This window comes from Furipterus horrens, unplaced genomic scaffold (assembly GCF_987537825.1).
Source record: "Furipterus horrens unplaced genomic scaffold, mFurHor1.1.pri manual_scaffold_16, whole genome shotgun sequence".
Classification (NCBI taxonomy): domain Eukaryota; kingdom Metazoa; phylum Chordata; class Mammalia; order Chiroptera; family Furipteridae; genus Furipterus; species Furipterus horrens.
The window spans coordinates 4,393,405-4,537,583 of record NW_028327186.1 but is presented as its reverse complement, the minus strand read 5'-3'; the positions used below and the strand labels follow the sequence as shown (position 1 = coordinate 4,537,583).

The 144,179-nt window shown below is 44.7% G+C and overlaps 3 protein-coding genes and 1 long non-coding RNA gene across 5 annotated transcripts in view; 3 read left to right on the top strand and 1 right to left on the bottom strand.

Annotated features, from left to right (window-relative positions):
• SYNM (synemin) overlaps window positions 1-3,277 on the top strand; it is a 20,677-nt gene extending 17,400 nt beyond the window's left edge. The window contains exon 5 of the mRNA XM_090263595.1: window positions 394-3,277. Coding sequence (XP_090119721.1) covers window positions 394-675 — 282 coding nt within the window. The 3' untranslated portion in view covers window positions 676-3,277. The remainder of the gene's footprint in view (window positions 1-393) is intronic.
• A 1,255-nt stretch (window positions 3,278-4,532) lies between these two features.
• On the bottom strand, window positions 4,533-51,073 carry TTC23 (tetratricopeptide repeat domain 23). Its single transcript, XM_090263753.1, has 10 exons — window positions 50,894-51,073; window positions 48,737-48,860; window positions 46,113-46,263; window positions 45,799-45,924; window positions 37,555-37,732; window positions 27,303-27,408; window positions 20,109-20,236; window positions 17,727-17,876; window positions 5,576-5,658; window positions 4,533-5,075 (listed from the first exon to the last, which is right to left on the bottom strand). The coding sequence occupies exons 1-10, from the start codon at window positions 51,071-51,073 to the stop codon at window positions 4,961-4,963; spliced, it is 1,341 nt and encodes a 446-aa protein (XP_090119879.1). The 3' UTR covers window positions 4,533-4,960.
• Window positions 51,074-56,514: 5,441 nt separating this feature from the next.
• On the top strand, window positions 56,515-123,464 carry LRRC28 (leucine rich repeat containing 28). The gene is made up of 10 exons (XM_090263738.1): window positions 56,515-56,588; window positions 60,896-61,123; window positions 64,963-65,003; window positions 69,165-69,202; window positions 69,801-69,938; window positions 94,499-94,705; window positions 104,761-104,863; window positions 114,397-114,572; window positions 116,136-116,295; window positions 123,157-123,464. The coding sequence occupies exons 2-10, from the start codon at window positions 60,956-60,958 to the stop codon at window positions 123,227-123,229; spliced, it is 1,104 nt and encodes a 367-aa protein (XP_090119864.1). The 5' UTR covers window positions 56,515-56,588; window positions 60,896-60,955; the 3' UTR covers window positions 123,230-123,464.
• Window positions 123,465-132,100: 8,636 nt separating this feature from the next.
• On the top strand, window positions 132,101-140,119 carry LOC149992026 (uncharacterized). 2 transcript variants are annotated; one of them, XR_016508506.1, is made up of 3 exons: window positions 132,101-132,260; window positions 134,827-134,953; window positions 139,587-140,119. It is a non-coding gene; the product is annotated as an uncharacterized LOC149992026 (long non-coding RNA). The 2 variants fall into 2 exon arrangements; XR_016508505.1 differs by lacking the exon at window positions 132,101-132,260 and adding an exon at window positions 133,884-133,948.
• The last annotated feature ends 4,060 nt before the right edge of the window (window positions 140,120-144,179 follow it).

Here is a 144,179-nt window from a genome sequence, read left to right as displayed (position 1 = left end):
ACGACCTGGGGAATTCAGCGCCTCAGAAGGCAGTGCGCACAGAGAAGGCTCAGCAGAGGGGACCTGGGCCGCCCATAGCTACTCTGTGGGTCAGACGGTCATGGTGACTCAGGAGAGCGCCTTCCACGGGGCCGATTCCCAATCTCCCGAGGAGGCCAGCGGGGGAGGCACGTCAGGGGGAGAAGAGACCCTGGGCACAAGCAGATCCTTCGGGCACCTTCGGCTAGGCCCTGCGGAAACCCACACCTCCGCACGCATCGTCTTCCACGGGCCCGTGTCCCAAACATCGGCCCTCGCTGGCTCTGTGGACCCCCTGAGCAAGGCGAGGCGGCAGGGAGCAGCACACGCAGGCACATGACGCTGGGGCCCAAAGAAACCTCCTTTACCTTTCAGGTGGACGTGAGTCACGTAGAGGCGACCTGGACCCAAGCGGCCACAACCTTCTTCCCCGCAGGGATGGAAGCGGAAGCTCCTAGCGGAGCCTGGAGAGATGGCAGCCGTAGGCCTGACCAGGCAGCCGGTGTGAGCGCTCAGGGCCAGGAGCGGGCTGAGTTTGATAAGACGGTGCAGCTACAGAGAATGGTGGACCAGAGGTCGGTGGTCTCGGATGAAAAGAAAGTGGCTGTCCTCTATCTAGACAATCAGGGGGAAGATGACGAGGGACACTGGTTTTGATAAAGCTCTCCTTCGAAATGGTATCTGATTTCACAATATACCAACACACAAAGGCCTTTACTTATTTTAAGTGGGGCGGGGGAGACCCACTCTTTATTATTAAAACCTCCCCCTTCTTTTTAATTTCTCCAAAGAGTGGTCCAGGCGATATCAACTTACAGTACAGCCTATAAAGGGCTCTAATTAATTCATGCCTTAAAAGGCGTTGGAATTTTACTTTTGAGTTGGGACTTTTACAAAAACACTTTGTATCTTTTTAATCTTAAAAGTTCCTTTTTGTGGCGTTCTCACTCCTAGAGACAGTTTGCACGGATTTGCACCTGGTCACAGAAATGCCTCGCATCTGTCTGAAACTCTATCTTTAGGTTAGATGCCTACACAGTAACCAGATTCGAGTTGCATATTAAAGAGTAAATGTTATTTGCATGTGCTAATAAGAAATAGCAAACTAACCTTTTAAGGGAAAAAAAAAAAATCAACTCATTTTTCCCCTTCTGAGTCTTTTCAAAAAGAAATTTTAGGAAATGAGCAGATTGGTGACTGATTAAAAGAAATCTAAAGAATTTCACCTTTAGGAAAAAGTTACTGGTCATAGAGTTAAATTCACTTTAAGACGTGAATGAATTGCTTTCTACACACAAAACTTAAAAAAATTATAGCACTAAGGGAGGAGAGCTCCAGCCGAGTGTGGCATTTCAGATCAGCACCGTGCTGTGTTTTTTCAGGTTCCTAGGACCCTGTCCTGGATCTGTGTAGGGGAAGCGGTTATTACAAATCGCTCAGAGTACCATTTCTTTCTTGTGGCACTAGGTCTAAAGACTCTTTTTTGGTCATGCCCTAAGTTCTGGAGGTAGACCCTGAAGACAGTAAAGAGAATGTTGACATTGGACGGCCATCTGGGCTGTGGGTAGTGACATTGGAAGCCGAGGGTGAACGGTGCACCCTCCCCCCACCCAAAGGAACCCTTCTCCATCGGCCACCAATGGGGTGGGGGTGTCTCTGAGCTCAAACAGTGAGAGCTGGAAAATGCCAACCAACAATGGAAGTTTTTGCACTTTCAAGGTTTACAGGGGAGCTTGTTTTGTCCAAGAACATGATAAATGTGTCAACTAGGATGAGCTGTTCTGGAGAAGGAACTGGGGGCCCCTCCCATCACCCAGCACTGACGCGCACAGGACAGGGCCCCGCAAGACGGCAGAGGCCCCACCCCCGTGGTCCCCAGCACGGGACCGGCGGATCTATTCCACTGCATTTAAAATATTAGAATGTGTGCTCTGGTGGATCCGTTTGATTTTACACAAGGCTATTGCTTTGAAAGCTTCCACCTTTAAAGGGGCAGCTGTTCCCGTTAGAACTAGTACCTCTAACAGCGTTATTTTAATACAACTAGTCTTTCGCATAAATGTCGTCTAAGCTCTGCTTTCTCTAACATAGTATCATGGAACTGCCTATAGCGCACAGATAATAATGATCGAAGTCTTGTCTCCCTCACACCCTCGGGTAGGTTATGATGATGGAGGGGGGTGAGTACGGCATTTGAGGTTCTTCTCTGTGGGTCTCACGTGATGGCCCTTGGACCCCCGAGACACACGCCTCCTCAGCACCCAGAAATGGCTACAGCAGAAAGTTTAGGAAGAGTTCCTTTTCTTTACTGCTAAGTGGAGGAGAAACATAACACAGCTTTTGGGGTGATCGAGTTGAAAAACACTGTGAATGGGGGTTAGAAAGTAGATTTGAATGGCTAGTGCAAGCCTTTGTTATCTGCCGGATGGAGTCGTGATTGTCACCAACTGGCAGGGAGGTGAGGACTTTGCCAACCAGGACTCCCCCTTTCTAACACAGTCTAGGACGGGCCGATTTGGTTAGCTGCTGCTGTAGCGGTGTTTATGTAAGGGATTTCTGGGTGAGACTTTGGTCAGGGCGACAGCCTGCTGTCTTGATGGCTGGACAGACTGATAATCAGGTGTCAGTGATGTGAGCGGGTGGCTTCGTTCCAGGTCACTACTGTAGCCCCTGACCTTGTGGATGGGTGCGACCACGCACAGGTGAATATTGTGATCCCCTTCTCTGTGGAGAAGTAAATATCGGGGGTCTTAACTCCAGTCTCCACGTGGCAGTGAGCACCTCTGCCGAGAGTATTTGCCATTACAGAATCATGAGCTGCCAGGGGTTACCGAACCTGGTCACTCGGGAGCACCCAGAACACAGTGACAGGTCACCACCCCCAGCCAGCTCTGTGCCCCTGAAAACCTGTCACTCTGGAGACAACAGAAAGGAATCCTGTGGTTGTTCGGGGTGAGGACACAGTCTTTTCCTATTTATTGCTGTTTAGAATAACAGCATTAGTGGAATGCCGCTCACCTTCCCACTGGTTGTTTTGATATTGTTTGTTTAAAATGTATATTTAGAATAGAATCATCTAAAAAGCTTATCTTGCCAACCTCCTGTTCTCTACAAAGGGAAATGTCACAAGAATGTGTAAAAATGAAAATCTAAGGGGAAAAAAAAACAAAAACCTCTCACCTTGCTGCTGAAGAGAATGAATGTTTTCCAGTAATGTTTTTGTGTTTTGTTTAAACCTTAATTAAAACATATGTGTTTACATGCATGTTTTTCATGGTGGCATGGAATCACTGGGGAGAATACATGGGAAAAGTTCCAGTTCTTTTACTCCCTGTCCACCTGCCCATACCAGAAATTGGTGTTGTTAGCACAGAACCAGAAAGCATGGAAGACAGAGCATAAACCAACTGGCTTGTATTCAAATACGGCCTGGATATTTGGGGCAGGGAATGCCACCATCACGGCCAGAAGACTGGCGCCAATCTGTGACCGCCCGTCCCGCTGTGCCTGGGACATAGGACCTTCAGTGCTAAAAGCATGATAAAGGAAGAGTTAGATGCCCCTTAATCTATTTGTAACCTTTTACTATGAGCCCCCCCCCCCACAAAATCCATAAATAGCTATTGTCTTCTGCTCATGTTGGAATTAACACAGTTAATATTATAGATGGGCGATATTTGGTATGAGACTCCAAAATTCATTCTTTCCCAGGGTGGCAGCTGAATTTTTCAAAATGTGTTTTAGTTTGTGATTCCATTATCCTCTAAGAAATACAGAAGGAACATGTAGCATCAGACCCTCGTTAGCAGTCTGCTCAGGCTGCTATAACAGTTCTCACGGTTCTGGAGGGAGATGTCCAGAATTAAGGTCCTGAGAGATTGGTCCTTGGTGGAGGCTCTCTGTCTGGTCCGCCTTCCTGCTCTGTGTTCACATGAGGGTGCTAATCCCACTCATGGGGGTGCAGGCTCATAGACCAATTACTTCCCAGAGACCCCCCTCCAAACACTAACATGCTGGGGACTAGGGCTTCACACAGGAGTTTTGGAGGGACACAAACATTCAGTCCATGGCAGATGACGGTGTGGTGTGTACGTAAAGTCCCACCCCTGCCATGCACATCAGAACCCATGACTTCAACCACGTGGGACACTCGGTGAGTGGGGACCACTCTCACACCGTCTCTGCACACTGCACGGGCCTGTCTGGGGTGGGTGGGGATGGGCAGGGGTGGCCTGTGTGGTCGCTGTCACATGCCTGAGAGGCACAAGGGACCCGCCTTTGTCTACCCTGTCACGGGTCTGTTGCGTTTGTTTGTCCCATTGATTCTTAAGGCAGCCCCTGCACAAACGGAGCCGTGGCAGTTTCTGGGCTCTGGCGTGGAAGGGTGCCCATGCTGCCCCTGATGTCATCTTGGCACCAGCCACCTACCATGGGGGCGGCGGAGGGACGTGGGGGGGTGTGCGGGGAGAGAAGGAACAGCAGTGCCCACACACCAGCCCCAGCACGTCCAAGTCTCCTTGTATTCGCACTTTATTCTCAATCCCTGTCACCTTCCTATATGAAAGGGCTTCCTCCAGAATTTAATTGCTCCAGATCTGACTGCAGACCCGTGCAAAGGGGTGTATCTGCACAGCCAGATGTTGGGGCTGTCTTCCCGCGCAGGAAGTCCTGAGCTTTTCAAGAGCAGCTTCTCAGCCCCAGCACTGCCGCTGAACTGCTGACAGGTAATAGGTTTTCGTTGGCAAGAAGAACCCCTTAGGTGGTGAAAGAAATGCTTTACAGACGCGCCAGCTCACCCCGAAAGGTCATCCATCCGCGGTCTGCCTGTGCCCACGGGGGCTCTATGGCGTCACATCCAGCCTCGAAAATCTGCAGTGACTTGGAGAGACGTGTGTCCAGCGCCCCGGCACGACCGAGGCTTGGGCCGGCGGGGCGCGGGGCCTCAGTCCGCGGCGTGGGGCCTCGCCTTCCCCGGCGTGGGGTGCGGGGCCGCGCGGGTGCAGAAGGCCGGTGTGGCTCTCGGGGCCTGCCTCAGCTTCGCGGCCACCTCGGGGGTCCTGCAAACGAGCAGAGGGTGGTGAGCGCGGCCCCCCCACTCCTCCGCCCGGGGTCCCCCAGCCTCGGCGGCCGTGAAGGCAAACCGGGCGGCTGCCCACTTATATTCCACGAGGGAGAAGCGTGGCACAGGAGCAGAAAACACAAGGTGTTTGCTAGAGCTTTCCGAGCCCCGTGGCCATGCTCGCTGAGCCCCGCGAGCCGGACAGGAGGCTTTGGGGGCGCGGGCCCGGCGCTGCAGTGGCCCCTGCTGGCGGCGTGCGGCCCTGCCGCTTCCAGGAGCCCGCGCTCCGGGCACACGGGCCCGGGCAGGGGGGACGCCTCCGCCGCAGAGGGCGGGCCTGTGCTCAGCGCTGCAGAGACGCGGGGACAGACAGCCTTCGGGCCCGGTCACCCCGCCCGACGGGCACCCAAGGGGCGCGGGGAAGCCCGAGGCAGTGCTGAGCTGTCGCCACCCCGCGTGACGGTGACCCGATGACACAGGCGTGAGAAGCCCACTCACTTGGCTAGGACGTCCACCGACTGCTGCGTGGCCAGAGTCCGCTTGTCCTGCGGCCCGTACAAGAGGGTCTGAATCTGAAGACACTGCAGAACACCAAGCAGTCACTGTGAGGGTGTGGAAATGCCCCGGGGAGCATTGGGCAGGGTTACCAGCCTCCCTAGAACGGAAGAAAGAACACTCCATCCACAGACCCCCGCGATAACGGAGTCAGTGCAGCGGCAGGGTTCTCCCAGGGGTACCTGACCTTCGATCTGGGTGCTCTGCGGGAGCCCAGAAACGAACGCACTGTTTCAGCACTGTTTTATAGCACCCTCTGGGACAAACTGTATGCGAAGACATGTTTAAAACGAATATTAAAAGATTTTATTTAGGTTTAGAGAGAGGGTAAGGGAAGGAGAAAGAGAGGGAGGGAAACATCAGCATGAGAGAGAAACATTGATCGTTTGCCTCTTGAATGCATCCTGACTGGGGACTGAACCTGCAACCTAGGGATGTGCCCTGACCAGGGATCGAATGGACGACTTCTTGCCTTTGCAGGACGACGCCCAGCCCAGAGTCACGGGTCAGGGATCTAGTTTCTGTTTTTAAATGACCCTTGCTACAGCCCAGACAAGTTTTTGTTTTGTTTTGTTTTGTTTTGTTTTTGTAAATAAATTTTTAAATTTTATATGAGCTTTCTGTAATCATCACTACACAGCAATTTCTTAGGAATTAATTTAGAACTTGAGGAAAAGATAAAGATTCAATTTGTGCCCCAAATGGCCAAAATCATTTTGAAGAGGAACAAGGTGGAGGACATTGCTTTACAGTCGGTGCCTTTATAAAACTATAGTAATTAAGACAGTGTGGTTCTCACCCAGGGACCGACCAATGGAACATGGCAGAGAGTCCAGCATGTGACAGATGACAGGCCTTGAAGGGTCGGGGAGGAAGGGCTGAACTAGTCACTGAATGGAACTGGGACTTCCGGTTTTCCAAATGGAGGAACCTGGATCCCTGCCCCATACCAAACACAGAAATTAATTCCAGACCGACTGAAGAGCTAAATGTAATACTCAAAATGTGGAGCCTTTAGATGAAGATATTGGAGACTACCTTTATTGAGAAGTATTTCTTGGACAAGATCCGGACAAACCAAAAGATTTGATAAAATTGAACTACATTAAGACTCAAAATGTCTGTGCACCAAAATTCACCTTTAAGCAAAGCACACAAAGACAAATCAGACTGAGGAAAATCATTGCATACAACTGAGAAAGGATTAGCATTCGTAATCTATAAAGAACTCCTATAAGGTAATGAGAAAAACAAAAACCACCACCCCATGGAAAAATGATCAAAAGACAGAAAAAGATTATTCAAAGACATTGAAAATAGAATAGCTAATAAACCTGCTTCATCTCACAAGTGATCAGAAGTGCAAACTAAAATTTCTAGGAGGTTGCCCTTCATCTATTGGATTGCAAAACTTATAGTCTTGATAATGTAAAAGCGAGCTTTGTCAAAGATATGAGTGAGTCAGAGCTCTTTCGCAGACTAATAGTGAGTAGAGCGATTTGGTACTTTTACTACTGGATAAGTAAACTGTAATATACACATGGGTTGTATTATATATGTGTGATGTTTTAAAAAATTTTAGGGTGTGTGTGTGTATGTAGATTAATCTCATGATTATAGACAGGAAAAAGCAAAGTGCAAATGAATGCAAATTATATATGTAATATATGCATATTTTACATAAAATTTATATGAGGCTTAAAAAACATGTAGAAGAAAATCATAGTAAAATAAAGTGTGGGAATGACATCGAATTCAGGACAGTAGTTATCTGGTATGGGAGGGAGAAGTACAGAAGGGACTTCATGTGGGTCATGTTTTATTTCTTAAATTAAAGTTAGCTCAGAGGTATTTGTTATATTCATACACTCCTGCATATCTGAAATGTCATAATGTATTTTTAAAAACTTGAATTTGTCTTTCTACATGGTCACAGCTTGAGGGGAAAAGAAGTGTGAGGGTTTGGAGACTTTGTACTGAACACTTTTTATTCATTCTGATCTGCCACCCATTTTAGGTCTTTGAGAAAATTACAGTGCAAGTGGCCAAAGGCTTCTTCTTTATGAGCTGTGGAAAATACCCAAACTGTCTGAATGTTTGGGCCAGTCTGAAGAATTGAGAATCTGATTCTGGAATCTGAGGCTCTGGTTGTCTTTTGGAGGAAAGAAATATCAGACGAGAATATGAGAGGATTTTTTTTTTTAATAACAGAAAATGTCCACTATTTCTTAGTTGCATTATAAAACACCAAGAAGTAGTGACTTTTCCTATTACCCTACTTAGCATATAATCCAAATGGTGCAAAGGCAAGGGTCCCACCCCTGTGCCCAGCAAGCCCCACCTTGGGAAGTTAGGCAGCGTGAGAAGGTGCTTTGTGGCTCTGAGGGCAAGGAGCTGGGGACAGGTTTCCGACACCCATAACACTTGATGGAAACACTAACAGTAGTCATCTCTTGCTTGGCTTTTGGCCACTGGAAGCCAGGGGACATCCCCTCATTAAGATGGTAAAGCTGAGTCCACATGGGGCCCAGCAGAGAAGGGCTCAAAAGGACAGCAGGGAGTAAGCGGGCCCTCCCCTCATTAACAGCAGTGAGCAGCCCACCTCCAGACCTCACACTTCTTGCCAGAACAGACCTCCTTTTCCTCCACGTGGCCAGAAGTCCCTCCTTTCAGTGGAACAGATCAGGCTTAAAATTAGACCCACCCCAGCTTTCCTGTTCACCTATTTATAACAGCCTCCGAGGCAGCTCCTTTTGAGATGATGCCAACCTGCCTCGATGGGAACTCATTCATTCTTGACTGACATTCTCACGATCATTTGAGACAGGGTCTCTGTTCGCCTTGCCTTAACAGATGGCCTCCAACATCGGAACCTTGGAAATCCATCTTGCTCCTTTGGTTACTGAAGCTTCTCCCTCCCCACCCCACCCCCCAATTCTCTAGGGAAAGAGATACTGTTAGCTGAGTTATTCGCGGATTCCTGAGGGGAACGGAAGGCCATTGAGAGTATTATACAAATTCTCACCCCCTTCTTTCTATTCCTGACCTTGTGTGCTGGCCATTTTCACTGGGGGCACTATGTGAGCAGGAAGAGTTGGATAAAAGGATCTTCTTCAATAATCAAGCTCAGAGAGAGGGGAGCCCCGTCCCCCTCCTGTCTCTTCAACGCCAGTCAATGTCTTCCTGGAATTAACAGATTTTTTTTTTTTAAGGCTGCTTATCTTTACTAAGGAGATCTGCTCAAAACTCTAGCTGACGTGAGAAGCCTTGCTGAGAGATATGAACTAGGAGAAACACCCCAGCCCCTTCCTAATCCCTTCTGACGACAGTGCCCAGGGGGGTCACACCAGACAGACACCAACACAGGAAAACACAGTTCATCCGTGAACTGAAACACTCTCCAAGAGATGCCTTTCTTCAAAAGCAAAGCAACCCATTACTGATTTTTACCAGGAAGTGTGTTACCTAGCTGTATATTTCTCTAAGAAACATGAATGGAATTTTTTCAGTGTTCTGCTGCTCTTAGCTAAATTCGCTTAAGTATTTTGCATGAAGTAGGTACTTGGATTCTTTTGTTAAAGATGTAGTCGTTGGCTGTCAAAGACAAAGTCACTAAGTATTCACTGAACCTACTAGGAGCCAGCCAGACACTAAACAGTTCGCTGAGCTAAGGGAAGAACTCCCAGACCTTGACCGTAGACCATCCTCCACCATATTCAAGGTATTCTGTGGTTTCCAGATCCTTCCAAGGAAGCCAGCGCACCCCTGTTTGAAACCAGCCTCCGAAAGGTGTCTCTCTCACTGTCCTTGGAGTGGACAAAACCCTGTAAACCTGAGTATCCAGAAGAGCGTTAGGGAGCCATTACATTGCTGTACGAGGGAGGACCCCCAATAAGTGGAACTTATTTATAAAAAATTGTGTATTTACTCGTACATGTTTCAACTTCAGTCACCTTCAAGACTTTTTTCTATTGCTCAAATTTTTTGAACTCAACGATTTGGGTGCCTTTTAGTGCTCCTGCCGTTCTTTGTTTTACCTCTTCCACATCAGCAAAATGTTTCCCTTTGAGGACGTTTTTCATCCAGGAAAACAAAAAGGTCACTTGGGGCGAGATCAGGTGAATAGGGAGGGTGGGGCACGGGGGTCATGCTATTTTTGGTCAAAAGCTGCAGAACAACAGTCAGCATGGTGTGGGCAGGTGCACTTGGAAATCACCCATCATGAAATGGGCAAACACGTTAAAAGAGTCTTAAAAAAGAAAAAACAACCTCGCTGAAGCAGAAGGCAGCCTCTCACAACAACGCCAGCTGGTCCACTGATACAGATGGGTTCACAGAACACTCACCTAGTGGGGGAAGCCTGTACTACAAGGGGCCTGCCCTCCAGAAGATAATTCCATATTTTTAGTCCCCTCTTGTAATTCTCTTTGATTTGGTTTGCAGGGGCTAGGAGAAGTCATTTGCGTCTTTCCTATAGCTTTCTGCAGACAGACAAAAGGAAACACTAGCCTGTAGGCTGGCCATGGGGGTCTGGCTCACCTTTGTGTCCTAGGGCTTTGCATAGTTTCTCCACTAAGTAGACGCATTATTTGTTAAATGAATGAATGGTTAAGTAAATGACCAAACAGATCAACTGAGAAATTCTTATGTGGACCCTGAGGGCACCGTTAGACCAAAGGGCTCCGAGGCCACACATGTCAGTCATGGACGCCTCTAGTATAAGAAGGCTCCACTGTCACCATGGCAACCAGGAAAGTCCACTAGTGCAGAGAGCGCTGTTCCCCATGGGCTGGTCTCAGAAGCCACTCTCTTAGGAGCCAGGGGAGCTAAGACACAATCTTACGAATGTGGTATGAACTTTAAAACTTCTTTTTTGATGTGACTTTGAGTTTTGGAACCTAGGTTTCTACGGAGCCCTGGAGCCAAGGACCCTGAAAAGCAGCCCTCAGGGTGCTGTCCTCTGAGCGATGGCTGATCTCTGTGCCCCAGAGCTCACACCCGTCCCAGGCTTGGTGGCAGCTGTGGGGTGCAGGTCAGTGGGCTTAATTTACTCTGGCTTTAGAAAACCACAAGCGTTAAATACCCAAACTCACAAAGAAGCTCATTTTCTTTTTCTTTCTTTCTTTCTTTTTAAAAAATTTTTGGTAGGGGGATCTCTGATGATCTGCAGTTATCACCCGGGGCCATTTTCACGGCAGCACCCCTGCAGATGTGGACCCCTCCTCCCTCAGCCTCCTCCAGCTTAAGGCCTGGAATGGCATCCTGACTTCTTTTGGGGAATTTCAGACCATGAGGGTGCTGATGGGACCCCTCCTCTTTGTTAACAGTGGGGCGCAGCGAGGGCTCCACCTAAAGAGCCATCTCAGGTGTGAGGCCACAGGACTCAATCCTGGAAAACGGGGAGAGGCATAGTTTCCTAGTTCCTGCCAAGCCTGTCATGCGATTGCATCTATTTTGTACAGGATGGGGAGTCAGCCAGGTGTGGGTGGGGGTGCTGGGGTCCTAGGCAGGAGCACACCCTGCGTCTCCCTGTCTTTCTCTCACACCTGCAGCTCCCTTACGGGGAGGGCTACTCATTGAGCCCTGAGCACTGCGGCACAGGAGGGTGGGAACAGAGCACTGGGACGAGGAGGGTCATGGGAGACCAGCGAGACAGGGTGGGAGGCCCAGACGCCTCTGCTCACACAGCCGCTCCCTTACTCCTCACCTCGGAGTTGCCAAGTGCCGTGGGCTCTCTGTCCTCACCGACAGCCCTCGACTCCCCCACGACTTGGCTCCATCCCCTTGGAGCAAGCCACCATCATCTCTCTCCAGGACAGCTGCAACACAAGCGTGCAGAGGACAGGCACATCAGCGGCGCTCGCTGTGGAGGGGTCCCGGCCGTGCAGCCGCGGAAAAGTTAAGGCTGCGTCTTCAAGTGCACGGCCGGCTCTTTGTATAAAAGCTGGGCCTGCCCACGTCCGGGCCACACAGAGGAAGAGACCCAGACCCTTTTACGCCGAAGCCTCCGAGCCGCCTGTTCTGGCGTGTCGCCCTGGTGACCTGGAGCTCGGCCATCTCGCTGGGTCCTTCCTGAGCCGGTGCAGTCTGTACCCGCCGCTGCTGACCGTCACTCTGTCCGCTTGTCCGCTTGTTTAAGGTCACGTGGATTTATGTGCAGGAGGCCTGCCTTTCCCTCCATCCCTGGCCGTCTGCCCATAAACCCGTGGTCCTCCTGCCTCCAGGGAGGCACTGGGCGATCTCCAGTCTCGGGCCAGGACGGGCTGTCTGGACCCAGGGTTCCGCCCGCCCCAGACCTTCCTGCTCACGTGGGAACTTGTAAGGCTCTGTGCACTCGCCACGCCACAGGAAGACTTCTAATGTGTGGCCTTGATGGCGGGGGTGGGGGTGGGGTCTGTGTGCCCCCCCATCTGTATTCTTTAGGGGACAGCACAGAAGCCACCTCTTCCTGGCAGGCCGCGGCCCAGGGCTCTGGTGTTCTCATTTCCACCCCGCCTGCAGCAGGCCGGGGGTGCTCCCCATGTTCCCCACGGGGGCCGAGGGGTTAACCTCGATCCCTTTAACCATCAGCTCCCATTCTTATACAACGACTGATTTATAAATCTCCACCAGCTGGAGCCTGAGCACCTTTAAGCACATTTCTCAACCCCAGACCTGGGTTTTGTATATGAAATTAATGTCATTGTGGACCGCCGCAGCCCAGCAGCAGGTTAAACAAAGACAATGAGATAAACTGGGGTCACGGACGAATGACTCTTCACATAAAAACATGGGGGCTAACACGGGGCTCTGTGGGCACTCCAACCCAGCTCTGGAGTCCCTGGTATCTAGGGCAACAAGGAAAACACCACATTTGACAAAGGAAACATAAAAGTTATGTGGCCACGGATGGGCATGAGTTGTCCATAAAACGCACAGCAGTCTGTGAGAAGGTTCTGTGCATTTGGCTGGCTGAGGAGAGGCTAACATCTGGCAGAGATCTGATGGCTTGTTTTCATGGGTCCTGTCTTGACTCATGACACATAAGAAGCTCCCAGGGATGGCTCTGTCACCTGCAATGTATAAGAACCATTTTCCACCTCCTTTCTTCAAATGACTTATTACAGGGGGCTTTGCATGTCTTCGAGAAAGAGGTCACATAAAATTATGTTATTCTTTTACGGAAATGCTCACAGCTGTAAAGCAGTCAGGAGGGGACCGAACCCTGGCAGTGACGGTACATCACGGGGAGGCCAGATTAAGACGGGGCCCGGCCCTGACTTCACACTGTAACTGGGCCCAGGATTTCTCCTGAGAGGCTACTGACCGAGGACACAGCCTTCACGAATTCTTTCTCGCAGCCTTTCACCTGGATGAAAATACTGACAAGGATGCCTGTCCAAGAATCAAACCAGCCCTCCCTGTGGCAAAAGCATGTGAACTCTGGCTGTGGAAATTTCCATCTAGAGCCCAGGGAATGCTCCACGTTTCTCCCCCGCAGGCAGATGCTGTTGGGAGGCGGATCAATAACATGGTTTTCTTTTCAGTAATTTAATCCCGCTGTCTGCTTTGTTTCTCCGGCCTTCCTGACTTTCATGCCCTGGGGACAGGCCCCGGCCATTCAGCACATCTGGAAAGGCCTGTGTTCAATGACGTCTGCTCCAGAATTCAGGAAGTTGGGGACGCAGCTGTTTTGACAAAAACAAGAGAAAGACTGGGCCGGGAGCTTGCGCAGGCCGCGGCTGGCTCCCCAGAGCTCCCTGCTAAACATGGCATTGGAGCGGCTGTGCGAGGCCTGCTTCCGGGCCCCTCTGTGCCCTGGTGTGCAGGCCCCGCGCTCCTGCGGGCACGCGTGGAGAACGGGAAACGAGGCCTGCGTGTACCACAGTGCGCACCGCCCACGGGGATACAAGTTCAGCCCTTTCTCTCTCACTCTGGCACATGGCCTGGTGGCTTTAAAATGTCAAAGCCATTTTTTTCCAGGAAGGATGGATAATGAGGCCAGGCTAGAGGGAAAAAATGTCACCAGCTTCCACTGCAGGGTTTCGAGGTGATGAAACCTGAGAGTTTCTTGAAACGGAGCCGATTTTCAGCCCTGCGGGTGGCATGGGACTCAGCACAGGGACTCAACCTTTCCCCAGAAGCAAAATGCAGACCCCTGGGCCCTGGGCCCTGCCCCAGACTCTGGTTCAGAAGGGGCGACATTGCTGCTGGAGGTTTAAGACACACACTTCTTGAACTACCAGCATAAAGCAAAAAGGTGCACTTTTCTTTAGAGTAACCAGCCCATGGACAATGTACTTAAAACCCCTGGGGGCCTCAGGCCCCGTGTCTGTAAAGCAGGGTTGGTAAGGTCTGGCCTGCCAGGTTGCTGCGAGGGGCAGGAAGGATGTGTGAGCTGCCCCTGCCAGCAGGGAGCCCGGCCTTGGCACGTGGTCGGCTGTGGTACCATCCGGGCCTGTCCGGAGCCAGCAGGGCCCGATGCAGGTCTGGGTGGCCCCTGCTCATGTTTCTTGTGTGTCTGCTAACATCTGTTGCCATCCCACCCCCCATTTCCTGGGGTCCCTCTCCTGCCTGGACGTGGGTAGCTAGGCTGAATCTTCAGGAGGACTTTTCCCTACTTTACCTTCTCTCCTTGGGGCAGAAATGAGGGAGGGGAAGGAAAGGGGAGACTCCCAAGGGCCAGGAAAGCTGTCGTCTTCTCCGTCGTGTGCTCGTAGGCAGCCTGCCCCCTACACCCGGGCAGGGCCTGGTGCTGATCAAAGCAGCCCCCCGCTCCTCACCTCATCCGACCCCCAGAACAACCATGGGAGGGCCGGAGGGCTCGTGTTATCTCCATTTTACAGATGAGAAGACTGAGGCCTCTGGGTTCAATCCTTGGGCATTCTCAACACCGTCCTCGCAGTGATTAAAAAATAACCCGAATCCAAATATAGGCCTGTTATGCCCTGCTTTAAATTCCCTCGACAGCTCCCAGCTGCTTAGAGCAAGGTCTGGAAAACTTTTCTGCAAAGGGCAGATGGCCACTATTGCAGGTGTTGTGGGCCAGCAGACAAAAATCAAGGCTACTCTGTGGGTGCTTATGTAACAAGTGAGAAAATTTTCCACAAAGTTTTACTGGTGAGGTTCAAAATACAATAATGAGCACAGTCTTTCATAATCTAGTTCTAAGGAGAAGGATGGAGTTTTGGGTGGTTGAGGAAATAATAGCTCCATCGGGGTGCAAAGTTAAGTGTTCCCCATTGTCAGCCTAATTTCTATCATCTGTAAAATGATTACAGATTGATTGTAGGATCATCCACAAAAACCAGTTCAAACTTGCGGGCCGTATGAAAACAGGTGGTGGGCTGGGCTGGGCCTGCAGAGGCTGCCGTCGGAGGCTGTGGCCAAAAGGATCAAGTCTCAGGCCCATAACCTGCACACTCAGCCGCAGAGCACTGCTCCCTGACAGCTGCTCTTTGCTGCTGCTGCTGCTTGTTTTTTTAATTGAAATTTTAAAAATTTATTTATTTTTATTGTTTTTCTATTACAGTTGTCCCATTTTTCCTCCACTGTTTTTTTTTTTTAAGATCTTATTTATTTTTAGAGAGAGGGGTAGGAAGGGAGGAAGAGGTAGAGAAACATCAGAGTGTGGTTGCCTCTCATGTGCCCCCAACTGGGGACCTGGCCCGCAACCCAGGCCTGTGCCCTGACTGGCAACCCTCTGGTTCATAGGTCAGCACTCAATCCACTGAGCCACACCAGCCAGGGTGCCCTTTGCTTCTTAAACAGGTTTCATTCTCTAGTCCCCCAGCCTCCTCTCCACCCCAGTTCTAGACTGGGAATTCCTGCCTCTCCCAGGCGATACTCTTTTCTAGGACTACGCATTAAATACCTTTCCCAAACCCCCAGAAAAAAGTGAGAAAAATCCAAATATAAAACTAACGTATTATAATGGCAAAATAACTATTAAAAGAGTAGAAGTTTTAAAAACTCATGAGACTACTTTGGGAATCTCTATGCAAATCAATCTGAAAATGTAAATGAAATAGTTCCCTAGAAAAATACAGGTCACCAAAACAACCCCATTATATAAAGAAAGCGTCAACAAACCAATTTTTTGTAGAAGAAATAGTGAAAATCATCAAGGAATTTCCTCATACAGGAAGTACTAGGCCTAAAGAGTCCCTCACAGGAAGTACAAACCTTTAAAGACTAGATGGTTTTAATGCTGCACAAATTCCTTCAGTGCATAGAAAAGAAAGGTAAACTTCCAAATTACTTTTATGAAGCAAATATAAGATTGATACTTAAAAAATATAAATATTGATGCAAAAATCTTAAAATAAATACTAGCAATCACAATCAACCTCATATTAAGAATATAACTCAACACGACCAAGGGCATTTATTCCAGGAATGCAAGGTTGGTTTGAGACTGTAATAAAATGCACCATATTAAGTGATCTAAGAGTCATGTGATTATCTCCACCAATGTTTGAAAAGCATTTGAGAAAACCCAATACTTATTTCTAATAAAAAAAAATTACACATGAAAATAGAAAATGATGGCTACTTCCTTAACATGATAAAATATATAAAACTTAGTCCTAAAGCCAGCATCTACTAAATGAAGAATCAGTAGAGACATTTCCCGTAAGACCAGGAACAAGACAAAGGTGAAGACTCTCTCCACTACTACTTATTATTGTACTGGAGGTATGAACCAATGCAATTAGACAAGAGAAATCAATCTGAGCCATAGGAATTGAAAAACAGAAAGTAAAACTATCTGCAGATGATGTAATAGGATACTTGGAAAACCTGAGAGAATCAATACTCACATTAACTCAGGCAAGAAAAGAATTAAGCAAGTTAGCAGAATATACAATGAACACAGAGAAATTAATAGTCTTCACACACAATAAAATAACCAGTTGAAAGATATAATAGTGGATAAAATTCCTTGTACAATAGTATTAGAGAAGATAAAATGCTTAGAAATCAACCTAATAAGAAATGTGCAAAACCTATAAAAGGAACACTTTCAACTGTGCCTAAATGGTACAAAAGTAGACACCAAGAAGTCTGAAGGCATCCCTGTTCTTGAGTACAATGACTCCCCATGATAAAGACAGCAGTTCTCCTTAAGTTCATTTGCCAATAACACAGTCCTCCAAAAAATACCACCAAGCTTTTCATGCAGTTAGACAAGTTGACACTGAAATTCATGTGGAAAATAAACATGCTAGAATGTCTAGAAAACCTGATATTCTCAAGGGAGAAAACCTAGGAGTGGTGTCTGGTCCTACCAGGTATTAAATCATGCTATGAAATCTACGTTTAAAACAATGAGGAACTGGCATTTGAATAAACAAAGAGCTCAGTGGAGCAGAAGAGGAATGCAGAAATAGACTGAAGTACATATAGAAATGTAGTATATGATGAAGGTGTTATCTCAAATCACGGGGCTCCTTAGTAAGAAGGTGCTGGACAACTGGGTAGCCATCTTAAAAAAGATAACATTAAATTCGTACTTCACACCATCCACACAAATAAACTGCGAATTAAAACAGAAATAAATATATAAGTAGGAGAAGAACCCACAGAGGAATTCCTCTATAAACTGGGTATACAGAGAGAGTACAATAAAAAATAAAAAATAGATTGATAAATTACATAAAAATTAAAAATATATTTGCATGATAAAAATAATTGATAATTCATTCAAAAATATGTGTATGAGGATTAAGATATGTTTTAATGAAAAAGCATTAGATTGAATCAACTGCGAAAGGGAAGTCATCTCACCTAAATAAGCCACTTATTCAGGACCTTTTATTCTATTTCATTTTATTTTAAAACTTCACCCAAGGATATGTTCACTAATTTTAGAGAGACAGGAAGGGGGAGAGAAAAACATCAATGTGTGAGAGAAACATCCATAGGCTGCCTCCCACACACACCGTGACCTGGAATCGAACTCACAACCTTTGGTGTGCAGGACGACACTCCAGCCCACTGACCCACCTGGGCTTATAAAGATTCAATTAAAAAGAGCCTGGTGGAGGGAGGAGAGCGACCTTGGCGGGGGAAGGAGGGCTTTCCTCCGCATTAGTGCTGGCCCCAGGCTTACCTTGTTCAGTTTCCTGTGGGCTCCTCTGTGGTTCCCCTGCGCCAGGTCAGCACCTCCCAGGAGCCGGTATGTCTCCGCCACCTCGGGACTGAGATCCCCAAACACCCCCACTTTGCCCTCCAGGGACTCTCTCAGGATCGAGGTCGCTCTCTGAAAGGAATAGAAAGCTGTCTGGTTAAAGTTCAAAGGCTGATGAAGGTTAGTGTCTCTTAAGAAAGTGATGGGACTCGTGGGTATTTTCCCTTTTTAGGACAATAGGTTTGAGTTGACTGTCTCCTGAGCTGAGCCCATTTGCCTCTGGTTAAATAGGACACAGAAATGACCTCCATGGAACAGGTGAGGGGAGATGTGAACTATGGAGAGAGAAGACGTAAAGGCACCTGGAGACAGAGCCATGCTGGCGATTATGAGAATCCATCTTAGCTGAGTAGTAAGAAAATAAAGCTAACGTGGATGTGCCCTTTGGGTGTCAAGAGCTGCACTAAAGACTTGACATGGGTGACCTCAATTCTCACTGCCTCCTGTAGACAGGACAATTTTAATCCTCCTTTGACAGAGGAGGAAACTGAGGCTCAGAGCTATCAAGAAACTTGCCCTGCCCTGGCTGGTGTGGCTCAGTGGATCAAGTGCTGTCCTGTGAACCAAAGGGTCGCAGGTTCGATTCCCAGTCAGGGTACATGCCTGGGCTGTGGGCCAGGTCCCCAGCTGGGGGCAAGTGAGAGGCAACCACACATGGATGTTTCTCTCCTTCTTTTTCTCCCTCCCTTCCCTTCTCTGTATAAAATCTTAAAAAAGAAAGAAAGAAAGAAACTTGCTCAGAGTGGGGCAGCTCGTCAGTGGCAGAGACAGGGTCTGAATCAGCCAGTCATCTTCATCCTTTTTGGCGGCAGGGTCCCCTCTCTCTGGGCACAGTGACATTCTCACCGAAGTGAAAGCTACCGTTTCCCGGTGATTTACCTGTTTACAGAACAGCCCAAACACATTCTAGGGTTTTCTACTTCTCATAAGCCATCGTTTTCCACCATGCTAAACGATTAAATATAGCTGACATTTTGTTTGGGCCGATTTATTTATACCAGCATGGAATGGAAAGAACGAGCTGGTCAGAAACCAGTATCTTCTGATATTAGTGCCTTCAGTCAGACACCGGGCGGGACACACAGGGAAAGCCCTGGATGTCACTGTCCCACGGTTCTCCTGAAGTCCTTCCGTGACCTGCGACAAGGCCCAATGGCAGCTGCAGGGCGGAGAGGCTGAATTTTAGCGCTAACTGCGGCAGGAGCCAGTGAGGGGGCTTCCCGACCACGCAGCCCTGAAGGCATCGTCCAGATAGAAGGATCTAGAAGGGCTTGACTCTTCTGCTGGCAATAACATGAGTTCGGTGTTGTGGGAACCACAGCAAAGGTGCTGATGAGGCAGAAATATTTCCTGGGGGCAGAGACAGTGTGGGAACTGGGAACGTGTGACCCACCTCAGTCCATGAGGGACCTGCCCGATGCTACCACCTGTCACACCCGGTGACACCTGTGAGCAAGGACTTAGGCTGGTGCAGAGTCGGGGCTGGCAGCTTCCCCGTGGGGAATGACTGCCAGGCTTTGAGGGGCCAATGGCAGGGGAGACAGCCTGTTTCCTAAGTGAAGCTTTCGATGCCACCGTTGGCCTGACTGGGGAAACCAGAGGCAGAGGTGCGTGACCCCAGTGGCAAGTCGTGATGGCAGTGGAAGAGATGCCACGGGGACTTAGGGGACAGACAGTGTTCAGAGAAGGTTCCGGAGCAGGCGAATGGCATACCTAGAAGATACACCCAAGAGTGACCCTCACTTATATTTTACCTGACAAGGTCTCATCCTCCTGCAAGGCCACCTTCTGCTGGGGCAGGGCTCTAGCCTGTGTGCTGGCTGTTACCACACCTGGGATGGCCCTTGCTTACCCCTGGGACGGTCCTTTGGCCCAGCCCTTGGTGGCTGACTCCCACAGGAACCCACAGTGGTGGGGGTTCACGGACACAGGAGTAAAGAGGAGCAGGGGGAGAACCGGCAAGGCTGCCGCGTTTGGCCGGACGGGTGGTGCCATACACACGGCACCAGGCAGGGGGACGAGGGGGGCCACCATCCATCCGCCATCTGCACGTCTGCTCGGGCGGAGCTGCGTCCCAGCCAGAGCCGCGGACTGCGACCAGTAGGGCCTCCGGATCCTTCTGTGGGCAACCAGGGCGTCTCTATCTCATAGACAATGGGGCAAGGATCTGGAAGCTGCCTGACAATGGCCACATGGCGGATTTATCCACGACCCCGCGGGGCCTGTCACATGCCTTGCACACAGAGAGAAGGAGTGGAGTGGCCCACGGAAATAACCAGTCAACCAAGGTCCAAACTCACTCACCTCTTCTTGCCCACTGACTTGGAGGAAATGGCAATATTCGTCTTGAATCGAAAGAAACTTGGCTCTTCCCGTCCCTTCGGCACCCTTAAGCTTCACAAGGCTCTCTTGGAAATACTGCTCGGCCACATCTGGAGAAAAGCATCAAAACAACTGTGAAAACTGCTTGCTGATTTGAAATGGAAACAGAATAAATGTGCCTTTAGCGGTGCTGGACTATATGGAAATAAGCCTTTGGATAAAAGAACCCAGTGAAGGAAACTGTCTCTCGCCCATTAAGCTGCCGGTTTCATCAGAAAAGATTTAGGTCTCTGAAGGATACGGCAACTTACTTTCCTTGTATTTCATACATCTTAGCCCTCCTGGTGATAGTATAAAGCAAATTATCCCCCAGGTGGAAGCTATTGGTAAGTTTCCAGGCTGATTAAAGAGACCCCTCTGTTTGAATGGGGGTCTGTCCACCGCCAGACCAGCAGATGGGTTTATAGAGTATCGCTCCAGATTTTCTCTCGGTATGACATTGCTTTTACTCGTGGCTGACTCATGGGAGACCATGTTACAGATTCGCTGCTCAGACGAAGTATTCACTTTGGCTGCCTTGATAACCTGAGGACAGCTGACGTGGCCATGATGTGCCACTTACTTTGCTGACTCTCAAAACCATGACAGACATTAACGTTCCATGTGTCAAAATTAATGAGACGACTTGGGAGCAGAGTACTCTTGGTATTTTCTTTTTCTGTCTAATTGGAAATGAACCAAAGGATGGTTCATTACGAGCAGGGATCTTTCTGAGTCTCAGCCTCGTTCCCCCCAACAGATGAGCCCTTTCTGTAAATACCAGGAGACGTAAAGGGCGTAGGAAGGAGTCGGGGCGGCATGGGCAGGGACCGGCTTTCAGACCCTGGGCTTCAGCAGAAGCAGCGGTGCTGTGTTCAGAGGACGCCAAAAGGGACAGGGAGCCTTTCCCTCCCCTTCCTGGGTAAGAATCGGGTCTCCCAGACACAGGCGGATACAGCCGCGCTTGACACCTTTCTCTCCTCTTTCGTGTCCATTGTTCCCACCTCTTAGTATTCCTTCCGCTACTGGCCACATGCTGCCTTACTACACCCCCCCCGCAAAGCACCCCTACTTAAGTGGGTCCCCTAAATCTGATTGCTGCATTTTCCTTTCCCGTAGTGGAGCTGCTCTCCCAGGGATGCTGGGAGAAAGGAAGCTGTTCTGCCTAATTCAGACTAGTGTGTAAGTGACTCATAACCTCTGACTCAGGGAGACCAATTCCTGTTTTCCAGAGAGGATGCTTGGTAGCACATGTGGATCTCTGGAAGAGTGGAAGCAAGGGAGGGATGGAGGAAGGGAGGGGAAGGAGGAAGGGATTTATTACCTAAACTAAAGGCGGCATGGCTACTGAGGTGAGAGAAAGCTGGGAGTTTTGGCAGGACGTCAGACATGGGCCCTGCCCGGGAACCCGCCCTTTGCGGTCAGCCTGCTTCTCTTCCTCCATACAGGGGTCCTCAGCTTTTCCAAAGATCCCAGTTTTCCCCGTTTCTGTTCCTGGAAGGTCTCTGGTCAGAGGGCGGCGGGGACAGGGAGGGGCACGGTTCTCTGATCAACCTGCCATCACGTGACACATAACCACGTGGCAGGACCCTCGTATATCAGAACTAGACACCTTCTCTATCAGTTTGAAGCCACTACTATCTTCATCCTGATTGCAAGACCCTGACTTACTGCTCTCATCCTTCCAGTCCCCCAAGCTAATTTTCTGAGCCCTGAGCCACAGGACTAGTCTTTGAGGGGAGAGCAAAGCGGTCCAGACAAGGAGTGACTCCCCCATAAGCAGTTTGTTCTCCTGGGGGCGGGGGGTGGGCACCCATCTGTGACAAGTGACAACAGATTTCCAGAGGGACAGAAGATCCCAGCAGTGTGGGTGGGAGGCCACCTCCCAGCCTGTACCTTGTGGTTTTACACAGGGCCATCCCTACCTTTAAAAAGCTCTTCTAGAAGCTTCTGCAACCTGATGCCTGCGGGTGGCCTGGGCAATGGGTGAGGTCATTTTCCAAAGCAGAGGAGCATGACTGAGCTTATAAATCTGAGCCCTCGGGGCACAGGGCGAGGTCATCAACCTCCTATTTTCAGGCCAAGAGACCAGTTAGAGCTAGGGAGGCAGTGTGGCCCAGTGGGCAGGGTGGCTGAAGGTCCCCTCAGGACCCCGGGGACTCTGTGGCATCTGTGTGCTCCTACACAGGCGCAAGAAAGCCAGGCTACATTCAAAGAGCAAGAGGAACACAGGGTTATGACTCAGCTCGCTGGGGGTCAGGAGGCTTTTAATTAAAATAAATTCCAGTAACCCTGCGTCCATGTGCTCGAGGCTGTCTGTCCTAGGCCAGAGCTGGAACAGTGAGGGCCGCTGTCATTAAGAGGGGGGGCTTGTGGGTAGGGGTGACAATTCTCTTTTGTGACAGCCTTGGGAAATAGTGTGTACTCTGCACTAACTGCCAAAGGATGAAGGACCCCAGGGAGTTTGAAAATGGAAACTCTTAAAGCGCTGCCCGACATTCACCCAGCCAACGAAGGGATTGGACCCATTTAGAGCCCGTGGGGGGGACGGCTTGTGGGCACAACCGGGCTGGGGCGGGGGAGGGGAGTCACCTGAGGATGAAGCCCAGGGCAGGCTCTCTCCTCACTGCAGGGCCCTCAGGGGTCCACACTGGGGACCCTCTTCAGGAGGGACTTGGCTTCCAGGAATAGCAGACTTGCTGCTCACGGTCCCAGAAGTCCAGGGCCATCTCGGGGCAGATTTGCATCTGCAGAGCGTGGCGAGCAGACGGTGTCATGGACGAACAAACGTGAGCTGCCAGCACAGGGCATAGCACCCACAGGCCCCATCGGGGGCTCAGTCACCTTGGGGATCTGCCCGCCTCAGCCGTCCTCGACACCAGGAAGCTGACTGGGACCAGGCCAGACCCGCCACCCCTCAGGGACCCCCAGGTGGTGGCCAGGTGGCCAGCAGCCACAGGCCTATTGTCCCGGCCACTCGTCTTGGTGTATATGTTTTCCACGAGCTGTCCTAAAATCCCCTTTGAAGCCAAGGCAGGGTATAAATAACAGGCTATTCTGAGCAGCTCTGAACACCACCCATGGGCCAGCACCACAGTGAAGAAGAACTGGCCTCACACAAGTGATCTCGGGGCGCACACGCCCTGGGGCCTTCCTGGGCGAGGAACAAAGACGCAGGCTGTCCCTCCGGGAAGAGACCGACAGCACAGATTCTCGGGGTGAAGGACAGGCCACACCTCTTCCTGCTCCGCGGGCCCCAAGAGCTGCCTACTCCTGCAGCCGCACCTGCCCGTCCTCCGGGGCTTCCCGGTTCCCTGGACCCCCCAGTGCCGCCCGCCCTCCGGTTCTAGAGCATGGCCTGACCTCTGCCTGGGCGTTGCCTTGGCCTCTAACTTGGCAGTCACCCTGGATATGCCTCGGACCCTAACCCCCTAGACAGGATGTGTTCTAAGGGGCCTCCCAGAGGTTCCTGAGAAGGGGGACCTACTAGCGGGGGTGGGAAACAGGGCAAAAGGCTTCCCTTTGCTTCTCTGGCGTCACCCCGCTCTCCCTCGGGCCTGCGGAGCACAGCGCAGGCGTGGACGCTGACAGCCGCGTGGGCGCTCAGAGGCAGGCCAGCCCCTGCGGGCTGGGGACTCTTTAAGGATGTGCCCCAAGCAGGCGCTGGCAAGGACCTCTCGGGGCACACTTGGGTGGAGGCGGGTGGGGAGGCTGAGGAGGAAGGAGGAGGGAGGGGGAAGAACAAGGAGGAAGGGGGCGAGGGGATGGGTTGGGGCCAGAACTGGCTAAACTCATTCCCATGGGCAGGGGCTGCTGGGGAGGCCCGGGGGAGGTGAAGGGCAAGGGAGCGCTGGTCCCTATGCACACTTAGATTTGTGACTCCTGCCATTCCAGGGGCTTCCATCAAACGTGCAACTGCATTTTAAGTGTCTTGTAACAGCTGTGGAATGGAAGGATTTTTTTTCTCCCCCTATTAAAGGAATTTTAGGCACCATTAAGCTGGTCAAAAATGTTGGCTCTTTGGAGGTTTTGGAATCGCAGGTGGCCATGTTACGTGTCAGGAGCCCATGGGAGCTGGGTGCGTGGGTACGCCCGGGGCTGTCTGACCTCCGGCCTCTAGGGGACACACAGGACCTGAGGGGCATTAGTCACCCCGTGGGCAGGGCCCAGTGCGGGGCAAGCGGACGAGGCAGGCCCCAGGAGGGAGAGTTAAGAAAAGGGAGGACTGTATAGGGTGAAAAAGAGGAGCTCAATCGAGATACAGTCTTAGCCTGAGATACATATTTTGTGTCTACAGTGCAAAATGTGGGGAGAGGCTAAGACCAGTGGGGGCCGGGGAGAAGAACCTGTTTGTGCCCAGGGAATTATATCTCAAGGATGCACCCCACGCCCCGGAGTCTGGTCCTTATAGCCAGGGATCCCACCCCCTGCCCCCAAGGCACGGACGGGGCAGAGCCCTCTCCATTCCGATGTGTCTGGACCCTGGGCTCCCGCTGGAGTGCAGGCTGAGGACGGGACCACTTCCAAACAAGGCTGCTTGTGCTCAGCAGGCCTTGCCTCTCCAAGGTTTACCCCGATGTGTACTTGGCGTCAACCCATTTCATTTTAATAATATCCTTTACGAGAAGAGTTCTAAACCCAAGGCCCAGGCCTTGAGCACTGAGCAGGGTTGGGAGAGCTGTTGATACCAAGTTTGTCTGTGGCTGCCCGGGCAGCCGGCCTGGCTCAGGTTAGCGACATTCCAGGAGCCTGAATTGGGCATCCTTATGCAACCACGATCCTCCGTGACTTCTAGGGCAGTTCGTCTGCACAGGAATGCAGGGAGGGCTCGGGGCAAAGGGATTCGCTTGAGTGAGGAGCCTGAAACATGCGGGCTTCTTGGCCAGTGACTTTTTTTTTTTTTTTTTTTTAAATCAGAGGGCAATGCCTTCCATGGGCATTCAGCAAGCAGGCTATGGAGAGTCCCCAGATGAGAAACTTTTTTCTCATTAATTATTCTTTAAAAGAAAAATAAAACCCTGTACTCAGCACAGACATGTGTAGGCACAGGAGAGCAGCTGAGATTCCCATGCACATGAGCTTCCTTGGCACAGAGCGGAGCATGTGGGACTGGACCACCCCTCATCACACGCAGGCAGGTATGGACCCAGCCCTCACACTTGTTCTGCCTCACTCAGAGCCTGGAACATATCTGAGTTAGTTACCATCAAGTATGAATTGATTTCACATAGAAGTCCAGATTTCTGCCTTCCCTTGAAAAAACAGATCTGCTGACATAAGCCTTCCTTCCCCAGGACAGCAATGGACTGGAACTGAGTAACAGCTGCTCACTTTGGACAGGGTACAGGTTTCTCCAGTTTGCCACAGCCCTCACCACTCCTTATTGTCTCTCTCACAGTACAGCCAACAGGTACCTACCATTTGTAAGTATGCTTGCTGCTGCTACTGCTTTCTAATAACTACCCGCTTCACTCACTCAGCTTAGCTCGTTCCTATGGACATTTAGATTTGTGACTCCTTCTACTCCAGGGGTTTCCATCAAACATGCATTTGCACTTTAAGTATCTTGTAACAGCTGTGGTATGGAAGGACCCCCCCACCCCCGCATTAAAGGAATTTTAGGCACCATTAAGCTGGTCAAAATGTTGGCTCTTTGGAGGTTTTGGAATCGACTGTTCTGTAAGGAAGGTTCTAAGGAGTGAGACCCAGAAAGGTCTCCTGCCTTCTCTCTCTCTCTCCCCAGACAGGTTCCTTCAGCTCTGAAAAGGTGCTCACAGCTCCAGGAAATGGGCGTGAGGGATCAACAAGGTGGACTGGACAGACAGACAAACACCAGTATCCCCACACCAGCCCCACCCTGGACTGGAGCCCCTGCCTGGCCCAGGGGCCCCTGTGGAGCAGGCAGCTCACTGAGATCCCTTCCATCTTCTCCCGCTTGCCCGCCTCCTCATCTTAGCCCAGCTCCTATTCCCTGAACCCCAGCCCCAAGCCTTCCTGGGATCGATTTTAGGCTTGCTAGCACATTGGCCCTTATTTTGCTATAATACAATTATTTCTATCTGACATCTTGGAATACACCCCTAGGTCTTCTTTATGAGTTATACTCTGTTCCTAAATCGTCGGCAGCCGTCCGTCTCGAGAGACGATGGTGTAGCTTCTTAAGAGTCTATCTGCACCACCGAGAATGGCTGTGCAGTCCGACTCGGGAGTGACACGGTATCTGTCTCCTCCCGTGCTGAATCGACATCTTGCGATGACGCTGGAGTGTCCTCTCCAGTGAAGCTGAAGCTACAGAGCCTGGGCAGGGTGATATGGAGGGTCTGCTGTTGCCCATGCAGCAGACCCCCACTCTCTTCGCAGCTGAAGGATCCAAGGGAAAGACAGAGTCAATACAGCTTGGCTTCAGGTGCGCCGCAGGAGTTGTCGGTGTTGACTACAACGTCAAACCGCCTTAGGGACTACGGCTCCGGATTTTCTGTCGGGGTTTACTCCCTTAGCCTTTCCCCTGAAGAGGTATGCCGCAAGGCAGCGGAGGTTTTTTGGAGTCAGAGTTTTCCTGACCAAAAAAAACAAAGGCACTGGAATGTGTGTGCTTCATCAATAGAGGCCTGTTGTATGCTGTGGTCCCAGGACAGTGGATTAAGGAACTCCTCGAGCTTGCTGCTCTACCTGTTATGTGGGGCTAAGAAACACCCTATGAGTCATAAAAGGCAACTTCCTCTTGGAACCCCGAAACTGTGTGAGTTTGCCCTAATTGAAAGCTCAGCTCTGCAGGAGTCTGGACCAGGGTCCCGGCACGCCAGGTCTGTTGCCACAGCAGTTCCACCACAATCTTTAAAAACAGACACCTCTGAAAGCAGGGCAGAGTTCCCTGTCAGCCCCGCACGGAGTTTCTGGGGCTGGTAACAGCTGTGTTCGGATGCAGATTCCCTGCGTTTGAACATAGAAGACTAGAAGAAGGCTGAACAGGGACTGAGACCACAGTGGCACCGCCAGATGATGGGATAAAGCCACAAAGGCTCCCTGAAGGGTGTGTGTTGCAGCTCTGGGCACCTGCTCACCCATCCCAAAGCCCAGATGAGTGCAGGACAGGTGCGGAGCAGGCAGGGCCCGTCACCCAGGAAGGCTGGCTCTCACCGTGGTGCTCGGGCCTCCTGGAAGCGACAGCAGCGCGGGCGACACAGTGCGCGGACCCAGCGGCCTCCTCGTCAGATGGCTCCCCACTAAGGACGATGCGGTGCGCCTGTCACCATGGGAAGAAGAAACACGCTTGGTTAGCTGCTTGGCAGCAGCAACAGGGAACTGACTGTTCTCACAGCGATAAGCAGAAACCCAAGGGACTTTCTAGCAAGCTGGACAACGGGATTTATGTGGAAGCGCAGTGCACGCGTGGGAGAGATGGATTTTAAAAGCACTGTGCAGCGGGAGAGAGAAAGCACCGGACACTGAGTCCAGGCAGCTCAAGGCCACGGCCGGGGCCCATTGCTAAGTAAGCCATTTAAAAGTCTACGCTCCTAGGAGAGCGGTGTCGGCAGAGGAGCGGGTGGGATTCAAGGAGGAAGGAGACGAATTAGAAAGAGCCAGTGCCATGCAGAGGAGGTGGGCAAGCCCAGGAAGGGGGACCAAGGCCCCCCGTCAGCAGCCTCCCGCACAGGACGCCGACCCCTCCCCCACACCTGGCCAGCCAGCCCGTGGGCCTGCATTCTCTGCCAACTGGCCCATGAGAGCGGCCCGTGCACACACAGAACACAGCTCAGATCCTTGAAAATAAAGCGCATTTTGAAATTCTTTCAGGAAAAAATACAACCCTCTGATGCTATGAATGTAAAATAACAATAATTCTTTCAAATAAAAAACAAAACACATCACTTCCCATAAAAAGGTACAAAACACAGAAATAAAGAAAAAGGTAAAGTCACCCCTCATTTGCCTACCGACATGGGGAGTTTTAAAAATGCATATTAGTAATACGTTCCCAGTCATCGATAAACAAATACTTACAGACCGCCTAGGACAGGAGAGGCAGTGCCAGAAAGTGTAGGCAGCGCAGAAAGAAACAGAAAACATGGAGTCATGCAAAGCACTGGCCTGAGAGGGCAGGTAGTTCGCAATTAAATGACAAGACAGAAAGACCGAAACACCATGAGTGTAAAGGAAACGCCAGATCGCGTGAGGCCAGACATGCCACCAGCAACTCATGTTCCAGCTGCACACCTGGGTTCCGTTTCATTTGTGACACCCATTGTCATTATCTTGGCCATTTTTCCTGCCCTTATTTTATAGGTGGGAAGACAGAGGTTGCTGAGCGAATGGGTGACTTGCTTCTTCTACCAGGTCAGGAAGGCTGCTACCTGTCCCGCCCTGGCCCATGGTGGCAGACGTCACTCACGACGGCAGGCCACGCCGTGGCGCCCCCCGATTCATTCAGCTTCCAGGAGCTACGACTAGTCCACGGGAGCTGGCCTAGGAGGTAAAAGCCACCCCACTGGCCCCTTTTGGTCCAAACCAAGCAGGGAGACCAGGAAGCCATAGAGACTCGCCTCCCTGGTGACCTTTCTGAGACAGCAGTCAGGGTAGGCTGCAGACGGTCACCGCATTGGTCACAGGTTAAAACCAACTGCGTTAGTAGCTCTGGCCTTCTTCTGATAGGGGCTGCTCCATACAAGGGTTGCTGGCCATTACTTCTAGTGCTATGTTCGAACCATCAGAACTTCATATCCGTGAAGGCCAGTAATACCCTTTGTTTGGAAAGTACGTTTGTTATCACGGGCTATAAATAAACTGAAGAAGTGATTTTGGCAACCCCCAGATTAGTCATTATCCTCGATTTGGCCAGAAGCTCTGACTTGACATGCTTTTCAAATACTGGAAAGTGACTACATGCAAGTAAGGACCATAGAAGCCACAGGGACAGAGTCAGGGCATCATGTGTTCAGTGTTTGGGGAAAAGGAGAGAGAGAGAGAAGGGGGGGGGGAGAGAGAGAGAGAGAGAGAGAGCGAGAGAGAGGGGGGTGAGAGAGAGAGAGAGAGAGCCTGCCCCGCCCCAAACGCAAATTGAATCAAGTTTACTTTGTGTTTTTGCCCTGGGTGAACTATCTCTACAATCCACCGTTGAAGACAGCATCCTTGACCCCGGCAAAGATTCAGCTCATATTGTTACAAGGACTCTGAACACACAGGATTTTGGATTAAAGCTCAAATTCAAAACGACTGCAAACAGGGGTGGACAGAAGGAGGTGTACAGCGATAACACAAATAAATACTACAGTCAGTAACGAATACTACAGAACACACTCCATTTTGGGGTGCTCACAGCTGCCTCCCTCCTTTGGCCCATCCTGCACCTTGTTCCTTCCCCCTTTGATTGTTCGGGTGCCCGCGCAGCTTCTGGTCCTGTACCACCCCCACATTCTCGCTCTCCGTCCGCCCCTCCTGCTGTCCCTTCCTCTCTTGTGCGGCTTACAGAGCATCGCCATCACCGTCCATGTCAAAAATGCCCTCGCCTCCACTGAAGCGTTATCTGAGGCGGTGAAAAGGGGGGAACCACGAAACTATCCATCAGCAGGGGCATGAGTGGCTTATGGTCGATGTATAGACGACTGGGCTCTATCTACACACCTTAACATGGTTCCATTTCCAAAACAGGCCACTGAGCGGAAGGCGACTTACAAAAGGACCCCAACGTCCTGGCAGCGCTGATGCTCAAGTTTCCGTTTTGAGGCAGAAGGAACCCCCTGGATGTCAAACAGAATCTTCCATGCTTCTCTAATAGACAGCGCACGGAGGAGAGGAGCTGCTCTCAGGGAAGCAGGGGGAGACGTCCTGGAAACCCACCCACCTGCCCCAAAAGGCTGCCCACGGAACGGGAGGGCTCTGGGTGACAGACCGCAGCTCCGCACTGTGCAGGAGGCTCCTCCGGGTGGAAGCGTCGCGGAAGCTCAGGAAGCCAGTGATTAGATTATATAGTCTTTCCACACTGCACCACTGTCCACACGTCAGAACAGCCTTTTGCTTGCTGCGATAATAGAAATACCGCGGGCGCATGCACCCAAGAGCATTTACGGGCGAGTTGCTAGAGGTCGCAGAATCACAGGGGCTGTGCTGGCCTCTCCCGGCTTCATGCAGGAGCCTGAGGGGTGAGGATCTGGGGCCTGAATGCACTCAGCCCTCATAATTTATTAAGCTCCCCAGGGCTCGAATTCCATACACACACGCACGCACGCACACCGCCTTTGTCCTTTTCCATACCTTATGGTTCAGTGTTTATCAACTGTCATCTTCAAGTTGCTAGCATGTACTTGTTTAAAAACAAAAACAAAAAAAATATCCACTTACACCTTTTAAAAACCATACTGAGCAAGGTTGTTAATTAGAAAAGCAAATGAACTTGTCCACGAGACCGAGCCCCTGAAGGCCTGCCCAGGTGCAGAGCTGTTGCTGCACGCTGGTCCTACTGTGCGCATCTGGGGGGGAGACCAGCGAGTCCCCAGCGCCTCAGCAGCTGTCATTAGACGCAGCCAGAGCCGGAGCTGGCGGCCTCTTGTCTAACCGGGCCCGACCCCTTGCATTTGGGAAACACGCAATAGTTCTGGAAGAGAAACCTGACGACTAGTCCAAAGGGTGTCTTTATTTATGCAGGCAGACCTCATCATGCGAACTCAGCACTGAAAACCAGCAGGAGGGTTCCAAGTGGAACCCTGCCCGGCTCTTGGTGGGAGGTGGCATAGACTTTTTCCGCCATTTGGTGATAATTAGGGGGTCACTGATTCGGAAGGGGGATCTCTCCCACAGCACAGTGGAGGGTGCATGAGTAGCTCAAGGCACATTCCCGGACTGAACCCGAGTCTCATGGGAAGGGTGAACTTAGCAGGGGCCAGGATCTGTTTGTAATGCTGAGGGCTCGCAGAGGGCGGCCGGAGGGAGGGGACTACCATGGATTGGGCACCTACTTTTGCCAGGCATGGCGCTATGTGAATTTCATGCACCAGCCTGCTTCATCTCAAAATGTCCCGTACAGTGATCACAGCCTGATTCACCAAGGGGAGAAATGATGCCTCAAGGAGATATGGCAGCTGGCCGAAGGTCACGTAGTGGCAGAACGTGAATTCACACTAAGGCCTGTGACTCCAAACTGCGTGCTTTTCTAGTCTAACATCGGGTTATGGAGAGGGTCAGTGTTACAGACGGGGGTTTTCTAACCAATGTAATGAATCACTACATAAGCATCAGAGTCGCGAAGCGGTAGACGTGGCCCCCAAGCTAACGGGCTGGTCAGGGCGGGAGAGTGAGCTGGCACCACATGGGTATCTAAGCGGCTTCCGAGGACTAAGGGGAGAGGAACAGCAAAGAGGGGAGTCAGGCAGCGGGGGGTGGATGGAGCAGGCGTTAAGGTGCCCCCCCCCCACTAGTGCCTGGGTCCCTGCTTTGATTCAGACCTGTGCCGTAATTCAACGCTGGTCACTGCAAGGTGTGACTTTGCTGTTTCTTTATAACAGACCAGCTGGGAAGCCGCACAGCTTTCGACCTCGGCCCTGCCAAAGCTTGGAGCTGACGCCCTGGGGCAAGACCAGGTCACGCTGCAGCCCAAGGGTGCCACTTGCTTTCCTGTCCCATCTCTGCCCAGTGGGGAAGCCTTTCATGGCTGCACACACCACAGGGGCGTGGGGCAGCTGGTGAGGGGGTGGGGGGGGTTGGCTAAGAGAAAGACGGAGCTGGGAATCCCCGGGGGAGCCGATGAAAGGGAACTCACTGGGTGCCCAAGGCATTAGAAAACTGAGTTCTCAGGGCCCTGGGCTGAGCCACTTTCTTTTTATAGTCAGAGAAAGTCCTCAGTGGCGGCTCTCCAGCTGCCAATTTTAGCTCCTCCAAAGGGCTGGAGAGAAAAGGCCCTACTCTCTTTCTGTAGAGTTAGCACCAAAATAGACATGTCGGGGACTTATATTTTCATCCACTTTTAACTGCAAGTGCATGCTTCCTTAAAACTTAACTATGTTTTTAGATTAGAACAGTAATACCTGCATATAATATTTAAAATCCTAAGTGGTAGAAAAGAATAAACACAATTTTAAATGCCCCCTCCTTTCTGTCTATAAGCCTCACCCTCTCTTTTCCCTATTCCCAGTCTGATTTTTTATAGCTCACTGCTGTCAACAGTTTCCTGGGTATCCTCTTGGAAATACTAAGATGCTTTATACAGACACACATATAAGCACATGTTCTTACACACACACAGTCATAAAGGCACATGTTCTCACACACACACATGGTCATAAAAGCACATGTTCTTATACACACACAGTCATAAAGGCACATGTTCTCACACACACACACACGGTCATAAAGGCACATGTTCTCACACACACACGGTCATAAAGGCACATGTTCTTACACACACACACACACACACACACACACACGGTCATAACCTAGCTCGGCCTTCCTCTCGGCTTCAGCTTCATTGCCCACCACCTGCTCTAGGCTCTCACCACAACGGCTCCTCTCCCCCATCTGCAACCTTTGGGGTGTCTCACTATCAGCCCCCAATGGATCCCACACCGGGCCCGAATGTCCCACTGGGAGCCCCAGCACCTGGTACTTCTCCCTGTGGCACATGGCGCAGGTGTAGTTTGAGGTTCATCTGCGCGATTATTCAACTAAAGCCTCTCTCGTTCCCTAGGCTGCTCCCTGCGGGCAGGACCCCGGGCGTCTGAACCTTCCGTCAGAGCCCCAGGGCCCACCCCGTTGGAGTGTTTCACCCGTAGTTGGCTGAATGAATATTCTGGCCCACATCTGGCTCTTGAAATTAGTAACGCACTTGGAACCTCTGTCACGTCAGATCACACGCTGCCATCCCAGCCCCCTTAGTGGCTCGAGAGCCTCCCATCATCATTTCATAGCCAGTCTCCCCTGTGAATGGAGTGGAGGGCATTTCGGATTTTTCGCTATTGCCAATGGCACTGTTTCGCTGCTCAGACAGCTTTGCACCCTCGGACGCATCTATCCGTCAGGTAAGTTTCTGAAACTGATGAGGCGAAGGATCAATGCATTTTAAAATTGGAGAGGGAATATCGATCGTTCTCCCTCAATGTGGGGCCAGTCCCCACGTCTACCAACAGGGTGTGAGGATGCCGGTGCCCCTACACCCCTGCCATCACGGGGCACCCCCGGACTTTGTCACTTCGCCCCCAGGTAGGCGAGCAACGGCATCTCCTCAGTTCAATAGTATTTCTTTAACAACAAACAAGGCTAAGGATTATTTTTGCGTGGTTACTGGCCTTTTGTGTTTCCCTGTCTAGAAGTCGTCCGTGCTTGTCTTTGGTCCATATTTCCATCGGGCTGTGTTACAGATTTTAGAACAGCTCTTTCTAGAGTTCCCCTGCTTTGACAATTCCTTTCATTTTTATGCTGTCAAGTTCCTCAATCTCTCTTCCTGGCCGCTCCACTGTCTGCCTCTCAGTCTAGGCCCATCTGTACATTTGCACAGGAGAGACGTGACACACGGCTGTATCAGCTCCTTCGGGAGGACGAGGCCTGGAACAGCTTGTAACCCATGCCTTTTTATTTTTCTGTATGGCTTTTTTTTTTTTTAATATACATATAAAAACAACTCTTTATAAAAAACAGTCACTGCTTAAAAAGAAACAGTATGGAACCGGGATCATGTCGTTGTGAAAACATGTCCATAAAGCGTAAAATCGTAATTGCATTTTGCATCTTTTCTAATTTTAAAGAAAACAAAACAAAACAAGGCTGATATTCTCCGAGACTCTGAAATGCAAACGAGCATGTTCTAGCAAACACACAGCAGTGAGCAGGAACCAGTCAGACGCCCTGCCGTTGGCTGAGCAGTCAGAACGAGCCCACAGCCCGCTGTGAGCAGCTATGAGCGGTCACCTGGGCCCGGCCAAGGCCAATAACACCCCCGGGGCCAGAACCTGAATCAGGATGTTCTGACCTCGGAGTCTTTTGGCAGAGCAACTGACAGGCTAAATGATTTCAATTATGCTTCGTCAATCAAACGTCCCTAAGTTTGGGGGCTACTGAGCAGCGGAGAGAGAGCTGCGATTCAAGTGTCAGGGTTGTGGCAAAGACACACGAGCCAGCGCGGTGTTCATTTCTGCCCCCTGAAAACAGCCCCCCACAAACACGCTCCGGCTCACAGAAACGAAACCCTGTGCTTTTTCTTTTGGATAGGAAAATAAGGTTCCCTTGCCAAAAGCTGCCAGGGGGAGATGCAGGAACAATCCCGTTTGTGTGGGTTTCTCACAGCTCCCTGCTGCCCAGGGACCGATGGGCCAGGACAGCTCTTTGATCCGTCCCTGGGACGGCTGCCTGCCTCCCGCCAGTGGCTCTGTGGGGCTCGCTTTAGTTTTCTCCATTTTAATGGGTTAGTTCCTAAAATACTTTGGAACTTTTCTCCATTCTGCAGAAAATAAAAGATCTTTTCTCTCTGGGTGTTTCTCTCACTCCAAAGGAATGCGGGGTGAAAAACAAGATGGGAAACCATAAAAACCCCTTTTCTTTGTGTGTATTTAATAGATGGCTTTTAGACATGAGCTCCCCTGAAGAGCTGTGGCCACACTGAACCTTTCTGTATCTAAGGTAAAGCTCGTAAAGAAAAGGGGAGCCTTGATAAACATTTAATAATGACTGTTAACAGAGAAAAGTAGCTTGTACTGGGAACATGCCTAATGGTTCACAATGTACTTTCCGTCCTGAACCTTTGAGCAGTTCTGTGAAGTGGATGGAGCCTTTTTTTTTCCTTTCCTTGAGGGGTTAAGTGACTTGTATAATCAAACAGAAGACTCTGAACTCCAGCTCAGATCTTCTGATTTCAAATCCAATGCCATTTTTTTTTACAAGTTCACTTTATTTCATTTTATTTTTTATTTTATTTATCTGTTTTTTAGAGGGGAAAAGAGAAAGAGAGGGAGAGAAACATCACTGTGTGGTTGCCTCTCACTCGCGCCCCCAACTGGGGACATGACGTGCAACCTCGTCATGTGCCCTGACTGGGAATCAAACCCGCGACACATGGCTCGCAGGCCGACGCTCAATCCACTGACCCACAGCAGCCAGGTCTCCAATGCCATTTTGACTTCACCAAGCAATCTCTTTAATAATAATCAGCAAGTACTTACTGGCATTTTCTAACCTTCACGAGCCTCAAGAATAAACAACCTACCAAACTTGACAAGTATGATAAAAAGGAGTGACTTCCTCTATAACCTGGATACAGAAAACACCTTCCCTGAAGGTCAAGCTCTGTCTGACCTTCAGACCGGGCACGTGCTCTTGCCTCTGTCTGGTCAGCCTCCCGCACCTCCTGGCACTTTTGGAACCGGGTAGCTACATTTATTACCTCACTATACAGTCTGGTTTCTGTCCTTATCTTTGCCGCCATGTCTCCCACAACCAGGTTGTCAGTGAAAGGAAAAGAAAAGCAAGAAAAGCAAAGGAAAGAGACATTAAAAAAAAAAATTTCCTAAGTCCCATGGCATAGAGGCCACTGTGCTAAGCGCTTTACGAATAAGAACTCATTAATCCTCCCAACACCATGTTCTCCATAACCGCAAAAGGAATCAAAAGACCTAGACGACACCTCTTTCATTTTTACCTTTTCTCGTGTTTTTCTTGGAAATGTGCGTCTGTGCCCTTTGCCATGTTATCCCATTACTGCGCCCAAGTAGATGCCTTCCAGGCCCCCTTGCTGGGCTCTGGTCCTCGCCGTCTAACTCTGCAGCTGTCATTTCCACGTGGGGGCCTCTCTGGCAGCCCAGACTGGCCACCACGGCCCGAGCCCACCATCTCTCCGTCACCCGGTGACACGCACTCCCCTGCTGCCAACGCCACGGACATCCACCCAGTTGTTCAGGCCAGAAACCCAGGAGTCACCTTTGACCCTTCCCTTTCCCTCTTGTGCCCGCGACCCATCGGCCTCCATGTCCCACCAGTTCTGCCTTCTACATCCCTGTCACATCCACCTGCCTCTCGTCACTGTCCTAGTTCAAGCCGCCAGCCGCCCTCTTCAGCAGCCTCCTGGCCGCTTCCCCCACTTCCACGCCAGCACATCCTCCCCAGTCCAGCCTCTGCGCACCAGCTGGAATAAGTTTTCTAAAACGTACTCGGTTTGAATGTGCGTTGTGCCATTTATTGGCATGAACGGTACTTCCTGGACCTATCATCCTGCCCTTCTCATCCTTGACCTTCCTTGTCTATAAACGGGAAATCATAACACATCACAGGGTGGTAGTGTTATTTAAGAGGTAATCCAGATACAGTGATAGAATGGGACACTCTCATAACCTGTGAGTGGACATAGAAAGGTCACATAAATTTAAAAATAGCAATAAAGAACTCTCAGTACCACGTCATTGTATCTCACTGGAAATAACAGGCATGAATTAGTCTGTATTTTACAACTTTAACAGGAAAATATTCTCAGAAAAAAACTGAAACTGTGCTCTCAGCAGATGACACGATACACAAACACCACACTCACTGTGATGGCTAACACGTTGCGTCCCAGGGAATTTAAATGCCTTTTAGAAACGACGAGAATTCTCGTCACTGGTACGCAACGTGTTACTTCGCCTGGGCGACAGTGCCCGGTTGTTATGGCAACCACTAGTCAGTCCAGATGTTGCTGTGAATGCACTTTGCAGCGCTGATTAACATTTACAACCTACTGAGTAGGCTTTGAGTAAAGGAGATTACCCGCGATAAGAGGAGTCACAGACCTGAAGAGCAGAGAGTGGAGGTTTCCCAGACAAGAAGGAATTCTCCCTCATGACTATGACATCTGGCTTGAGTTTCCAGCTGGCCCGCCTGCCTTGTGGGTTTCGGACTTGTCAGCCCCTACAATCGCGGGAGCCGGCTCCTTAAAATCATCTCTCTGCGCATGCACACATCCTACTGCTTCTGTTTCCTCTGGAGCGCCCTGACGCACACTCAGAGTCACCTTCGGATGGCAAAGCAGGACAGCAGCTGACAGATGACAACTCTAAGTGGCTTTGGGTCAAAGTTTTAGACTATAGTAGACAAGGATCCTAACTGGTTTGATAACATAAGCTCTAAACAGATAAATGCTTTTTAAAAAAAAAAAAAAAAAAAGAAACTTTGGGAAATAAGACTTAAATCATGCTCCTAGAATGAGATGCGCGACCTTCAGGGACTCTCAGGCTGCTTGGAGAACATGCACCTGGAAATGGAGGACCAGTGTCCCGTGCCCTCCCACCTGGCTGTCTATATTAAGAGCTTGCTGAGCACCCCCTCCAGGCCATGGGCTCTGCGTATCAGAGCACACGACAAAGCCAGGCATTCCCAGAGCTGCTCCGTCGCTGGGGTTTATGTCTGGAATACCTGCGGTGGCTGGGATACTGAGGCTTACCTGTAAGAGATGGTTGATGGATGCGTCGTGCCATTTCAGGGCTTGCTCTGCGTCCGCCAGTTCCCTCAGTACTGGCACACAGTCAAGACTTTTTTCACCTTTACTCATCTCGATGTATTCTAAAGCTTCTTGGTAGTGGGGAAGAGCTTCTTTCCATTTCTTCTGACCTTGATACATCCTAAAAAAAAAAAAAAAGAAAAATCAAAGGGATTATTTTTAGACTAATCAGAATAGAAAATATCGAAAATGCAGGTCCTGTGGTGGTGAGGATTTGGCTCTCTGATCCCTATTGTCCAGTTTCATTTCCTAAGAGCAAAGACTTTTTTTTTCCCCCAAAAGGCATAGTGGTCAAGAGGATGGACTTAGGAATAACGAGAAAGGTTCAAATCCTGGCTCCACCACCTACTAGCTCTACTAGCTTCGGGTTCCTTAGCCATTTCTTCATCTGAGGTTAAGATTATTAACAGTGTCCACTTCTTTGGGTTGTTGTGAAGATTAAATTAATTAATATTCACAAAAACACCAGAATAGTCTCTGATACATAGCAAATGTTACGTAGGTGTCGGTTTAAAAAATATAAAATACTTAATAAAACAAAAACAGCAACCATAAAGGATTCCGAGATGCTGATAGCTAATCCATTGAGCATTTACAAAAAAAATTCCCATTATTGAGAAGGGTGTGAAACACTCTCATTAACTGTTGGGCAGAATATAATTTGGGCATACAGTTTTCTGTATCAAAATTGTAAGTATATGTGTACACACAGATTCCTACTAATTACACTTAATAGCAGTTTATCTCGAAGAGATACTTTGTCAAGACAGGAAGCTCTCTCTATAAGAATGTTTACCTAAGCATTCTTTGTAATAGTGGAAGAGTACAAAGCGCTTAAAATACCCCGACAGGTGATCATCTGAACAAGTTACAGTAAATACATCCCTACTGCGGAATGCCACTTAGCCATTAGAGTTAATGTCAATCCATACTTATCAATACTGTATAGAAATACCTTCACCATGTTCTTCAGCGAAAAGGCAAATTACAAAAATACTTCGTAGAATATCTCCTGCACATAAAAATTTTATATCTAATCTCCATGTACACAAAAGCATAAGGAGACATCTATGTGGTCACTAAGATGTTACGAATAGTTATCTGTAAGGTGCTGGTTGTAATTTTACTTTTCTTGTGTATGCTTTCTAAATTTTCTTCTATAAATCTATGTTACTTCTCCGCCAGAAAAATGTTCATTGAAAAATTATAAGTAAAGGTGGCAGTGGAAAAATAATTCTTGTAGCTTCTTGAGAACAGGACTCGCCTAAAAAAAAAATGTATTTCAGCAAGCACAATAAAAGATATTTAAAAGGAGTTCTCCAAAATATTTGCTAAGACTATTACGAACTTTGTGTGTGTGTGTGCTGGGAAAAATTTTAGGTACAAGACTTGTCATGAAAGACCTCAATCCTTGGTTTATGTTGCCCTCCACCCCAGAACCTATACCACAAAAAGGCCTTTTGGTTCCCAAACTGCCCATGGGTAAACTGAGGCATAATATGCAGGAGTGATTAAGAGACCACAGAAAAATAGGTCTTGTTTTCAGCTCCGTCATCGAATATTTTTCACAACTAACTCTGCTCTCCAGGGAGTTTGAAAGGAATGAGGAACGGAAGGAAAGACACGCTTCCGCTCTGTGGTTCAGACGGCCGTGATGAAATACAACGCTGACTGAGCAGCCTAGGAGCGGGGATGCCTTCCATAATTTAAACAGGTTAAGAACACAGGAAAAGGTCACGGACAGGTTCTTGGACCACGGAGGTGGCTTGTAGCAACTCTAATCTTGGAAACGAAGAGATTAATACTGGACTTGCCTTCTGGCACTCAATGAGCTTAGAATGTAACAATTAGCTTTGTAAGCATCATATTTTATTTCTAGAGAGAAAACCTGCTAGCATCTTTGGTGACAGAAAGGTTTGAAACGTAGGATTGGCAACAAATCATTGAGCCCAAGAATAAATGCCTGGTAGATGAAGATTATGTAATTGAAAATAGAAGCCAGCCAACTATGGCCTGTGGGCCAAGTCTCCTCCCTGTTTTTATAAATAAAGTTTTATTGGCACATAGCCATGCCTACTTGTTTATATCTTGTCCACGGCTACTTTGTCATATGGCCTACAAAGCCTAAAATATTTGCTATGTGGGCCTTGACAAAATGAGCTTGCCAACCTCTGGTCTAGAAGCTAGAGAAAGTCACATACTTGCCCAGCGATGGCAGCTTCTGTCCCCCTAATGTAGCCTAGAGAACTCGGACAATGACACGAATATTTGACTGAAGAAAAAAAAAAAAAATCACCTTCTTCCTTTCTCATGTTTATGAAGAATGAACCACGTGCCACGGAAGAAAGAATAGTTCCCTTGTTTCCAAGGCTCCTTACACGGCGTGTCCTGGGCCCCTGGCTTCCTCACCTTAGTCCTGGCTCTGTTCTCTGGCATCCTAGACGCAGCGGGGGGCTTCTGTGAACCCCGCCCTGTGCTCACAGAGCGGTGAACCCCTCTGCTCAGACAGCACCTCTCAGACTGTATTACAACTGCAATCCCACTCTCGTGTGCGCACCTCAAGAGGTCATGGTGCACACGTGCCCGAAGAGACATGTATGAGAGGGAGCAGGCGAGCCGGGTTTGTAAGAGTGAATGTTTGGAAGCCATTTCCACGTGTACACTCACGTGCGTGAGAACGAATGCCTGAATTAGGGGAAAGTCAGATGAATGAAGCCCGATATGGGGGTTTCAAATGAACAGACTAGAGCTACATGGTGGGGCACACCTCAAAGCTGCAAATGGCATCTGAGAAAAAGCAAGCTACAGAAGAAGTCGCAGGACTATCGGGTGAGGAAGTGTGGGGATAAATCTTCTTAGGGGAACAGGCTCTCAGCTTTCCGGGCCCCCCGCGTCCCATGGGAGGAGCTGCCGGCAGGGACATCTCTGCTGGGAACAGCAGGGCCTTTCCCAGGAGCAAGACGGGGAGAAGCAAGGCCTTTGAACACAGGAGCATGTGTCAGAGCCTCTACACCCCCAAAGCTAAACGCAGGGAAAGTGATTCATTAAAGGAACACACATCTCTAGAGGTGCAGCCGAGACATCAAGGGCCTTCAGGCGACGGTATGAACTACAAAAATAAACAAATAAACAAACAAATAAACCAATAAAAGCTGAGTGGGCAAAGCAAAAGTTCGATTTGGAGATGACTGTCGGGACCAATCTGGGGAGAGCTGTGAGCTCTAAAAGTGAAGGTTATTTACTGAAGTACCAAAAACTCCGAATAAAAGCCAGTGGGAATGTTTTGTGGGGAAGCATATAGAAATAAAATGCCATCACAAGGAGGTGACAGCAGGGACCTATACTGTCCTACGTGCCATTGTTTGTGTGTTTGTTTGTTTTTTCTATTCTCTTCTTCCCACTGCCAGGAAGTACAGGCTAAGGGAGAAATATCCCCCATCTTTCCTCTTTGGAAAAACGTGGGTCTGAATCACTCCCCAAATCTGGTGACCACAATGAACCAAGAGAAAGCAAGACAAAGAAACAAACTCAAGCTTAAGAAAGAAACATATAAGACTGTCCAATTTTCAGCTTGGGTGGTTCGTGGGAGCAAAGTCGAAAGCACCCAGCCTTCTCGAGTGAGGGAAAAAAGGACAGGAAAGAATGGGGCACGCCAGGGACAGTCTTTGAAGCCAGAGTCTTAATGCGAGCTAAGTGCATGCTTTAAAGTCCAAATCATTTCTGGGATGAAATCACAGAAAGGGAAATGTTCCACTAGAATGTTCAGTGATAATGATAACTTAACTACTTTTTAGGGAGAGAGGTTGGGGGGAGACAGACGGAGAGAAATGTCGATCTGTTGTTCCACTTAGTTGTGCATTCATTGGTTAATTCTTTTTAAAAAATATTTTTTTTTTATTTATTTTTGAAAGAGAGGGGAGGGGAAGGAGAAAGAGAGGGAGAGAAACATCAATGGGTGATTGCCTCTTGCATGCCCCCAGCTGGGGACCCGGCCCACAACCCAGGCCTGTGCCCTGACTGGGAGTCAAACCAGACCCTTGGGTTCACAGACTGGCACTCAATCCACTGAGCCACACCAGTCAGGGCCATTGGTTAATTCTTGTACGTGCCCTGACCAGGGATCAAACTCGCAACCTTGGTGCATCTGGACAACACTCTAACCAACGGAACTAACTGCCCAAGGCAATAACTACTTTTCTCTTTAAAGGGCCTACCATGTAAGGTTCCCAGATGCTTTAATGTGGGGTCCATTTCTCCATCAATGCAACCCTGTGAGGGGCTATCGTTCCCACTTTAACAAGCAGGTTGAACGGACGCTGATTTGAACCTGGGCTACCTGACTCTAAAGCCCACACTGGAGATACCAGGGAAGTGTCCTGCTCACGGTCTGAGCAAAGTTTCTCAGGACAGGCACGCGTGAGAGACAGTTCAGCAGAGCAAGGCCAGGCCAAGTAGTCGCTGGGCAAGCTGTGGAAGGCGACACCAGCCATCAAAGAGAAAACCTGGACAGGTCACATGTTTTGGGCCAGCACAATCATGTCACATAGAAAGATCATTGTAATGGTTACGTGTGCGCACATGCCACAGCATCCATGTAAAGGCAGCTACCTGTCTCTGGGGATCTAGTTATCAGTAGCCGGAGTAGAAAATAATTCTTAACGCTGGGGAAGAACTTGTCCATTTTGCTCATGACTTTCCTGACCATGTTTAAAACAACTGCAGGGATAGGAATACACGGCTGGACTCTGTCCAAAGTTCATAAACAATGACTGACTGACGTGGGTGCTGGAACAGAGGCGGACAGGGACAAGGGACGAAGCATGAGTCACTCAGCAGCGCTCATGTCAGCCCGAGGAGAGGAGCTGGCCTGGCCTGACGGGCACCATAAAAGGCAACACAGATGGAGGGAGATGCACCTAAGATACCCTTTTAAGAGAAACACAGATCCTGTGAAAGCTGACGGGGGAATGATCCCGGCCTTCCGCCTCCAAGGCCGGGCAAAAGAAAAGGCCCTTGTGGCTGTGAAAATAACTGCAGAAACGCGTCATTACTTTCTCAAGCAGATCGGTCTGGGCAAAATATTCACACGTCGGTGAGGAAACAAAGCCAAGGGGACTGAATGAACACCATCAGTGTAAACAGGCCAGTTCCAGTGACTGGGTCAAGGTGAAGGTTCAGGATGGAAAACAAGCAAAATCTGAAACAACTCCGCTAAACAGAAGGTAACCTTGTCGGGCGGCTGAGAACTGGAACTCGAGGTTGGGCATTCGGCACAGATGCGTACAAGGCTCGCCACCTGCTGGCAAGGCTGGGTACTGCTGATTTGGAAAGCGGAGGAGGTGCCAGATTCTGGCAGAGGGAGACAATTTACTCTTTTGTAGCAATGTTGTCCAACATTAAGCACAAATAACATTAGTCAGATCTCAACAGATGGCAACAACGATCAGCTCTTGGACCTCTGATTTGCATACTCCCTATTTTACAATGCAAGACAGAAGACCTACTTCTGGGCAGGGAGAAATTCAGGGCCGGCCGACTTGCACAATCTTGACTCTCTTCCTCCTCCTGTTACATGACTGGCATCAGACAGAATGAATTCTTTGGGGTCTGGCTTCTTTCACCAACTTTCTGTTTGTAAGAATCATCTATGATGTTAAGCATAGGGGTACTCTGATCGTTTTCTTTGGATGCACACAATTTTATCTATTCTGCTTTTGATAAACAGCTGGGTTGTGTCCAGTTCTTGGCGGTTACCAGAAGGCACCTGTGGACATTCTTTGCTATATTTCTTGGTGAACATGTATGCATTTCTGTTGGCTTTGTATTTAGGAGCCATATTGCTGGGTCATGGGGTGTGCCAACTCTCAAATACAGTAAAGCCGATGTTCTAAAGTGGTTATACAAAATATGTTCTAAACAGCAACATAAAAGCACAGGCAAGCATGACATCTTTGCCAACATTTGATATTATGGCTTTTTTTGAAAAATTAGCCATTCTAGTGGAAATGTAGTCTCTTTATGATTTGAAACTTCACTTATCTGATGACAGATGAGATGGAACACCACTTAATGTTTACTGGCTATGTGGGTGACCTTTTTTTTCTTTTTTGGTGAGAAGTCTCTTGCCCAAATTTCTATTCAGTTGTTTGTCTTTGTTTTACTGACTTATAGGAGTTCTTTACAGATTCTAGAGATGAGCTCTTTGTCAGTCACATGTATTACAAAAAAATCTTCCTCCTCTCTGTGGTATGAAATATATGGTGATTTAAATACAGAAAAACATGTACAAAGCAGAAGAGGATAAAGAGGATTAACATGCTCAAAGGTCCTCGCATTGTCTAAGAAGTGGTTAATTGACTAACTTACATTGGAGTCTAATGAGTCAGGGATACAACTGACAAATTCTATGGTATTCCCTAGAAGAAAAAGAAAATAATGTATAACTTACCAGTTAATAGGTAGGAAAATGAAATAAAAATACTTAACAATAATAAAACTAAAAAAAGGGGGAAGAAAGGAGCCTGAAACTGGTTATGAGAAAAGGATATTTAAACTCAAATATATCAGTAATTTTAAAAAAAAGAGAGATGAAGATTGAAAATGAAAGGATGAAAAAAATATTTTAGGAACATTTATACCGAAAGAGAACTAGAGTATCAATTTTGAGATCAGGCAAAATAGATACAGATAGAAGGCACAAAGGACAATATACAGGAACCTATAAAATAACAGATTAAGAAGATACGCTGCTGTTTTAACCTCCCGCCCCACGGAATAGATCAGACTGTATAAAGCAAGGACCGGCAGCACCACGGACAGCTCTAGATAGACCAACTGCCAGTCACACTTCAAGCACGCCCATCTTCAAAACTAATATGTCAACTTGGCAAAAGATAAACACGAATATAAATTTGAATAACGGAATTAATGAGGTCACCCTAAGGCAGACTTAGTGCGACCTTACACACGGCAAGTAAAGAATACAATTTCTTTTATAGCTCACTCGGAGTCTTCATGAAAATTGGCCCTGGACAAGGTCAGGGGGGGAACGTCAGTAAATTTCAGAATCCATGCCATACAAATACGTTTCTGTCTATAATACAATAAAATTAGAAATCAATAACATCTAAACACCCTGAAAAATCTCATATATCCTCAAACTAAAACACATGCCACATGAATAATCTTTGGATTAAAGGGTAATTTATACACTAAGTCATGAACACTAAGAATTTAATGCCAGTGAGAATGCTATGTGTTAAAACACATGGGACAGACTTCACACAGGACTTGTACAGACATTTTTGAAAATATCTTTGACATCTGGATGGAAAAGACTTTCTAAACCAACTCCTAAAGCATAAATCATTAGGTTCAAAATTAATGGCCATGACGGGGCGGGGATTGACTGTGGGAGAAGGGGTGGGTGGGGTGAGGAGGAGCAACAGGGAAAAAAGTGGGACAACTGCAATAGAAAAACAATAATTTTTTTTAAAGTTTATACCACCCTAAAAAAAAAATGAATGGCCTTGACTGTTGCAAAATGAAGAATTTCTCTGCCATGAAGAGCACCACAGACAAAATTAATAAATGGGCACTAGAAGAAAATATTTGCAGTAGCGCTAACTTATAATACACAATAAAATCTTGATTATCAACAAGAAAAGTAGAGGAAGTCCCACAAGAAAAATGAGAAAGAATACTAACAGGCTACTCAGAGAAGGAGAATCCTAAATGGCTAAGGATTATAGGAAGGTACTCAAAGTCACAAATAAGAGAAATGTAAATATAATTCAATAGCACAGTATAGCACATTATATGCATCAGGCTGGCAAGTTAGACAGACCATGTCAAATATTGTTGGGGATGTGAAAAAATTTGAGCCCACCTGTCCTGGGTGGGGGAGTGCAGATGAGTCTAGCATGGGGCCGAGTGCGGTGAACTTGAAGTGCAAACGTACCCTGTGACCACACAATCCTACCGCTGGGGTACAGACCTTAGAAAAAGCCTCCCTTAGCCACACAAGTGGAGTTGGGCCAGGATGTTCATGGCGGCACCGCTACGGGAGTAGGGAGCTTGGGACAGCTAAGGACCTGTGACAACTGCGTTGTCTCCTGCAAAAGGAGCCTCCTGGCAAAAGGGCGCTCAGCCATCACGTGCACAGAAAGTCCTGAACGGGAAACTTACTGGGCGAATGAACGCTGCACCTGCGCTTGAATTTCTATCCATTCTTCCTGCACGAGCCTTCCACGGTGCAGCAGCTCCTTTGAAAGCCTGTCCGCTTTCATCAGGTTCTCTGCAGCTTCCTTAAACCTGAGTGGCGTTCAGGAAACTGTACCCTGGGTTCTAGAGGTGGGGACCCACGATCCTGGACACCCGGGGCTCTGACACTTCCCATCACCCTTCCCGAGTCACGTGTCAGCTTTGGAGTTGGCCTTGAGAATTAACTCTTAAGTAACGGGAGCAGTATTTCTACTTGTAAGAAGAGGGAAAAAGGATACTTTTGAAGGGAGAGCAGGGATCTCCCCAAGGTATGAAATAGCTCAACCGAACACCGGAAGACATCCGTATTGTCGTTACAGGGAGGCACGATGGAGCCGGCGAGGATTTCTCTGGCTTTTTCTGCATGTTGTTTTGCCTGAAGCGCCAGTCCTGCGGACAAGGAGAAAGAAGTCCCAGTTTCTTGGTCATCTCAGTGCACAAGAACGGTCACCTACAGTCTGGGACTCTAATGAGGTCTCCTTCACCTGTCGTCCATGGAGAAGTATCCGGGCAGCAAGAAATACTGTCAAGACTGTCACGACCAAAGTGCTTTATACCTAGTACTGAAGATGCAATTTCCACACCCAGGCACTCAAGATAATGTTTTTCCCCCAAAAGGGTCTTTTTAGAAATAAAATAGAACAAGCAGGAACTGAACAGCTTTGAAACCTCACCAATATCAGATATAAAATATGCTCTCAATAATCACAAAAAAAAAAAAAAAAAAAAAGAAAAGAAAGAAATACAAGGACTAGAGCATTCTGGGCAGGAAATAAGATATTCCTGAGTTTTAATGCTGGCTTTGTGACAGCAATCATAATGACAAAGTAAAAATTCTGAATCTTCTGCTTACCTGTCTAGAATCATACTGTGGAGTTATTTTAATATAATCTTCATTCAGTGATATTTATAAACACAGTTCCAAGGAGCTAATAGGCGAATGTGCTGCAATGTCACTCCTATGTGGTCATAGACTAATATTGAACAAAAAGTTACAGCCAAGAACCACTTCTTGGTGGGATTGCAATGTTCTTCCATGGCCTATTGGTTTGTGGTAAGAGTGACACCAGGGACCCCCAGTTATTTTTCAGGGCCTTTCACTTCCCCACACTCCCATCTCTACGTTGATACCCCGTTCTCCATCCCCCTCCACGCACATCCCTACACCCCTGGTCTTAGGTCATTCATTATATGCAATTATATCTCAAAGTTCTAAAAAAAAAAAAAGCTGTCAAAATACAAAGTTAATTCTGTTCCTGTGTCTACACAACAGAACGAATATATTTTCTGATGGCGAGAATTCAGGGAAGCTCTTATAGAACTTTATTTTATTTCTAAAAAGCACACACTCAATCGACCTGCCAGAAATGTATTGCTGCCGATTATACGTGCAATGTTGCAAAAGATGTGGCAGTCGGAACTGCCAACCTCAGTCCAGTCCCTCAGGTAACCTGCACTCAGTCTCCTAGAGGCAGTATGGGCTGAGGTTTCAAGACGCTGGCTCCAAAGTCAGTGTCCAGAATGAGGTCCCTGCTCCACCACCTCCCCTGAAACTATGGCTTCAACATCCTCAATGGTAAGCAGGGGTAATATTACCCGTCTTGTAGGATCGTGGTGATGATACAATGAGATTATGCAGGGAAAGGAGTCAGCATGGAGCCCAGAACTCAATAAGACTCCAGCAGATACTGCTTTTACTTTAAATGGAGAAAGAAAGACAGTCCTGCAGAAAGGTCGCAGACTGTGGAAGAAAAGCATCATTTGCAATCTCAGATGCCAGGACACTGGTACTGGCACCCAAAATTTAGGGCTGAGTCTCAGATCAGCTACCTATTAATGCTGTGATCCGGGGCAAGCTATTTCCGCTCAGGCTTGTTTCCTCTGGCTCTAAAAACTAGGCACAAGGGCTGGCTTTGAACCAGATGATCTCCGACATCCCCTCGTGTGCTAACAGTCTTGGACCTAACGGGTAGAACCAGTCTACAATCAGTTTTGGCCAAACGTATTGGGGGGCAATTCCATGCTTAGCATTCTGCTGTTTTCCATTTGTCATTTTTATTTATTCACTGGACTGATTCTGGGCATTTAGTATGACCATCATCATTATTGTCACTTTTCAGAGGAGGAAATACGGTGGTCTTGTCCATCTAGTCCTAGGTGGTCCAATCAGAAAGAAGAAGACATGATACCTTTGTTTGTACCTTCCCTGTAGCCATCTTCCTTTTCTCTGTTTTTTTTTTTGGGGGGGGGGTACCTGGTCCCCTCCAACATGATCCATGTGATTTAGCTAAGGCTGGTCTCTCCCCCAGGATCCAGTAGATAGAAAAGGCAGGTCTAGCCAATTAGAATATTCCTCGCCTCTGACATATAACACAAGTGGGAAACTGATCACATTGCTTGAACACCTGGATCTCGCCAAGTCTCCAGTAAGTTTTACCCTTGGATTTTTGAGTTGTATGCACCCATAAGTTGCCTTTTGCTTACGCCAGCTTGGTTTAGTCTTTTATTTATTTTGCAGGGGGTGATGACTTACAGACAAGAGTCTCTCCATCAATACAAATTAAATGGACCATTTGAGGACCCTGGGCCCTGTCTACAGTGCCTTTGAAGCTAACAATTGAATTCTCTCTAAGAACCCTACTGTTAAGGTCCTAGAATACAAAACTGCAAAGGACCCAAATGCTCCTTCTCTTTTTTATATATTATAGAAAAAATCCTACTCTCACTGAAAGGACATGGTTCCACGATGCGTGGAGAGGAGAACGGTCAGGATAACTTAATCCTGGCAGTGCCGGGCGTATCCCGTTGGGGGGAAAGAGCAGAATGCAGCCAACAGAGCCTCCTCAGGCTGAGCTGAGCTCACCTTTCAGCTGCAGGTAGCCTTGGGCCAGATTGATGTAGGCCTCTGCCAGTTTCCAATGGCAGTCGCCGTAGCAAATCCGTGTCAACGCTACACAGCGCACGAGCTCCTGGATCGCCTGCTTATACTGCGAGGAAGAGAAAACGAGCTTACCATCAGACACCAAACCACGCACAGCCACAAAGCACAGAATCGCCTTGTATTTTTATCCAGCCAGCACGTACACACTGAGTGCCTACTATGTGCTAGACTTGGTTCTAAGCACTTGGGATACATAAGAAAACAAAGAAGACCAAGATCAGTTTGGGGTGGCAGGGCTTAATTCTCTAGCAGAACTCAGGCTGTGTCAGCCTGCCAACCTAGGTCTACCTAGCTCAGGGCCTGGCACATAATAGCTACTAAATAAATATCTGTTGCCTAATGAATAAGCATGCATTCAAAACTGGATTCAAGCCAGCTGAGACCTAAATCATAGACGGTACCCACTCCTTCTCGTTTGCTCTGGGCTCTTCATCCCCTATGTCCCTACGGTCATCAGGTCCCACTGATTCGCATTTTCAAATCCCTGTCAAAAGATGTCAGCCTCTCTCCTGTCTCTGCTGGAGTTCAGGCTCTTGTAATTCCTTGGGGGATTTTTGCAAATATCCTTTAAACTGGCCCTCCTCCTTCTGGTTTGCTCTCTTCTCCAGCTATCTGAGTGCCTATTCCAGAAAGTCAAACCTGCTCCTGGCACTCCCCTGCATATAGTCCTGTGATAGGTTCTTACACCTTTAGGAGAAAAATCTGAACTCTTTCCCTGGACAATGAAAACCCTCCAGGCCCCAGTTCCTATCTGTAAAGCAACCTCACCTCCTGGCTGGTGCCACGAAAGCCCTCCTGCATCCCACGGAAGCAACCTACGTGTGCACTGATGGATGAATGAGTCAAAAAATACAAATAGTGTATATAAATACACATACACAACAGGATGTTATTCGGTCATAAAAAGAAGGAAATTCTGCCATTTGCGATGACATGGATGGATCTTGCAAGCATTATGCTCAGTGACATAAGTCAGATAAAGAAAGAGAAATACTCTGTCGTCTCACTTATATGTGGAAGAAAAAAACAACAAACTCACACAGAGAACACACTGGTGGTCGCCAGAGGTGGTGGGGTGAGGTGGGGTGGGCAAAACGGGGGAAGGGGGTCCAAAGGTACAAACTCCCAGCCATAATATAAATAAGACCTGGGGTGCAATGTAGAGTGGTGACTATAGTGAATAATTATTGTACATTTTGAAAGTTGAGACCTTAAAAGTTCTCATCATAAGAACAAAGAAACTCTACAACTACATGTGGTGACGGATGCTAACTAGACTTCCTGCGGTGATCATTTTGCAATAAATATATATGTTGTGTCATTCTGTTGTACTCCTGAAACTAACATAATGACATGGCAGTTATAGCTCAATTAAAAAAAAAAAAAAAATAGAGCCTACCTCCCAAAAGATTCCTTGTAGTCCCCCAAACAGGCTGTGTCCCTGAGACCCCTGGCTCTTGTCCACCTGCCACCTCTGTCCAGAACACTGTTGTCCTCTCCCTTACCTGGCCAATTCCTAAGCACTGTTACCACTTCAGTCCAAGTAAATCCCATGCTTCAAAATGTGTCCCCATTGCTGTCCCCCGATCACCTTCAGGCCCATTGCCTACCCCTCCTTCCCCACAGACCACACCCCTCACTATTTCCCGTGAGCTGGTGTCTGTCACTGACTACCCCTGTCTGTCCCCCTGTCTGTCTTCCCAACCAAACCCTGAGTCCCTCTGAGGCAGAGGCTGTGGCTCTGCCATCCGTGTCCCCAGCACCGGCTCAGCACCTGGCATATGTGACGCACACAGCAGGCTTGACCTTGACCTATGACTCTCATTTTCTACCAGTCAGTACATACTTATTCAGCGCCTCCTATGCGCCCGATCCAGTCTCCTATGTGTGTGTGTGTGTGTGTGTGTGTTTGTCTGTGGGTTGTATGTTCATGTGTACACTGACTCATGCAAACACATGCTCACCGCCATGCTATGACACAGGCCCTCTCGTACCCAACGCCAGAGAGCAGGAATGTCCCTGAAGCTCCTGCACGTCCCCACTCCCAGAGCGCAGGGACAGGAAGGCAAGGCTCCTTACCTCGTGCCTGCTGGAGCAGGCCTTGGCCTTCTCTTCACAGAGGCGGAGCTTCTCCCGAGGGGGCTGGAAGACGACAGCCTGCGGCAGCTTGTTGGAGACCCTCTTTCTCGGCGCTAGGCTGACAGCACCAGCGACTCCAACAAAGTGGCTGGATATGTGGGTTTCCTCGGATTCTTGCATCTTTTCATACGCATTCTCCTCTGATTTTTAGATAAGAAAAGGAAAGGGTTACATGAGAATTTTCATGTTTGCTTTTAGAAATACACATTTTCCCCCCAGAAAGGGAGGCTAAACTCAAGGAAAATCTCAACACTATACCCAGGACTTCTTTGAACACAGGAGCAATCTATCCCCTCAAAATCCTGGAAACCAGTGCTGATTTCTTTGCAAAACTTTCAGGCTGGTTTCCAGTTAAACCAAACATTCTCTGTTCATTAAAATACATGTACACACACATATATGTATACTAATATGTACATGTGTTATACAGAATATGCATGTATAATATCGTCGTCGGCAGCCGTCCGTCTCGAGAGACGATGGTGTAGCTTCTTAAGAGTCTATCTGCACCGCCGAGAATGGCTGTGCAGTCCGACTCGGGAGTGACACGGTATCTGTCTCCTCCCGTGTTGAATCGACATCTTGCGATGACGCTGGAGTGTCCTCTCCAGTGAAGCTGAAGCTACAGAGCCTGGGCAGGGTGATATGGAGGGTCTGCTGTTGCCCATGCAGCAGACCCCCCCTCTCTTCGCAGCTGAAGGGTCCAAGGGAAAGACGGAGTCAATACAGCTTGGCTTCAGGTGCGCCGCAGGAGTTGCCAGTGTTGACTACAACGTCAAACCGCCTTAGGGACCCCGGCTCCGGATTTTCTGTCGGGGTTTACTCCCTTAGCCTTTCCCCTGAAGAGGTATGCCGCAAGGCAGCGGAGGTTTTTTGGAGTCAGAGTTTTCCTTCTCTGATGTGCCCTGACTGGAAGATCGAACCAGCGACACTTAGCTCGCAGGCCGACGCTCAATCCACTGAGCCAAACCAGCCAGGGCTTATGTATAATATAATATAATATATATATATATATACAGTAGAACTCAGCTGATCCCAAACAACTCTCAGAACTCAGCTCCAACGGACCTTGAAGCGGGGACAAAAAATGACTTGTTAAACTTCCATGTCCAGTCGAGGGACTAGCTTCATCCTCTTGCCTGAAATAACCAACCAACCAACCAACCAACAACCCACAGACAAAAACAAAACAAAACCTCAAAACGAAACGGCTTTCAAGAGTCAACAGAGCACTTGGGGAGCACTGCAGCCTGCCACACTGGTCCCCAAGTGGCCAGAGCTCCCTCCTTCTCCATGTACCTAATGAAGGGCCACTGATCGTCATCAGCAACTTAGGACAGAGGACCTCCAGCTTCTTTGAAGCCAGAGCCAAGCACCCTTGGCGTCTGGTGTCCCGGAAACACTCTGCGGTGGTCCTTGATTTGATTCCCCTTTGAGGGCCCAACGCCAAGAAGAGTATTATCCGCTGCGATAATACTGCACTTCGTACCAGCTCGTCAAGCGGATGGAACTGAGTTTTGTCTCAAGAGGAACAGCTCAGATGAAAGGCTACAGTCTAGGTAGGAATACCAGCTCCTATCTTCTCATGGTGTTCTTCCGGCACAATGCTTTTTTGTTTGTCTGTTTGTTTTGGTTGAAAAGAACTCAGTTACACAGAACCAAGAAACACGCTTCAATTCGGAGGGAAAAGGAGCAAGAACTCATTGAACGACAACCACCTTCACGGTTTAAATTGTCCCGTAACTGCCATCATGTCTAACATAACATGGATGTGTGATGCCAAAAAAAAAGAAACGTTTGATGCTTTAGAAAAACAAAGTAATGCATAACGATTTATGTTAGTCCACCACGGGAAAGTAATGGTATTTGGGTCCAATGTCTTAAAAGGCTGCAACCAATTCTTCCTGTTATTTATAATAATAGTTAGTCCCTTCGCTTCCAGTCTGTGCCCTGGGAGCTATCTCCAACTGCAATGTCAGTTTCATCTTTTTCAAATATTACATCGGAAGGTCTCCTTCCTGCTCAAACCCTAGGGCCAAACTCCTTCATGTAATTTCTCTTTTTTTTTTTAATTTAGAGCCCAGGCCCCCAAGTAAACTTTCTGCTGCGGTCAGAAGCAGTGATTCTTTCAGCTGCACCTGCTGGCAGACAACTCCCCCATTACCCGGATGCCATGCTTTGTCTTCTATCTCCAGGACTTCCGCCCATGGCTCAGGCCCAAACTGGGGGCTCACCCTCCCTGGAAGCTCTCTCCCTGAAGCATTTCAGCCCCCACTGATCTGGGCACCCGAAGCACCAATGGTCTGTCTCTGACAGTCATCTTTGCATAAGGAACTGTCAAGATATTTTAAATGTTTTGCATCTCATTCCTCCAACTAGACTGTGAGCTTCTTGGGAGATTAAATTTTATTATTTTACATTCTCCTGAAATAGCTATTGCATACCTCCTATGCATCCGGCCTTGGAAAGAGCCAGGAAGTGTTATATTGACTAGTTGACTTAATGTTTGAAGAATCTTTAAGATGCTATATTTCAGAATTACGTATTGGGCTGAGTCCTTAAAAAAAAAAAAAAAAAAAAAAAAAACACTGTGTTGATTTTTCAAACATGTTTTAATACAGGTGAGGCAGTTGTAGGTTCATAGTTGTTTGCACAGAAAATAATACAATAATAAATAATGATACAAGAATAAACTCTGCGTTTCACGGGCTCACAGCTGTAAACCTGCTTTGGCCCCACGCTGCATGTTATCCTTGTTTACCAATATTTTCCTGAACGTTTGTATATTAGTTTTAATAAAAGTATCATTTTGGAAAATACCGCAAGAACGCTGAATTTGGTTTTTTGAAAATTCATCATTCATTACCGACTGATTATGCTTTGCTTTGTTTGGTCATTAGCAGATACGTCCGCGAATCTCCTCCTCTAAAAATACACATAAAATTTGAATCCGAAGGTCATTCTAATTTTCTCTTAAGAGATGGCTTGTCTATTGTGCTCGGTATGATAGATAATGCACAAACAAAAATAACCTTCTCACTTGATAATTACGATAACGTTACTAAGGGGCCCTCTAAATCCATATGAAAGCAGGAGTATAAAATCATCTATAATTAATATTACCTTGTGCCCTTCACCATCCAAAAACCCACTGCTCATCTGTCAATCATGTCCTTCCAACGCCGCTGCAGAGAAAAACACCCCCTGAAAGCCTTCCTTTCTGCCCCTCTTAGATCGTGCCCGGTTTTTTTATTTTTTTATTATTTTATTTTTTCACTGTGTGGTTGCCTCTCACTCGCGCCCCCAACTGGGGACCTGACGTGCAACCTCGTCATGTGCCCTGACTGGGAATCGAACCGGCGACCCTTGGCTCGCAGGCCGATGCTCAATCCACTGAGCCACGCAGCCAGGCCGTTATTTTTTATTTTTTAAAACCTGGTTTTCCCTCAACACTTACTTCTTGAACACTAGCGAAAAACCGGAAAAGTTTCAACTCGCACAGCTCCGGGTCGGAAGATCCTTTGTCCGCTTCCCCTGCACGCTTGAGAGGTCCTCCGTTCTTTGTCCAGCGAGTGACAGCCGCGGCGCCAGCCCGGGGTGCCAGCCCGGCCCCCGCGGTAAGAGCCGGGCGATTCTTCGCAGACTCTGATAACCATCGAAGAGCCCGAAGGCGCGTGGCTTCAGACCACAACAAAGCCACCTTTTCCGGGAAAGCCGCCGAGCCCCTCACAAAAGTCCGGGCCGGAGAATGAGTGACAGAGCATTGCACCAATAGGGAGTGGGGAAGGAGATTCTGTCGAAGTTTGCCACCCAATCCTCGGGAGCCAGGGGTGGGAATTGTAAAATAGCGCGGTCTTTTCCTTGGAATTTTCTTAAAGGGGTATTAGCCGCCTGATAACTTTCAAGTCTGCCAAAGATTGCCAACTTCCTAGAGCAGTCCCGCCCGAGGCGGGGGTACCCCTTGTTCTGAGTAAGGCAAGATGTGAACATTGACACTGCACAGATTTAGGGAACTTTTAAGTTAGCCATAGAATGACTCACTACACTAACACATGGTATCACTTGGCCACTTAGGTATCAATTTCATGGAGTAGAAGTTATTTTAAGACAATTCATTTTTCATGATTAATTACCAGACATTAAATTAATATATTTAAATATTTCCCCTTTTAAAGAAATAAAAATAAGAGGCTAACATCGATTACTTTTAAAGAAATCGTTCTATTGGTAATCCTTTCTTTTTTTTAAACTTCAATATTAGGAGTAATTCTCATTATTTGGATTGATTTTTAATACCCCAAAGAATTTTGTTTTTACACAAACTGTAGGTTTTCTCATTTTAAGTCTACTAAAAAATTCCTAAGTACTCTGCACAGCTCTTAGGTATTTAGAAACCTGTATAAATGGTCTTAGACGTGCATGACATACACCGTGCTGTATACGTCAGTAACTTCTGAAGTCCAGGTTTAATAAACAGAAAATTGGTATTTCATTTTAACTCACGCTTTGTTTTGGAATAGGTTTTGTTTTTATTTAATATGAATGCTTTCTAGGTTATTCATCTCTAACAATTAGATAAACCAACGTAAAGTTATTAATGAATATCAAGCTTTACAAAGAACAATAACAGCAGTTGTAATGAGATGTAATTTTTTTAAAAACCTCATTTCAAAAGGAAAGATGACAGTAAGTTTTTTTTTTAATGGTCCCTAAAATTGCTTGGATTTTTTAAAAAAGCAGCATAAAGTTCTCTTCTCTTGATGTCTCCACCCCGTGATACAGAAATTTTCGTCTTGAAAGAAATATTTATTCACAGCCTACTCAGTAATGTTCGGAAGTGCCCCAATATTTAACCAAGTTGTTATTGTCCGTTTTAGCGATCGTCCCTAACAATAGGTATTTCAAAGGAGAAACCAGGTTTCCCCGTGTCTTTGAACCTAACAGCGCGCACAGCCAGCCCTTATTTCCCGTGCTCAGGCTCACTACTTGCCAACTAACCTTGGCCACGTTACATAAACCCACCTGGCTTCAGTTTGTCATCCGTCAAGGGACTGCTGTGAGGGTTAAAAGAGGTAATCTGTGCACAGCTCTTAGAGCGCTGCGTGGAATACAAGAAGCACTCGGGTATTATTGTTGTGATCCCTCAACGTATGCATTCAGTGGGAGCACGAATGCCTGCATGAATGCACTGTATAAATAAAAGCACAGAGTAAGTTACTGATGGTTCCTCAGATTGCAGCCGGCTAAATTTCACCTTCAAACTGCAAAAGCAAGAAGCCACGCTTCCTACACAGCAAACCCCTAGCGGGAGCCGGAAGCGCGGATCGTAGGTGGGCGGGGCGAGTCTGTAGGAAGCGGTGCTCTCGGCCAATGGTCACATCGCTAGGAAAACGAGCCTCTTGTCCAACCTATCGTAAAACCGCGAGAACAGAGTGGAATTATCGCGAGGTTCCTAACTCCACACACCCTCTTTCCCGGCTTTCCTTAGTAAGGATTCCACCTGGCCCCGCCCCGCCCTTCAGGGGCCGCGCCTAGCTCCGCCCCCGCCGGCGCCCCGCCCCGCCCCGCCCGGCGTCCCTTGGCTTGAAGTCCAGCGCAGCCTGCGCCCCGGAGCTCCGGCTCCGCAGGCGCGGAGGTGAGTGTGGCTGTCATGAGTCCCAGGTGATTGAAGTGGCGAGGTCCGCTGTCCCGGCCCGCGTCTCCCTGGCTGGCTGGCTCCCGCAAAAGCGTCCGGGCCGCGGCGGGTGGACGGCGGGACAAGCGTCCCGGCCGGGCCTCGGGTCCGCACGGCTGCCGGGCCCTCCTCGCCCTGAGAATGGGGACACGGGGTGTGTGAAATCCCCCTCACGGGGCTCGCTGCATCCAAACTGTAACGACCTCAGCGTTTGGTTAACTCGCGCAGAACATTTGTGTCGCCCGAGACGTCCGTCAGGGCTTCCGAGGCAATCACCTTTCGCCAATGCTTTTAATGGGCGCTTTTCAGTTCTTAGTGCCCGGTGTGAGATCGGGCTGGGTGTTCTGAAGTCAGGCTAAGGGAGCTTTTTTTTTTTTTTTTTTTTCCCTTTAAGACGCTCCTGCCTAAAGCGTGTGAAATATTCTTAAGATGGAAGGTTTGGCTTCTTAAAAAAATAAATAATAATAAAGGGGATTGGTGTTAACCTGTCAGACAGATCGTGTGCAGGCGCAGTTGTATCCAGTTCGTGTCCAGTCTGGCCTTCCCTTCGTAGGGAAGAGGTAGTGACGGGAATTTGTAAGAAAGTATCCCGGTGCAGGATGTACATCGCCGGGGAATGCACGTCGGAAACCCATTCCCATCGTTTAGTATCGGCGGCTTCCAGGTTTCTCCTGGGTGGATTTTACCTCTTCAACTGCCATTTGTAAGCAAGATGCATTCGAACAGGGCGTGATGACATTTCTGGAGGCAGCCCATCCCAGCCAGAGGTTCCCAAGGAAAGCCCTCGGGTTCCAGTGAATTCTCGGCTTGGGTGGCCTGTCCGTGAGTGTGGGTTTCATCCACGTGTCGCTTTGTGGTCCTACCTTTATATACGCGGAGCCTACCCCTTATGTGATAATAGGGCGGAGCACGGGCCCCTGGAAATGCATGGACGTCTGCCTTGCAGGGCAGTTTCCTGGTCTAGAAAATGGGGTGAATAAATGTCTCTCGTAGGGCAGAGCTGTAAGCGTTAGGGAACTTGACGGCGCAAAGCAAGCACTCTGTGGATGGTATCTCCAGGCAGACCTCAGACCAGAGAATGAAAAAATATATATCCATCCACCTTGCGATACAGCGAGTCGTTGAAGAACGTTGTTTCGTCCAGTGTCATTTCGGTATCACGTGGATGAGATGCCCTAGAACTTCCCACTGGTTTGTGTTGACTAGCCTGGGGGAACCCTGGTTCCTATACTGTTCCGCCTTCAGGCGCAGGACCGAGCTAAGGTGCTAACTGAGGACATGCTCTCTGGGTTGGATTACTCCCACGACCTGGTTTTATCCGTTCCGTCTGCTGTTGCAAAGCCAGCTCTGTGCCAGCGGCAGGTGCCCAGGAGCGAAGACACCTGCCCGTCTCGGGCCTCCGGAGCTTAGTCTCTCTGCGACATGGACAATAAGCAGACCCACCAGGAAACATACAGATTCCACATTGTGAGGAGTCCTACAAAGAAAAAAAAAAAAAAAGATCAACCGGTGTCTCTGGAATAACTGCAGTTAGGGAAGTGATTTTTACATTGACACCTGAAGTAGGATGGGGCAGCGCTTTCCTGGGGAGAGCAGGGCACTTTGAAGGACTGGGACAGCCCAGGAGCTGGTGAGAAGCCAGGGACAGGGCGGCCACATCAGGCCGGGGACGCACGTGAGTCCGGATAGTGATGGCCTGGTCAGAATTCGAGTTTCTAAGTAAACTTTGAAAGGATGCATTTAGCGGATTGTCTGCACACGAGAATGCCAGTTCACCTGAGAGAGGTGGGGAGACCATTGGATATGTCTTTTCAGGGGCTCACTGCTAAGTGATGAAGGTATTGGGGAGCCGGGCGGACGCGGGCACAGGGGAGTCCTGCAGCTGGCCAGGCGGGAGGTGGCAGCAGCTTTTGGGTTTGGGCTGATGGAGCATTGTGGATGGGTTTGAGATGTAGTCTGGAGGTGGCGACCACTCTCCTTCTGATACAGTGTCCCCTCACTTATCGGGGGGTTACGTTCCAGACCCCCCGCAAAGTAGGAACCTTACATTTATTCTACACTCTTAAACCTATGCAACTTTAACAACATACGTATACAGTACCACAACATCCCGCGAAATAACGAAACATCCGTGATTAATAATTAAATATAATATTTTTTTAAATCCTGCGATACAGCGAGGCCGCGATAAGTGAACCGCGATATAGTAGTCACGACGCGGCAGGTGAATCATGGACAGACTCATTTATGACTTTCAGCTTTTCGGCCCCAGCAGCTGGCAGGGGAAGGGGTGTGCCATTTTCTAAAATTGGAAGGAAAAAAAAAAAAAAAAAAACGGGGAGGATTTGGGGAGGGGGCAGGGTGGGGGGAAGCACTCTTGAATGCGTTAAGTTCGAAGTTTCCTTGCTTTGCAGCTGAGAGAAGTCAGATACGGAAAGATATGAGTTTCTGGCTCAAAATCACATCATGTGTTTCCTAAAAATAGATGAGTAGATAGAATAAATATGAGAAGGTATTGGAGTCTCGTGGTACATTGAGATATTCTAGAATATTCCACATTCTCTGCCCGTTTATATAAAATGGCAAGTGTTGTTTCATTAGCTGGGAATTAGAGTTTAGAAATAATAGAAAATAACCAGAAGTTTACAACGCTCTGCTGTTTGAAAGTCATGTTGCTACATTTTGTACTAACTTGGTGTTAAGTCCCAGTGAAAATCATTTTTCTTAAGAAAAAAATTTTCATGAGAGGGTTTAGAAAAGGGTGCCCAAGAAAACAGATGGGAGACTCTTTGAACCAAGCTCAGCTTCTTTTTAGTTTTAGCATTTTTTAAGCATCCTGTGGGATCCTGGGAGTCTGTGTATGGATAGAATCCAGGCTTTGAAAATACATTGGGCCTCCCCACCTTCCAAGGGGAAAAAAAAAACCTTGCTTTTCTTGTCCCTTATGAGTTATTCAACATTGGACAAATTATTAAAGCTCTGAGTTTGTTTCTTCTAATGTTAAATGATTGGCAAGTTTTTTTTCTGCCCTGTGCCTTATTGATATGATGGCAAATGTTATTTCTTTTTCTATCCATGTCAATTTTGGAGCAAGAAGGGAAATTAATCTGTTCTGGGTTTTGACCTTTACCAATAAATTGCTGTCTCTATTTTATATATTAGGCAACTGAAGTCCAGAGAAATTTTAATAGAATAATACAGCATTCTTATTTCCCCATGCTGTATTTCTTTTGGAAACTCTGACTCCAAAAAACCTCTGCTGCCTTGCGGCATACCTCTTCAGGGGAAAGGCTAAGGGAGTAAACCCCGACAGAAAATCCGGAGCCGGAGTCCCTAAGGCGGTTTGACGTTGTAGTCAACACCGGCAACTCCTGCGGCACACCTGAACCCAAGCTGTATCGACTCCGTCTTTCCCTTGGACCCTTCAGCTGCGAAGAGAGGGGGGGTCTGCTGCATGGGCAACAGCAGACCCTCCATATTACCCTGCCCAGGCTCTGTAGCTTCAGCTTCACTGGAGAGGACACTCCAGCGTCATCGCAAGATGTCGATTCAACACGGGAGGAGACAGATACCGTGTCACTCCCGAGTCGGACTGCACAGCCATTCTCGGCGGTGCAGATAGACTCTTAAGAAGCGACACCATCGTCTCTCGAGACGGACGGCTGCCGACGATTTCTTCTTTCATTTAAATAATAAAATAAAACTGTTTCCCAGACCTATGTCTTTGCTGCTCCTGCTAATCTGCAAAGATAAGAAGAAAGAAAGAAAAGAATGTAGAGATTAAAGAAACAAAAAACTACTGTATAAGACAATATTAACATAGTAAGAAGTGAAGAAAATGAAGCTGTAAATGATCTAGATATATTTTCTATACATATTTAAATAGTATTGCAATATCTTAAGCTAAATATAAAACGAGATAGTTCAAGAAGGAAATATCTGATTTTTAAGTTCTTTGGTTGCCCATTGTGAAAATGGTTTCTGTTCTCTTAGGGATTCCGATTTCCATTTCAAGACTATTTTTTTCAATTAGGACTATTTTTGCTAAGTAATGAGTATTGCCTAAATAGTGAGTGTATTTTTATGAAATAGTTATTAATTTAATCTCCTTCTAAATATGTGTGACAAATTTAGTTATTGTGAAAGAAAAATATGGGGATTGAATGTATAACTTTTTAGTGTCTGGAAATAGCTCTATATGCTAACTGGTTTATTTAGCAATGCTATAAGCGGAACTCTAATTAGTCAATATTCTTTTTGCACTCTAGAAATGGACCAATTTTGACAAGATGTAGTGCTGCAGCGTGCCTGATGGGATCTGTTCAGTCATGGCATCCGAGCTTTGTAAGACAATCTCTGTGGCAAGGCTGGAAAAGCACAAGAATCTGTTCTTAAATTATAGGAATCTGCACCATTTCCCACTGGAGTTACTGAAAGATGAAGGACTACAGTACTTGGAGAGACTCTATATGAAAAGGAACTCCCTTACGACCTTGGTACCGTATTCTATTGCATTAAAAAAAAAATTACTTACAATGTGATCCTGACCAAGATATATTTCACATATCTTAAGAAATACATCCTCTCTTGTCATATAGACAGTAATATAAATATACATACAGGCAGTTCTCATGGGCTGAGAATTGATTATTCCAGTCCCTGCAGTGATGGGGTTATAGCCGGAGGTCTGTCAGAAAGCAAAATAGTCATGACTGTACCCCTTATAAAATTAGTCCCCATTCAAAAACCCCTCTTCTCTTAGCCTGTGCTGTGTCTGCGCTGTGTGTGCCCAGAAGAAGAGGTAGGTGGTGCACAGTGACTACCACAGAGCGGTGCTGAACCGACTTGCAATGTATTTGGAGTATTTGTTCTAAGATACCCAGTTGTAAGACATTTTCATAAAAGGCAGTTAAACGTTTCTCTTAAAAGTTTATGGCAGAACATCATTGATTCTAAAATTGAGATAAATTTTATACCAACGGAGCTTGCTGAAGTTGACCTTTACATTATTTCTGCAGAACAATTGTTTAAGTGATCATGTAAAGTGTAATACAGAAAATTTCGACTTAATTTAGAAAACAATTTTCAGGTAATTTAGGAGGAAGTATACTCAAGGAATCTGGGTACACATTATTAAAATTTTTATGTCAAAACTGAAAAAAAGAGAAGTAAATAATAGTAATAACGCTTTTGGAAGGTACTTTGTTACTTTTACCTAGCAGGACTTTTAAATTTAAAAACCATTTAAAATGTAGTAGAGTGTAGATTCTAAGAGCCAAGAAAACCTCATTTGTATGGCATCCATAATCCAGCGTTAGCGCTTACCCACAAAATAACAGAAATTTTGTTGTGAGTTTACAGTTACCAAGTCTCTTACTTTGCATGCACTGTATGGAAATGCAAAAGCTGAAATGTATAACTTCCCTTCCATTGCTTAGCCACGTTACTAAAATGTCCCAACAGAAAACCAAGAATGGAATTATAGAACATCTGTAGGTATCAGGCGCAGCCTAGGTGACAGGCTGCTTATTTACCAGGCTTTGGGGACAGATACTAATACATGGGTGTTTTTTTTTTCCCCCAAATCCCAGCATTCTCACACATTGCCATTTTCTGAGGCCATTGTGCTTATTTAAAAATAAAAACCCAATGCACTTACTTGTTCATAAAGACACAGTGCCACACTGTGGGCAGCAGAAACTTGATTCGGTGCTTAATTGTGTGTGTCGCTCTGTGACTCAAAAAAAAAAGGACTAGTTTGTCACGGAAAGATTAGACTGTTAGGTGGTGGACCCAGGGAGGCATCTGGAAAGAATGACCACCGGCCTGTAAGTTAGCCAGATACGACATTGCTGTTGTAGCAGATAGCACTAGACTAGGGTCTAACATTGTTTTCCGGACAGGTCTTCCCTTTTTAAAGGAACCGCTATTACTGAGCGGCAGCCACCACCCCACCCCCACCCCCGCCCCCTCCCCCTGCCAGTTCTCTAGCTTTTCTAGGATAATTTGTTTCTATGCCAGCAAATGGAAGTGTCTTTTCTTCTTATTAGGGAAGATAACGGGTACTAAAAGAAACATTTTGGGGATTTGGATAGATGGAAGAGTCGCATCTGAGCAAAGACTTGTCATGAAGCACCTCATTGCATTTATTGATATCACAACATAGGGAAAAAAGAGTCACGGCTTCCAGCATTTGAAAACTAAAAGTAGTTTTATCAAAAGTGGGTACTCAATAAATGCTTCACTGACCTCATAAAAAATGTTCATGTTCAGTGTTATCTGGTCATCAAAAAAGTGCAAAGATGTATGTGTGGAAGCAGCTTGGGATACCATTGCTAAGTATTTGAATGCATGAGTATCCCAGCGTGAAATTAGCAATGTCCTTTCCTTTTTAAACTTAAACTATGGAGTTTCCATTGTGTTCAGGATTTTTTTAAAAAGTTTTTTCCCTTAGTATAAAATATAAACCCTTATATATTAATGTCTTCCTTACCACTCTCTGGAAAATCATTACACACCTTCATACCTGATGGCCCAGACACACTCGATTATACAGTAATTTATATATTATATGTACTATATTTTTAATTTTTTGGCTTTTTCTATTATAAAGGACATATAGGCTCATTGTTAAAATTTTAAATTTAAACAATACAAAAGTAGATAGAGTATAGCAGCCCCCGTCCTTTTCCTAATGACAATCACTGTTAAGTTTCTGTAGGAAAAATTACTGTTCCAAATCTAAAACTTTCTAGCCCCTAATGCTTTTTCCTGTTGACACAATTTTTTTCTAACAGGATTTTGGGGGAGTACTGTTAGAGAGTTACAGCAGAATAGATTTGCAGTTTCCCAAACATACTTCTTCTCCTCCTCCTCTTCTCCTTCCTCCTCCCCCCCCTCCCCGCCTCTCTCCCTCGCCCCCTCCCTCCCTCCATTTTCATATTTTGCTCCTTGTGCCTAGAAAGACTATTCTCCTCTTTACTGCAAGACCATCTCTCATATCCACATCTGTCTTTTAGGACTTAGGTCAGAAGTAATTTCTTCTAACGAGTCACTTCTGACTTTTTGTTATCGGTATCTAGCTTACCCTACAACAGCGGTTCTCAACCTGTGGGGTGCGACCCCTTTGGGGGTCGAACGACCCTTTCACAGGGGTCGCCTAAGACGATCGGAAAACACATATATAATTACATGTTGTTTTTGTGATTCATCACTATGCTTTAGTTATGTTCAATTTGTAACAATGAAAATACGTCCTGCGTATCAGATATTTATGTTACGATTTATAACAGGAGCAAAATGACAGTTACGAAGTAGCAACGAAAATAACTTTATGGCTGGGGGTCACCACACATGAGGAGCTGTATTAAAGGGTTGCGGCATTAGGGAGGTTGAGAACCACTGGGCTATAACATGTTTGAAGGTAGATTTGACTCGTATTTTTGTGTTTCTATAAATTTGAACCCTGTACACGTTTGTGTGTGCGCGCGCGTGCGTGCGTGCATGCGTGCGTGTGTGTGTGTGTGTGTGTGTGTGTGTGTGTAGGCTGCCTTCAATTATTCACAGGAGCCTTTTCCTCATCCTCAGGGCCTCCAGTAGAGGGAAGCCTGCTTCAGTCTGAGTGAAACTGATCTGGGATTCTTTTCCTGGAAGGGCCAGTCTTTGCAAGGCTCTGATCTGTGTGTGAGCCCTGGCCCCAGTCCTCTTGGTCTCCTACCCAGGGGGCTGGGTCCTCTCCTGACCATGCCACGCCACTACTGCCAGCTTAGGACTGTGGCCGGGACGACACCCACGTGGACCACCTGAGCTCCAGCTTCCCCCGTTTATTCTGAGCTTAGTTAGGTCCTGGTTTCTGGCTCCTGGGGATTTCCCCATTTTCTTCTGAAGGGCCCAGTTTGGGTGTTTGGGTGTATTTCCCAGTTTGAAAGCCAGAAGCCCAATTCAGGAGGCGGGCAGAGGCGAGTGCCTTCTCGGGGCTCGGAAGGAGACTCTGTCCTTTCTCCCAGCTTCTAGGGGTGACAGCGGCGTGCCTTGGCTTTGCGGTTGAGTCACTCCAATCTCTGGCTCTGGCGTCACAGGGCGCTGTTCCCTGTTTGTGTCTGTTCAGAACGTTTTTATTTCTTCCATGACCATGGAATACAAGACTCCTGTCTTCTTCAGAGGGCATTGACGTAACGTGTTGTATGGTCCATACAAACATAAGTCCAGACCTGCTGTCTTGCTATTTTCTCAAAATTTACAGCCCTCAAAAAGATAATAGTTTGTGTGGAAGCTATTTAGAGGTGTTTATACATTTTCCAAGAATAAAATTTAATTCTGAGTTTTTAATTTTCAGCCAGAAAACCTTGCTCAGAAGCTTCCAAACCTCGTGGAACTGTAAGTGTGTTTATTCAATATTTTTAAACAACATGAATTAAAATAATTGGGAGTTACTTGAAATAATGGGAAATGTCATTTTAATGTGTTAATTTATCATTTTTAGCATCATGATCATGGTAGACCTGTGGTTCTGCTAAATCCAGAAGTGTTTTAAAGCACTTTAACCATTTAAATTTATAATTTTCATGATCTCGCTTCAGAGTAGTGAAGATGATGAAAGTATTTGCAATTCTCCGGGGCCAGGATCTCTGGCACAGAATCATTCTGGAGAGTCCATGGTATTGGACAAATTTAATATTGTTACTGCCACTACATGTGATGCTTGATATAAACCATCAGACACATAAAAGACTTAAAATATAGTGCAAAAATTCCTTGTCTCCATGCTTCATTTGTTTTAGTCCTTTTGATGATTATGTTCACGATGCTAAATAATGTGTTTGCCACTTTGTTTTTTAGCACATCAACTTTAAGTATCTCTGTGTGCTTCAGTGGGGACAAATTGTATTTCTCTGTCTTCAGGGTCAGTAACATTTTCTTCTTCAGCGTCCAGTCTGCCGTTAATCCCTCCCAGTGGAGTTTTGATCTTTAGAACTTCTAGTTCTTCTTCACACCTTACCATTTCTCTCACAATGTTCATATTTTTAAAAATACCTGGATGTAGTTATTGTAGCCGTTTTAATGCCCTTGGTTGCTTGCCATCGCATCCTCTCTGTCCTACATGGTCTATTTGTGTTGACTTGTTTTTATCGTGATTATTGATCACATTTTCCTGATTCTTGGCATGTCTACCACTTTTTGATTGGATGCTGGACCTTGTCAGTTTTACATGGTTGAGTGTCTAGACTTTGTTGGCTGCCTTTTGCATTGTGCTTTGTTCTAGCATGTGGTTATTTGTAGTTAAGTGTCATCCTTCTGTGGCTTGGCATTACACTTCACTAGGACAAAGTGCAGCCTCTACTCTAGGGGTTTTTTTTTCCCCAGGATCTCTTTGGGGTGCCCCAGCTGATCATCAAGGACTTGGGACACTTGCTACTCAGAACTCAAATGCCTCCTAGCCCTGTCTGAGCTCAGTGGATCATTTACCTGATAGCTTCCCACTTGCATTTTGGCTAAAGTGCATTTTGAACCTAGCTATGATCAAATAATCTCTTATTTAAATTTCTGGTGGTCTATTTAGTTTTCTTTTTCGGCGGCACCCTCTCTCCAGAACTCTTCCCCACCGTTTCCAGGGCCCTCGGCTTCCCTGAGCTCTGAGACTTCCATGCTTTATTTCGAAGCCCATTCCTGTCCCAGGGCCACAGTTTGCCTCCAGGGAGAAGGCTAGGGAGACAGCGCCTCGCCCCACTTGTTCTTTCAGGGAACATAGTCCTGATTACCTGTTGCCAATATTGGAAAATAATTGTTTTATATATTCTGTCCTGTTTTCTTGTTGCTTATAGCAGGTGGCTACATCTGGTCCCTGTTACTCCATTATGACTTGAAGTGAAAGTCCTGTTTTTTTAATGTTTAAGAAAAACTTAACCTTTTTACTTTGGAACCATTTTATACTTACAAAAAAGTTATAAAGATAGTGCAGAGAGTTCCAGTATACCTCTCCAACCAGTTCCTCCCACTGTTGATGTCTTCCGATTCCATGGTCCATTTGTTAAAGCAAAGAAGCTGAAATTGGCATTTTAAGTGATGTCTGTATTTCCTTTTTATAAAAAACTGTGCCAAGCCTTTTTCCAAAGTGGCTGTACTATCTTGCATTTGCACCAGCAGTGAATGGGAGTTCCTGCATTGTGTGAGTGGAAGAACATGATGAACACTGGTTACATCGAAACGCCAACATTTCAACCACTCCAGGATTTAAAAAGAAAGTGAAGTAAACAGAAATGACTGAGACTGCTAAGCTTATCATCACAAATGTCTAATGATAATAATCATAATTAGAAAAACAATAACAGTAGCACTCACTGAACTCTGTTCTGAGGGCTTTGCATGTATTGACTCAGTTAATCCTCATAACATTCCTACGTTATAATTGGTGCTATTACCATCTGCTTCTCTAGATTAAGAAAGTGAGAGCTTAGAAAATTGTCCCCTGGTCACAGGGCTATAAAGGTGCAGGCAGTCTGGCTCCAGAGCCCGCTCTCTGGTCCACTCTGACAGCAACGATTCTTCACCCGCTGCGCATGAGAATAAACTGGGAAGCTGACGTGGTGCAGAAAGAATGGTGTCGGGCCCCACTGTTCTGAAGAGCACTTGTGATTCTAATATGTAGGCAGGATTAGGAACACTTTGTACTATTGAATACTACCCCTTCGTTATAATGTAGATACATTGATTATGCTGGAATATACTTTTAGATTTCGATAATCAGTGAATGCTTAGGTCACATTTTGATTTGGACATTTTAAACTTCTTTCCTTATGGGCAGACCTTGAGCTGAAGCACATCTTTGTGGCCTTTTGAAAATCAGTTTTCTCTTTATTTTGGTGTCTAGGCACTCTGGCTTTTGTATAACAAATGCAAATGTGGATATTTGTGTGGTGTGTGCACCAATTTATATCCTTAGAAAACAAAATTCGATTGAATAGATTTAAAGGTCAAATTGGCTTTATTCAAAAATTCATGAATCTGGCAACTTCTCAAATAGCAGATAGAAACGAGAATAGCTATAGCAAAGGAAAGGCTTTTAAAGGCAGAGAGAGAATGGGAAAAGGAAGTTATTTAGCAAATAGAATGTCTTGTTTCAGCCAAGGTCACCTTCGTCTGGTAAGGTGGCAAGGGTCTGTCAGGCCGAGAATCTCACTAGTGCTGACCAGGAAGTTCCAGGCCAACCGATTACGATGCTACTCCTGGGAGAGGCTAAAGCTGCAGTGAGGTTAGGTTTTGAGTCTCATTTTAGGTTTGGTGATGTGGTCTTAGCACAGGTGACTCCATTTTGGGCCTGTTGTCTCTTTTGAAACAATATTTAGTGTTTGGGCACAAAGAATTATAAAGTTAGGTATTTCCCCCTAAAATTAATGTTTAAAGAATGTGGATTTTAAGAGGTGGAATCATTTTATATACACAAAACAAGAAATAAAATATATCCTGGAATGGTTTAATTGTTTAAATTATGTTAGACCCAGCAGGTTAATACCTACTGCAAAATTAATTTAATCCAGCATCGAATACTATTCTTAAATGTATTAATTTTCTATATTTCCTATTCTGTGTCACTGACATTTTAACATTTGATATTAGACTTAAAAACCTAGAAGAATATTTCAAAACACTATTTAAAAACTCTTTATAAAGATTGATTTATATGGTGCAATAAATAAAGCGCTAGGTTTGAAAATAAAGTTTATGAAAATCTAGTTTTCTTGTCTCAAAATCAATGATATAAATTTATTTTTAAAATTATTACTGTATAATCTCTAGTGGTCATTATTGTTTTGTTCTGAATAGTTAGTTGGCTATTGCTGATTGCATAAAATCTCCACCAGAGTGTGCTAAAGATACTTCAGTGGGAAAAGGACCCTGTATTTAGGCGTGCCTGGACTTGTCAGCCCTGGTAGAGTTTTGGGGTTTTTTTAAGAAAATAATTTGATTCATGTTTGTGAAATGCCTTTGCCGTGAAATAAATTCTGTACTTTGACAGTTGATTATTTCTACTATAAATGATGATTATTAAATCTCTCCAGAATTCTTGTATCTCAGGAAGCATGCTTACTCCCTGGAAATATCTTTGATGAAATTATCCATTAGAAGCTAAAAGTTGCATTTGCCTTTACACAATAAGTGCTGGTTTTTCTTCCCACTGTAACTGTATTTCTGAAAACCTGAATAATGTAAAATAAAGTAGAGAAACTAGTCATTTGTTTTATGAAGTTGAAAAAAATACTTCGTAATTTTTCCATGGCATATCTTTCATTTTAAAATAGCAACTAAACCAATAAATAGTTTTAATATTTGCAATTCCAGCATAAGATATTATTTTCAAACTATTATTAATTATCTGTGATGACCCTGTATTTTGTTATATTTTGTGTAATGTACTTAGAGTACAGTGTGAAAGAAAGTTTGGTCTCTTTATATTTGGTACATTTCTAAGTGAGCATTTTACAAACCCATTCAGAAGTAAAGGATTATAACAGTTTTGTTTTGTCTTGGACTTTTCCCCAGGTACCTTCATTCAAATAATATTGTTGTAGTTCCAGAAGGTAAGTAAGTGCACTTCCAATTTTTAGTTAGGGAACACTATAGTTTAAGCTTTCCTTTATAATAGTAGAACAGACAGTCTCTAAACTTATTTTGGTTGGTGTATTAGTGAATTTTAATTATAAAGTATCTTTAATTCATTTGTTTCAAATATTTTCCCCTAATTAGTAAATCCAGTTAAGAATTATAATTCAATAATAATAAGTCCAAAGTAGTTGTAATGATTAGATAGATTATTATTAGATCTTTTGTTGTTGGGTAAATAATAAAATAAGTTTTAAATTCAATAAATCCAGTTAAGCATTTTGGTTAGATTAAAAATGACTTTATATATTGTTTCATGAATTATTTATTTATTCAAGCAATATTTTACATTATTTAAGACTTTTTTATTTGTGCTCTTTTTTAAGTTATATTTTATGTTGAGTTAGAAGTCTTATCGCTTCCATAAAGTTTAGTTTTATGTATGATTTTATTATGTTGTGAACAACTAAGATGGTGATATTAAGTATATTTTCACTTGGAGTACTTGCATTAAAGATTTGGCATGACTCTTGGGTCAAATTGATTTTTGCCTTTCCTCCTCTTTTCTCTTTGAAGCCATTGGGTCTCTTGTAAAACTCCAGTGTTTGGATCTTAGTGACAACGCCTTAGAAATTGTTTGCCCAGAAATTGGTCGTCTGAGAGCTTTACGTCACCTTCGATTAGCGAATAACCAACTGCAATTCCTACCTCCAGGTAATCATAGTCTGTAGCACACAAGAGTCTCTGATCTCTTACAAATCTGTTTTTATTCGTATTTCTCACTGTGTGTCTAGCCAGTGGGCTTTGAATATATTTGTAAGTATTTGATTGTCTGTTTGTTTGAATATGAAACTAAGAAAAATGGGGGAGATGTGACAAACAGTCTTTTCCCTGAGGAAAACGTGAGAAGGTGGCATTTATGTTTTTGAGCAACAGTCACTACAGTTGTGCACTGGTCTTCAGATCGCTGCTCTGGTAAAATATTTGTACAAAAACCTCCCTCAGTTCCGAAGTTCAGTTCTGAATTTCCCATCCGAGAATTCAGATGAACTTGGCATGATATAATCATTGTAGGGTCCAAAAGGCAAATTCATACAGTGTTTCCTCTCATTCTCTAGTGAGATCATTGAGGTACATTAACTTTGATTTAATAAGAGCACATACTGTGAATTTAGTAGCACAGTTTAAGTTTGGTCCCAGCATTGTCAGATTTGCCTGCTGACCAATTTGTTACACTGTGATGTACCTACGGACAGCCCCCAAATCCTGCATTTTCTAGGACACCGTTATTCCCTTGGACTTTCTTGTGAGGGACATCCTGAGACCCTCCTTTGCGAATCCACACATTTGCAAATTCTGCTATCATATATTATCTCCCATATTTTAAAAAAGGAATAGCATGATTTAAAATTTTTTTTAAACTTTCAAGTATTACATGAAGGTTACTGTGCATTCAAGAATGAGCAGAGAAAAATATAGATATCACATTGGCTGGGATTATTTCTATTGAATAACTGTTTCAGGAAAACCAATCAGACTTTTAGTGTATCCAAGTGAAATGTGTAACCCCACCAAAATTATAAATTGCTACCTGTCATGGAACTTTGTGGTCCCATGGGGATGTTATAAACTATTCATGTTAAATCCATGAATGAAATAGTCTATAATATTTCTTTATGGTCTCAAAAATACTCTAATTTTTTTCAAGTACAGAAATTTCTTGATGAACACATAACTGATTAATTTTTAGACTTTATGTGCTGGCCTTCACATATAGGTTGAGTATTGTTTACAAAAATGGTAATAATGTAGTAATTTTTTAAACTTATATAATGTCTGTATTTCTCCAACTATAGTTAACATAAGAATTTTCGATATGGTATAGGAATATGGTCTTCCTTTAGAGTTTATTGTATGTAATTAGGCCCAATGGTGTTTGTTCATTTTAGCTTTGTCAAGTTTATATTCTGATATTCAGGAAATTAGATTCTCTTTTGGAGATTAGGTAGAAAATGTCTCATTAAAATAATACTCTTAAGTTTTCATATTTTCATATATGACACTTAAAATCATATAGACTCAGAATGCATGGCTATAATACTGAATTTTTAAGCCCTTTTATGTATGTTTGAATAACATATGAGAATATAATTCTCTGTTCAGCCATTGTTCTGTGTGCTCCATTATTCCCTTTTCCTGTAGCGTAAGGCATTCTGTGGTAGCACACGGCCGTTTCCTTCCATTATATACTCTCAGACGTTAAGGACGTACGGCTGATAGCACTGACTGCTTCCTGGTCACCAGTGAAGGGCATAGGTTTCCTGGCTACTTAATTTTTAATTTACGTTTCACCTGTCGCTTCACGGATTTGCGGCATTCACTTCAGATTTTATTTCCTTAGCTTCTTTCTGTCATCTGTGTTTGGTTCTGCTTGCTTTGAGTAGAATTACATGCAGTAATAGCGGTGTGTTTTGAATAGAAGCTTTCGATTGAGCCACATAGAGATTTGTTTTCTTTCTAGGTCTTCATGAATCGCAGTGGACTGGGTCTTACCGATTATTTGCCTCACTTTATACATCTCTTTAGGAGGTAGTGTCCATGTTATAGTTTGAGGGGCTAGGTACACACACCTCCTCTCATGTTTGATCATGTCGGGGCACATGCTATGGAAATGTATTCCAATTATAGTTAAAAAACAATGTGAGGGACTGCCACATTGTCTCCACGTGATGACAATCGACACCAGGCTGCTGTGGATCACGCTTCTCCCTAGTCTATGCTGCTACGTGTGGACTCCTTACCTGTTATATTTCCTCGAAAGACTTAATGTTTTGTTTTGTTTTAAAGATTTTATTTATTTATTTTCCAGAGAGCGGGGGAAGGGAGGGAGAAAGGGAGAGAAACATCCATGTGTGGTTGCCTCTTGTTTGCTCCCAACTGGGACCTGGCCCACAACCCAGGCACGTGCCCTGACTGGGAATCGAACCTGCAGCACTTTGGTTCACAGGCCCGCACTCAGTCCACTGAGCCACACCAGCCAGGGTGAGACTTAATGTTTTACTGTGTGTATTGGTTGTGGTTGAACACCCTTTGAATGTAAGATCATAATCAGTTTCTAAAATTTGAAAAACAGAGTGCATTTGAAAAGTTTGAAACATTTGAAATACAAGGATCTAGTGGATGTCGAGTTTTAAAATCAGGATCCAAGCATGGGTCATAAGGGTTTCACGAACACCCTCCAGCGTGTGCATTTTGATGTTTGTCATATGTATATATTGCCGTGAAGAAGGTTCAGTGTTTTCCTCAGTGTCTGAAATAGATCCATAATTCATATGGTTGAGTCTATTGGGTTGTCTGCCAATATCCAGTCTCTGGGTATGTTCCTTTCTCTCATTCTATTGGATTGAAGAATAGTGCCATTTTTCTACCATGTGACATTGCATTCTCTCTACAACTGATTTCTCCTGGCATGGGCACCTTTCCCAAGCAGAGTCATTTTTTTGGTGGGGGAGGGCTTGGGATTTTGGAGGAAACTTAAAGTGCGTAAAAAGAGAGCAAGAGAGAGCAGAGGAGGCAGAAAAAGAAAATCAGTCCCTCCCTCTCTCTCTCTCTCTCTCGCTCGCTCGGTACTGTACAATACTTTGTAGTCTTGTGAGGTGCTGGTAGGAGCCTTGTAGATTGGGGGACAGGAAAAAAGAGAAAGATGAAGCAGATCACAGAGAGAAGGTGGAGGCAGAGACGTTCTAAGTTTTCTTTACTGTCCCAATCCCTGGCTCTGTTCTTAGGGCCCATAGGCTCCGTGCTGAACTAGCTCTGGCTGGCTTCTGTGAGTTGCCACCAACCGAGTCCCATGTAACACAGCTGCCCCAAACGCTCAAAAGAGCCCGTCTGGGGTGTAGGATTAATTTGATATTGAACTCTCCTATGTACTTAACTCTTATCCTTCGAAATTGCAAAAGCTCTCAGGAGTAGTGGGCAGTCAAGGTTTAGCGATGGCATGATCAGTATTAGGGCCAAGTGGCTCGTTCTGTCACTTTTTTTTACAGTATACTTTGCACCCTTTCTATTGGATGTCTTTTTAATTTTCTTCCTGAGTGCAAGTAATTTTCTGGGGTGAGCAGAGGACACTGGTATAGACTGGTGATGGGATGTGGGAATGTGAACACGGGCCATAAAGATTCTGTTATTAAGCCAGTGTAGGGGAGGTGACATTCCCCTCTCCCCTCTTAGGGTCTCCAACTGGGACTAAGACAATTGACACGGGACAACTTAACAGGACAAAGTATACAGATTTTATTTAATATTTTTACATGTGCACAGAGCCTTCATAAGAAAAGTGAAGCAGTTAGAAGTGAAATGCCTACACACTGGGTTGGACGAGTGGGAAATTGTGGCAGGACAGAGGGGCTTGGGCTAGGACAGCTGATTGTGGGAAAGGGACGACGAAGATAATGGTCAGTGGAACGAGGTTTGTTTGTGTATATTTCCCTGGGCCTTGACTCCCATCTCTGGTGATAAGAATGCCTTCCCCCCTGACGCAGGGAGGACACCTTTTGCAGGGGACTTTTATCTCCCGCTCTCAGGAAGCAGAAGAAAGGTCAGCATGCCCTTCTTGGCGTCTGCCGTTTTTCAGTGCCTTTAACTCAAAACAATCAGTGTGCCAGAGTGGCATGTTTGGGGGTAGCAGGCTCTGCCCTTCTTCTCCGGCCACCACAAGGGGCAGCTGGAGCGTAAGCTTGTGTAAAGCCCCTCCCTCCGAGTCCTTCCACTCACGTGCTGAGCGAACGAGAGAAAGCACTTAAAACACCAACCCCCACAGGGACTGGCTGAGCGTCGCTTGGATGCGCGGGTGGGTAGGCACTCCGTGGTTTTTCTGGCACGCTGCGCGCAGGCGCACATGGACAGCCTGCGGCTCTGTAGGGCAGAGGCCTCAGCCACAGGGGTAGAGATGCTGGCAGGGAAGCGTGGGGCGGCGTGGGGCGGCTGAGTGGTGCCCAGGGAGCTCCAAGCTCCCGCAGCCATCACGCCTCACGCACCGCGGAAGGCGCTTGGTGTCACGCGCCTGTGTCAGACCTCTTCCCGACCTGGTCCACGGGCCGCAGCAGGAGAGGCTAATTTAATAATCTGGGTCGAACTTGGTTCCAAGATCAGTAAATAAGCATCACTCCCTAAAATAATCTTCTGGATAAAAGTAATGAAGGCATGGTCTATGGTGTAAAGAACTTTGAAACCAGTAAGACTGGTTTTCTTTTTTCTTTTTAATTAAATTTATTGGGAGCAACGGTGGTTAATAACATTTTATAGGTCAAAAGCTTTACCAGACAAACAAAAGGTAAGGGAAATTTACCACTACAAGACCTGAATGATAAGAAATGTTGGAAGGCGCTCTTCTACCTGAGACAGAAATATTAAAGGATACAAAACCAAGTAAGGTGACAGAGGCAGGAAATTGCAACTCTGTTTCAGGATAAGGTATTAAACACTTAATTATAATATAAAGGCTTCTTAAGCCCTGGCCGGTGTGGCTCAGTGGATTGAGCTCTGGCTGCGAACCAAAGGGTCGCCAGTTCAATTCCCAGTCAGGGCACAGGCCTGGGTTGCGGGCCAGGTCCCCAGCTGGGGGTGCATGAGAGGCAACCACACAGTGATGTTTCTCTCCCTCTCTTTCTCCGTCCCTTCCCCTCTCTCTAAAAATAAATAATTTAAAAAAAAAAAAAAGACTATAGCTTCTGCAGTTTGGAAACCAATGCATAGCATAAAGCAGGACGATTTGTGGCGCGAACAGAAAACGAGGAGGGGAGAAGGAGCGAACCTGCGCCGGTGAATGGAGAAAAGATGCGATCGGAAGGAAAAGGACCGTTGCATGGGGGCTGGTTTCTCTCTAAGACCCTGGTCTGCTGCAGGGTCCTTGTCCTCCTCTTTCAGTCCAGGTGATAACAGCTGGGAATCTCTTCTCTTTTAAAATAGGCTTGTCATGTTTTGGAGTCATGTTAGATTTCTTGTATATAATGTCCTTTTCAATGGCTACTTTGAATTTTTTCTCTTTATCGTTGATGCTATCACTTTGTTTATGATTTGCCACAATGTAGGGTTTAAAAAATATTTATCCTACTTGGGTATTTTTTTTTTTTAATTCCCAAATTGGGAAGTTTCCTGTCATTATTCCTTTAAATATTTTTCTGCTCCGTTTTCTCTCTTTAAGGGACTCCAGTTACACTCATTAGATCCCTTGATATTGTTTCCCAGGTCACTGAGGCTTTGTTCTTTTTAAAATGTTCTTCTACTAATAAAGGTTGGGTGGTGGTCTCTGTGGATCTGTCTCCTACGTCATGAGCTGCTTCTGTGATCTCCAGTATGCTGTGAAGGAAGCTCCCCTTCTCTCTCTGACAGCGCTTTGCTCTTCGGTGCCCTGTCCTGCGTTTTCCAGCTGCTTCATCCGCCTGCAGTTTTTCTCTGGCTCCTCTGCTGTCAGACTGCGGAGCTCGGCTTGGGTGCTGCTTCCCGGCCCTGGGGCCCAGAGGGTGCCCCTGGGCAGACAGCCCTGTCTGGGACGGGGCTCACCTCCTGTGCTTCCCCTATTTCAGGGGTTCCAGGTCCTATGTTTCCTGTCCATTGCTGGCAGACTTCTGCCTCCGATATTGTTGAGTAGTTCTATTGTCGTATTTTGGTGGGAGGCAAGTCTGGTGTCGCTGACCCTGTCATGGGTGGAACTGGAAGTTCTATTATATGGTTTTTGGCCTTCCCTCTGCTGTCTCATCTGCTTGCTGACTTGCATTATTTTGTATATGTCAGTTATATGCCACTTACACATTTATATACTGCCTTCTCCTGCTTCCAGTTCCAAAGCTATAACATTATTTGTTACAGAACAAATTCAAACTCCTTTTCTTCCAAAAGACGATTTTTTTCCTAACCTGAGTAAAATTACCTTGTCTATTATGAAGAGAAACATTATGCACTTATAAATAAAGGATTATTGGAGAAAGATTTCCATCAGGGCAGAGCTGCTTGCCAACCACGCTGTGATTCACCCTTGGTAAAAACCACAGAGGACAATGGATACTCGAAGGGGCAGAGAAGCCGGCTAACCTTTGAGAGTCGAGAGAAGCCGCTGCTGTTGTGACTTAACTATAAACTGTGACCTCCCACGAGAGGAGGTTTTAGTAACAAACAGAATGTAACCAGGAGTCAGACAAGATGTTGCTTACATCTGGCCTATAAATCAGCCTGTTTTTCTGAAAGGCTTTAATCCTGAAAAGTTGTTTTGCATACCAAACAAGGAAGGGTTTTTAGCCCAAATTAAAAACACCGAAGCAGTCCACCTTGTACTTCAGTGCATTCAAAAACATGCACAAGCACAGAAAAATGTACAGCTCGCTGGAATTGTTCCTAAAACGCAGGCTTCAAGTATGCTTAAGTTTATTTATTTTTTCCTTAAAATTTATTTTCCCTCCACTTGAGTCTCTGTTGCTTTATTGAAAGGAAGCTTAGGATCTCTTCTTTGGTGTGTCCTGTTGCCAACTGAGCTGTTCAGAAAGCTCTGTCTCGTTGGTCTAGGGTGCAGCTGGCAGGAGATTGGCCTCCTTCTTACGCAGGACCTGGAAGGAACCAGAGCTGGTCACGCCCGGGCTTCCCCTGGGGCTTACTAGCCTACTTGGTGAGACCCCCGTGGCTCATGCCGCTAGTAAACATCATGGGCTGCAGCGCTCCTTCCGAGGGGCTGACCCCCTCCTGTGGGCATGAGACGGGGTTCACATTGCAGCCCCGGGATTGCAGTTTCTAGGCATGCTGGGCAGCCCCAGGGGCACCGGGTCAGCCTGGTTTTATTGTTCTCTCTCCCTCTGTACCTGCCTCTCAGGTGCTCACCTGAAAGGCAGACTAGAGCAGCTCTCTTTTTGAATCTTCAAAACACCCAGGGGCTTATGCTACCTCCTACCCCCCAAATTATCAAGACTATTCACCCCATATCATCTTCTTGGGCAGATACTATAGTAATTCAGGTAATTTACCCTGTTACGGAGACTCACCTTTTCATCGATTCCATCGGTGTTAGTAAAATAGCTAACTAGCACTCTTCTCTCTAAAAATGAATCGAAATAATCGCTAGCAGAGCACCCCTCCGGTGTCACCAGGCTATATATGTATGGGCAGCAATATATAGAAATGGGCTTTATTTTGTGGGTCTGTCTGTATGACCAGGATGCTTACTACCTGATCTATATGCAACAATTATTCGTTGGTTCAAAGTATCATGCGGTGCGGGGATGATGAAGGTAGACAAAATCTAGGCCCACGTGTCAAAAGAGCTTTGGCGATAATATTTTATTGGCTAATATTTTAAACTGTGCACAGTACTTCCAAAGAAGAGACTATACAGAAAGGATAGAGAAAGAAGTATTGGGTGTGTTAGTCATTCATTTCGGCACCGTGCTGAATGATTAAGATGCCCATTTGAGAACTAAGGAGTAGAAGAATAAAGATCTAACAATCTACCTGCCCTCCGCTTGCTACAGGACCGCTGAATAAATGAATCAGTTGTTTGCCAGGGTCCTAAATTAATATTCTGAACCTCTTCTTTCAATGTCCCTTATAGACCTAAAGTTACTGTATTAGCACCTCTGTAGTACATGGTACTTTATTATTAAACTAATTTTATATTCTAGTTAATATATATTAGTGACTTCATAACAACAGATTTTTTAAATTCACATTTTTATATAAAATAATCTTGGTCTATACCAGATTAGATAAAACACAGATTTCTCAGGAAAAAATAATTTTAATATTAATGCTATTACATATTGTAAAACCTGATTCGAAATGGAACTAAAACTTTAAAATCTTATTTACAAACTTTTCCCAGCTTAAAAAATCAGACAAAAGTCTTAGAGTACAAATGGCCATTGAAAGTCTTCTACAAGAAGAAAAGTTTCTCAGTCAGTGTCCAATAAATACAGAAAACACTCCTCTTTAGAAAAGGTGTGAAGGAAAACAGTGGGACACTTGCCAAAGGTCTGAAGAACAAAAGTTCATTGTGGTGATGTTTTTTCTAGAAAGACTAAAGGAGAAAAGTTAGTCCATAAGACTTAAAAAGCCTCTCCCACCATCATACTCTGACCCAGGCATGGATCAGCCCTCTGTGAAAAGGTTTAGAAGCACCGAACGTAACAGCGGAGACCCAGTTGGAAATCTTAAGGGGTGTTCTTCCAAGTTCACCTCCCACACAGGGCTGTTCCTCTTCCTTCTCTGTATACAAGTACTTTTCTGCGCTGTCTGTTAAAGGCTTCAGGCTGTATGGGAGCTGCAAAGAGAGTCCTGAGGACAGCTGAAATTTTAAGGAGACGCCACATGCAATGGGAGGGGCTGAACTGTAAGTGGAGTTCAGGAGCAAAGGGTTTGACTTTGGATATTTTCTGTTATATTATCTCTTAAATGTATCCATTTCACAATCTTATCATACACATGGCCTCCAGGATTCTCTTTCTAAATCACAGATTTGATACACTGTGGTCGCCACGATAGAAGCCCATAGCGGGCTATAACCATTTGTTTATTACAAACACCAGGAATTAAGAGTACTTAGAAAAACATGAATATAGTGTTCTTAATCTTCTGAAGTGAATTTTCTTGAGAGCTCATAAAATGTGTTTTAAGATACAACCTATTAATGAGAATTCAGAGATTTAATTGTTATTTTTGGATCTAAACCAACTTGCAGTATTTTAGAGGTATTGTCTTGTGACATGATAAGAAAATTAGTTTCATGTCAAACTATATTATTGTGAAGAAAAATTATGGTAACTGGCAGGATATAGGGTATGTGTTGAAATAAGTATTTCTTAAAAAGTAGTGTCTTCAATATGTAAAACATTTATTTTTTTCATATGTTATTTGAACATGCTTGTTGCTTACTTCATCTGTAAATTATGTTTTAATCTGTTAAAGGTTTTAATTGAAACCAGATTGTCCATTCTGCAAGTAATTTTGAGGTTAATGATTGTTTTAGTGACTGAAAAGCTTTATGATTTGCCAAGCGTTGATGTAATAGAAGTAATTAAACAAAATGTAGTTTGATATGGGTTGTTACCAAATTCCCTTCCACACACACACACACACACACACACACACACACACCATATAATTGGCATCACAGTTCTTTAATAATTTTTACTATTCTTTTTTAAATTAACATTGATGTAATCAACATAGTATGTAAACCCTCATACCCTGTTATGTCTTTTAGGAGCAGAAAGCCGATTTTCAAGGTTGCTGTTCTATGCTCTTCATCAAATCAGACCCATTAGATTTAGTATAAATTGAAGAGTATCAAGTTAACATCTAGCTACTACATTGGATAAGGAAATGGAGACCCAGGGGTCAAGGGGCATTAATTTTACAGGCTTTTGCTGTACTGAAAGTCCACAGTTCTTAAAGCTCCATGGAATTCTAAATATGGGAAACTGAAATAGCTATCACTTAAAGAGCAAAAGTTTTAACTTTAGATGAAGCCTAATTTATCAGTTTCTTATTTTATGTGCTATGCTGTTGATGTCTTATTTAAGAACTGTTTGCCAAACCTAGGGTCACACAAATTTTTCCCTTATGTTTTCTTATATAAAATTATCTGTTACATTTATGTCTGTGATCCATTTCCAGTTAATTATTGCGGGTGATGTGAGCAAAGGGTTAAGATATTTTTAGATAGGGGATATTCAGTTTTTCCAACACAGTCTGTTGAAAGACTATTCTTTCTTTGTTGAAAATGAGTTGACCGACCATAAACATATGGGTTTATTTCTGAGGTTCTGTTCCCATTAGTCTACGTCTGTCCTTATGGAAATGCCACATTGGCTTGATTACCGTAGCTTTATAGAAGTTTTGAAGTGAGGCTGTATAATTCCTCCAACTTCATTCTTTTTAAATTTTCTTTTGAAAAACTCAAATTTCATTGATGTTTTCAAAACTAAAGAAAATTTAATTTTTCTCATGGGGGGGGCTTATGTCAAAGTGATCTATGAGGATCATTCTGCTATTCAGTATAATTGCTAATCACTCAGTCTGTTTCTTGCCTTTATTTATGGAACTTAGAACTTTAAGCTTGCTTCTCTAATTTTGTTGTGCCTTCCACGACATTGGGTCCCTTATCAATAATACGGGGACAGTGAAAGGTTAGGGGGCCAGATGACATGGTCTGCATTTTACTCCTGTAGGATGGATAGATGAAGAATAGACAGACTTGACACTGAGGGAAACAGTCTGTTTGTTCCATCCTCTGTGGACCTGCTTCTGCTATTCGCTGATGGCCAGATCTTGGTGGTGGTAGCTGAGCAGAAAGAAGATAAAGGCTCTGGGTTTTGACCCACACCAGATCACCTAAGTGCATTTCAGTGGATACCAAACAATTAGGACGGTTACTGGAGGAATATAGATTTTGTGGCAAATATTAATTAAATTTAATTCCTTCATAGAACTAAAGTGAAACAAATACTACTTTGAAATTTACCAATATATAAAAAAATGTTTATAAGAAAAATATTACTCAGATATTCCTAAAACTAAAATTCTCCCAGTACCTTAAAGGCTCAAGCTTTAGCTTTGGATAAAGAATCTGGGTGTGTTTAAAATACTCTCAGAGATGTTCATTAACAACCACCTTTTTAAACCTCTTTGATGTGCTGATTAGGGGCAAGTAAAATTTGGAAAGTGGAAAATTATGTATTTTTCCTTCTTTATGTTTATGTCGTCTTAAAATGGCTTTGAACGTAAACACAGTGACTTTGTTCTCTTGAAATCTTTTTTGCATTTCTCCACTCAAGTCCCTTTGAACGCTCTAACTTTCTCTAAACAGCTCTCTAATAAAGTATGCTAATAAATCTTAGCCAAAATTGTGGGGAATAACTGCCCATTTCTTCCTCACAGCTTAGAAAAAGAGACGGCAGTATTTTAGTATCGGTCATTGAGATATTAAACCTCGAGTGGTGGTATTTAATTTATTTTCAACATCATGACTAAGGCGCTTGAGAAGTCTACTTCCTTTAAATATTTGTATTTCTCCCTTTGTCTCCAATTCCTTACTTCTTAGTATTGCTTCTTATTAGGCAAAATTACTTTGGTATTTCTAATTAAAAATTAAATATCTCATTATGATCTCGCTTTCAAGAAGCCGTGCGGACTAATGATGGTGAACGTTTTCTCTTTGCTGCTGGCCCTGCCATGGCCCGATTTGGTTTCCTAATTTAGTAACAGAAATACAAGTCTGCACTACTGGGCAGGTTTGGTATGCTGGCGCCCAGCCAAAAGCATGGGTTTCTTAAGTAAATGGACTGATGGGGATTTGTGGAAAACACGGGATACTTACATGAGTTTTGCACTTTACAAATCCCTAACTATTTAAAGGAACTCAGCTAACCCGCTGCCACCTAAAAAAAATGTCAGTTTGGTTGAAACACACATTCACACGAAATGATGTATTGTTTCCTTTTCCGAAATCAGCCTTCATTTTTGTATTTTTCACTTCATGTTTGTGTAAACGTTTAAAAAGTACTTTCCCTTTTAGTGAATGAATAAAAATGCCTCAAAATCGATTAACTCCATTCAATTATTTTGTGCATTTGCAATACCGTTCAAAATAGCTTAATCTAAAAGGGTTGATAATACGTAAATGTAATGTGCTTCTGTGCCAGGAAATGAAAGAAAGCTCTGACGGAGATAAATTAAAACACCCCCAAAAAAGCCTGGTATTCCAAGACTGCCCTGGCACCTGCCTGCCTGGCTGGGCGGCCGCGGTTGCTGCTACGTCTCCTGCCCCGTGGGGATCATTCGTGTTCTGCACCCTCACCGTACTCTGGGTGGGCTTGCGGTGGTTGCTTTCTTGAATGCTTGAGCACTGGGGGCTTTCTTGTCTGCTGACACTTTGCTCTCTTGTTAGTGCTTCTTGTCCAGCACATGCTTGGTCTTAAGGCCCATGGCCGCTGCATTTGGAGAAGAGCCCTGAGGCCTAAGGCTTAGCTTCCACTTTTCTCCTTCAAACTTCGATGTGTTTCTTCAAGGCTCTGCCTTTCATTGTCAGAGGAGGGCCAGCTGTCTACCCTGATCATCTTTGAACAGTTCATTCTAACCGCTTGGGATGATGTTGGTAGGCTTTGGAGGAGGATGCTCTGTGGGTGCTCTGAATCACACTAAAGCAGTATTAGTCGCAATATACAGCGAAATGGATTTGATACAAACTTAAGTAATCAAATTATATTGACTTCAGGATTAAGATTTCTTATTGCATAAGTGCCATCGAAAAGTATTAATTAGTAAGAATACTCAACATCATAAATTTCTTGACCAAAAGTGGCCAGAAGTTTACGAATCTGTAAAAATAGTCAGTTTTGAAAGGATCTATTGCTCAGCTTCTGTAAATAAGGCAGATGTCCAGCCCGAGCGTCAGGATTCCTCCTCTGCACTCCCTGATCTGACTCTTCTGCCCCCCAGTTTATTCCAGGGCTCTTAACATCGCATGCCATGGAGACGGACTCATTGGTCCTCTGCCGTTGGCCTTTCCTGTGCTCTCCTGAGAGAGAGGGCGTCGTTCTACCAAGGTTTTGGCTGACAAAGAGGTGGGCAGGGGAGGTCCCTGTTGTCAGAGTCTCAAACTGGCATCTACTGGTTACTATGCAATTCAGAGCATTAGGGAAGATCTAGTATGCAGGTATTTTTGCTGTCTTAGTAAATTTAATTTTTTTTTAATGCATCCTATTCATGCTATTGTTATTGCTAGTGTTAATAATAATTTACACTGAATTAAGAAGCAAAACAGAGACAGACTCATAGATGCAAAGCAGGCTAACAGCCCTGGGGGTGTGGGTTAAGGGGCTCAGGGGTTGAGCAAAAAGGAAAAAGGACTCATGGACGTGGACAGCAGTCTGGGGACTGTAGGGGGAAGGGACGTATAAGAGGGGTAAGTGGTCAGGGAAAAAATACAATAAAAAAAGGGCCTATGAATAAAACCAACCTGTATTTCCCCCCTCGGGGAGGGGAAGATAATTTTAAAATAATATTTATTTATTTAAATAATGTATTTATTTGTTTGTTTGTTTATTTATTTGTAGAGAGGGGAAAGGAGAAAGAGAGGGAGAGAAACATCACTGTGTGGTTGTCTCTCATGCACCCTCAACTGGGGACCTGACGTGCAACCGAGTCATGTGCCCTGACTGGGAATCGAACCAGCGACACTTGGTTCTCAGGCCGACGCTCAATCCACTGAGCCACAGCAGCCAGAGCTAAAATAATATTTTTTAAAAAACAATTTTATTTATTTATTTTTAGAGAGATGGGAAGGGAGGAAGAAAGAGAAGAAGAGAAACATCAATGCGTGGTTATCTCTTGCACGTCTCCAACTGGGGACTTGGCCCACAACCCAGGCATGTGCTCTGATTGGGAATCGAACCAGCGACTCTTTGGTTTGTATGTCGGCACTTAATCCACTGAGCCACACCAGCCAGGGCTTAAAATAATATCATAACAGTTACTCTTTGTAGTGGTAAATTTTTCTCCTTTAGATAATCAGGAGATTCTTATAATTGTTGTTAATACACTTATTAAATATTTAAACTAGTCTCAATAAACTTAAAAGAACATCTTGTCTTCCTATTGATCGGTGTTACCATTTAGTATCATTTCCTTTCAGCCCTGCAGACATCTTTTAATATGTCTTATAGGGCAGGTCTGCTAACAACTGATTTTCTCATTTCTTATTCATCTGGTAATGTCTTGATTTTGAATTTATTTTTGAAGGATAGTTATTTTTCCCTCAGCATTTTCAATACATTGCTTCAGTATCTTCTGACTTCTATGGTTTATCAGCTTTTGATTGTATTGTATGAGTCCTTTTTCTCTTGTGACTTCCAAGACTTTCTGTTTTTATTATGATGTGTTTGACTATGATGTGTCTAATGGATTTCTTTGTGTTTTTCCTACTTGGAATTCTTTGAACTTCTTGGATCTGTAGATTAAAGTTTTTCATCAGATGTGGAACATCTTCAGCCATTGTCTTTTCATATATTTTTTCTGCCACTTTCTCTCTTTCCTCTCCTCCTGGAGCTCCCATTATACAATAGAAATGATGGTATCCCACCGGTCTCCAAGGCATTGATCATTTTCTATTGATTTTTTTCTACTCTTCCCATTTAATAATTTCTCTTGACACGTCTTTGAGTTTACTGGTTCTCTCCTCTGCCATCTCATATCTGATCCTGAGACCATCTAGTGAATATTTTTATTTTATTGTATTTTCAACTTTAGAATTGTTCCTTGGTCCTTTTTATGGCTTGTATTTTTCTACTTAGATTCTTTATAGATTGAGTCATTGTCATCACATTTTTCTTTAATTTTTGACATAGTTTCCTTTGCTTCATTAAACACATCTATAACAGCTGCTTTGAAATCTTTGCCAAGTCCAACATCTGGACCCATTCAGAAGTAGTTTCTGTTAACTGTTTTTTTCCCCCCCTCCCCTGGTTATGGGCCACACTTTGCTGTTTCCTTGCATTTTTTGTATTTTTGTTGCTGAAAACTGAACATTTTAGTTAACGTATGGGGAAACTCTGGCTTTTGCTTTATCTTTCTGAGATTTGTTTCGTTTATTTAATTTTGGTTCCCCCTGTGGTGTGTGGCCTCTGATGGCTTAGCTCAGAGTCTAGTCCTACTTAGAGTTTAACCCGGCTCCCCGGGGGTGGCCACTGCGTCCCTATACCATAGGGACCGCCACTGATTGGGAAGAGTCCGCTCAGACACTTCAAGCCCCTAAAGCTTCTGACTGATGCGAACTGAAACGCGCTTGGATGACGGGGCGCATTCAGAGTCCCTTCGCACATCTGCTCTGCCTCTTCCTTTGCACACTCCCTGCGCGTACACAGTTACCCAGTTGCCTGTGGATCTGTGGAGAGCATGTCTAGCGCTTCATCTGCGCTCTCGTTTCCAGAATCTCCCGATCAAGTTTATGGCGCTGCAGCCGCACGTTCCCGCTGGGTCTGCAAAGCAGATGTGCCTGGTCTTCTCAGCCTCTTCCTACACAGCCTGCAACTTTTAGCTAAAAACGTGGTAAGATTTCTGCTCCCTGCCCAAATCGAGGATGCCCTCGCTGTCTGCCAGACTGCTGGGGTTCACAGTCGACCCTGCCTGGGTACAACTAACATTCTTGACCTTGAGCTCGGGCGTCGGATGGGAGAGGAGCCACCCTGAACAAGAAAAGGCTGCAGACTCCCACTATTCTTCAACGAAGCTTTGACAGGTGTTCAAGAATAGACACTTCTGAATGTGTCTGCTTTTGGTTGATTTCCAGAGCCCTGAAATGGTTGGTTCTTTAACATTTTGTCCAGTGTTACGCTTGTTTTTGGTGGAGAGACTTCACCGAGCTCTTCATACCACCTTAGGCCCCAACTCTTTTTAAATGTTCTCAAGCCATTTATTTAATTAACTAGCTATTTAAAATGTTGAAGGGACTCACAGAGCTTCAGAATCACTATTTTTTTAATTTAATCTTCATTGTATTGTTTTCCCATTGAGTCCCCTTATATAACACTCCCCCCCTCCCAGCAATTACTACACTGTTGTTCATGTCCATGAGTCCTTTTTCCTATTTGCTCACTATTTTCATTACGAATTTTATGACAGCGTCTTCTCATCCTTGATTCTCTGGCATTTCATTTCTAAAGTTATTGGACAAGATTTTCTATTCATAGTTATTAACAAAAACACTAAAGCCATGCCTTTTAATGTTCTTTCAGGATCTTGAGATGCTCTTTCTGTGGGTATATACATTGCTTTATAATGCGTGAAAGTCTTCTTAGCCCCTTTGCCTAACCTGGACTTGAAGTTCCTCTCTAGGATGCGTGAACATCATTCTCTTTAGTGAAGAAGGCGGAGCCTTTAATTTGTCATTTGTTAGCTAGTAATTCTTGCCTAAAGCACAGTTTGAGAAATCTTTTTGGTATCCTTACCATCTTCCTGAAATGTGGCTCATTCAGGACAAGGGATTTCCTCTCTTCTTACAGATTTATGTCTAAAACTGTAATCAAAGACAAACAGAAATCTCAGAAAGCAATAAGATATATATATAGAACCTAAGATCTTGGATTTGATTTACTTATTTTTATTCTCTTTACTCCAAAGGGAGAAAATAATAAAAGCTACAAAATGTTTTTTATAGATTTTCAACTCTTCAGAGGGTGAAAAGATAAGAGTTTATCAAAAAATGGATTCAAACAAGTAAGCATGCAATTTATGTAGTAATTCCTAGAAGAGTACAGTACAGTTTCACTATTGACTATTTAAAATATGAAACAGAATTGAATTAACAAGGACAAGAGCGGATCAATAGACAATAATATCTAGGCAACAGAAAAGTGAATTCATTCTTTCTATTGTTTTAGGCGCTGCTTTTCCTGTGTTAATTGCATCTGTCATGCCAAGAGCTTCTTGGTGTTTTGAATCACTAACCTAATCAACTTCCATACTAATTATAGGCGCAAAATGAACTGTCAGTGGGAAGACATTACATTACTTGATCCTGACGTTTATATGGTGGGAAGCACAGTTCCAGGATCCCGTGCAAGCAGTACCACTGGCCGTCTGTATGTTTGCTTGTTTCTTAAATTTTGGATTTTGAGATCATTGTAGGTCCCCGTGCAGGTATATGTTGCTGTGCGTGGATCCAATCATATTTGTTTCTTTTTTTCCCGACTATCACACAGTTCTGCAAAAATGGATTATTGCTACTTTATGAGTAATGAGAGGGGCTATGTATAAAGTTGTGAAGTCGGCTGAAATTCTGTGCCTCTGACTTTGTGAAGCACCAGCTATGATAATGGTCATGATCAAGAGAGGGAAGGGATTAGAAGCGCTTTGCTGACTAGTGGCCGGTTTCCCACCCACGAAACTTTCATTTTAAAGTATAAATTTGCAACAAAAACTATTGCTTGTAAAAATATGTAATAACACATCAAATTAGCAACTTTTGTGTGCCATCAATGAAATGAGCTCATGCTTTCTGTCAATTTTAACTCCAGATAGGTGTAATTAACTTTTAATGCCCTATTGACTCAACCAGTAAGCCTTTTGTGAAGTTTGAAGTGACTGTGTTGACAGTTTTTCTAAATTTAAAGTTGTATAAAAGCCGTGTCACTCATACTTTTGGTCACTCATAAAATATAATATATGTCATATATACTGTTCTTTTTTTTTCTGTTAATGAAAGTGAATACAAAGGAAATATTATTTGAATAGGACTTGTGCTCATATTTTTGTTGAATCATTCCAAACCAGGAGGGCCTTCTATCCTGTTACATTTCATTTATTAATAATCTGCCTGGGATGTCTTTCTTGAAGACTTTCTATGGTAGAAGCCATTTGTCTGGGAGTAATGAAAGCTGTACCTTTGCGGAAGGATGTGGAGGGATTATGGATCTGGCCTGTTCTAGGTTGTGAGAAACTTATAAGTTATTACTACTATGCTATAGCAGCGTGGGCCTTGGGGGCTGAATGCCTGTTTCCCTAGAAGGAAGACGGTGGAAATCTGGTGATGGGACAGGGTTATAGAGATAGATTGGAGGTCAGATTTAACTTTAAAATGCTTTGAACCTCCTTCAGAAGGGCTGCAAGAACAAAATAAAAGTATCTGCAGAATTGGGTTAAAAAGACCGTGACTGATACAAGCTTGGACCTCAGGAAAGTTGATTGTTAACATGACTATCTAAAGGGGCTCACAAATGTCATATGTCCACCAGTGTTATAATGGCCATAGCAACTATTAACATCACATCCAATTAGTATCACATCTTATATTCTTTCTTTTGAGCAGAGTTCAAGATCATTTCTTTTGCTTTCCCTATACAGAAGTGAAAAAAAGATGAGTACTACTACTATTTAGAGTGTTAGAGCCTTCTTATGGAGTATGCAGGGGAAAACAGGCTTTCATGTTGATTACACTGGGGAACACAATTTTCATTGAGTTAAATCTGATGCTTGTTTTTGACTAACTTTTGGCATCTGAATCCAAAAATGACCCCAGTTTTTCTGTATCACGTCAACTTTTTAAAGTACATGATACCCTCCCTTTGTCCCCAACATTATACAAAATGTACATACAAAGGAAAAAATTTTTTAAATTACCTGAATATACTATTTATTTAGAGTTATTCATATAAAGGCTATATATTGTTACTGTAAGTCAAATTGTGTACAAGTAGTAGAGTTCTGCTACCAAACATACATATTAAGGTGTTTTATCTTTTCAAACAACAGGCTAGGAAATGCCAAAATGAGATATTTGAAACAGTCTCCTTCAGTTGGCAAAGCTGTAACAAATTGCTTCATGAGACCCAGTTTTATGTGCAGAGGTGGGAATATAATGTTCCTTCTGTCAACAAGTGGCTCATGCAGAAGGTTTGGATCACCAGGTTTGAGGTCAGATCTTGGAGGCCAATCTGACTTCACCCAATGCTTCTCGCGGGCTCTGCTGTCCCACATACACAGAGAACAGGGATACTTGGCTGCGTTCTCTAAGCTTTCGCTACGTGCTTTCCAAAAGGTGGAACAGCTGAACTGCTGGTGAATCGCAGCAGAATGGAAAACTGGGTACCTGTTCTTCAGTCTGCTTATGTATGTTGTGGGAAGCAGTACAGCACACGTACTGCCTTTCCTAAACTTATTGGATCACAGGAACATTGCTCTACACGGGGGTTCCTGCGAACCTCGCTGAGTAAACGCTGCTCTAGGTGAGTGGTGTTCCGTGAGCTCCGTCACAACTATTATTGCAAACCTTTGTGTTTGGTAAAAGTGATGTAAAAATTAAATACACCCCTCTTAAGTTGCTTTGTTGGGAAGCTTTAGGTACAAGTAAGTCGTTTCGGAAAGAAATACGACTTCGAGGCAAAAGTCATCTGTTCATATTGAACTGATCAGTGCTCTTTATGGGCCTGCAATTTTTTATTGTTCTCTTTGTTCTGTTGCTTCCTGTTATTGAGGGGATTTGGAAGCTTCGTTAATGCAGTGCCCAACAAAAGATTTACAGAGCGCAATTAAAGGCTCTGCACGCCGGTGTGTATTGACCTGCTCATGACAAGACAGTGGTACTACTTTGTAATACTTTTCTAAAGGTTACGGAATAAATAGAAATCTGAAGAAATACATTTTAATGTGTTCTCTCTAGAAGCACCATACAAATTTCTATAATACTTATATTTAACAGAAATGATATAAACTTTGATTTTTTAAAATTTCATAATGACAGAACTTGTAAGACCCTCAGCAATATAGATTTTCATAGCAGCACTGTAGATACATACTTATTAAATTTTTGTTTTCTGTTGCACTGCATTTAAGTGAACTGAGATGTTATTAGGAAATCCACATTTTAATTAATATCCAAATTATATTTATTTTATTTTTAATTTATTTGTTGATTTTAGAGAGAGGGAGGGAGGGAGACAGAGAGGCAGAGAAACACCTGACCAGGCGTCAAACCTGCAACCTTGGCATATTGGGAGGACGCTCTTAACCAACGGAGCGACCGAGCCAGGACATATAAAGTCCGAATTGTAGAATTGTTGCATCTCTTATTCTAAGGAATCCCAAATTGTATGATTGATGAAGTACCATATCATCGTGTGATTACGTCTGTATTAATATAAAAGCAATCCATGAGCATGGAAATAAATACTTGAACAGTACAGAGAACTTCAAAAATGAAAAGTTAACATCTTGCCCTGCTTCCATTTTATTCCTCTCCTTGATATTAATCATTATTGGGCATCTTTTGTTTTCATTCTGCTGGTGGTTTCCTCCATGACTCTAAATAATAACAGGCGATAAATAAATCTAGAGATTTGTGACTTTCATATTCAGATTGGTCACCAAAATGGACACATGTAGAATTATCTGATGTAAAACTTCTCATGCTGATAGTGATAATGTGAGTTTCTTATAAAGGGTAAATATTTAGAAATCACAGTTACATTTTGGATTTAATGTGGATTTTTTTTTTAACTGAGAACCTTTTTAAAACTATGCTTTGTGTGTTGATCATGATACATTTTTCAGTGGTTTCTGTGTTCTGGCAGTGGAGAGCATTCTTTTTATCAACCACTTTCTATTTTTCAAGGTTGCTACTCTTCTTATGGGAACTTCAAAGAAACTAGAACGGATCAATTTGAAACGTATATACACTAAAAATTTTTTCTTTAAAATTTCTCCCTGCGTTAATTTGAGTTTAGAAAGTGAGATGAAAGCAATCATTATAATGATCTTTTTCAGATAGTGAAATGTGGATTGCTTACAACTCTTTTCTGCAAAAGGAGTAAAATAAAAAAATCAAGTTTTTATTCTGGACGGCGATGCTGTGATATTTCTTGAGGCAGTGATTGTAATAGTTTTATGCCCACAATGGACACCTGGCGATCTCATTCAGGCCAAAAACTCCTTTGTGCTACTTCAGTAAAGATTCCTAGAAGAAATCTGGGAAATAGACAATCACTGAAATAGAACATAAAATGAAAAACCTGCATGTGTGGTTGAATCTCGCAGAATGAGGACGATAAAGGATTTTTCTAAGTGGCAATCCATGTATTGACACAAAGCCATAATAAAGATGCTAAGTTTTTGAATAAATGCTTTTAAATTTCAGACAGAATGTATCTAAAGAAGCAATGTAGGCCATTTCTGTCTGGCTGTTAGTGATATTATAATTGCCACTCACGAAGAATACTTACAAGATACTTTCTTATCTTTTTTCTTCTTTATTTTTATTATTGATTTTTTCTTATCATCTACATATTCTCAGTGACATTTTGCCAGGCACCTCGAGTATCCAATTGACTATTTGTTGAGATAACAAATAAACACCTGGTAAATAACTTACTTTGAGCAGCACCGAATGAGACTTTTAGTGCCTAAGTCCATCACACACAAACACCGGGTAAAATGTCAAAATAATGGGATTTTCTTTTGTGAAGTGTGTCTTTAACATTTTTAAATTTCTATTGGGAATTAATTGGCACGCTTGACACCCAGACATAAATATTTAAATCATCTCAGTGTCTATTGTGTTTTCTCCGATGTCAGATGTTCTAGAGAATTTTATTTTAAAGCTCGCAAATAATACTGAATTGTCTTTCATAATTAAGAGGGCTTCTTAATTGCTAGTTTGATATTGCTTTTATTAGACAAATGCTTACATAGTTAACAGGTTTTTTCCAATGAACTTTCTGGTATTGTTACTTTTATTCTCCATTGTGATTATTTGTTATTAAACATAACCTGCCACACATTCCAAGTTAGGAAATTATAGCAAGCTCCTTATGATTGGTTTTAAGTTTTGTATCTGACCAAGAAAGGTAGTCCTGCTCATTTTCTGAAAGACATCGGCTTTCTGTGAGCCCCTTTCTCTATTAGACGTAACAAACACATACCTACTCTGTTCATGATTGTTTCTGTGATAAAACTGCGTCAGTTACAAAGGTATTTATATTTAGAATTTACATTTACAATATTATGTAGCATAACGGGCTGAAAATTAATTTTTGTTTTCTGCCATGTATCATTGAAGTATATGGGATATTTTGTTCAGTCACTTCAGGTATGTGTTATTCTATCCCTTTTTAAGAAATTAATTTTTAAACATCAAACCAATGATCTAAATATTTGAGAAAATAACCCAAAGTCACACAGCTGATGAGTAACAGAATTATGGCTTGAATTTATGTCTACGTACCAGAATATGTACCTTCCACAGCCCAGCCTAGAGAAAGAGAAAGAATATGAAGAGGGACACTCACTGTACGTGGCCTGGAACCTGGCACTGAAATATTGTCCTTCAGTGCTCTGAATGCTCTCCCTAACCTGGTGTGCTTCGGAGCTCAAATTAGAGCTGTTTTTAGTGGTACCGGAAAAAGCCAGCGCTTGAAAAATACCAAGCCTTGTTATTGACTCTGTGGTCACTGGCTTGGCATGGAGTGGGTGGCTTCCTTCCCATTCCCATTTAAAATTTTAGAGTAGGTCAGTGTGCATCAGCAGAGAATGATGATCTAGAGGGAGCTTACTTTTTTCTCTTTTGAAATTACACTCTAAGGCTATTTTTAATGCTTTGTGTAAGTAATTACTATGTGGCAATGATGAAATGATTTTCAGGATATTCTATAAGTAGCTGAAAAGTTTTAAGTTATTGTATATTTAGCATAAAAGTAAGGAATGCAAACAACTGTGAAGTTAGGATTATTCTAGGCACACGAAGGAAATAAGCTGTACAAACTGATGTTTGCTCCGTGAGCGGCGGTGAGGTAGGTAGCACACAGACCAGCTGAAAAGGATAGGATTCTACTGATATTCCAGACAGAATGCATTGCAACTCTGTATCGGTAATAACTGCATTAATTTCAAGATGACATATCAATAAATGTGTGTGAAGGTGTCAATAATGTTAAATTTATTGAGGGTAAAATTAATTATAAACAATGTTATCAAAAAGAAACATACTATATTGAAAAGACTTCAGAAAAATGCAAGTAACACATTATTAGAAATAGAAACAGCGAAGAAACAAACTAAATATATGAACTTATACCAAGGATCATTATTCTACTTATTTGCAATGTCCAGATAATCAGTATATGGAATTTTTAACATTTTGCTTTAATATACATTTTAGTTGTTAATTTTATAAAGAATTTTATTTTGAAAATAATTTTTGTGTTACTTTTTTTATGTTTACTTATCTATTGTTTTTCTATTACAGTTGTCCCATTTTCCCCCCATTGCTCCCCCCCAGCTGTGTTACTTTTTAAATTGTTTATTTTAATATAATTAGAAATTAATGTCTTTTGCATTTGTATTAACTTATTTAAAGATAGTTATTAATAATGCTCTTGTTAACGGTAGGTTTCTAATAAAAACTGGGGAACTTTTTCTGTAAATGGTGAGACAGTAAATATTTTTAGGCTTTGCAGGCCACGTGGGGTCTCCATCACATATCCTTTTTTGTTTTTGTCATTGTTGTTTTCTAACTTCCTTGAAAATGTAAAAACCAGTCATAGCTCGCGAGCAGCGCAAGCCCTGGCCTAGGTTTTGCCTCTGAGCTGCAGTTTCCCAGCCCCTGGTCTGTGGCAATAGGAAAAGCTACTCTGTGGAACTGGGCATCAAGAAGGCAGAAGATTTTCTGTCCATTGCAGAAGATGTTATTCATGCTAATCTAAGCTCCCAACAAACCGGATTGGGCCCAGAAGGATGCGGTCAAGCGTTGGGAGCGTGGGAGACCCTCCCCTGAGAGGACTGGCTCCTGGGACAGGGTCGGGATTGGGGAAGGTGACAAGATGGCATCACAGCGGTGTTCAGCTTGGAAGTTCCATGATGCAGAAGAAGTAGCCTTGTCCTGCACAGAGCTTCCTCTGGGGCCTCAGTCCCAGGACAGAGGATGCATCCTTCCCCCCGAGATGGCTTCCTCCATTCAGAGATGGTTCACGGGCATTTTCGCTGAGGAGGACAGAGCTCCTTGTAAAGAACTTCCCAGCCTTCAGACATGGTGATTTAGTGAATGACAAGGACATAACTGTACTCACCAGGGAACAGATTACAAATATGGAGAGCAATAATGACGGAATATTGGAGTAAACAGAAGGATTTCGTGTGTGTGGAGTTAAAGAAATCTTCATAGGATATGTACATTTTAAATGGGTTTATAAAAGGGATTCACATGGCTGGACAATATCTAAAAAAGTGGCCTACCAATAATTTCATTTTGTTATTATAAAAAATTTCCAAAGACATTCTAATTGTTAGTCCAGGAAGTTCGTATTTACTTCGTATGAACAAGGTGCACTTACTGGGAGACTATGATTTATGTTTAAGTATCCTGCTCTCTGCTTCGGTAAAGTCACAAAGGTAGCAAACACCAGGTACCTTGGAGTGACTTTTTTCTCACCTGAGCAACAGTGTTTGATTCATCAAGAAGTAGAAGCCATAGAGACAGACTTGGGGCTCAGAGTCGCCCCTTCGTGTCTCTCCTTTCTCTATGCCAACACTTTCTCCATTCAAAAAAAAATGTAGTAGGCTCATTTCAAGACCTCTACGTAGGTTGGATTATTTGCATACAAGACCGAAACCCTGTGCCTCAGCATCCATACCTATAGAAATAGCTGCAGCTACTGGTTTTATTTGGTTGAACTGTTACAGTATTGATTCATTTCGTTGAATTAATTTAATCAGGATGCGATTTATCTTAATTTTGATTTTGGTTGTAGAGGTTGGCGATTTGAAGGAGCTGCAGACACTAGACATTTCTACCAATCGTTTGCTAACTTTACCCGAGAGGCTTCATCTGTGCCTTTCTCTGCAGTACCTCACCGCGGACCGAAACCTTCTGTGGTGCGTACCGCGCCGCCTCTGCCAGCTGCCCAGCCTCAACGAGCTCTCCATGGCTGGAAACCGTCTTGCATTCTTGCCACTGGGTAAGTGATCGTGTATCTCTGGGGGAGCAACGGAGCCCGAGAACTAGGTGGAAAGCCTTCCGTTCCTTCACTAGGAAGGATCGGTTAGTTTTCTTCATTCTGTTTATCTTGAAGATCGCCTCTCTAAATCCATCTTTGCAATGAAGAAGCACCCTACCCAGGTAACGAAGTTTGTTTCAATCCGGGATTTCTTGTTTTATAAAAAGAAATCTGTGCTCAAAATTTGAGTAGGGACAAAACATCTGAGTTATGAGATGATTTACCCTGAGAAACGAATTAAAACATAAGCATATATATACGTGTATGCATTATGTATGTAACTATAGAATTGACGGGTTATAGAGCAATATGAAAGGCTAACTGCTGGTAGAAATATATCTGCTTAGATGTTGATGTCTGTGTAGAAACATTTGTATCAGGTATTCTAATGGTTAGCATTGCCAGATAACCAGGTGACAAAATTTTAAAGACTTTAACCCTTTGAGTGCCATGCGTAATTCCAAATTTGGATCAACATGAGAAAAAATTATATAAATATATAACCTGGGATACAAAAAAGAGAGAACAAAACGTAAAATATGAATTATTCCATTGTTATTCACATTTATAGCCATCGAAGAAAGAGTCGCTGGGAGCGACGCTGGCACTTTTGGGAAAATTTGTCAGTGGCACGCACAGCGACGTTGACACTCGAAGGGTTAAAATTGGCCGAACTGCCTGCTGAGCTAGAAATATCACTCTAGTTAATAAATAACATACTATATTTTCCATTGTAGGTTTCTGTAGCTGGCCCATTCTGACATTAAAGAACATAGGTCTTAAATAAAACAATACTTCTATATTCATTGAGAATTGAGTTATTTTGTTAACATGTAAGACGCAAAAGTGCCACTTAAGGAAATTAAAATATGAAGCCCCAATGTCACAATGAGCATCATATGATTTTACTCGTAAGTGCATTTTTATAATGAATAATTTATCTCCGAGGGCAATGAAGTGAATAATTTACTAGTCCCTGAAAGGAAATATTTTAACCAGTATTATTTTCAATTTAAAGCAAATTGGAGACATGAAGATCAATTTGAGTAATAACAAATAATTGTCTAATTTAAGATTACTTTTCTATAAATATAATTAAATTCTATACTTATGAAATTAACAAAATCATTTCAGAAGGAAGCTACATTTCAAAGAAACAGAGTTGTCTTTCAAGCGAGAAAAATTTCATATATAAAAGGAAGGTTTTAAAGAATAATTGTACCTGCTACATGAACCATAGGTTAGAGAACAATTACACAGGACAAGTTACAAATCCAAAGCCCCAGGTTTGAGCCTGGCCCCGCCACCTCGCAGTGCATGCTCCATTTGACTCTGTTCTGGAGAGTTCTTAGCGTCAGCCTGAGCTTTGGTTTATCAGAAAGGAGTTCAAGGAACGGTTTCAAATGCACAAACTTCATGGGAGGACAGCTGCAGATTTAATTATGTTCTTCCTCACCACTGAATTAAATAAATTCCTTTTCCAAATCCACCTTCATGATATTAAAAAAAAACAAAACAAAACTGAGAAGACTGTTAATGTTTCTGTCAACTTGATCTTCATCATCATCACAGAGTATCCTGACTCTGATCTCTTAAAGTCTTCTTTGGGCAACCCGACATGGCGGTTCTCTCTCTCTCTCACCCACTTCTTTACAGATTCATTCACTGCCTTTCCTCAGGGGACTGACCTGTTCTTGGAAACGTAGCAAGTAGGGCTGCCTCTTTACAATAGCCAGAGATACCGTGTGTATAAATATACACAGTTCATGTCTTCACATAGAAGGTCCCCATGTTTAACCATGATTCTGTGAGCCTAATATGGGAACTTGAAAGCTTTTCAAATGGGTGCTATAATATGTCTGCCTTGGATTGGAGGTAAGGATTTTATTTGGGGGGCTCCATACTGAATTTTGTTTCTTCCCGAAGAAGTTTGACTTAGGAGAAAAGCATGTTTTATTTCAAAGCGCCACTCTAGATGCTATACGTAAGGCTGACTTAAATCACTTGTAATACCATCTAAGTCATTAACACTCTTTCCACCTTAAAAGATGCAATAGAATGACTACAAGCCAGCATTATTCACAGAGGTGTCTGTCACTGAGACGAAGGGAAATTAACCCCTTGACTCTAGTGCTAGAGACTTAAAAGAGGCCTTGAAATGTGTCTGTCTGTTGTTGAGTCAACATAGCTCTTTACACTAAATTGCTCACCGAGTTGTGATTCACCCGTGGGCTTTGGAAAGTGTCCCAAAACACAAAGAAACGAGTTTTTGCCTCCAAGGCCTTTTTACCAAATGTCCCTGGTTTCTCTTGCATAATTAATACACCTGACTATTCAGTAATGTTTACAGGGTACTTAACGTTGAATAATAGATATGAGTACCGTGAGGGTTCTCATGCACGCATTGACACAGGGGCCACGGTTAGCCCCCCAGGAAGTGCTGTGTCCGCTAAACTCAGCGTCAGCAACAAATTCCGTGGTTGAAGAAAACAAGAGCTGCACCCACGTTAGCAGGTGGAATTCTGACTGTTAAGTTAGAAAACTACGAGTGATTTCTTAACAAGAACATCTGGCAAGTGACGTTGAGATTTATAGAATTTCCCGCTGAAAGTTAGCAGAGAACAGCTTCCTACTCGTGGAAGATGATTTGGGTTCTAGAGCAGTCCCAGAGCTTTTCCTTGGAGGTTCTAGAGCGAAGGGCTCATTTTCTCAGGAAGAGTTAGTTACTCTCTGTGCCCAAGACTTGTGCGGTGAGCGATGCAACAGCTCTTTTGTTTCTATGGATTATCCAGTGTGAGTTGGACAGGGACGTAAAACTAGCCCTCTTATAACTGGGGGAGTAGTTGTAGTCTTCTCAGGAATTGGATACCGTGTGTAGAAAAACGTATAGTTTATGCTAAGTAGCAGTGCAGTTTTAGAAACGAGCATGTAGACATTTTTAGAATCCATGCTAAAATCCCTTCTCTTATCGCACTGGCATATAAGACATAAATCTGCTAGCTCTATATATTGGGGTGGGGGAGTATTACTTCTTATCCCTATTCTCTATTTTCTTAGAAAGTCGGGCAAAGAGTTGCTTTTTACTGTTTTTAAAGAAAATATTTCTGTCTATACAGTGGCTCTATTTGAACTTCAAACCAGTATGGAAACTGGATGGACACCAGTTAACCGTTTTGTCATCTCAGACTTAGAGACAGATATCAGCAGTACTGTTCTGAACCCTGAATGTATGTATCTGAGCTACAGTCTGAAGAACTCCTGCCTTGAGGTCATTGTTTAATGGGAATAATTTGCAAGGTCTGTAGTTTAAATAAGTTTCAGTGCTGAGAAGTTTGTTCTGGTGCAGACCAGCAGTCCCTGAGACTGGAATTTCTCCTGTGTTTGTGTAGAAGGTCTGAAGGCTGCTTTTCCAGGAGAGACCCAGAGACGACGGAAACCGTGCTCTGTCTCATGTTCCCTAGGGATTGCTGAGCACGCTCTCCTCAAAGGCATAACGAGAAAAGTGATCACAGGGCTTGGAAACAAGGTTCAAACACCACTGAAAACGAGGGGAAAAAATGAAAGGGAATTATTCTATTAATTATAGTCCATACAGACCTTCTTCCAGGAGTCAGGTTATAACCGTGCAATGTTTATTTCTTTAAGAAAATGGATGTTCACTGCTACTCTCTGAACTCTTTTTGTAAGTATTCGTAACAAAAATCCCTTTCTTCCTCCTGGTGCTGTTTCCTCATCTGGCCCTTTTCCACGGTCTCGATAAAAACCTCTGCTCTGGATTTCTTTCATCACATTAGGCCTTTGCTTTTGCCTTAAGATTTTCTTAGGGAGTTAGTAAGATTACTCACTATGGCTTCTGCAGCATGGACCAGGCATCGACTTTAAATAATAATAAATACTGACTAAGAATAAATTATCATATTGTGTTAGCTAAGATAATATGTGAGGAGAAAAGTTTACCAAGAATAGGTGAGCCTTAAACAAACAAATGTATATTTTCCTCTTAAGTTTTGAGATAAGATTTGGGGTTAGGGAGTGATTAATAAGAAAATGTTAATCCTGTTTTCTCAGATGCCAATTCAAAAAAAAAAGAAGAAGAGAGAATTGTGGGTCATTCTTTAACAGGTACAGATGTGAAACTTAGAAAAACCAGAAGCATGATGGGTAGAGCCACAAGCAGAGTCTTTGCCAGCAAAGTGTGTGTTGATTTGGTTCTGGAGCCTGGAGGTTGCTCAGTAGTGACAGGAGCTAGTGAAGCTGGAAGATATTGTCAGTTGACTTTAAAGCAAGAATGGTAGTTTCTGTTAGTCGCAGTTTTCAGGAGAGTTCTTCAGAGTTTTCTAGGGGAGAGACAGGCACAAGTCCAGCTGAGCAACAGCCCAAGGTGAGGGGCACAATGAGGAAGCTTTGCTCCCCACGCTGGCGGCCTTGGCACTGGGAGGTACGCTCCTGTAGGCCTCGCGTCCGTGCCAGGCGGTCAGCATGGAGTCTGCTTCCCTTCTCTCGGGTCGTCTCTGAAGCCATTATTGGTATTTCCTGAAATTACCAACCTCAATCTGTAAGACACAACTGTCTCACCATTTATGTGGTCTGTTCAAGGAAACGAAGTCATATCCTCTTCACCCCTTGTCTCGCTGGCAGGGCCGGGCTGCGTGGGCACCATGCCCATCCTCCGGGCACCCCGGCGTCCCTGCCACCGGCTGGGTTGGATCACGCACTCGTCGTGCGGGGTTGCCCTGCTGCTGCGGAAGCCATCCGTTGAGGGAGGCTGTCTCACTAGCGTCGTAGTGAAGCAGGCGGCCCTGCATTTGAATGCCAGCGCTGCCCCTTCGTAGCCGTGTGAATTGGGGCTTAGAAAGGCTCTTTCATGTCTGTAAGTCTCAGTAACAGGGTAGCGTTAATGCCTACTTCACAGCACTCCCGTCAGAGTTAAGTAAGATCCATTTCAAACGCTGGTATCATTCATAACTACTGCATAAGCAGACAGTCAGTACGAACGATTTCGATGGTCCCCGTAGACAGCAAGAAAGGGTGGGAGCTGTGTGTGTCTTCACGTTCGTACCCCAAGCATCTAGGACAGTGTCTGTCCCATCGCTTGTAAGACTTCCTTTGTTACCTGAACTGTGGAGCAGAAGGAGAGGCGCAGACACCTGCATATTTAAGCCAGCAGCAAAGGGACACTTCGGTTATTCCAATTCATTAAAATCAGTGTATTTTACTTTAACGGCTGTTGATTTTCTGTGTATAAAGCATCTTATTAATTCATCATTCACTGTGAAATCTTACCTTGTTTTGTAAATGTTGACTAGATCAGAAAGACTATGATTATGTAAAAGAGTTAATGGAGTGCATGAAAATGTACTTGAAGAAGCCAGCACTTAACAATTCATTATTCTGAAAAAATGCTTGAAATGTTCTCTTTGTAAAAGACGTCCTGTAGGTAATTTAAATTCATTTTAAAGTATTTTTCAGTACACGGTAAATTACTCTGAATTCACTTTGAAGATACTCACATTTTATAGGAATTAAAAATATAATTATGACTAAAAATATCTCTCCGACTTGTCAAACTGTGATAACTGGCTTAATATTGCTAGAACATTCTAAACAACCTAGTTTGGTCTCTTGCTTTGGTGCTATGATTTCTCTTGCTCCATCTTTTTGTCAAAGAGACTACATCATTCTTTTTTTTTTTTTGTAAAGGAAATGAGCTTCTACTGGTCAGGTTGTGGTAAACAGATCCCGGTCGGTCGTGGCCCGGGCCCTCGTTCCACGCTGGCTTTTACAGCGCACTTAAAAAGCCAGCGCCTGGCTGCTCAGGGCCTTTTTGTTCCGTCCTCAGCCATGTGGACCGCATATGCCAGAGCCTTGAAGTTAAATAAAAAAAGAACTGGAGTTTGTAGAAGACTGCTAGCTTTTGCTAATTTGTAAGTAACAATACTTTGATCTGTGAGCCTGGGGGAAAAAAAGGAAACCATTTTAGACACAGAACAGCACTTGAAAAAGCCACATGAAAAAGTTCTTTGCTGCTTTAGCATCTATGCAGATGTCTGCTTCCCTGCTTTATGAGGTTCACGTACTGAGCGTTTTTGCACAGAAACTTGAAAACGTATTAGTGCATGATATTTATTGCAAGATATTGGTACATTAAAATTAATGGAAGGAGGAACACAAACCAGCTCATTAGCCAGTAGATCAATGGTATCTTCCAAGGTTAACGATTGAATGACGATTTTCTGTTTTCAGAATGGAAGAAATATCTCAGAGCTGTTCCAGGCAAAAATACTTATATTTCAGCCTCAGCGTGATTCCAAATGCCATCCCATTGTGCTGGAGGTTTCGCCAGCGCACGGCTTCCTGGCGCTCACGAGGTTGTCACTACATTGCTCCTCCAGCCTGTGACCTTGCTGGGTGTTAGGTGTCTCAGCCTTGCCAGCAAGCAGGCTGTGCTGTGTCAGCTAAAGCAGGAGTCGCCTGCTTCTCTTTATGATTCTGCCCTCTTTTGTGATCTTCTGTTTCTGCTCAGAAGAGAGAGGTAAAAACGTAAGATGTTTTGAGCACCGGGTAGCGTGCAAGGGATCGAGCTGGCATTGTGTGTACATGGTCGAATCTTCAGAACAAGCCCGTGACGTGGGTATTATGCTCTCCGTCTCAGAGGGGAGGTAGCCGGTTTGGAGCATCGTGGAGCAGTTAGGAAGGGGAAAGCCAGGGCTCAGACTCCATTCTGCCTCCAGAGCCCTCGGCACCATGTCATTGGGGTACTGCTTTTTCTTAGTCTGTGTGAGACCATGTGACCGGGACAGTTCCAGTGTCATGTTAAGTCCTCACGTCCATGCAGTATAGTGGCTAACACGTCATAGAGCTGAACACAGCCGGTGCACGTCTTCTTTCAGCTTCAATAAAAAACAGTCCATTCCGTCGTGGGCATACTATATAAAAATGACATTCCCCAGGCAAAGAGCTGCCCAAAGAATTCTCAGAAAACCCAAGATAAGGTCTAAACCGAATTGCATTTTAAGTCACCGATGCTTCCTTTTTTCCTCTAAAAGCAGCATAGGAGAGAAGACTTAACTGTGTAAGAAGTAGCAAGGGTCAGCTTTTATTTACCTCGGCGTTACGGTCTTGGCGTGTAGCCTCATGTAACTTGCACGCGCTCTTTTGTGTGAACGAGAGGACAGAGGCGCTTCCGCTCTCACGGCCCATTTCGTGTCCTTGGCACGAGTGGGTGAGTCACTGTCTCTGGAGGCTGTTTCCTCCACCACTTTTCTGTGCAGTTAGAGTTCAGAAGAGTGTTAGCACCGTTGGCTGCATGCCGAGGAGAATTCTCTCTTATCTGACCTGTAGGGCACATTTCCAGATCTGTCACTTACTAATAATAATGAGAATAACTGCCATATATTGGAGGAGGCTGTGTGCTAAGAATTCTCCTTGATAACTTAGAAACTTTGTTAGTAATGCCTAAATTTAAGAGACAACATTATTTCCCCCTTTTATACAGACGGGGAAACTGAGGGACACACATTCTGTAAATAGCAGAATGAGGACATCTGACAGGACTGTGTTCTTGCTAATTAATGAGTGCCCTCCACTCCTTACCGCTGCATAAATTCACATGAAGACTCTTCCCTGGAGCCCCTAGGGGCTCTGAAAGGCAAATCTGGGCTGAGAGCTTGTTTGGATTTTATCAGTGTAGTTTCTTTAAAAATAAAAAATAAAAATATCCCAGTTTTCTATATGCCTGTAAAGTCTGAAGATTTCTATCTGTGATGAAAGGATTGTGTTCATATCAGAGACGTAGTGAAGATATCCAGAACAGGAGTCCTTCATGTAATTTTGAGGCCTTATCGCCAGTGGATTCTAGTATTTCTAGCTGTATTTCCTCATCTGTGTTTTGTAAATGTATATAGCCTTTTATAAGTCGATAAGTTTATATATGTTTACTAGTGTAGCGGTATATATTATTTTGCTAATTATATATCCTTATGTTTACAAACATATTGTACGATGATTTAAATTTCACAGCTTGCTTTTACATTCAGCCGCCATAGCCTGGGAAGGCTGAGGGTGCTATTATGCTGTTTATCACACGTGCAAACAGAGGCTCTGCTCACGTGGCTAGTAAGTGAAAGAACAGGCGTAAGATAGGAATAGACAGTTCAAAAAAAAGCTAAAAATGGCCCTTAAACATATTCTTATTTTTATATAATTTTAAAAGATTTTATTGTTTTACTTTTAGAGGGGAAGGGAGGGAGGAAGAGAGGGAGAGAAACATCAATAGGTTGCCTCTCCTGGCTGCTGTGGCTCAGAGGATTAAGCATCGGCCTGCGAACCAAGTGTCGCTGGTTCGATTCCCAGTCAGGCCACAGGCCTGGGTTGTGGGCCAGGTCCCCAGTTGGGGGCACATGAGAGGCAACCACACAGTGATGTTTCTCTCCCTCTCTTTCTCCTTTCCCCTCTCTCTTAAAGTAAATAGATAAGTAAATAGTTAAAAATATAAATAAGTAAAAGGATAATTCTTTAAAAAAAAAAAATACATCGCCTCTCGCATGCCCCAACTGGGGACCTGGCCTCTCTTTGTAACTTGCTGGGGGGCTGGTTCTGCAGGGACTAGCTGCGGAAAGACGGTCGTGTTAACCCTTCCCTGCCCTCTCCCATGAGGAGCCCTTCCTACCCTCAATCACATATTAAACCCTCTCCCACTTTCTGTAACAAATTGTCCAGAACCCATCTGTCAACCCGTAAGACTTTATAAAGCTTCTCTAATAGCAACGGTCATATTGTATTACAGTTATCACTTTTCCTGTTTGTCTTATATCGTACTCACATCTATATCCCCAAGGTCTAGCTAGTGCCTAAGAGGTCCTTAATGGGTAAATGGTTTTCCTTTTGAAATGTAAATACACTTAAGGACCTCCTAATTCAGCTTTGTGCCGCTCTGTCTTTCCCAAATGAAGGACAAGGGGAAAGAGACCTTCTTCAGCCTATTCCCTATTTCCTATTTTCGCAAGCAGAACTCTAGTAAACTTGTCACAGATTATGTTCTTCAGGGGAGCGGAGGGTTAGCAAGACCGCTGAGGACTCTGGTCTTGGACAAATAGCCCCACCCAGTGAATGCCAGGAGTGGCCCAGAGAGCCAGAAAGCCTGGTAAACATTCTGAGGTGCACAGTAGACTGGAAAGGATGACCTTGACCCGTGGATCTCCACTGCCTCTGCTTGCCAGACGCTGTTTTCAGTACTTCCTGCCTTGTCTCCTTATTGGATCCTCCTCCAGTCTTTGCTCTCCCGTTGCCCAGCTACTTCGGGAAAACATCTGGATGCTCCTTCTTCCTCGCACACTTGTTTCTGTTGCAGACCCTTCTTTGGGGGGCCTGTTCCTCACTCTTCCCACTCCTGGTACACACTCATTCCAGTCCCCACTCACGGGTCTGCAGGTCTTGGCCCCACCTTCACCCCTCACTGGAGGCCTGGGATTTGAGATTCCCTTTGCTTCTTGCCTGAGACCCCAGCCCAGGCAGGACCTGGTCTCTAGCCCTTCCTTACCGCTCCTACCACCGTTCTGCCCAGGGGAAGGGAGACCCACTAATCTGGGGATGGGGGCAGAACTCCGTTTGTTTAGGCTGACCTGCTGGCTTAGTTTGGCTCACATTTCTTCCTGTGGAGAAAAATGAAACTAACTAAATGACCTGTAACAAACTTCATGCTTAAACTTAGAGTTTATAAAAAAATGATAGAATTTTTATACGGTAAGTAAATGTAATGATGTTCTATTTCCAGTTATCTCATTTTACAGTTTAAGAAATCATGGTCCAGGTGGGTTAAGTAATTTTCCTACAGTCCTGTTTCCTGGTGCAGAATCTTAACATTCCAACTGACATAATTTCACACTGAGAATTAAATCTACAACTTCTCTTCCAGAATAGAAATTTTGAATTATTCTAATAGTATGTATTAAATTTTACCTTTCGCATTCTGTTGGTGCATAATTATAAGAATTACAGTACTTTCCTTTCTGACCCAGATTTAGGTCGATCCCGGGAACTACAATATGTGTACGTGGATAACAACATTCACCTGAAAGGCCTGCCGTCCTACCTGTACAACAAGGTCATCGGGTGTAGTGGGTAAGGCGACTTTCATTTTATCCCAGAGCTCAACTCTTTGGCCACCTTTGTTTCTGTTTCATTATTTGGTCATGATCTAACCGAAGAAGAGAGAAGCTGTTTTGATCATCCTGTTCAATTTTATCTCTGGCCTTAATATGCTAAACCACATACCTTTAGAAGCTAAGAATACTGGGCAGGCAATTTCGAGTGTTGTAATTCAAGTTCAGTTCCCTGAGAGTTGTCGGTACATTGTTGATTAATTTTCAGTCAAAAGAAACAAAAATGAATCTGTAAACTCACTATCAGTCACAGGAACAGGCGATATCAGCATTAATTTAAAAGCTTTCCTTTCTCTGCACTCCACTGCACTGACAGTTTCACTGTCGGAGCACCCTGGTATCTAGAACGTTGCCACTGGGCTATATTTAGAACTCAACATTTGAAATAGCCCCTCAATACAAATCATGACTCCAGCAACCGAAGCATGTATTTCAGTTAATGGGAAAAGACCAGCGCTTATTTTCGGAGCAGCAATAATCTTTCCTTCTCAGTCGGGCTTTTCAAAAGGCACCTTCGGCTCCTCCTACCACAGTGAGACAGAGCCACCTTCAAGCGGTGCCCAGGGTGGTTTGGGATTCATATGGGACAGCTGAGCCACCAGCACCTGCTTTTAACTGGCCTCGCTTTTCTCACTTCCGCAGCCAGCGTGTCTGACTCCCCTTGTTATCCCCAGCACCCTGCATAACCTGGCTCCCGCTGCGTGCGGCTCTGGCGAGAGAAGGGCTGACAGTAAGTTTGTACACAGAGGACAGCCATTCCCCGGCTGGCGTGGCTCCAGGGGACGGGCACTGAGCAGCAATCGCTCCAGAGAGGGCCACCCTAGGAGTAGTGGCCTTCCCTTAGGAAAAATTATACGGCAGTCCCTCTATGTCACGGCTCACTTATCGCAGCCTCACTGTATCGTGAGATTTTTAAAAATATTATATTTAATTATTTATCGTGAATTTTTCACTATTTCGCGGGATTTTGCGGGACTGTATACGTATGTTGTTAAAATGACGTAGGTTTAAGAATGTAGAATAAATGTAAGGTTCCTACTTTGCTGGGGGGTCTGGAACGTAACACCCGCGATAAGTGAGGGGACACTGAACAGTTACTATCTTGGAAGAACCCTAGATGAGTTCAGTGCCTATATAGGCAGATGAAATTCCAGCTCAGCGATGTATTCCAGAACCTTCTGTGGATCAGAGATAACAGAATGTGTGGTGGAGTGTTTTAGCCCACTGATTTTTCTCCAGCTGATGTGACAGCTGTGATAATAGAGCCTAATTCCTCCAAGTGGTGAGTAAAATGCCCTCCATCACCAAAATCCGGGGAATGATGTGAGCCAGCCTCAAGGGCAAGGTTACTCACACCAAAGTCTTCAGAGACTACACTGAAATGCAGCTAGTCTCCACCACAATTAAGACAAAGAGCCTTCTCCTTTGGTGTTTAGATGTGGATGTTACTGACTGCCAGAAAGTTCTCTTTGTTTTGAGCAGAGAGATATTTTTTAATCCTCGACTTGGTATCTGGTAGCAGAGAAAGAGACTTTTTTCCCAAGAGCTGCAGATCTTTGAGAAAATAAATCGTGGGGCAAATTATGCAGATTTTTAGCTAGTAGTCTACATTTTATTGTTACTATTAACATCTTCCTTTGCTAGTTGCCATACGAAAATAAAATAATGATTAAAAGGAGAGTATCAGACAATTTTCTAATACTGGTAGTTTTGCAGGGTAGACAGCCCTCCTTGCGCGTGAACTGTGAGCCAAAGGTGTTTTTAGTCTGTTGGTTTAACTCAGCACACACTTCTCGTACGTGCAGTCCTGGTGCTTCTAGTCCAGAGTTGCCTGTTCAAAGGTCGTATCACCCATTTGGCAGCCACCTATGCAATATTTATGGCAAAATGTATTCAGAATCCTTATAGATGCTGACTACTGATGCCTTGACAACAGAATTAAGGGCCCCCCTTTTAAAATCTCTTGTATCTGTTGAATATGTGCAAGGGGATGCCCCCCTTCCAAGTCCAAGTGGGAGCTGCTTGGGGAAAAGGGGGTAAGGAATAGAACAGGGTTCTGAGGTAAATCTGATATAAAGAGCAAAAGAGTGTTTGTAGCCTAGAAAATGGTCTTCTTGATTCTTTTTTTTTTTTTTTTTAAGATTTTATTTATTTATTTTTAGAGAGAAGGGAAGGAAGGGAGAAGGAGGGAGAGAAACATTGATGTGCAAGAGATACATTGATCGGTTGCCTCTCGCATGCTCCCCAACTGGGGACCTGGCCCACAACCCAGGCATGTGCCCCGACTGGGAATCGAACCAGCGACCTTTGGGTTCTCAGGCCAGCACTCCATCCACTGAGCCACACCAGCCAGGGCTCTTCCTGGTTCTGACCAAGGAATTTGGTCCACTTGTTTATTCAGTGAGTATTTACCGAGTAACTTCTCTGTATGGCCACCGTGGCCATACAATGCTGAGCAAAAGAGCATAGTCTAACCAGGGATCCAAATGAACAGCCACTGATTGGACAGACTTGGTGCTCATTCTCTGTAAGGAGATGATATTGCAGCTGAGAACCTAAGGCTCAGGCCCGCTTTGTTCTCCGCTGATAACACATGGCGCGCTGGCCCAGATGTAGGCCTGGAAGTGATGAACACGTGGCCTCTGATGTCCTCTGCTCTCTCTGAAACAATTACTTTACTCCTTTCGGATTAAGAGTCTAAGAGACCAAAGCAGCAACACAACAAAAGGGCACAGCTTTAGGAACCTGCAGCACACTATAAAAAAGGCTGACCTATGTATAATTCACATTGCAGAAGGAAAATAGAAATCCGGTATAAAACATATAAACAGGTATGAAAATAGCAATGAACAAATATTGCACAGTTTCAGGAAATCGCAGAAGCCTCACAAAGTTATATTTGATATTCATGGAAATGTGAATAAACTTAGCACCTCCTTATCATATATATGTTCATTTATTTGTCCAATAGTTCTTGACCCTTAACTAGCAAGTTAGCACTGTGCTAAGAATTGTGGAAAAGACAAAGATAACTTAGATATTTATCCTAATACATAAAAGCAACTGTAATATAAAAAAATACCCTAAGAAAGCCAGGCCTGTGTGGTTCAGTGGATTCAGAGCCTGCTTGCAAAGCAAAAAAAATACCCTAAGAGAGGTGGAATGATGGAAATTTAGAGCATGGGGCTACCTTTTATGACCTAGCCTTAAAGTCACATCCTGTTTATTGCGCAGGTTCACCCTCTCCATTGGAAGGGGAGGCCACCTAAGGGACTGAAGACTGGGAGGGGGGATCCTGGGAGCCCTCTCGGAGGTCACCTATCACAGCTTCCGTGGATTTTACTAATCTCATAGCAAAGTATAATTTTAATTTTGTCTGTGGTTTTTACATTTTTACTACAGGAGTAAATGCCTTCAATTCTTTTACATTTTGCCCAGAAGGAGAAGTCCTCTCCCATGTTTGAATTTGAGAGAGTGGTAATTGGCACATTAGCTTACTCAGGAAAACCTAATGGTAAACGTGGTCCCATGCCAGAGTTATTTTTCTGGTTGTCTGATTAGATGAGAAAAAATAATCAAAGCTGCTGCTTTGCTGCTTCTTATGTAAATAAGCAATTATAGCTGGGTTTGGGTACGAATTGGTTAAATGTCTTGATTAATCGTTTGTTCGTATAACCACTTGAGATAACAGAATTGTTTATATAAGAAATCCATTCTGAGTTCTGAGTTAAACCAGTAAGCCAAAAAAATGTATCCTTTAGATCACAGTTCATTTTTATGTAGGGTTACCTACACAGGCCAGGCAAGCAGTGCTGGAGACAGAACCATTCCTCCATGGGGCAGCCTGGCTACAGATAAAAAAATCCAGAGTGTGATTTTACTCAAGAGACAGAGTTTGCAGTTTGATTCCAATGAAGTAATGAATTACTCATTAAAACAAACACGCTAACATTCCTTTTAAGGAATATAACAGAATTCAGAGTCTCTGCAGTATACGTTTTACGGTGTTCAGGCTACAACCCAAAATTAGATAACGTATGAAGAATAAGGAGAATTCTCAAGGGACTAAGGACCTATTCTCACGGGGAAAGACAATCAGCAGAGACCAACCTGAGATGACCCAAATGTTTGGTTTGACAGATAAGGAATTTAAAGAACTATTCTCAGTGAAGGAAAGAAAAGTAAGTTTGCAGTGAATGAAAAGACCAGAAAAGATATATATATAATAAGGAAACAAGTGGACGTTCTAGAGTTGAAAAATATAATATCTGAAATAAAAATTTTACCTGACGGGATTAACAACAGAATGGGTGTAACAGAGGAAAAGTCAGTGAACTTGTAGTTAGACCAATAAAAGCATTTCAGTCCAAAGCACACAGAGATAAATGATGGAAAACAAGAATGAATACAGCATTGGGGTCCTGCCAAACACTATTAAAAAGTCTGATAGGTGTGTAATTGACATCCCAGAAGGCAAATAGAGAGAGAAGGGGGCAGTAATAGCAAGAAAAATGTTTAAAGAAATAATGTCTGAAATTTTCCCAAACATGATGAAAGACATAAATTTACATTTTCCATAAGCTCAGAGAGCCAACCCCAAGCAGTATAAATTTATAAAACAACCCATGCCTAGGCAGAGCAGCTGAAAACCAAAGATAAAAAGAAAGACTTGAAAGCTGCCAGAAGAAAAATGACAGATTGTGTGCGAAGGAATAATTCCAAAATACTGTTACCTTTTTATCAGAAATTTTGAAGACCAGAAAACAGTGAAACAACATTTTTAAAGTGCTAAAGAAAAAAAAAAAAAAAAGGCAGTCCACCTAGCAACCAGCAAAAATACCTTCCAAGAACGAAAGTAAATTAAGTGCATTCTCAGATAAAACAAAACTCAGCGTTAAAGGAGGCTCTGCCAAGCTGACAGTAAGACTATCCGGTCCAGGGCTTATTCTTTCTGGGTGGCATAGTTTCCTTCCTTCTGCACATCCCTTTCTCCCCTTTCCTTTTCCTGTTATTTCAAACTGAAAAAGAAAAATTATTATTTTTGGCTACAAAAGAGGGTAAATCTAGTAGCAGTCTCCAGGATAAGGAGTGTGTGGATGACATACTGTACCTTCTGAAGGATAAAATAGAGTAAGTTGGGAAGGGAGTTCAAACTCATTCTGTACTTTTAACTCTTTGTCAGGTGGAATGGTAAATGTGAAAATAATATGAATTAATCTGCTACACCACATACATGTTTCGGAGTATAATCTCAGTGGCAAAAGAATCTCACTATTCATTTAGCTTGTTTAAGATGATGTTGAAGGCAGCTCTGAAAACTTTGAGTTGAAAGGAAATTATGTGGTAATTGTTATAAGTTATCACATAACCACTTCAAAAGTACTAAGATCTGTAATAGGTTTTAACTCATTTTAATAACTCACTTAAGGGTTCAAATGTACAACCTTTTTGTAACCATCTCGGCATTTAATCAGAAATAATAAAAAAAAAACCTATTGCGTTAGAAATCAAAGATACCAAGGCTTAATAACTTCCAGCTAATAATTATTTCTTTTCATTGTGAACAGAAGCATATCATAGGGCTTCCCTTGCTCCTTACTGACAGTTCATTTCGTGATTGTTTCTTATTGAGATGAGTGACACTAGCTTTTAAGACAGATACCTTTCCAGCCTTCTCCCGCACTTGGTTTTCTCTCTTCCATGTATATGACACTCTAGCTGGTGGCAACTGTCGTTTAACCCATGTGCCCCATGCATTTGCAGAGCTGAGTCCCTCTGCCTTCACTGGAGTATCACCATGCTAACCTTAGTTTGTAACAATAGATGCCTTCAGAGCAACATCTGGACTGGTGTTGGACCAAATAAACAGTCTAGGTACCATGGCCCAGCCAAGGAGGTACGAAAATGTAACCACCACACCGCATAGTATATTATCAAAAGAATCATTTGTTACAATAATAAAAAGAACGCACAGCTATAAGCATTACTTGACCTTTACTGTGTGCCAGTCACGTGCTCACTGATGGACTTATCTGTTACACGTAACCCTCCCGGCAACCCTTGCGATAGTTTCTCATCTTAGAAATGAAGAAACTAAAGCTCAGAGAGATGAAGTGAATTGTCCCAGGTCACAAAACAAGGTGGTGGTAAGAGTTGTCATCTGCTTCATTGTTTACACTCGGCTTCTGCGCTATGTACGGCGCCCGTGACTTCTCCTTGGTCTGGAACCAAGGGTTTGAGGCCCTTCTATTAGCTTCTCAAGAGCAGAGACAGAAAAGGCCTTCCTCTCTCCTGCATCATTTCATGTAATAAAGGTGGATATTTCATCTCTGATGAGGTCAAGGGAGGTTGGCCGTGGCCAGCAGAACGGTCCCTAACTCTTGTGATTTTCTCCCTGGCAGCCTGCGTTCTACAAAGCTGCTCCTCTTCTCTCGTATCAGGCAGAGAGGCATATAATAGATGGATCCTAAAACTGATTTAATTAGCTCTTTATATCCAGTGGTGAAGAGCAGGAACTTCTGCTGAAAGACTTGTCAAAGGGAAATTAGACCTCAGACAAAATGAGGATCCACTTCCTTGCTCATGTGACCCTTTTTAGTAGTTTGGCTTTGTTAATTACTGGAGACCAGAAAAGCATTAGGAAAAATCTAGTTTTCGGTTTTCTGAACCTTTATCTGTCACTCTGTATTGTTAAATTCTTCAAGCAGTGTCCATGTAGAGTTCATCCACAAGCGGGTTAAGAAGCAGCAGCTATTAAGGCAGCAACAGTATGAAGTCCATGTTCACGAATGATTTGCTTGCTTTTTATCCTACGTTTTCATTGTTTTATGGTTTGGCCCAGGGGTCTCATACTGGTGTGGCTATAAAGTTTGGAAACAAGTAATGATATTTTACCATGTGTTCTCCATAGCAACAGAATGGAGAGAATGAGGTGAGGGGGCGGAGAGGGAGAGGGAAATTGATTTATTCTAAGGAATTGGCTCATGATTGAGAGGGCTGGTAAGTCTGAAATCTGTAGACAGGCTGGAGACCCAGGGAAGAGTTGATATGGCGTTTTAAGTCTGAAGACATTCTAGAGCAGCGGTTCTAAACCTGTGGGTCGCGACCCCTTTGGGGGTCAAACGACCCTTTCACAGGGATCTCCTAAGACCATCAGAAAACACATATATAATGACATATTGTTTTTGTGATTCATCACTATGCTTTAGTTACGTTCAATTTGTAACAATGAAACTATACCCTGCATATCAGATGTTTACATTACTATTCATAGCAGTAGCAAAATTACAGTTATAAAGTAGCAATGAAAATAATTTTACGGTTGGGGGGGTCACCACCACATGAGGAACTGTATTAAAAGGTCGCGGCATTAGGAAGGTGGAGAACCACTGCTCTAGAGGCAGAATTCCCTCTTCCTCGAGGGGCCTCAGTCTTTTTCTCTGAGGCCTTCTACTGATTAGATGAGACTTACACACCTTATAGAGATTAATCAACTTTATTCAAAGTCTACTGCTTTAACTTTTAATCTCATTTCAAGAAATACCTTCACAGCAACACCTAGACTGGTATTTGACCAAATATCAGGGTACCATGGCCTAGCCCAGTTGATACAAAAATCTAATCATCAGATCATGTATCATAGTATAACATAAAAGAAAAAAATCATTTATTATGTATTTGCCTGTTTCCAGACTTAATGGCCACATGACATAATAGCATTTTGGATAGAAACCTCTCATCTTCATTTTTTCCATATTAGGAAAGAAACAATAATTATAAAGTAAAATTAACTTTTTTATTTTTTTGCCTTTTTTAATTGTTGTTCTTTTACAGTTGTCCCAATTCTCTCCCCCACCCCACCCCCCGTTGCTCTCTCCTATAAAGTAAAATTTGGATTAATTTCCTCATCTTCATAAATTGTTCATAAGGGTTATAGCTTTCTACCCCCAAGAAATACTCATATGTTATCTTCTGGGGTTTTTAAGGGTTTAAGTTTCCAGTTAGGTCTGTGACTTATTTTGAGTTAATTTTTATATATGGTGCAAGGTATAGTTGAAGCTCCCTGTTTCTGCATATGGATATACAGTTTTCCTGACAGCATTTGTTAAAAAATACTATTCTTTCTCCACGGTATTGCCTTTGTGCTTTCATTGAAAAGTAGTTGTCCATATGTGTGGGTCTACTTCTGGTTACTCTGTCCGGTCCATTGATCTGTTTGTCTGTTTTGATACCAATACATTTTCTGGATTGCCATGGTTTTACAATAAGTCTTAAAATCAGGTGATGTTAGTCCAATTTTCTTTTTCAAAATTATTTAACTATTCTAGTTGTTTTGCATTTTTTGATCTGTTCCACAGTGAATTTTATTGAACTCACAGGAGACATTCCCTTATGGGAGAGAAAAAAAAAAAAAACCCTGAAGTTGTACCAGCATCTATTGTGAGACAAACCAGTGATGACTGCTGCCCAGACCAAACTGTAAAATCTTCCCTGGACAGGGTCGGGCACTCCGTCTCCTGTGAGCCAACATTAGAACAATTACATTGTAATTGTTGCATTCACCAAGGAAAGGGGGTCATCTTGGTTTTCGTTTGTTTTTAATTTAAGTATCTTGATTGGCATCTAGTAGGTGCTCAGGAAACATTTTCTAGTGGAAGGAGCAAGCACATGGAAGAACTTCCTAATGAACAAACACGCCAAGGGCCACTTTTCAGCCCTGTGCCCTCGCCTTCATTGCCTGCTTCCAGCTGAGGTTAGAGATGATTCCAGTTACATCTGGAGAGCCGAGGTTTGCTGGCACCTGCTTGTCGTTAGAGAAGAAGTGTTAAGACTTTTAGGTAACCAGTGGCCTCAGACAGGAGGTAGAATGAGATCAGACTCCCGGGTGTTGGTAAGCTGCAGCGAAAGGAACAAGGCCTTCTCTGCCTTCTGGTGAGGAGCGGCTGCAGGCAAAGGCTGTGACTGGGCTTATTCAGTTGCATTGCCAAGAATATTTTCACCACAAGTTTATGCAGGGACCCAATAAAGTTATCTTCTACCATTAAGAATCTGTTTGCTTTGTCGGGTATTTTCCACACAAAATATTCTATTAAGCCAAGGTACAATAACTTCCCAGCGTCCTTTTTTCCTTTTGATTTTGAAAACTTCAGTAAACATAAACTTAAGAGAGGGTCATCCAATGAGAACAAGTAGCGCTTACAAAACAAATTGTGTCGCTCCTGTGAAGGAGAGTGCCTTCAAGGTCTGTCCTTACTGGAAGTAACTGGACCTCAGCGATGATTTGAGCTCAGCTCCGACTGATGGAGTTCGACCCCTGAACCCGGGTTTCCTTAAGGAACGCGGGATCGCATCTGCTCGCTTTGCAAAGCACCCTGGCAGTCCCACGCGTGGCGCCTGAAGACTTTCAATGTATATTTTGATTAGCACCTTTTTATTGGCACCTGTAGCCTTTCCTTTCTGCTCACACGGCTGTGAATGCACGTCTTTCGGCAGCTGCGGCGCTCCCGTCCAAGTTTCCGAGGCGAAGCTGCTCTCCTTCTCCTCGGGCCCCCTGACCGTGTTCCTCCCCGCCGAGGTGAAGGCCATCGGCACCGAGAGGGACCGCATCCTGCCCCTGCAAGAGCTGGCCATGCGGAGCCTGCATCACGCCTGCCACAGCCCCCCCAGAGGTACGCGGGCCGTTCTGATTCGGCGGGCTTGGGAATAGTCTTCCAGGCGGCCTGTTTGGGGGTTCTCTTTTTTTTTTTATTGTGAAATATACAAGACATGAAATTTACCATTTAAAACATTTTTAAGTATTCAGTTCAGTGGCATGAAGTACATTCACATTGTTGTGCGATGGGACTTTTTTTAATACAAGAAAAAAGGTTTTCCTATTTTATCCACACGTACCCCCTCAGCGCCCTCTTAGACAGAGGCACCGTCACTGAAACACAGTCTCCGGTCACAAAGGACAGAGGTTAAAAGTGAAACTCAGCTGAGTGGTTTCCATAAAGGAAACTGATATTTGGGGGTTTATATTTGGTGCTGTTAGAAGCCTGGGCAGGGCGCTTTTCTGAATGTTTTAAGGTCTCACCCTTAAAGCAAAGTTGAGTGCCTTACAGCCTCCTCGTCTCTGAGAAATTTATATATCTAAAGAAGAAAGATTAGGAAACGACCTTCAGTATTGCCACGGTATTACCACAGCACGCCAGCTCTTGGTTTGGAAGGACTTGGCCGCGTGTGGATTTCACGGGTGTGGTGGAATGGCTCTCAGAGACGCTTTACGAAAGGTGATATTAATAAGAAAAATACGTTTCAAGTATTTTAAAAACTGCTTAATGTTTACTTTGCTTTTGAATAAAATTCCATAAAAAGATCTAACGTGAACCTTCCAGAAATGTCTAGTACCAAGTTGTGTTTTTTTTAAGTAAAAAATATATATTGCAGTTATTCACCTATGAGTAAATTTTATTTTTCTAAATGGTTATTAAATCTGCACAGATACAGAAAAGATGATAAGGCAGTTTGTATTTTCCTCCCAAAGATGAATCAATGGCATTTAGGTTTCCCCTCTTTATGACCGTTTCACTCGCTGCTAGATGTTCACCACCAGTGACAACCCAGGGATGTGGGCGCTCACACGCGCCTGGGCCCCAGGGACTTTGCTTCGGGTGTTTCTGTCCTGGAGCTCGGCCCCAGCTGCGCAAGAAGCAGCCTGTTGTGATTCATGTCAGCTCGTGCGACTGAGCCAAGGAAAAGCCGGGTGTCGTGGTTTTCCATTTTCTTTCAATTTCTTGTTTCCCCCTTTTTATTCTTTTCAGTCAATGTGATTTAGCTTGATTGATTCTAAATGCCCAATCGATCGAGGAAGAACTGAATGGAAGTCTGTTTTAGTCTTCAGTCCAGGCCTGTTTTTGTTCTCGGTCTCTTACAGACATTTGCAGACCCTCCCTGGTAAGATCGTGCAGACCTGGGCTTATGGTCTTTCCTAGCCGCTACCTCAGAACAGCTTCCTTGCTCTTAAAAGAGTATATTTAAGTTTTCTCTTCGTATCAAAAATGTAAAAGCATCTCTCGTTTCTAAATAATGTTAGGTTTTTAGTCCATGCCTCGCAGATAACAGAATTTTCAACACGCAGTACTTTTAACTAACTGAATTGACTTGCTAACAGAGAAATATTTTAAGAAGCCTAGTGTAAGGAAATCTGATTTTTTTTTTAAATTTGCGCATGATTTTCTCTTGTGTTCCAGATTTGAACTTCCTGTCTCCCATCTCGTTACCCAGAAGCCTCCTGGAGCTGCTACAATGCCCCCTGGGGCACTGTCACCGCTGCAGCGAGCCCATGTTTACAATCGTCTACCCCAAGCTCTTTCCTTTGAGAGAGACGCCGATGGCGGGGCTGCACCAGGGGTAATCACGCCTAGGAGGGTACCGGGGCTCGCACCCGGGCAGGGGCCGGGCGTTGGGGATGCTGGGGACGCTGGGGACGCTGGAGGGACAGCAGGGGAGTGTTGTGCAGTCAGCAGCTACCCCGGGGCACTGACTGCTTCCTGAGACCCAGCTCAGTGCACGTGCCCGTTTTTAGCCTCGCAAGAAAACCGGCCTTCCCTTTATGACCTTTTTGGTCACATACAGAACAGTTTTAGTGCAGATATTATGTAGAGTGGCTCGCTCTCTGCGGGAGAGCTTTCCTGCTATTCCCCTGCTCACAGTAGTCTTCAGGCAATAAGGAATATAAGAACAAAATATGTGCTATTTAATGGGGCCGGCCCCAGCGCTTCTATTTAATTGATGCTGCAGAGTGGAAGTGTGTGGCCGAAGTGTGTGTGTGTGTGTGTGTGTGTGTGTCTGCTTTGAATTTCTAGCCCTTCCAAATGGCATTTTCTTGCCACTTTCTGTTTCTTGGCACAAAGCCTCGAATTTGCTAAAAATGTTCACTAAGTTAAAAAAAAAACCCTCCATACTGGTAGTTTAAAAAAGAATACCAGACAATTAAAAATAGGACATCAAATGAAAAGTCCCCCCCTTAGCACAACCATAGCATATAGATTTTCTAAATTTAAGATTTTCTAAGTTTGCATTTTTCAAAGTTTAAAAAAAAAAAAAAGAGTACTGTACTACCTCGTGTATCCATCAAGTGTGGTATTTTGGGTTAGTAAATTTTCCAGATAACTTGTTACCTCTATTCCATGCCTAGAGGTGTTTCCTTTGTAATCATTTTTACAGAATGAGGGAGGTGTGGGCAGGGTGCTGAGCCGCACTGAGCCTCCAAACAGGGACAGAACAGCCTGCTAGGCTGGGCTACCCTGGGACTAGCAGAGGAGGAAGGCAGACACCTGGCACAGAATAGGTGACAACAGCGACGGGTGCTGTTTCCATCTTTGTACCCACTCCCGCCCCGAACTGCTTTTCTCTGTCTCTGACCCTGAATAATCAGTCCTGTTCTGCTGTACTTTCAGTTCCTGCTTCGACTTTCTATAGTTTGAAGGTTTCCCGGTTTACTGAGCGTGCCAATAGAAGCCCTCCTTCCAACCCTCGATGATCAGATCCCCAAAGTCGGTGGAATTCCATTTAAATCAGAGTTAACAGGACCGAGTCAGGGTCCGAGCGTGTTACAACATGAGCAGAATATGAAATAGACACATCGGCAAGGGGCAGCGGTGCTTAGCGGTCAAGTGCGCAGGCCCTGATAATGACCTTGGGCAAACTGCTTTTCTCTGAGCTTCGCCTTTCATCAGTAAAATGAGCATAATAATAATAATATCTACATAATCAGGTCATTGTGAGGATTAAGTGAGATGATTCATGTAAAGAGCCCAGGATGGTGCCTGGTATGTAATAAATACTAAGTAAATGTTAACTATTGGCTATTTCTGTAGCTCAGAGACTTTTCACATTTATTGGGGTGATATTGGTTAATAAGATTATATAAGTTTCAAGTCTACAATTCTATAATATACCATCTGTCTACTGCATTGTGTGCTTACCACCCAAAATCTAGTCTCGGACTTTTTAAAAACTTAGTGTGTATTTAGCAAATATTAGTATTAGGAATAGTATTTCTTTATTAATAAGATATCACCATAGGAAAATCAACCAATTCATTAAGCTATAGTAAAATCCTAATGCATTGTTACTGCACAATTTCCTACAGAAAATTTTACCAAAAATATGAAAATGAAAATGATTCATTATGGTCAGGATGTACTCTTAGTAGTTGATAAAATTCTAAATACTTATTTAAAATATAAACTTTCTTTTTTTAATTTTTTTATTGTTGTTCTATTACAGTTGTCCCATATTTCCCCTGTTGTTCTCCCCTGCCCCTCCCCCCCTCCTACAATCAGTCCCCACCCTGGTGTCCATATCCCTGGGTCATTTATACTAGTTCCTTAATGAGAGCCTTTCCCTTCCTTTGCCCTCTTCTTCCTCTCCCACTTCCGATCTGGTAAACTTTCTTTTTATCATGGTAATTAACCTGTGAAAGTAAACGAGGTCCTTTAAAAGACGTCATTTTTGTGTTATCTTTATAGGAAATTTGGGGAACTTACTTAGGATTTGTGCACTCCACTTCTACTTATTTCTGATTTCTAGAAATTTGGTGTGAATAATCTCATATTGCTTCAGAGCATAAATATAATAGTATCAGTTTAATGAAAACCATATATCAAGTACACAGGTCTTAGGCAGTGCCATTCTGTTGAGTGAAGCCAGAAATGCCTGTGTTTATAGCAGACATAACAGGCCAAGATATAAACATGGCTTTCTGTGATGAGTTAATGCCAGGGTCTGAAATGGAGAGTTTGTGGCTTTCATTTGGTCCACCAGACTTTGCTCCTTCCCGTGTTGCTATGGAGATTGTATTAAAAGCATTGACTTCAGTTTCTTACCATAGTCTTTAAAGTAGTTTTTTGGTAACTGAAAACCAAATACTTGAATCTCAGTAGCTTATTGCTGAAAGTAAAATCAATATTTTTAATGTCAGAAAGTCTAAAAGGCATTGCGAATCTTATTTTTTAAGTTTTCTAATATATTTAGTTCAGTTTGCATCGCTCATCATAAAAGAATACACTGTATCAGTCAATGTCTAAATTAATGTGGACATCTGGTATTATTTTAAAAGAACATATTGAATATTCTTCTAAAATACCAAGTCCCATACAAGTGTTAGTTCCAACCTGAATTTAATACAGAGTGAAGTAAAAAGAAATTACTGTATCTGTATTTTTACATAAATAATAAATACACAAACCTTCAAATATCTATAGCAGTGAAGAATGATTGGTATATATTGATAACTTTTGGTCCTTCCAGGGATAGCATATTTTTATTCCCAAGTCTTAGTGTTCATTTATTAAAATGAAGAACATCAACTTAGAGGATTATTTATCATTATAACACGTATCTGGCTTTCCCCATGCGTGTATGAGTCTCACAAGTGCTGCATGTCCCGGTAGGAAATGAGGCCACCAAAGGCTTTTCAAGGGCATTATATTAGTTTGCTAGAGAGCCCGCAACAGAATAGCACAAAACCAGGTGACTTAAGCAACTATTGTCGCACAGCTCTGAAAGCTGAAGCCTGAAGTCACAATGTTGGCAGGACAGGTTCCTGCTGAGGGCTGCGAGGGAAGGGTCCGTGTTGTATGTGGCCACCGTCTCTCTTTGTTTCTTCACATCACCTTCCCTCCATGTATGTCTGTCTGTCCAGTTTCATCCTCTGCATGTGGATACCCAGTTTTCCCCATATCATTTGTCGAAGAGATCATCCTTCTTCTGTTGTGTACTCTTGGCTTCCTTGTGGAAGATCAGTTAACTCTGTGTGTGTGTGTGTGTGTGTATGTGTGTGTGTAGATATTTCTAGGCTCTCTATTCTGTCCCATTGGTCTGTAATCTGCCTTTAGGCCAGTACCATACTGTTCTGTTTACTGTAGCTTTGCAATATGTTTTTAAGTGTTTCTAAAATATTTAAAAATATTATTCAACAGATTTCAGTAAATTGTTCTTAGCTGTTTCTTCTTCATTGTATCATTCAACAATTATGTATTGGCCATCTGCTATGTGCCCGACTCTGTCCTATGTACTGGGGGGTTAAGCTCTGACCAAACCACCTGATACTTCCTTCACCATACACTTCTCACTCCCGAATTTCCAGGACAGGGGCTGATCAAGTAAAGAAGCAAGTGTGTAATATTTAAGGATCTGGTTCTGCACACAGAGTCTTCTCATGACAAACAGTTAACATAAATGTAACGAGCAGATACAATATGTTATTAGATGAGTCTACCATAAATTAATATGTGCACAGGCTTGGGTTTTTATCTGACCAACTCTGTCTAATAAATATTATTTTTCTTTGGCTTGAATTTCTGTATGAGTCAAGGATACGCTTTTTGTTTCTAATCAGGAAACACATTTGCAAAGAAAATACCACATTTCTTATGATTTTTGTGGGCTCCAATATCTGCCAACAGCGTTGCGATTTATTTATTTTTTTAGAATAGTGGTATTTCTTTATTTTAAAAGTAAGCTGAAATGCTCTTTCTTCTGCCTGGCTTATAAATATGCTCAGATTCTAAAGCAGCAAGTGTCATGTCTGATGTTCCTTGGAGAATTTATGAGCATCTCTCTCCTGACTGTACAGCTGATCTCTTAGTTCAGGGTATCTCCCCTAAAACTATCATGTCTGTAGTGCCACAGTTCTAGCATTTTTAAGGAGCTACCCAACACAAATCTATTCTTAAGGCAGTAAACTTATTTGTATACCTGTGACAACTTAAATGCAACAGGCAGATACAACATGTTAATTAGATGAGCCTCCCAAAAGTGAATAGTACACAGACTTGGTATTTATTGGTTGCACAGATACAACACCTCCAGGTTACCCACCCGACCCCCTTGAGTGTGTATCATAGGACGTTAATGATGATCCAGTGGGCATTATGCTTCAGTGAATAAAAATTCCACATCTCTGTAGAGTTGGATTCTTTTGCTTAGAACTTTTATTTTTAAAAATTCAGTTGTTGTAGTATGAAATATATCACTTCTATGAATGCTTTTTGCTTGACATAATTATAAAACAGTGAAGATTAGTTAGCTGATCCTCAATAATACACTTGCCATTTAAGATCATTTCAGGTCATTTTTCTTTCAATTGTGATGGATAAAAAGATATGCATTCTGGTGTAGCAAATTATCTGAATTAGAGTTATAAGCAAAAACTAATTTTTTTAAATTAAGGGAATACAAAGTATCTAATAACTTAAAATGTATATAATTTCCTGAGTTAAGAAAAAGTTCAAAAGTGATGCTTCCCTTTCCTTTTTCTAACAAGTGTCATTTGCAAAGCAGATGGTTTTAATTTTGATCAAGTGAAATTTTCCACTTTAATTTTATAGATAGTGCTTTTGGGGTCCTAAGAAATCTTTTTCTACCCCAGCGTCCTGAAGATGTTCTTCAGTGCTCTTTCTTCCATTCCATTGATCTGTGTCTGTCTCTCAGTCAATACCAAACTGTCTTGATTATGTATTGTAGTTATGCATCAGGTAAAGCGATGCCTCTGCTTTATTCTTCTCTTTCAGGATTGTTTTAACTATTCTAGGGTCTCTGCTTTTCCATATAATTTTTAAAATAAGCTTAACTTTTTCTCCAAAAACTCTTATGCTGAATTTGCTAAGAATAGCATTAAATCCATAGATCAATTTGAAAACAATTGTGTTGAGTCTTCCCATGCATGACCACATATGTCTCTCTATTTATTTAGGTATTCCTTTATTTTTTTCATCAGCATTTAATTATTTTCAGCATACAGATCCTTAAATGTTAAGTTGATACCCCTGTATTTCACTTTCTTTGTGTGATTGTAAATTATCTTATACTAGTTTTAAATTTCACTTTCCATGTATTCATTATTAGTATATGGAAAAATGGGTGATTTAAAATTTTTGATCTTATTCAACCTTGCTGAATTTGGTTAATAGGTGAGGAGTATTTTTGTAGATTCCTTGGCATTTTCTGTGCAGTCATGTTATGCCATCTGAAAGTAGGGATAGTTTTACTTCTTCCTTTTCAATCTGCATGGCTATTATTTCTTTTTCTTGCTTTATTGCAGTGGTTAGAACTTCCAGTACTATGTTGACAGAGGAGGTTAAAGTAGATATCACTAAAAGTATGATGTTAGCAAGAGTTTTTATAGATTCTCTTTATTAAATTGAAAATGATCCCCTCTATTCCTAGTTGATGACAGTTTTTAGCAAGAATAGATGCTGTAGTTTGTGAAATGCTTTTTCTGAGTCCATTGATACTGTTTAAGTTTTTCTTAATTAACCTGTTGATACAGTAGATGGCATTGATTTTCAAATACCGAACCTGCCTTATAGACCCAGAATAATTCCCACTTGATGTCAGAATCTTTTGATTTGTTATAACTTTTATTTCCATTCTTTCATGTAAGATTTTATCCTTTGAGACTGCCTCTTTAACCCATGGGAAAATGGTCATTTGACCAATGGGTTAGAAAAGGTCAAAGAACTGTCTTGTTTATTTTTCACATTTGGAGCTTTTCCTGTGGTCTTTCTGTTATTGATTTCTAGTTTGATTTCATAATGGACAGAGAATATACTCTTATGATTTTTACTTGCTTTAGACTTAAATTGCTCTTTATTCTCCAATTTCCTGGTGAAAACGTAGGTTATTGATTTTTGAGCATTTTTTCTTTCTAATACATATGTTTAGTGCTAAAAGTTTCCCTTTAGTACTGTTTTTGCTGGGAAGAGGACCCTTGAACTCTTTATTCAGATTCTGAAATTACCTTTACAAGCAATTTCTGTGAATATATTTGTAGGATAAATTCCCTAAAATATGTTTTTTAAGTTCTTTGGGGTGTATGAGTGTGTGTTCTAGAAAAATTTGTGAGGTTTTCTGTTACATGAATTTTATAATATGTTTGAAATTCTTTCATTACACTATTGGTTCTAGTAAGCAGAATTCAGACCGTAACATGAAGAAAGCTTGTTTTTGTTTGTTTGTTTGCTTGTTTGCAGGGAACCGAGGGATATTATGTCATCTGAAAACTGCTAATAAAATGAGCACACACACACCTCACCTGATTGCAGGGCTCCATTTTAAAAGGAAATTTACATTTCTGCCATGTACTGTGTTGACCATACCTAATCCTTCATTTTAACAAAGAAAGCGGCTGTCTGATGGGAAGAATCCTGAGACTCGAATCTTGGACTCACAGTGGTCTTCTCTCCCCCCTCCTTCCTCTTCCAGGAGGACGACGGTTAGCTTTGTGGCTTACTGCTGCTCCACCCAGTGTCTGCAGACTTTCGACCTACTGAGCTGATCAACACTCAGGAGCCTCAGGAGCACTTCCAGCTTGACGGCGAAGTCGCCTGCACGTCACCCGCTGTGCGTGCGACAGAAGGACGGGAGAGTCCGGCCAGGCCAGACAGACCCTCACATCCTGTCCTGTTCAATGCAAGGGGCCTGCACAGCTCCCTGCAAGTGTGATGACTGAGCTTCAGAGCTGAAATGCCTTCACCCTCCCCCCGAGCTGGAATATATCCTCCCCCAATGAAGGACCCTTTGTCGCATGTGTTTTTCTTTCTTGCAAGTGTCTCATACGCAAACCGTTTAGTTTGACGTGTCTCCCCTGAATCTAACTTAAAGCGAGTTTCAGTTCCCTGAAGAACTATAATTCGGTCGCATCGGCAAGTTAACCTTTGAATACGTATAAGTCAATGATACTTCTGATTTTCTCTTTCTTCCCCCGGGGAATAAATTCACCCAGACGTTATTCTCCATGTTTCTAACAAATGGATGCAAACCCCAGGCCTCAATAGTATCGAACAGTAGGCATCGGGGCTGTTCGTGAGTTGGTGAGGGTTCCTCACGGCCCTAGCATGCCCCCTCTGAAAAGTCACAACCTTGTTTATAAGTTTTGCACCGTATTAAGAGACTTTTGTGAGGGGTTTTAAAAATAAAAATGTAGATTATAAATAAAGTAACGCTCCTATTTTGAAAGGCTATTTACTGAAAAATAACTTTTTGAAATGTTTGATTTCCCGATAAGATGTTTTTATGCGAGAAGAGTTTGAGGAATATGTAAGGCTTTAAAAGATCTGATTCTTTTCTCCCTGGATCTAAACATTTTCTGGCTAAGGAGAAAGGAGGAGAAAAACACATCAAAATATGACCTACCGTGTTTTTTGTCAGTTGGGCTTATCATTAAATTTATAGTGAGTGAAATATTTGTGTGACATGTGAAAAACAGCCTTCAGCTACTTCTGCTACTAGGTTTTAGCAGAGGGATTCTGAATACCGCTTGTGCACATTTGTTTAAACAGCTGGTGTGTTAGGTTATCTTCATTGTGACCCTAGATTTCTTATGTACTTAACACACCATCGTCCAGATACCCCTGTGAAGATACGGGAAAAGCAGGTCCAAGTTCAGCCTTGGACTTTTGCAGAAAGGCCGCGAATGGAAAGTCTGAGATTACACTCTGACAGAAGACAGGATCTTAGTGGAAGAGCCGCTTACTTGCCCCTCCTTTGAAAGGGTGGCATTTTACTGTTGCTTTATTGCCCTGTGTTCACCTGATGGCTGTGAAGTGATGGTTCTTTTATATTTTTACCTATTTTAACTAGACAGTGTTTTCTCTAAGGCAGGATGGGCAGGGGAAAACCAAGAAGGTTTACATGGTAGGAAAATTCATTTCAAAAAATTTCAGACTTGTCTCAAATTTGGTTCATGGAATGTTGTCGGCTGCCCTAAATCTGTAACGCGAGGCTCTAACTGCTAAAAACCCTTCCTAGTTACTGACAGACGTGTGATCTTTTCACAGTCACGCCCCCCGCTGCCCGGAAAGCAGACTGTCCACGTAGAATGGTGAAGGCTGAACGTTATGTATGTTCCCGCTGCATTTCCACTGCTCTTCCTTCCGCTCATCCCTTTCATGGCTCAGCCTGCTGAGCCTTCAAAGGCTTGCAGTACAATAGAATCTGAAGCCCTCCACCAGAATATCACAGCTCTTTCATCCTCTTCAAATAATTGAAGTTGTAGCGTAACCTCCACATATCTATAGGTTGGCAGGTGAAAAACGTGGCACGAACCTTGCCACATGTGATCCAGGCCTAAGCGGCTGTCGCCTGTCATTTAAGTGCCTGTAAATATATTGCAGCATCTTTCTATTTCACTCTCTACCATCATGTCTTAAAATGAAATGTGCTAACCTGACATTAAGGATTCTCATTGGTGTAAGGATATGAAAAGGTTTTAATCCTCACCCGAAGACATGTTTTCATTGCTTTTAGAGACTGAAGAAGGGAGGTGGAGAGAAAGAGAGAGAGAGAAACATCAATCGGTTGCCTCCTGTATGTGCCCCAACTGGGGATCGAACCCAACAGCCTAGGTATGTGCCCTGACCAGGAATCGAACCCTCAACCTTTCAGTGTACAGGATGATGCTCCAACTAACTGAGCCACACCAGCCAGGGCAACTTATTTGAAATTTTACAAAGACATAATCCAAGCATTCCCCACCCCCGCCCCGTACCTATTATAAACAGTGTGCATTGAACACCAGCAGTGGGAAACCTCTGGGCAGCCTGACCCTTAACTATTGGTACAGCGCCCATCTTAATTGATGAGAAATGCGATTTACAATTTGGCTTCCCTGGTGCTGTTCATTATAAAAATTTTGTACTGGATTTGCTGAACTCGTTCTTAACCTTTTGATATTATATAAAAATTATTGGAGACTGGAGAAAATTTGCCTACAAGCTATGTATTTGAATTACGTGCAGAACTTTGCCAAAAATTCTAAAGTTATTATATTGTGTGTTTTTTTAAATTAAGTTATGCTACATAGAGAAATATTTCACCCAGTTATAATAATGCAAAAAAAAAAAAGTAAGTTACTTGGAAAATAGAGTCTCTTCAGGTAAGTTTACATTAATAATCTGAGAGGTGGTTAATGGTAAATTTTAATATCCAGAACAGCCAGTCAGGCATCGCCCTTCTTATGAGCCAGAGTAAAAGGCCATCTATTTTAAGCAGGTCGCCCTGTCCATGTTATTCAAGACGCCTGATTGTTATCACACCCAAATCCCAGATTGCATAACGTTGTGTAGATGAAATGTTGCTTCTTCAGTGAATAAAATATATATTTTGAGCACACTTAAAAAATTTTTTTTTAAATGATCAGTACACAAAAGAGCTCTGGCTGGTGGAGGGTCCACTCTGCTTAACAGAGAAGAGCGAGGAGCGGCTCAGCTGCCTGGCCTTCCTCTTCTGCAAAGTGACGTGTGCGGTCAGCATTTCTGGGCCACATGCTCAGCTCTCACTACGAATCTTCACGCTCTCACCACTTTAATGCACATCTTGCTTTCCTTCCACATTTTGCGTTACGAATTACAATGTCTACAGTCTAAGAAAAAAGGCTTCCATGCCAATTGGCTTCTGAGGCTTTGAATATAGTTTTCCCTAAAATATATACCTTATTTTGGAATCGCTGGAGAAGTTCAAAGCTAGTTTTAAAAATTATTAATGGTAAAATTAGGTTTCTGTTTCCCGAATTAAAATATCAGATGTTTTTATCTTTCCTATAAGAAGCTTAAACACAATATGTTGCTTCAGAAATGCAAATATTTTTACTCAGCTAATTTATAAACATGAATTACTAATTAGGCCAACACTAATACAACCAGATGTAATTAAATATTAAGATGAAAATTCATTTCACAGATTTGTAAACACATTCTCTTAAGATTATTTTAAAATGTGTTCTTACATAACTGGACACTCTGTTATGCTTTTATTATTTTTGTGGTTTCTACCAACTCTTGTTTACTCTTAATGAAGCTCTCCTACATTTCTCCAGGAATTCAGTGAATATTTTGCCTTCTCTTAAACAGAGGGGATTTTTATAAAGTCTGTATTCTTGAGAATAGGTCTATGACTCTCTAAAAATTACTCAAATCTCACTGTCTCTACCCAGGAAGTCATTCCCCATCTCATCAGCCGATAGACCTGAAGTGATATCAGTGTCCCTAGGAAAGGGACCGATCACAGCTGAGTGAGTGACTGTCGTCCTCTGTCAGGAAAGGAGGTTGCTTAACAGCCTGCGATGTTCTCTTTGGAGCATGCCTCAATAGACCCTTGTCCTTCAGGGGCAGAGAAGTGCAGGCGGCCCAATGGTGGCTGGGGAAAAGGTGAAGCATTTGGAGGTCATTTGCATATGTAATTAAGAGACTTGCCAAGTTGGCCAGGTTTTTTTATCCACACACCTTACAGGAGAGTGTAGACTATCCTTGCTAACCCTGTCAATGAATTCAGACTTTGTTTTTTAATAGCAATTTGGAGACTATGATAAAGGAAGATTTTCTTTCTTTCCTTTTTTCCTCCTCCTCTTCCTCTTCCTCCTCTTTTCCTCCTTCTCCTCCTCCTTCTTCTCATTCTTCTTTCTCCTCCTCTTCCTCCTTTCTCCTCTTCCTCCCCCCCCCCCTTGCTGCTCCTCCTTCTATATAATGAAAGGATTTTCTAAAACTCTGCGTCTGCTTACTGAAAAATGATGGCAACATTGGTTTGTTGAGTGCGGACATTTTCTAACACTCACACTGTATCCAATTTGGTTGTTCTTACAGCTACTGCTGTTTATAGAACAGCTGAGCTTGAACCATGTGGGTGCTTAGAAATGTCGATGGTGGGAGCCTTATCATTTTAACCAGACTCATTTTGTTTAAAATAAATAAATAAGAGGGTATTGAATACGTGATACTAGCAAAACCAGGGCAAGTCAAAACACCCCAAAGCTTACTGCTCTGTTTCCTTCCCTCCTGCCCTTGTCCAGCTCTGTCGTATCCTTGAAAACAACAGTCCACAATCGAGGTAGAAGCAGCAGGGTAGGAGCCACTGGAGGGGTGAGTGGGGTGGGAGCTCTTTCAAATCCTTATTCCCAGAGAATTCTCATTATCTGACTTGGCTGGTGGTTCCCTGGAAGACCCCACTTGTGAGGCTGCCTTTATTTTGCCTGATCAGAGCTTACCAAATGTGAAAAGCCTTTTTTCACAGGGACGTTGATTGAAAAAAAAAAAAAAACCAAAGGTGGTTGTGGCTGCCCAAAGCATTGAGTAACCCTCAGAGCCAACAGCTGGCTGACCAAAGATGTCAAAGGAAAAGCTGAGGGGTGAGATGTTTGTAGGGGTTTTGTAAAGCTCCAGCTTTCCTGGGCGTTTAGATATGCACGGGGCTTTTCGCAAGCCAGGGACAGTACTCCTGATCAGGAAAGACCTGAGCGCAACCTAAGCTCTCACCTTACACTGACCTTGAGGATTTGCCCAAGCGGAAGGCAGAGCAGTCAGCTCCCTGGCTGAGTGCTGAAGGGTGTTCCAACATGCACACAGCTCTCAGCAAAAACTGGGAGAGTTATTGGTTTCAGGTGTTTGAGGAAATCCCTGTCCAATTATTAACTCACCACAAAACTACCTGAGTAAGACATCGGTGTCTATACATTACCAAAAATATAGACTTTACAGAATTAGTTCAGATGAGTCACTAAACAAACAAAAACCAGCAACTGTACCAAACCCTTGGCCAGGGAGTAAGTAAATCTAGTTACCAGAGTTACCCCATAATTATGTAAAATATCCAATATTCCTAAAAAATTATAGACATTCAAAGAAACAAAAACGTATGTCCCATACACAGGGGAAAAAGCAATCAATAAACTGTACCTGAGAAAGTCCAGACATTGGACTTTTTAGACAGTGACTTTAAATGAGCTGTTTTAAATATGTTCAAAGAACTGAAGTATGAAAATGATGCCTCATCAAATAGAAAAATTAAGAGAGGGAAATTGTTTTTAAATATATAAACTCTGAAGTTGAAATACAATAACTGAAGCGAAATTTCTGAGAGGGGCTCAGCGTTAGGTTTGAGGAGGCAGAAGAAAGAATCAACAAGCCTGTGGATCAAGGGACATTATTGAATTTGAGGAACAGAAAGGAAAAAGAATGAAAAACAAATGAATAGGGCCTTACATCCCTGGGACACCGTCAAGTGTACCAACATATGCATAACTGGGGTCCCATAAGAGGAGGAGAGAAAGAGACAGAAACAATATTTTTTTAAAGAATGATGAAAGACTTTACACCTGGATGAAAAACTAATTTACATACCCATATAAAGGTGCTCAGGATCATTTGTCATTAGGGAGGTGCCAATCAAAATGTCAGTGAGATACCACTTCAGTCGAAACAAAAAGCAGACAATAACAAGTGTTGACAAGGACATGGAGAAATAGGAACCCAGTTCCTGGTGGGATGTAGGAGCTAAACAATGCTGCTTCAGCTGTTTTGGGAAAACAGATTGGCATTTCCTCAAAAGAGTAAACCTAAAGTTGCCATATGACCCAGCAATTCCACTTCTAGGTATCTAAGGGAATTGAAAACATGTCCATGCAAAAAAAAAAAAAAAAAAAAAAAAAGTTTATACCCATCGTAACCAAAGAGTAGAAACAACTCAAATGCCCATCAGTGGATGAATGGCTGCATACAATGCGGGAGAACCATGATGGAATATTACCAGCCCTAAAAGGAAAAAAGCACTCACACATGCTACAACGGGGATGACCCTTGAAAACATTATCATAAAAGCCGGACACAAAAGACTTCATATTGTATGATCCCATTTATATGAAATATCCAGAATAAGCAAATGCATAGAAGCAGAAAGTAGATTACTGGGTGACAAGGGGTCGGGGTGGGGAGAAGATGGGTAACAACTGCTAATGACTATGGGGCTTCTTTGTGGGGTGGTGCAAATGGCCTGGGGTTAGTGGTGATGGTTGCGCTTCCGGGTGGTTATTCTATAGCAATGCGCGATCTTGTTGCTTACCTGCCCACTGAATCGCATCCTTTTTAAAGGGGTGAATTTGATGGTATGTGAATTATATTTCAGTTTTAAAGTCAAAGCCAGTGGTGCGCCGTACCTCACGTATCTGTGAATAAACTATTCGGGGTAGACCAACACCCCACCCAGAAGCCATGGATGCAGCTGCTGAGACTCATCTGGCTTCAGAGTGTGTTCCCGCTGGTTAACACCAGCGTCAGGCCACAGTGCAGCGATTTAAAGGTCCCGATCGTGAGCCTTCCAACTCACTTAATCCGTGGAATGAAGTCCCCTCAAGGACCAAAGCCCACTGAAAGTAAAACACCATGAAATGAATGGGTTTGAAAATATAATCAAGTGGAAAATTCTGTAATGTACTAGGAAGTCATGTTGGCTTTTTTCCTAGTTTGCTGCATGTTTGGTACCATTCTTTACCCAGAACAAAAATGTACAGGGAGGTATTATTTATTAAAGGTCCTATCTTTTCATGATTATTAAATATTTGATGTTTATTTTATTGGATATTCCAAAAATACCTTAGTTCAAGGCTTTTCATAATTTTCAGGAACTGTTAAAATAACTTAGATATATGGGCCAAGCAATTATACCTTCCTCGTAGGTATGCAGTTCAATTCATTAGACCAAAACTATGGCTGGATTGTAAATAAAGGTATAGGATTTAATATATTAAATATAAGACTTTAAAATTGTATTAAAAAACAGTAGTTATATCTTGCCCTCTTCAGGGGTATGTTCTTTGGGATTATAAAAGTTTTAAGAGAAAAATATAAAATTTATTTGTAATGTTATTAGTATGACCTTACTGTTTGAAATAATCCAGGCAAATTTTATTTTGAGCTATTACTAATGGTTCCTGTATATTGATTATGTAATTCAATTATGCATAATGGCACTTGGTAGACCACCTTCAGTGGGGAAACCTGTTCTTTTTAATTTACTATAGGAATAGACCGTCGTCCCAGTCTTCCTGCAAGAAGTCTCCATATAATTTTTTATAGTTTGTAATTCATATTAAATAGCCTCTTTCTGATTACAAAAGTGATACTGCAGGCTAGAGAAAAGCATCAAGAAAAAGCTTATGATCCCAGGAATCCCTCCACCTTTCGGTGAGTACTTTTTCACTCTTTTCCATGAATCCTCAAATTCACATGTGGGTTTACTTAAACGGCATCTTAGTATACATACTTTCTTCACCTAGTATAGTATGAAAATTCTTATCCATAAATGCAGATGTGCATAATCACTGACCCCAAGGTATTACATTCCTACCAACACTCTGTAATCTATTATATATAGTTTATATGTTTTTAAACAAAAAGATTTTTTGTTTCTATTGTATTTAAAATTATCAGATTTAGTGTCTTCATCTGTGTAATACTAACTTATTTGGGAAGGCAGATGGGAGATTAAGTGTTTTATTAGCAAGTATTATATTGCTACTAGTTTTTAAAAGACATATTACTAATTTAGCTCTTTTCAACCACAGCAATCTTGGAAATCTTCATCTTTTTATTTACTGTCAAACTGACGCTCTGAAGTAGGATTTAATTCAAAACGTACTTTTATTTGTATAACTGTCTAGTATGCCAGTTTTCAGTGAAGAGATTTCCCCCAAACATTTCCATGTGGCATATGCTTTTAAATCAACAACAAAAACTGAGCTGGGATTTGATCAGTTAAGCTTCCGTTTAATAGTAAATTCACAGCATTGATTTACATCAGATTCACAGCCAAAATCGTTACGGTTAGCATAAGAATCTGGGGTCACTGCAAAAATGAGATTGGAGGACCAGCTTTAAAACCGGAGGGAGCAGCTGGAGGGGCCTGAGTCAGCAGCACCAGAGCAAACCGCACCCTTTGGGGGAGTTCTCGTGGCTCACACCCACGTGGCCCACACCCACGTGGCCATTGAATGCTGCAGAGCAAAGAGATTAGAGTAGGAAGACAAGAAGGAGGGGATGGATGATGAAAAATACCCCCACTGAAACAAAAATGAGCAGAACGTTCCCCGCGTTTGCTTTAACAATACGTACCCCGCTTAGTGAAAGAGAACCCAAATGTAAGGAAAGAAATTAGTGAATTTGGTACCGCTGGTGTTCTCCTCTGCCTCTGGCAAACCACAGTCCTACTAGAACTCCCATTGTCTCAATTTTGCAGGTAGCGGGAGCCCACCTCCAGGCAGGCAGCCGAGATTGCTTATAGGCTAGGGGGGCGGGTGCCCAGGAGTAGGTCTTGGTGGCCGTGGTTCTGGTTCAGCATTTAGGAAACTAGACTGAAAGCGAGCACGTCTCTGTTTACCCTGCAGGAGGCTACCCTGAGCACTTGAAGATGAAGAGAAACCCGAAGGAATGAGATAAGACACAACTTCAGAAGCGATGGTACATGCGCCTCTAAAGAAAGGTCCCCCGGGTTGCAATGTTTGGCAGAGGAAGAGCTATGGGGAAATACTAAAGCTCACTCTAAAGGTAAACATGGAAATGTGAGATAAAAGAGCCGAATCATCTGATATCACAAATATCAAAAAGAAAGCAAGAAATGACTTGATTTTTGCCTGTGCCTGTGGCGACCTCAGGGAGTTGTCTTCACACGCCACCTTCCTTTGGGACAGTCCTACCCAGTCTCATATCTTTGCGTGTATCTCGCTGCTGTATCAGAGTTGGCAAACTCGTGGAAAATTCCTTAAATGGAATTCATCACGCCCCACCCCACCTCACCCTCAAGTTTCTCACAGGTTCCTTCTCAGCCCCTTTGCCAAACTGGTAAATAATTAGTGCAGACATGGGTAATATCTACTTCTGGGGATTAACTCTGTTTTTATTGAGACCATTCCCATGGTTGGCACATAAATACTTTAGTGATCTTACCCGGGAGCTGTACTTGCCATCATTTTCAAACTACGTGTTCCACATTACCACTATTAAAATCACCTTTGTTCTACTTGTATACAAAGAACTGTTGAGAAAAATCTGAAAGTTTCATTTAGTTCATGTCTTTCACTGGAGTCTTAAAGAGCCAGTCTAGCTGGGGCCTTCATCAGAAACGTGCCATCTGGTACTGAAGTGCTGAGATACTGCACACGTCACAGATAGTTAAATGGCTGCTATCTTGTTTAACCTGCAGCTTCCTCAGAGCAAAACTTCTTAATGTTATTTTTACTCTTTGAAGGAACATACATACCACTGACCTCTAAGTGATATCCTGGCTCCTCTCAATAAAAAAAAAAAAATAAAAATCCAAATGAGACAGAAATCTAGGAAGGGAACCCAGCCAGAAGAGCCAAACCAGAGGAAATTGAAAACAACATTCAGTGCCCGCCAAGTTTGTAAAGCGTTATTAAAAATGGTCCTCCCAACCCCACCCCACCTTGTCCTTAGGAAGAAAGAACGCAGGGGATAAAGAATGAATGAATAGAATCAATAAATATGGTGGTGGTGCCGTATGCAAAAACAACAGGTCATACTTTTAGATTTGTGAAGTCACTTCTCAACTGGGCTTTGCCCTGTAGAGCAGGTGGAGCATCTTCAGACATGTATGTTACATGAAATAATCACTTCCACTCTAAAAATATTCTCCTGCTACTAATTCAATTAAAAAGTGCAGCAGGAAAGCTTAATTAAGATTTCTAGGTTGTTAAAACTCATCTTCCAGGGGAAATAAAAGCATATATACACACACACACATACATTTTATATATACACACACACACACACACACATTTTATACACACACACACACACACACTATCCTTAGAGTGCTATGGTCTGATTGCAAAAAACAACTAACATTATCAGTCAAGAAGTCTCTGTTCCTTTACCTGTGCTTAGGACGGGGCCCTAGCATGGGGTTTTCACTGAGTAAACCCAAGACTGCTGGGCAGCTGATGAGAACGTTGTTCTGTTAGTAACGTCAGCCTCAGCCTCGGGAGACAGCAGTTGACAGGAAGCCAGATCCCTTCGGGAAATTTGGGACTAGTTGAAACCTTCCTACCCCACCTTGCTTTGATGATGATGACTGATAAGTCTTAATTTTTCGGCACCTGGTATTAACAGCGCAGGCCTCGCAGCCCCAAAACAACAGCAGAGGATGAACTGAAACACCATTTACAGATGGGCACCGTGCCCCAGAGCCCGCAGAGAGAGCAGAAGGCAGCGGGGTGAGGAGGCAAGCTTGTTTTCCTTTTCCAGACATCAGAAATGGGGAAATCCAACCAGCCCCGAAGCCACACAAGACAGGAAAGAAGCGTGGTGGTCGGGGCTCTGGGCAAAGAGACCCACAGGCAGGGCCAGGATGGCTTTGAATAGATTTTAACATTGTACCCCCCAGGAGATGCACTCTGGGGTCAGCACCCCGTCCCAGGTGCGGTGCACTGCAGGCCACCACTTGGTGTGGGGTCTGCAGTGACAAGCAGCCCCAAGGTCAGAGGAAAACGAAGGCCTTCCAGAGGTCTGAACAGCCAGCCGGAGCCATGTGACAAGACCGCAGAGGTCTACTGTCTCTCCTCGGGGGTCTCAGCAGGTTGGGAGGAGGATGCTTGAACCCTTGGTTATTATAAAACAGCACCGAAGGAACATCAGGAGACAGAGCTAGGGTTTCAGAGTCTTATCGTGCAAGAGCCGGAGCTAGCACTCCATCCGTCCATCCCACGGCCTGGCCCACGTTCAGAGCGGCAGGAACTGTGCTAGGCTCTGGGGATTCAAGGGCGAGCAGTACAGAGTGGGCCTGCCTTCAAGAAGCCGCTGGCCTAGTGGGAGGAAGTAAACAGTGAGCACGAAGTACCCACGTGACAGTTACCAAGGATGGCAAGCGCTGGGCGGGCAGGCAAGGTGCCGGGAAAGGGGCGAGCGGGGCGAGCGCGCAGGGAGGCTGGAAGATGGGAGCGCGGAGGGAAGCGCGTCCCGGCAGCGGGGCCGGTGGCTCCGTGGCAGGGAAGGGCCCGAGGGGACACCGGTGGGACTGGACTGCGGTGGCAGTGGGCAGGCTGGGGCGCAGGAGGCCGCGGCGCTGCTGACCCGATGGAGGTTTTCTCCCCAGGGACCCCGAGAAGCTGGGAAGCCCAAGCTGACGTGTTCGTCCCTTTTCCATGGGACGCTGCGGAGCATGGACAGAGGCGCACCCGAATGGCCCGATGCAGAGGGAGAGGAGCGGAAACCGGGAGAAGGTAGGCTGGGCAGGACCGGCGAGCGTGGAGGGCGGCGGGAGGGAGGTGTCCCAGTTTCCATCCGGCCTTCCAGCTCCTGCGCCCCCCGTCTCCCTGGGCAGTGCCCCTTTGGTTTTGGCCTGTCCCTTTGTTCTTCACCCAGAGAGGAGCCTCCCTTCGTGGCGCCATGGCTCCCTGTCCCCATCTCCAGCTTGTCCCCAGCATCCTCCGGCACCGCCCTTGGATGTGCCCGATGCCCACGTCTCCCTGGCACTCCTCCCCTTGACCTCTGACCCGACAGGCTCCTCCCCTTACCTCTCTGTGCCTTTGGCTCCTCCTTCTCGTTCCACCCCCTACGTCACTCAACACAGCGCCCAACACGCTGAACCAAAGGTCCACTCGATACTCCACCTCGCGCACCATCCGCGGCCTGCGCCTCCCACCCTCGCCCTGAAGGCCGGGCTGCCTCCTGAGCCCCACGGGAGCCCCGCAGCTCCTTAGGACAGGGTTGGGCCGGCAGCTATACAACTCGGAAAAATGTGGACTTGACACTGACAGTGGGCGTGTTTCATTGTATGTAAATTACACGTCAGTGAAGCTTTAAGAAGCAAAACAAAGGGCAGAAGTGCCCCTGTCCTGCTGTCCCTGCCCAGCTGTGACCTCCACAGCCGTGTCATCGTCACCAGCAAGCCGTGCCTGGCCTCGAGCGCTTGTCCCACTTGACTCTTCCCTCTAACTCACTTCCCAAGTCCAGGCGTTGCCAGTCCGCCAAGTCTCATCCCCCGGGATTTCCCAAATCCAGGCTGGCCCCCCATCACCACCCCATCTGAGCTCCAACTGACCTCCATAAAAACCTTCTAGAACTCTCTAACGGGTGGCTGGCTGCATGGTCGCCATCACTTGGGGAGCATTCCAGCCTTTGTGTGTGTGTTGGGGGGAGCCAGTGCCGTGGGCCGTTATATGGGTCCAAGGCGTTAGTGCGTGGGGGAGAGGAGCTTGATTCAACCGAGTGCCCCCCGTCCTACAGGACTTCAGAGTGTCTCACCCACCTACCCTGCCTACCGACAGGTCTTGCCTGCTGTGACTTATCCAAATGCTAAGGCATTCTTGTACTGACCTGCTCCTGCTCTTCACTTCTCTGAGCGTCTCATACAGATGCCTTCTGAGCCTCTTCGAGGCAAACATGCCCATTCTATCTGGATGTCTGCACCTGATTACCTCACTGTGGCTTGACCACAGGAGCTGGGTAGTCTGCAAACCCAGGGATCATTCTATGTTGCTTGGACACCGAGCCAGCCGGGACTTGGGCCTCCTTCTTCCCAAGAAAGGGGCCATCGTCCCAAGGCTCGGCCTCCCCCAGGGGCAGATGGATTTTTTGCACCTTTCCTGGGCCCAGGTCTCCAGTTGCCAGGCAGCAGGAGTTCCCAGCCAGTTCGTGCAAACCGGCTGGCATCACAAACCAGACTTCCTGGCACCTGGCGGCCTGGGTTTTTCCCCTGTGACAGGGCTGCCCTCTCACGTGGGCCCTATAAAAAGGGACAGGCACAGAAGTCGGGAGCCTTCCCTGGAACATCTGCCTGCCAGGCTGGGCCCCGCCCCGCTCTCTGTGGGCTGCAGGGGGATGGGGTCCTGCCTTTCCCCTCTTGCTGACCTTGGCTTTGTAAGGGCCCACGTTCTGCTGCTAAGGTCTGTTCTTTACCCCTGACAGTGACTGTGACGGTGTGAAGTCCAACCTGAGCCCCAGGAGCTCCCTCTTCTTTACTCTTTGCTGGCCGGGTTGGTTGCCTTTGATCTCTTCACTCCCCTGTCCTGGGGGCAAGCGTCCCTGCTCTGTGCCACTGGTCAGCAGCAAGCTCCCCCCTCTCTGACCCGACGGTGCTGTATTCATAGTTCTCTAAAGGCCCTTCCTTCTGCCTGTGTGAGCATCCTGTTCCTCCCACTCCGCTACTTCCCGTGCATTCTGGGACGGGCGCCTATCTGAGCTCAGTTCAGGGCCTCTCGCTCTAGAAATATTTACTGAGTATCTGTGATATTTAAGATATTACTCTAGATGCTGCAGATATACATACATAGAGAATGCGCCCATGCCTTTGAGAAATTCGTAATATATTCATGTATCGTCCTTGGGATAAAAAGATATAAGTAGAAAAGGGAAATGTAGAGGAAGAAGAGTGGTCATATTTATAATCAAACAATGATCAATATCACTGTGCTCAGTTTGGACCAGGTAGGGACATGATGATGGGGTGACAGCAGTGCAGGAAACTGGGTGCTGGCCACTGTAGTCCTTTCCAGGGGCTCCCCCAAGCTTGGCAAAGATAAGGTCCCACCCTCTTGGGTCTGCTGAGGTCCCATGTGAACATGCCCGCAAATCTTCCCTCTGCTGCTGGAGTAGAGAAAGCAGTTCACTTGGGGAGGAAGCGGCGCGTTTCACGAGCATCTCCACTTGCTACTTGCTAAGACCAGGCTGCTTCTGGCCACGGGAGGAGTGAAGCCAACCGCCACTTCTGCAGGGAACCGTATGGTCCCACCGTAGTGAGGAGAAGAGCAAGATTCTTCCAGGAGGCAGAGCCTAGGGAAAGAGGAAACCGTTTGGGGAGACCACACTCTTGGGTGACTCGAAAGATCAGATGAGTCTCCTCTAAAGTGAATGAATGAATGAATGAATGAATGGAGAAAGTGAGTTAAGCGAAATGAAATGATGCCTGCCATCATTTGGTTCTGCCTCCTCTCGCTGCACAGTGTCACTTCCTTATGGAATAAGAGGATGGACCAGGCCCAGGAGGTGGGAGGAGATCCCCCAGGAGCCTTATTCTCCGTTCTCTTTGGCAAACCGCCATTTCCCGCCGGGGGACCTTGGGCAGGCTGTGGCTGGAGTAATTGGCCATAACATGGTCAGGGGCCAAAGGGCACGTGTGTTCATTACCGGGAAGTGAGAAAAATAGAGATCTGATGTCAGAAGGAGGGACATGCACCTCCTAGGCTAAGTGCTTCTTGCAGATGTGAAGTGGGGGCTTCAACATGGTCTTGCTCGTAAAAGATTCTCGCTCCTAAAAACGTTTTAATCACAAAACGTTTCCTTTGTTCTGAGGCATCCACTTGGCTTTGCAAGGTTGGCCAGAGGTGTGTGACAAGGACTGTTATTCTTGCTCTGAAAGCAGTGGCGCCCTTCCAGGTGCACGGCGTGGCCCCAGCTGGTCTCCCCAGGCTCCCTGCCAGCTGCTGCCCTGGGGCTTGGATGGGCCAGGGGTAGCGTCTTAAAAATAAAGACTTTCCAAATGAAGGATAGAAGAGACTTGGATATATTCCTGCAGGCACGAAATTAAAAAAGAGCAGATTCTCTGAAAAACAAAACAACAAAACAAAAACAAATAAAGAAAAAAACAGGCCCTGATTCTCACCCAAACCCAAGCCAGGCAGCTGGACAGTTCCACCAGCTGAGGCTGACTTTCTCCTCCTCTCAGCGCCCACCTATGGCCTCAAACTGTGTGTGTCCCCACCGTGTGCCCAGCAGGGTGGCGTGTTGCTCTGAAGGAGCCTTGGGTCCATCCAGGTGGACAATTGGGACCAGATGGACCTCACGCACGATCTGAGGCGCGAGCAGGACAACGGGCCTGCAGGAGGCGCCAGAGAGGACACTGGAGCTCAGGAGACTTCGCCCGGGCTCATTCAGGACAGACATGTTTCAGCCGTCACCCGCTGAGGGGTGGGACATTGTCTTTGCCACCAGCTATAGGAAATAAATAATCTATATAATCTTGGCTGCCTGAGGGGAGTGGATGTCACTTGCCCTGACACCGTAATAGTACTGGTATGTGGCTTGTCACATCAGAGAACGTAGGTCTGGAAGGAAGGGCGCTAGGGACCGAATGTCCGTGTCCCCTCAGATTCATATGTTGAACCCTAATCCCCAATATGATGGCATTTGGAGGTGGGGCCTTTGGAAAGTGATGACGATCCCGTATGAATGGGACTGGTGCCCTCGTGACCGGGTTTAGGACCCCAGAGAGCGCCCTCACGCCTTCCGCCATGAGAGGACACGCGCTTCTCCTCCAGCCAGAGCCTGAGTGACACAGCACAGCTGGGGGCAGTGCGGCCGCAGAGCCACCTGCGAGTGGGCACCGTCCCCTCAGAGACTCTCAGGCAGCCCGGTGACCCGCAGGGGGAATGCCCTTGCTCACGGTCACGCAGCTGCCACTGCGCCATGCTGCCCTGCAAGGAGGAGGGACTGGAAACTTGGGACTCCAGGGCTGAGCCACATTTCAAAGCGTTTTTTCAGTCTGTGAGGACAGGATGCTGCAAATTATTTATAGGAGGTGCTGAGGTCTTGACATCATTGGCTGGCATTGGGGAAGGGGCAGAAATGTGTCCCGTGCCATCAGGATCCTCCCCGAGGGGGACACAGGGACCTGTCCAGAAGAGCCCCAGCCTGTCCGCACGGTACACCTCCCGGGCCTGCCTGAAATGGCTGCTGCTGCGCTGGCTGCCAACTCAGCCATCCACGGTCACGGGCAAGTAGCCAGGAGCCTGCAGAACCGTGGGCAGGACACCGGCTCATTGGACAAGGCCGCGGAACACTCTTAAATTTAAATCCGCTCCTCGAATTAGGGACATGTTTACTCACATAATACAACTTTATTATGTTTACACACAGTTAACCACAGCCCGTGGGTTCTCCATACGCAGAAATGTTGTCAGAGGATTGGCCGTTTCTGAGCTTTTCCGTGAGGATTAATTTGTGGCTTGTTCATTGCTTTTGTCATCTGCCGGCGTTTGCCAGCGGGGCAAGCCGTTGCCCGAAGCCATTGGCCGTTTATGGAGAACTCAGCCTGGAGAAACTTAAATTTCAGGAAGACATTCTCCTGGGCACCGCGTGGTTACTCGCCCAGCTTCTACCACTGCTCCTTCATCGCAAGAACCCGGACTGTTTTCATGGCCACCCCAGTCTTCTTTCTTGGTAGAGGGCCCGGGATAAGTGCCTGGAGGTGGCACCCTCTGCACACTGTCACGAGTGGATGTGAGCCCACAGCTGTCACAGCCATCGGCTATCGGCTGTCCTCCTGGGTGGAGGGGGACCACTCACGAACCACGGGGAGCAGAGCAGGAGCCATGGATGAAGCCCACCCGGCCACCCCTCACCTCTGGACTCCAGTCACACCGGCCGGAGAGTTCGTTCACTGCCGCAACCCCTTCCAGGTGGACCTCCCGCCACCTGCAGCCCACAGCGTCCTGAGAACCGCCGTTCTGCCCAACCTCTGCTCCCCTTTAAATGGGTGAAGGGTTGTCTGTAAGTGTCCCTTCAGGGGATTCCCTTGTTCCTGTTTGCTCCTGAATTGGACCCTGGTATTTGAGCACCCGCATCCCACCAGCGATGCTCTTCCTCCATCTTTGTTCGAGTGTCGCCCAAAACAGACCCCACGACAAGGACTTGGCTGTGGGGTTTACTTGCAAGATGACCCCAGGAAGGATGGGGCAGAGGTGAAGAAGAAAGATGGGGACAGAGGAAGGTCCCGAATAGGGGTAAGACGGGGTTCCCATGGCCAGCCATGAGCTCAAGCACCTGGGCCCTGGAGAGATGCGAGGAGCAGGCTCCCATTGAATATTTATCCCCAGGTTCACATCCGCATGGGCTGAGAGGTCCCTGGGAGCTCAAACTGCCCTGGCACTTCTAGGCTCTGCCTACAGGGGAGGGAGCAACTTCCCATGGCAGCGGCGGGAGAGAAAGCAGAAGCCAGCCAGCAGGTGTCCGCCTGGCGGGAGAGGTGGACGGGCATCACAGCCTGCTCTGTGCTCAGTCATGGAAGACTCAGGTTCCTTCTCTGTAACATGGGGCTAGTGGTGCTCACATGGCAGGGCTGATGGGAGGAGCAGTAGCAAAGGTACTTCCTGGCACACAGTAGTGGCCTGCACGTGCTGGCTTTGTAAGTGTGGCTCCCTAGGTGAGGAACGTATCTGCCTCGTGAACTTGCCGAATGCGGGGACGCTGGGTTCTGTGTTCCCTCCTGCCACCTCCACTCCACTTCCTCTTGGCGCATCTGCGGGCAGCCTGGGGCGCGGGGAAAATCAGACGTGAACACACCAAGCTGGCCTGCTGGCCAAGAGGCCAGGCCCTGTCCTGGTGTGTTCCGGCCGGGGTGGTGGTCAGCCAGACAGCCAGGCCAGGCTGGGCTGCCGCCTGCTCAGTGTCAGCAGCCAGGGCTCAGGCTGATCTGCAGGGTCACTACCACTCGCCTGTGCCCGTAGACCGTGTCACTTGGCCCTCTGGCTCACGCAGCCACCTGCTCCTGGTCCTGGGAGGCCCAGCAGCCGACCTTTCCCTGCCGACGTCATTTTCCATTCGGCTGCGTTTTGGCCCAGCCTGAAATGCTTCTCCGGTGGAGCCGAGAAGGATTGTTCTAAGGCTTGTCATTGTTTCAGAAGCAGGTTGCCTGAGTCTCAGGAATCTGACAGAAACCAGAACCTCCCTTGGGCCACTGGTACCCACTGGGGGGCCTCTGATGGATGAGGGACAAAAGGGGCTGGGGCGGAGGGCCATGCTCCTTTGCCCCCACGTGGCTGCAGAATGCTTTAGCGGCACCCTCCCTGCCTGCAGGAGCTCAGATTTTGTAGCTCAGGCCAAGTGCCAAGTTGACATGAGAGTCTGGCCCCTAGCCTGGGTCTTGCTCCGCCCTAGCCAAATCAGAGGGAACGGTGGTGCCCCCCCACCACACCACCCCACCACAGGCAGGGAGAATGCTACCTGCCCGTCTGGGAGCCAGGAGTCAGGAGACTTCTGCAAGGCCCACGGAAGCCCTGTCAGATCTGCAGGGCACGGCGTGGAGGCAGAGAAGGAAATGCCAAGACCCCAGGACTCTGCTACTCCATCCTCAAGCCTCCTTCCCAAATCGTCTCTACCCGTCATCCAAGATCTGCCAGCGCAGGGCCGTCTGCCCTGTCCCTGTCCCTCCCTTGGCCTTTTCCAAGGAGCACACTCAGCAGAATCCGACCTCCCTCCCCGGCACTAGCCACAGCCCTGCGTCATTGTCCCCTGCACTGATTAAGCACCGGTTGTATACTCAGGGCTGTGTCCCATGAAATGGAGCAGATGTAAGAGTTATGCCTTTGGTCACAAAACCAGCATCTGAAAAGTATTTGCGATTCAAGACACAGTTTTTCAATCCTCATGACCACCTCTGGGTGCACAGAGTCTACGAAATGTCCCATTTTCCATACTGGTGCTTAGTGATGAGGGCACCCCCAAACCTGCCCTCATGGGCTGCTCAGGAGCCTCTGCTCCCAGGCCCCGCTCTGGCTGGGGCGTGGGCTGTGGTCTGTTTTGCTCTATGAATCTAAATAAAAAGAAGAACCCATGTAGCCTCAGTTTCACTATTCTGTGGCCTCCTCCTCCTTCCTTCCTCTTACCACTTGGACCTCTTCCTCTGATGAAAATCTGCTTCCTGGAAGGATCAGAGGACAGTCATTTATTCTGCATTAGGGCCAGGGTCTCCCTTTGGTCATTGTCGTGCCCTCAGCCGGTGAACATAGCACTTGACCTATAGTAGATACTCAGTAAGGAAGAGGAAAGGAAAGTTTTCTTCGGGTGGATGGATAGATGGACGTATATGTATGTGTATATGTGTATGTGTGTGTGTGTATATATAATTTTTTAATGTATGTGTATATTTAACTCTTTTTAAGAACAAGAAAGCTTGTGACTCCCCTCAGAAACTCAAAAGTAAGTGCTGAAACATGAAGCTCTCCATGGCAGCCCAGCCGGGGCACTCAGAGCAGCCTGGCTCTGAGCTCTGTACACACACCCTGATGTGGCCGTTGTGTGGCTCTGTGGTGGCAGGAAGGGCTGAGCAGGAGAGGAAGGGGTTTCCTGGCTGAGTGTGGTTGGAGCCTGAGAGCTGGAGCAGGAGAAGTTGGTCATTGGTGCTGCTGACCACCCAGTGGCTGGACATGTTGGTGTTTCGGCAGGGCCATGGGACTAGTTCTGACCTATGAGTGGAAGTGGCTTGTCTCCCTTCCAGGATGGGGCACCTCAATGCTGGTGTGAGCCCTACCAGAGGTCCCCTTCCCTCTGAAACAGAAGCCGGCTGGTGAAGTTCAAGGTGGTGGCTGCCCCATCTACCTGGTTCTGGAGAGACAATGGTCAGCCCCCTGCCAATGAAGCCTGGGCATGAGCCATGTTTGCTATTAATCATCAAAACTTTGGGGTTGTTTATTACTTCAGCATAACCAGCCCTATCCTGAGAGTTTCAAAGCCCGGACAGTCTCAGTAATTCCAGGAAAATCATCTGATTTATTTCTAGGACATGCTGGGTCTCAGGTTCTCGGTGAGTCTGACCTGGGTTTCCTGGCCAATCCTTTCAGCAGCACTGTGGATGGCCTGGTGTGTTTCAGGGCCCCCCCTCCACCCTCCCCTCCCCTGGAAAGCCCCCGACGGCTCATTCTGGAGTCTACCCCCATCTGTAACAGTGCTTGCTGGAGGGTTGCAGGGTCGTGACTTGAAGACAGGCTGAGGAATGGCAGAGAACGGGGCCTCAGGGAGGGCCTCCCTGGGAAGTGTGGGCCCCAGTTGGCATCAAAAGCTGTTTTCACACTTGCCTTGTTTTTTTGCTGAGAGCTGATGTCTCTCTCCCCAGGAATGCAGCGTTCAGCACGGAGCTGAGAGGTGTGTGCATAACCTCACAGGCCCGGCCTGGCCCTGCCTCCTCCTGGTCCATCCGACCCGTGCACGCATGCCCTGCACACCAGTGCGGACCAGCCCGAGGGCCGGGCAGGCTGCGCGGTGAGCATCCCTGGGCTCCCGGCCAGCGACAGGCTCGATAGGGAGGTGGTTTTTAACAGCCTCCTGCTTATCGATTTCTGTACGGTGAGGTCAGCTTCGGCCCACTCCCGCGTGGAGGTAGGCTGGAAACCAATGCTCTCGTGTCCCCATCGATTTCCTGCTGGCTCTGTGACCTTGGGCAAGTCACCTCACTGTGGGGTCAGTTGCTGCGAATCCCTGTCTTCTGGCGATGACATGGATGGACAGAGCCAGACACTTCCTTCGCGGGTGACTGATCATTTCCAGCCTTGCCTGATGGGGGTATTGAGGTTGTGGCCAGCAGGTGACAGGACATGGGTGAGAAGGTCTGTTGCCCAACCCGAGGGAGAGAGGGGAGCAGATTAATGCAGCAGCCGGAGCCAAAGCTAGGCTTTTCTCCAGTGACCCGCCCTGCACCCCACACCAAATCCCTAGAACTAATTTGACCCTAAACAG

Coding starts and splice junctions, on each gene's coding strand:
- TTC23 (XM_090263753.1), bottom strand. CDS start 51,073: ATGCAAGAATCCGAGGAAACCCACATATCCAGCCACTTTGTTGGAGTC. Junction 27,409..37,554: donor CCATCAACCATCTCTTACAG/GTAAGCCTCAGT, acceptor CCATGGTGACAG/GCGCACCGCATCGTCCTTAG. Junction 17,877..20,108: donor AAGTCAGTGGGCAAGAAGAG/GTGAGTGAGTTT, acceptor TATTCCTTTCAG/AGAGCGACCTCGATCCTGAG.
- LRRC28 (XM_090263738.1), top strand. CDS start 60,956: ATGGCATCCGAGCTTTGTAAGACAATCTCTGTGGCAAGGCTGGAAAAG. Junction 104,864..114,396: donor AAGGTCATCGGGTGTAGTGG/GTAAGGCGACTT, acceptor GTCTTTCGGCAG/CTGCGGCGCTCCCGTCCAAG. Junction 114,573..116,135: donor CTGCCACAGCCCCCCCAGAG/GTACGCGGGCCG, acceptor CTTGTGTTCCAG/ATTTGAACTTCCTGTCTCCC.